Genomic DNA, 125,347 nt, shown 5'->3' on the forward strand with positions numbered 1-125,347 from the left:
AAGAATTATAAATTATAGAAGGACACAGTACTGTAAATTGTAACGTTTCCAAGTTTACCATGGCTACCTTGTGCAATTGTGATTTTACTGAGAATTATATAAAGAGATCTTCGCCTCTGAAAAACAGAACAGGCGAAAGAAGTTGAGAAACTGTTGCTATCATTATATAATGATCGATTCAGAATGAGTAGCGATTTCCAAAGTATGTAAATATGTGTTCCGTACATTTCTTCGAGTCATGTACAATGAGTCTACAATGTACTCGAAGATAAAACCTATTATCTCAAAGTTCACAAGATAACACTGCCATATTCCACTTTGTGAGCCTACAAAGCATTTGTTATTTGCAATTTGCGTTGAGGCTAAAGAAGACGCACAGTAAGTTAGCTTTAATTATCATCTTTATTTCCATACTGTAACAAATTTGTGGGCTGTCCGTAATGCACACAATAATTAAGTGTAATTTGAATGTATTTTTGCGGTATTCGTATTTCAATTATATCACGATTTTGCATTTAATCTCAGACTAGGACAGTGTTCGCAAGGGAAATCCTGTTAGTACTATGCTTTTATTATTCCAAGGTATAAGTTTTAGTATCGGGAAGAGGTGATAATATCGTGCATGTGCTATCAGACATTGAGCATTGTTAGTTCTAGCTCATGTCGATGTGTGGAGTACCAAAAGTGGTCGGTGCAGCGAGTGCTGTTGTGTATGTACGAGGTTGAAATGAACACCATTTTGTGTACTGTCCTAAAACATGTTTACAAACGTAACACTGTTAAGCCTTGTTTCCATGTTAACAATACCAGTAGCGTAGCGTCCTAGTACGCCCATACGTCCGGCGTTCCCTGATTTAAAATTTTAAAAATGCGTAAATGCTGTAAATATAAAGTAAAACGTGACTAATTATATACATGTTTGAGCATTATGGCATTATAAAAGCTATTTTTCGCGATCCGTCTACAACGCTCCACTAACAGCTATCCTTGTAGCATTTCTCTAATGTCTTTGCTTGCCGGACGCCGGCTAGGTTTGGCGTACAGGACCATGCCTGCCTGTAGGCAGAGAGAAGGAGGGAAAGCTTGTGGCTTGGATCTCTACAGCACGGGCGAAATGATCTCGCCATACGCGGGCGTACGGAGCAACTAATTGGTTCTAGGGGCCATGTGACCTTTCCTGTCTTCCGATTCAAGGCGCTGTACTTCCGACGCAGACGACAGAAGTAGAATTTCTACCCGGTTTTTCGCGCTCGTGCCTCTGCTCGTGCTGTGTGATGTTACAATACGCAATATTGACTGACGTATCTTTAATGACCACTGCATTGTGTAATTTATCGCAGGAACAGTGAAGTGCATTAAAAACTAAAAGAAAAAAAAAGGTTTTGTCAAACAAGTTGATAAAGTCCTCGTGGTAGAAGTTCAGCCTGTAGCTGCTCTATCGCCTAACCCACAAAACTATTTATTTAAAAAAAAAATATATTTTCGTTAGTATCTAACTGCCTAATATTGTGCCAGTGGAAATGTTTAGCATTCGTTTCAAAACTCTTAACATCGTATGATCTCTTAACAAAATTATTCTAAAATGTTTATCAACATTCTCAAGATACAATAACAGTGGTCTGAAACTCTGAATTACTACTAATAGGCACTGTTACGTCAGTAGAGTGTACGATTATTGGATCATCCACCCACCTTCGTGTCAGAGTGTTTTGCACAGCGCGCTAAGACGCCAGAGGTTTCCGGCTCGAATCCCGGCCTACGCATGTTTGTTCTTTGTGAGTGTATCTTCATCAACTTCATCAATATCATCACTCATATTCATATTTGCGATTAGCCAAAAGTGGTAGAAAGCGAAGTAAAATAAACCAAATCAATCAATACTTGTATCATTCACAACAATGAAGTCTAGTGTTGTTCTAGAGGCGCTTGTAATTCAGGTAGGTTTTTTTTTTTAATTACTTGCGTCATGTCGAAAGGTTTCCTTGATTATAAAATACTGTTTTGCTACACATGTGTTACGTGTGGAGCAAAATACTCCGAATGGTGTACGGTGTTTCTGACTTGAGCAATTTAATTAAAAATGGTATAAAACACCAGTGCTCCAAGCATTTATTGCACACTGAGGCATCTTATTTTCTAGATAAAACAAGCATGGATCATGTTTTATCGGAACCCGGCTGACTTAATGTAATAAACACAATGAGATTGTGATTTTAAATAGACAATACATATGTCAGCTAATTCCATAAGTAAACTCTTAAGCAAAAAAAAAAGGCCTACCCTTCCTTCGAACTTGGCGTTCCCATCCGAAATGCTCATGCTACGCCACTGAACAATACCTAGGCAATGGATAAGTGCATTTCTCGAGGAGGTTGAGATGTATCAGTGAGAACAACCTCAACATAAGGAAATTGTATCATGCTGGGTTTCCCATTATTGTCACCATTGTGAAACCATCACCTACGACTAGGTATTGTTGATACAGCCTTCTTGCAAGTCTTGATGACATTCTCGTGATTTTTGCTACGGGCCACCTGGATTAAGATTCACAATCGCTGTTGTACATTTGTAAACATGTTTTAGGGCACACGCACAAAATGGTGTTCATTTCAACCTCGTACATACACAACAGGGAGCCGTTTACTCACTATACACTCTCGAGAATTACACTTTCTTTAATCGATTTCAATGTTTTACGTAAAGTAAAAGGGGGTCCAGCGTTACGAAAGCACAAGTAACGGAGATATTTGATCTCAAAGTATGGCCCACGTAAGTTAAAACCTAAAAATTTTGGAGTACTTTCGGCGCTTTTTGTTAGTATAAACTGTTTATATGTACACTAAAATAGCGAAAGAACACGCCGAAAATAACTATCAGTACCAAACCTAACAATCCTAACCAAACTACGCAAAATTATAGCTGCTATAGTGGAAAGTCGCTTTGGGTGCTATATTCACTTGCGAGAAGACTTCGGGCTGTTCTGCTACACGATATAGTAATATGCTAAAGTAACAGACTTACTTTACTTCACAATAACATTTCTGAGAGCTAAAATCAAATGAAAACGTTCATAAACAACAAAATCTTCATAAACAATGAAAAATATTTCACTTTATCTAGCGAGAACAGAGGGTAAAGATTAATTGATTGATTTGTTGTTTTAAGTCCACTTTATGCACATTAAGGCTAATCGGGACTGGACCTACAGTTTAAAGTGCGATCCGAACCACTATGTGCCTCCACCGGGTATCGAACCCGGGACCTTAATTACAAGGCAGAGGGTAAAGAATACCCACCACAGCACTCCTTGCACCGACGGTATTATCACCTCTTCCCGACAGTCGTGCCACTTTCAAATTTACAGATCACATATGTAAAAAATACTGTGTCAATGAAACATGTTGTATTTTAGAGGAATTTTCACGGACCACTTTCTTTTCTTTCAGACATGTTTCGCATATCGGCCGCCATTTTAATCCTGCCTGCCATCTTGGCTCCTGCATCGAGTGAGCCGCCTCCAACCAAACCTTCACGAATCCTAGCAGTGATGCCGTTCTCAGGACGAAGCCATATGAATATCTACAGACCTCTATTAACGGAGCTTGCCAGAAGGGGGCACGAGATCGTCGCCTTCAGTCCGTTTCCCATTAAAGACACCAAAAACGTGAAAAACATCCACGCCAAATTCGTCGAAGACTTCCTGTACAAGAGCGACGAATTCAGCATGTACGACATGAAGGATATGTGGATGCCAGTCATGATGACGATGATGTGCAGCATGGGTAACCAGTTCTGCGAGTTGGGGTTGGAAATGCCAGAGATTAAGGAGCTCATTAACTCGGACGAGAAGTTTGATCTGATCATCTTCAGCATGTTCCTCAACGAGTGCTACCTAGGGCTGGTCCAAAAGTTCCAAGCACCGTACATCATGCTGAGCCCATCACACAGCACATTCATGGTGAATTACGGTGGGAATTCCAACTTGCACGATATCTTCGGGGATACGATGAGCTTCAGGGAACGTCTCGAAAACACACTGTACGTTGGAATGATGGATGTTTTGACATCTCTGCTCTATATCCCAGAACAGAACAAGTTACTGAGGAAACACTTCGGTGAGTCGACGCCTACCATTGCGGAGATACAGAAGAACGTGAGTCTGGTGATGTTTAACACGCACCTGAGCCTGGCAAATCCCAAGCCGTATCTGCCGAACGCCATTGAGATTGGAGGAATCCACTTGAAACCGCCAAAAGAGCTTCCTCAGGTGAGTTTAATGTACCAAGTGCTGCTGGAAGACACGTATCTTGGACTATATTTCAAGAGGGTTCCGAACCATGTGTTTGATTAATTGATTGGTTGATTTGCGTTAATTTACTTCGCTTTTATGCCACTTTTGTCTAATAGGGAAGATTAGGATAAGTGATAATATGATGAAGTTTATGAAGAGCCAAGGAACATCCATGCCCAGAAAGGATTCTAGCAACAATACCTTTCCGTATCCAACGGGTGCACAATGGTGACAATATCGGGAACCCAGCATGATGCCATTTTCCTTATGTTGAGGTTGTTTTCACTGACACATCCCAACCTCCTTTCCCATTGGCTAGGTATTGTTGCTACAGGCTTCAAGCAAGTCTTGATGACATTCGCGTTCAGTTTTGCCACGGGCCACCTGGATTTTGATCCACAATCGCTGTTATACCTTTGTAAACATGTTTTAGGACAATACAGAAAATGGTGTTCATTTCAGCATACATAACAGCACTCCCTGCACCGATAACTTTTGGTACTGCACATATCTACATGGGCCCCAAACTAACAATGCTCAATGTTTGATAGCACATGCAAGGTGTTATCATCTCCTCCTGACGGTGTTGCCACGTATAAATTTACAGCCGACGTTGCATTGCAGTTCCACATATAGCAAAGTCGCTCGCAAAATACGAGTTTAGGAGTAGGTAAAAGGGGAACTGGACGATGATATGCAATTAATATTACAGGCTACGACAGTTCCACAACATAAATTCTTACCACCGTAATAGATCCTAACCACTACGGTATATTTACTTCCTTTGCAGGATTTAAAACAATTCCTGGACGGAGCCAAAGATGGAGTCATCTATTTCAGCTTCGGCTCCAACGTGCGGAGTGACAAGATGCCCGCGGAGAAGAGACAGATCTTCCTGGACGTCTTCGCCCAGCTTCCGCAGAGGATCCTCTGGAAGTGGGAGTCGGACGTCCTCCCTGGACAGCCCGAGAATGTCAAGATAGGGAAGTGGCTGCCACAGACGGACATATTGGGTAAGCTTAGTGTTGGCATCTGAGGGAAATTTCTCATGGAGGGCATGCATTCATAAAATGTAACTCGTTGCCTAATCTTTCATTCAAGGAAGAATTAGTAACTGTGGACAATTGAGAGAACTACATTCAACTATATGATAGAATTTAAGATTCAAAAATACAAGTTAAAAGGTAACCTCATCAGTGTACGCATACATCACAATGCAGGCTCGAGCATTTGTTGATTGACTGAGGGGTCATTCCACGCCATTTCAATGAGGTCATGACACCCACCAACTCCGATTTCGATTAAATATGGTATACACCTTTCCTTTATGGATGAAACAAACCCCCTAATTTTTTTTTCGCTCTATCTCAAACGGTTTTCATTTTACAGCATTTTGAAATGTCATAAAATCAGTGTTGTCTGTCACTCTTGAGACCCTCGACACAAGATACCCTTGCTTACATTTTATTTCTTTTCTCCTTAACCAATCATCAGATTTCTTTTAAATTTTACACGAAGTTCAATGAATTAATGAGGATTTCAGAAAAAAATACATCAGCACTCAAAAAATTTTACAAATGCCTATAAAAAGACTTATAATGGATTTGTAGCCTAATTTTTGTGGTGGGAAAACTAGCTTACGAAAATCTGAATTTTCATCATGTGGGTAAGATGGAACCAAAAACTTTTGATGTTGAAAATCATTGCAAAGACATGCTCTTTCTCTTCAAAAAATAAAATTTTTGGTTTTTTTATTCCTTCTAACGAAAATGTTACGTTTTTTGAAAATTTCCTAAAATTTCAGGGTCAATCCGCACCAAATGGCCCCGCAGTGATCGCCCGACCATTTTTAAAATTTTTGATTTGTTTGTCGTTTTAACCCCTGTACAAGGGTAGCTCAAAATAGGCATTATTTTTCTAAAACCAGACTTCGTTTGAAAATGGCGGCCATTTTTGTTTCGTGACTTGCAACATTTTTGGCCTATGCAGACAGTTGCAAAAATTATGATAACTCAGCTAAGAAAAATTATAGATATCTGGGGTAAGAAACATTGTTTTCAGTACATTTCAGGCTTCATTTTATGTTCCGTATCTCTTTCCACCACATCTAATGCAAATGGCTGATATTTAGGGCCAAAACTGACTGATATTCAATTTTGAAGGGAAATCAATGTATAGGATATATTTTTTTAGTAGGTAAGCAATGACATATCAGAACTATAATTTTTGTTAGAGGAAACATGTACATCCAAAGTTTCAGCAGAAAATATTTGACACACAGCCGTACACACCTTTTCGTTGATAAGAGCTACTAACGTGCTTACTAAGCCCTTCGTATGTTGCAATTAATTAATACGTACAATAATTGTAATTGCATGATAGTTCATTAAAAGTAAATAATTATAATTGTAACTAATTACGTAAATGTGTCTGTTTTTGCCAAACATCCCCCTGTTGTAACTTTGTTATCATGTAATATCAATCTCGAAATTTTTAAAGGTACCTACCTACCTCTTTATGCAGTAAATAAAAAATTTTATTAGGTTCCCAACCAGATATTGGTTTGATTTCAGTTTTAAGTCAACTTTATGCACGGAAGGCTAATCGAGACTGTACCTACAGTTTATTAAAGTGGGATCCGAACCAGAATATGCCTCCACTGGGTATCGAACCAGGGACCCCTTGATTACAAAACGTCGACGTAACTACTATGTCATTGGGAAGACCCAAATTTTGAGAAAAATGAGCATTTTCAAAGAGCTTTAACTAAATGCAGAAACCAGTAACAAAGCTCAAATATTTTCTGCTAAAACTTTGGATGTATATGTTTCCTCTAAAAAAATTATAGCTCTGATATTTCATTGCTTACCTACTAAAAAAAATATCCTATACATTGATTTCCCTTCAAAATTGAATATCAGTCAGTTTTGACCCTAAATTTCAGCCATTTGCATTAGATGTGGCGAAAAAAGATACGGAACATAAAATGAAGCCTAAAATGTACTGAAAACAATGTTTTTTACCCCAGATATCTATAATTTTTCTTAACTGAGTCATCATAATGTTTGCAACTATCTGCATAGGCCAAAATTGTAGCAAGTCATGAAACAAAAATGGCCTCCATTTTCAAACGTAGTCTGGTTTTAGAAAAATGATGCCTATTTTGAACTACCCTTGTACAGGGGTTACGACAAACAAATCAAAAATTTTAAAAATGGTCGGGCGACCAGTGCTGGGCCATTTGATACGGATTGACCCTGGAATTTTAGTCAATTTCCAAAAAACGTAACATTTTCGTTAGAAGGAATAAAAAAACCAAAAATTTTATTTTTTGAAGAGAAAGAGCATGTCTTTGCAATGATTTTCAACATCAAAAGTTTTTGGTTCCATCTTACCCACATGATGAAAATTTAGATTTTCGTAAGCTAGTTTTCCCACCACAAAAGTTAGGCTACAAATCAATTATTAGTCTTTTTATAGGCATTTGTAAAATTTTTTGAGTGCTGATGTATTTTTTCTGAAATTCTCATTATTTCATTGAACTTCGTGTAAAATTTCAAAGAGATCTGATGATTGGTTAAGGAGAAAAGAAATAAAATGTAAGCAAGGGTATCTTGTGCGGAGGGTCTCAAGAGTGACAGACAACACTGATTTGATGACATTTCAAAATGCTGTAAAATGAAAACCGTTTGAGATAGAGCGAAAAAAATTTAGGGGGTTTCTTTCAACCATAAAGGAAAGGTGTATACCAAATTTCATCGAAATCGGAGTTGGTGGGTGTCAAAATCTTAGTTTTTTGCGTTGATTTGATGTGGAATGACCCTGAAACTAAAATTATGGGTGCGTTAGCACTTAGGCTATTTGCCCCATCACATTACCATATACGGGCCCAATCCACTTTCCGTACACTGTCTGCAAAACTCGTGTACTTTCTACACTCTAAAAAAAGATGATGTAATACCGTAACTGGTGTAACATAACACCTATTCGAATGTACTGTACTCAGTGTGGTTTGAGAGCAAATGGTTTAACAAGATGCCAAAGGTGGTGCTAAACCACGCCAATTCAGCATTAACAACATAAGGAGTGTCCTGTTATAATTCAACTTTTCGTTGCACATTTTTGAGAGTACAGAAAATGAACGGCAGTGGCAACACTACCAAAGAACTCTGTACAAAACCTAACCTAACCTAACCTAGTGTCATAAATTTGAAACTTGGCATTAGAAATGATGAAAAATAATGCTAAGAAAATGGTGGATTTTTTTTTATTTCAGCGCACCCTAATGTGAAAGTTTTCATCAGCCACGGAGGCCTCCTGAGCTCCCAGGAGTCCCTGTACCACGGAGTCTGCATCTTGGGAATCCCTTTCATGGTTGAACAGAAGATGAATATACAAAACATGGAAACAAAGGGACTAGGATTGCAGATGAACATTGACACTCTAACGCGAGAAAGCTTGCTGGCAACGCTGAAGAAATTGCTGGAGGATCCCAGGTTAGTATTCAGTAGAATTCCACACGTCACAATAAATGCAGAGCATATCTTCAAGAGTTAAATTCACAATTGTCAAAAGTCATTTAAAAGATGAAGTGGAATTTTAGTCACTAAGGGTATTTTGAGTATTCAGCTCGCAATTCCACAACAGAACGCTCTAGGTTCGAGTTTCAGCTTGAAGACCAGTGACGTCACGAAAGATTTCCGTTCGGGTCTGCTGAAGGATGGAAGAAATATTTTTAGGTAGTCTGTGCTTTGATAGTCAGATACTAAGATCCTATCTTCTTTACTTCTGATTCTTTATTTATTTCTCTTTATCTCCATTTCTTTATATTTTTCTTTATTTTCCTATCTTCCACTTGTTTCTATATATCTATTCCTATCTTTCTTTGTCCTTCTCTCTTAATTTCTTTCAATTTTTCCTTCTTTCTTCTTCCACTAGCGTTCGAAAGAGAGGCATAGAATCGAAAAGGTGGATCCTGACATTTTAACCTTCGTTTTCAAAGTTGTTGACAGACAAAATTGGCAATCTGGGATCATTTTACGGGGGGGTTGCATTAACAACTTTGTTCTTTATTGCTTTCATTTGAAAAATTGGATTTTATCAAAATTTCAGAGGGCATTGTAACCTTATCAGGTCGCCCCTCTGCACTTCCTTCCAACCTCTGCATGGCTCTATCTCTTCCTACTCACCTTTTCCTTCCTGTGATTATCTTTCTTTCTTCATTCCTGTTTCATTATTTGATGTCATCGCTTTCTTCGCTTCTCTGTGAATCCTTAATTACTGTAAATTATTATGTTTGTTTCATGTGGGCTAGAGTCCCCCCCACCCCGTCCTCAACCACCGGGTGGTAACGTCCCTGTTGGAGTTCATCACAAAAAATGACTTTTCTCATTTCTAATTAAGACTTTCTAGTGATAACAGAATTACTAAACTTATTGTTGAGGAAGTAAAGAAACGTCAGCTAATTGTGTTCATCCAATAATCTTGACGGAATCTCCTATAGAAATTCCACTTTGTCATTATTTGAGTGGCAATCTTTCTGTAGATGTTTCAATATTTAAACTTCAGCTGCTAACTACAATATTGCTTCTGATTGCATTAATATTTTCCCATTCTTTCCTTTTTACAGCTACAGGAATAACGCCAAGAAATTATCTGCTGTCTTCAAGGACCAACCACAGAACGCTTTGGATCGTGCCGCCTATTGGGTGGAATATGTCATCAGACACAAAGGGGCACCTCACATGAGAAGTGCTGCTTTGGATCTCGCGTGGTACCAGTACTTCCTGCTAGATGTCATTGCTGTCATTCTGCTTGTACTCGTGGTCATTTCGACCATTCTGTACTTCATTCTGAAGAAACTCATACGCTTCATTCGATCAATGGTCTGTGGGAAAGCAAAGAAATCTAAGAAGAACTAATTTACTCGGATATTTTCAACTGCACAGCATCTAAACACTCATATACCAGATGTACATAACAAATACATCGTGGTACATATTGCATGTGCCATAAGTGGATACGAACGGACAGTTGGTATCACACAGTTACATTTCTGCTTCTCAGATATATATGAACATGGGCGTCGGCAAGGGGGTTGGGTCGAACCGGTAGGTCAACACCCCCTGGGTATTTTCATCTATATTTTCAATTTATGGCAATTTAAAAACGAAGAAATTTATTTCACTTAATCTTGGTTGTAACAAGTAATTATTATTCATATACTAGGGCGTCCAGGGGGTCCGGCCCCCCGTAAATTTTGAAAATTCTATGGTTGATTCATATTACTTCCCGATGAGACACATGATGTGACAGATCAAAAATCATTCTCTCTGTGTGTATGGTTTGTGGATTCTGAAAATAATATCCACTAAAAGTTCTTATGTATCAGCAGGGGTGTCCACGGGGGGGGGGGGGGTTATGGCGCAGGCTGCGCCTTCGAGATTTCTGGGGGTATTTATTTTCTTTCAATTAATGTAAAATTCAACATTAATATATTTTTCCAAAATATATGTAAAATTTTTACACCTTAAATGCACCATATTTAATCAATTAGATAAAGAAAAGAAAGTGTTTACGGACATTATCGAAGGGGAACGGGGAGAAATATCCAACTCTTACATATTACGCCTTAATTGACACGTGAATTTTGGAGGGGATTCTGAATTAAACGTTGGAGGGGGGGGGGACAGTATCCAACTCTAGGTCTTAGATTTTGGCATGGAAATTTTGGTGGTAGAATTGAGTATTACATATAAATGGAGAGATATGAAGCTCTTGATAAAGTGTTAAATCTTAGATTGTCAAGAGATTTCTGTAGTGGAGAGAGTTCCAACAATAAATTTTGGAGACTGTATTTAGCGATATGGAATCCACACGTTTTCAGCCCCAAACGTGCCAAAAGAGAAGTTGGAAAAGGCTTAAATTAATATTCTCGAAAGCCTGCAAAGAAATGGATGAGAAAATTTTCTTGCTCGCATCGCTCTCAATAATATGTTGCGAGACTGCGTGGTTGGCGCTTTGCTGCGGTGAATGTGGTTTTATGCTATACCTGCATTACAAGACTCGATATTCATTAATAACGTCACTTCTTAAAATGTAATGCTTAGTGTTGGTATACTGCTTAATTTAAATCAGGTGCATCATTTGGAACAAGAAGCTAAGAAAAAGTTACTTTCGGTAGACACGCTGTCGTAATTAAATACTTTGTAGGGATTACAATATAGTTTGAGGGCGCGAATTATATGATTTGGGGTGACGCATGGCATGATTTGGGGGGATTGGCACCCCCTGTGTATCCCACTGGGTAGTGAGTGACATGTCAGCTGAAAATCTGACTGTTTTTCTTGAACAATGTCACAAACTTGGTCTAGACATGAAAAAATTCATGAGTCAAGGCTATGATATGAGTGGCAGATTTAATGGTGTGCAATCATGAATAATTCAACAATACCCAAAAGGAATGTGAGCGCGCACTCTGCCAGTCATACGGTAAATGTAGCCCTATCTTCAACCATGTCGAACTCCACCGTGAGAAACTGTTTTGGTACAGTAAGAAAAGGTTGTTTTTTGTCAGAATAATACATGCAGTGGTGAAATACTAGAAACAATATATTGCATTGTGTACCAGACAGTAAAAAGCACTATTTGTCATTGTGTGCGTGTCTAGTTATTATTATTAATAATATTTAATAAGATAGTATTATTAATATATCACTGTTATAACACTGTCTTAATTTAGAACTTTATATGGCTTATGACATGCATTGAGGAATGGGCACCCCTAGCTGGACCCCAGAAATTGTATTTCTGCATACGCCCCTGTCCATATCAAATATATTGGATGCTAAAATAAACTAAACTAAAACTGCTACTGCTTCTATCTCGACATCTTCGATTCGACCCCCCACCCTTAGGAAAATTTCTGGCGACGCCCATGCTTATGAAGGAATATGCAGCAAAGACATGGACAAGAATTGGTGTCCACTCTAACCTATGTAACTTACAATAGTGGTTTAATATGCTACATTATAAAGTATACTGCTAGGGTGCTTTATACGCGTACTCAGGACTTTATCCACAACACCGGCCAGGAAGATCCATGTTGAAGAACTCATCGCCTATACCAATTACTCTGAAGAAGTGAAGTGATTTGATGTGTACATTTAGGAACTGCGTATCAACCACATATACAAATCTTAAAAAGATATTCCGGATATATACATTCTAGTCAAATTTGTAATTATTTTATATGCAGTTGCAGCATGTATTATTACATATGAAAAAATAAAGTATTACGAACAACTGTCCTGACAATTATCATTAAGCAAGAAAATATAGGCCTATATGTGGTATAGATACCTGCCAATTCTCAGATTTGGGTGAAAACAATTTTAACTTCAAAACTACAGCTACCAAAGCATGATAAGTATAATTTTCGGATTTGATATCATTATACTTTATGTCGTATACTTGTGGGAAGTGTTGAATCACAAGTTGCAAAATGTGTCACAAATATGGTTAATGTTTCGCTCTTTAGCAATAAATTAGAATTTGAAGAAGTAACAGAATACTGTGATGTGATTCATTGACGTATTTGGAGGACTTATTAGAACTGGAAATTATTACAACTGCCATATTAAGGCTTTGCTACGATTAAACTACGTGTTAGCAAGTTGAAGTTTATTCTTCTTGTTCCAAATATGGTGAAAGCATTCACTACATGACCTGAAAAAAGCCAGACCCCAGTTAACAAGAAATGCTGAGGAAGGGGGTATGGGAGGTCATCAGATGAGTAGAAAATTGCTCTGTATTCAAGTGCTTATCAGTAATAAGTCCAAACAAATACAAAATAAAAAAAACTGCCTTATATAGGGTTTACGGTGTGAAAACCGGTAATTATCACAATTTGACAAAAAAAACCTTAACCATCCCCCTTTCTCCGCGGAAGTGAAATCCTAAATTATAAATGTAGCGCACCGTCCACAATGGAAAGTCCGGAGATTGTCCTCGTGGCGAAGACGTTAGTTTCACGTGCTTCGAAGTTAGAGGCCCCAAGTTCAAACTCTGGTCAGGTATGAATGAAATCATTATGTTTGTCCCATCGCCCACATCACTTCACCCCTTAATCATTATTGCGATTGACCCAATTGGTAGAAAAGAGACGTAACATAGTCAAAATACGCCACCACTGCACTCAAATGACAATGCACAAATTGAAATTTCTATGATTTGGTTGGAGCTATTCAATTCACTATGATGGGACGACACCTGTTTTGGATATGCAATATTTCAGATAATGTGGAACACATTGTATTCAACATTAAAAAATTGCAGTGAACATGATACAGCACTGTAAATTATAGTATTTAGAGTATTTGTTTGAAAAACCACATTATGCACAGAAAAGTTAATCAGTACTGGACCAACAGTTTAAACTACCTCCACTGGGTATCGAACCCGGGACGCCTTGATTACAAGGTGAGGAGGTTACCACTGCAACATCGGGGAGGCACTAGTTACAGTTTGCATGTTACATCACAATGAAATGTGATAACAAAGGAAGGTTATATCACATGAAATGCTTGTATAGCTCTTAAATATTGATCATTCAAAATTTGATAAAATTCTTATGGATAAACGCGATTCGGATAAGCGCGTTTTTACGGTAGATAATAATTAAGGCTAAAAAAATCTTACGCAACAACTGCCGGTTGAAGGAGATACAAGTGCTGCCATTAGTGGCAAAACTTTCGTCACGTTGCGCGTGCCCAAGTGCAAGCATGACCGTTCAGAGAATTGGTATCTATTATCTCGACTTAACAGCTGAAGAAGAAAGAAGTCAAAGATAAACATTGCTCCTGTACGTCTGGTTTGTAGCTGATGAAAATCTACGGTAAGCCTGTTCATTATCTTTGAATTTAGTTGTATGATTGAATTTAGTTGAATGTGGTTCCATTTTATGATTTGGCTGCTCAACCTTACACCACTGAAAAACCTTGACAGGGGATTTGTTTCTCGTGAACACCGTCTCACAGGCTGGCGCTAGTGGGCTCTTGTTGCGGCTAACATGCTTGATGTTTTGCTTCATATCCGCTTTATGGACAGATACATAGGTACGTACAGTGGGATCCATGAGTATTACCGTGCAAATTGTCCATGACTACTTTCATTAATTTTTCTCTTACATCCTATGTGTTTTTAAGCGATGCATTTTTATGTATTCTGGTGCAGAAGTTGTCAAGAGCTTGGTTTGAGTTTTCTTTTAATTCTTCAAGCTCTTACTGAGTCAAATAAAGTGCACGAACATGGTGATGGACAATGTGTACGGTAATACTCATGGATACCACTGTACATACAATTGCCCCACCTAATCATGGATGTCCGCAGAACTTTTCCAGGGAGAGGCAAGCAAGGTTTTTTTTTCCCCAGGGGGTAAACGAAGCATATATTGCCCCCATTATAGCGCCGTCCTCTCAAAAAGCACCACTTGAGTTTGAAATTATCACGTTCCTGCATCCCCATTATAATAAATGTAAATTACTGTGACTGAAATCAAATTACTGTATATGTGTGGAACATTATGATTTTAGGTTGACATTCCTTTTCCAAGGGGGGGGGGTGTTGGCCAAACCTGCCCCCCTCTTTTCGGACGTCCATGCCCCTATTACTTTCACCTACAAATTTAGTGTGGACGAATCTTATCGCAGTTATTAAACTATAACATTCTCTTGAAGTAAATTAAGTACTTTCAAGCAGATGAAAGAGCAACTAAGGGAGAGGGGTGTGCATTATTTCCTACGTTGATTGATTGAATTGGTGTTTTAAGTCCACTTTATGCACAATAAGGCTAATCGGGACTGGACCTACAGTTTTAAAAGTGGGATCCGAACAACTATGTGCCTCCACCGGGAATCGACCCCATGATTACACATTACTTTGTACATAACTGAACTATCCAGCTTCGTTCTCTGGCATTCTGTAAGTCAATGTCATGTTTTCTTGTTCATGCTCGCTGTAATTTGCAGTGTACAGTTACCCACAAGATTACAGTAAACAATTCTTTCAGACAAATCTCATTTTTTGCAGTCTAACGTAGTACACCCTATCTCTTCTACGAATGGCGATAGGTCCAAAATGAGTTCGGATTGTCATTTGTGGGACGATTCTAGCCTAAATTGGTGTGTCACACATACCCCTTTCCATTTCATTTGAAAATATTGTGTGATATCCAATATAGCGGAATCCAAGATGGCTGTCTTGATGGCTACACCACCATTCATTGCAGTTTCCGCACCAATATCCACTTGCAACATGTGATTGTCCTCCGTCCACGCGTTTCTTTCCGACAAATCTCATTTTTTGCAGTCTAACGTAGTACATCCTATCTCTTCCACGAATGGCGATAGGTCCAAAATGAGTTCGGATTGTCATTTGTGGGACGATTCTAGCCTAAATTGATGTGTCATACATACCCCTTTCCATTTGAAAATACTGTGTGATATCCAATATGGCGGAATCCAAGATGGCTGCCATGATATCCACACCCCCATTCAATGCAGTTTCTGCACCAATACCCACTTGCAACATGTGATTTTCCTCCGTCCACGGGTTTCATTATTACTGGCCTGTCCCGATACTTTTGACTAACCCTGTATATCGTCCTTAAACATTACGTGGATAAAAAATGAATCAAACCTTACACAATTACATTCATATATGTATGGGTATATATATACACATAAAGAAGGTAAATATAATAGTAATAATAATAATATAAAAATAATAAAAATTAAAAAATTAAGCAAGAATGTTGTCCATTAAATAGCGTTTATACTCAGAAAATTTAGCAAATATGTCCAAGTGTATGCCCCTCTCTAACCATTCATTATACAAGCTACACATTCTTCGCAGGGGAGCCATTTCTGCGGATTTTGTACGGGTGCGGGAAATTGCAAAGAGTTGTTTTCTTGATCGCAAACTTTGGATGGGGGACATAGAAAGCTATTTTTGAAAGCAGAGAGGAAGGTACGGTGTTCAGAATTCTAGTGGGCTAGAGTCTATGCAGGTAGGCTCTGCTTCCGTGTTCCTAAGATTCTTTTCTTCTCTCAATTTCCTTCCATACTTCTATTTTTTCTTTGTTTTTCTATTTCCTAGTCTGTTTTCTGTATTTCTTCCTATTTTACCCTTCTCTCAAATTTCCTCCTTTCTTTCTTTTCTACTCTACATCGGTCTTTCTCCCTCCCGGGAAGAATCTTCTTTCTCTCTTTATTCTTCCTCTTCTTCTCTTTTTCCCCCTCAGAGCTTCTCTATATTTCAATCTTTCTTCTCCCTTTTCTTTTCTTCCTTTGTTTCTCTCTCTCTTTCCTACTCAGCTTATCTATCTTCCCGTTTTATGCTCATTTTCCTTGCTTCTTTCTTTGTATCTCTTCCCTACTCTGCATCTATCATTCCCCCCCCCGTTTCTCCTTGTTTCTTCCTTTGTCTATCTACGCTATGCTTCTCTATCTGTCCTCTTTCTTCTAATGTTCTTATTTTCTTCCTCTTTCAGTCTGGGCCTCCCCCATGGCGCAGTGGAAGCGTCATTTTCTTGTAATCAAGGGGTCCCGGGTTCGATACCCGGTGGAGGCACAAGTGGTTCGGATCCCACTTTAAACTTTAGGTCCAGTCCCGATTAGCCTTACTGTGCATAAAGTGGACTTAAAACACCAAGTCAAACCTCTTTCAGTCTTCCGTTCTATATTTTATTCTTTCTATCTCTTTCATACTCTGATTTTCTATTTCCTTTGTCTCTTCTTTTTCTTCCATTGTTTCTCCCAGTTCTTTCCTGCTTGACTTCTCTATAATTTTTGTCTCTTCTCTTTCTTCCTGTGTTTCTCTATTCCTTTCCTAATCTGCTTCTCTATACTGTTTTGTCTCCTCTGTTTCTTCTCTTGTTTCTATGTATCTCTCTTGCTCTGCTTCTATCATTTTCTGCCTCACTTTTCCTTATTTCTTTCTCTATTTCCTTCCTACTCTGTTTCTCTTCTCTACCTTTCATTCTTCCCACGTTCCTTTTTCTATCTCAAGAGCTCATCTAGTTGTGACGCCTCTGTGTAGTATCTAGAGGTGGCTCGAAGAAGTTCGCCCACCTTGTTACAAGTAAAAATTACTTTGTTTTCCAGGGATGGGACACGTCATAGTCGCCATATTGGCAACGCTGCAAATCCTAACATGCGTTCACAGTGCGCAGCCAACTGATCAGCGGGCGAGGATCCTAGCAGTGATGCCATTTTCTGGAAGAAGCCACATGAACATATACAGACCACTGCTGACTGAACTAGCGGAAAGAGGACACGAAGTAGTTAGCATAAATCCATTCCCGATGAAAAAACCTGTCAAAAACCTGAGGGAAATACACACCAAGTTTATCGAGGAATTTCTAAACAGCGATGAATTCAATGCTTACGAACAAAGGAATACGACCATCTTGGGAATGATCGGCAGGATTTCTAACATGTCTAGACATTTCTGCGAAGAAGGATTGAAGCTACCGGAAATTCAGCAACTGATCAAATCCGATGAGAAGTTCGATCTCATCATATACAGCGTTTTCCTCTCCGATTGCTATCTAGGATTCGTTCACAAATTCAAAGCTCCTTTCATCATGATCAGCCCATCGAGTTCTACTCTATTTCAGAATTACGCTGCCAATCCCGTAATTTACTCTTACATGCCGAATCCACAGCTTCCCTATACAGACAAGATGAACTTCAAAGAGCGCCTCATCAATACTCTAGCGAGTGTTGCAAAGGCAGCTGTTATGTCGTTTCTTTATCTTCCCGCTCAAGACAAAGTCATGAAGGAACATTTCGGAGAGTCCACCCCATCAGCTGTGGAAATTCAGAAGAATGTAAGCCTCGTGCTGATTAATTCCCACGTTAGTTACTCTTATCCGAAGCCAAATCTTCCTAGTGTCATCGAAATAGGAGGGATACATTTGAAATCTTCAAAAGAGCTACCAAAGGTATTTCCATTCAATATGTTATCTCTATGCTTATCCCTACCAATACATTAGAACCTCAGATGTTGGTAGTTCATTGGCCTTTGGCCATGTAGACTTGTATTTGAAGGCCTATTAGCTCATAAATTTTTATCTGTAACGGTTAAGTAAATAGTATATTATATAGTGCCCCTTAATCTCATTTTTTAAATTAAATGAAATTGTCTAAACTTTATTCTATGTTGTTAGTCAACAATCTGGACTTGTCATTTGGATAAAAATTCAAGTTGTGTCCCAACTTTGACACTAAATAACAATTAATTTCCCCTTCAACTCCACCAGAATATTAAAAGGCCAATTTCCTTCTCACTGTCTTATAATTTATTTTTCATAATTTGAAAATTCACACAAATTAAAATACATTTCTTATTAAGCAAAGAGGCAGTGTTTCGTCTGTCCCACTCGTGAAGCAAAATTGTTCACTTACAGCTACAAATGTGGGAAAGTATTTTAAGGTTAGTTATGTTTAATCAACGGTGTTTAGTTTCAAAATTCTTTGCACAGAAACTGTAAGAAAAATGTTGCTTAACTATTAGTAGAATATATACTTTAGTGTCAAAAATGCAATCTGAGCCTCCCACCCATAACAATGGTATACCCCATTTATACATGCATACATGATGCGTTTCTGTGATCGTGTTACAGACTTGCAGGGACGATGGAGATTGGCACGGAAACACCCTCTATGTATGTATACATATGTGTGTGTTTTCTGGTATTTTCCACCATTTATGAACACACCACAGTTTTTTTAGTAGATCTTATGATGAACACAATAACAAACCAACGTGAAATATACCAGAACTTTTCGTTTCAGAAAAAAAGCGCTGTCTCCGTTAATTTCTATACATGCAATTTCTATTCTGATGTGTTGATAGAACACAACAGTAACCAATAATGAAGGGATCCCCTCCAGATATCAGCCAGGCTTTCGAGACCTAACGTCACCCTGTACAGCTACTTACTTTTAAAAGTATCTGTTGCTTTCAACACAATTAAGAAGTGATGCAGATTGTTGACAATCTCATTGTTTGACTCCCATAATCTGAGAAGATACAATTGAGGCAATCTACATTGGGTTGCATTTTTAAATATCATCAACACCAGTAAATTTATGATGTGGTACTCTCTAATTTTCCGAGGTATCAATGTGTCTTATGACGACACAGGTGGATAAAATAAGTGCCTTTTCCAGCTTTCCAGCTGTGTATAATCTACGTATTGCTTCTATGTACGTACACATGGTATTTCTTGGTGAAAAAACAGCAGCATTTACTTCAAGTAAATTGGTAATCAATCACACAAAGATGGTATTGATTTTACTTCACAGGACTTGAAAACATTCCTAGATGGAGCGAAAGACGGTGCGGTATACTTCAGCTTAGGTTCCAACGTACGAATTCACCAAATGCCCTCGGATAAGCTGCAGATCTTCTTGGATGTGTTCGCCCAGCTTCCTCAGAAGTTTATCATGAAATGGGAGGTGGATGTTCTTCCAGGACAACCCAAGAACGTCAAAATAGGAAAGTGGCTGCCGCAGACAGACATACTGGGTGAGTGGATTTGGTTGAATTATTTGAATTCGCTTTTCTGCCACTTTTGGCTAATAGCGAAGAGCTAGTCACCAAAGAGAAGAGCCCGACCCTGTGGCCGAGTGGTTAGCACATCGCGCTGCGACGCCAAGGGTCCCGGGTTCGAATCCCGGCCGGGCTTGGTTGTTTGTGAATGTCCATTCATCAATTTCATCATTTCATCACTCATCCCCATCTTCGCAAATTAGCCAAGAGGCACAAAACGCGAAGTAAAATAAACTAAATCAAATCAAATCAAACCAAAGAGAAGAGAGAGAAATGGTCACGCCCTGATCACTGTATGAGCTTCCGGAGCCTGGCCACCATCTAAATTTTGTCCAATTCTCCAATGCATATTTTACAGAAACAAAGGTAGCCAAATTTTCAAGATATTGGGTTGCTCAATTCGAAAATGACACTAACGGCTGTTGATCGGCTCTTCCCACAGGCGTAAGGAGAGAGAGAAGTTGATGGGCACCTCCGAAATTTTGAGAAAATCAAAATTTTTAAACGATAGCAGTGAAGATATCATGAAATACCAAAGTGGTAAATTCAAACTTCTTTCAGAATGACTCCCGATTACCATTTTTGTCTTTGCACAACTTTTAAAACGAAGGTTGAAAATGGTAATTACCAAATATATTTTAGTGTATGTGCCTCCTAGAACGCAGCTATCTACAAGTAATATACATCTTTACAATTCCTGACACCTCCGAAAAGAAACCCTGCGTATTCTAGTTGTTGCCTTCTTACCATCAAACCAAACCCACAAATGTTATTAAGAGACGATAATTTTTGCAATCATGGTACCAAAAAAAATTCATTGTTACAAGGATTTGTTTCTAAAAGGATGACAATTTAACATTTATACTAAATCGCGAAAGAATTCAAATTTATGCAGAATAACTGCGAAAATAGTAAATTTCCTGGTGTCGAATTTAATGTGCTGGATGATATTTTGGAAATAGTAATACTTTTAGCATAGTATAAATTTTACATTTTCTTACATTTCAGCCCACCCTAACGTGAAGGTGTTCATCAGCCACGGAGGTCTCCTGAGCTCGCAGGAGTCCCTGTACCACGGAGTCTGCGTCTTAGGAATCCCTTTCATGGCCGACCAGGGGCTCAACATACAAAGAATAGAAAGAAGTGGACTTGGGGTGCAGTTGGATTTTAATACTATGACCAGAGAAAGTCTTCTGAAAGCGTTGAAAACCCTTCTAGAGGATTCAAGGTAGATAAAACTTAAAATGTTATTTTCTGTAATGTAAGTTGCAATGTGATGTTTGAAAATGTCGGTGAGTTCTTGTGAAGTTAAAGGTTATGTGTGGAAGAGCGGAGAGTGTTATCACTAGGTTTCGGATAGTTATGCATTTTGCATATAGCATATGAAAATGCATATTTTCAGTGTCTTCAGGATATATTGCAAATTTTACCAATTTTTTCTTACAAATGCATATACTGTTGTTTCCTGTGATGTTTACTTTTGAGCATCTGGTTTGGTTTGATTTGGTGTTTTAAGTACACTTTATGCACAGTAAGGCTAATCGGGACTGGACCTACAGTTTAAAGTGGGATCCGAACCACTAATTGCCTCCACCGGGTATCGAACCCGGGACCTCTTGATTACAAGTCGACGACGCTACTACTGCGCCATCGGGGAGGCCTCTTGAGCATCTGAAACAATACGTAGTTATAAAGCGCAATAGTAACCTCTCATGCTGAGTAGAATGAGAGACAGCTGATGAAATTCCATCTTTTGCTAATCGTGACGTTCAGTGAAGTCAGAAACAGTTAGTGAACTTATGATAAAAATACATATACAAAAACCATATGTAAAATTTGGTCAATTGTCAATAAGATAAGCCAAACCATATTTTTTTACTTATGTAAACACTGGAATTTATAAATAGTTACAAGCTACTGCTAAATTTTCTGAGTTTAATGTAAATTTTTAAAATTTTAAATGCATATTATGATCATTTAAAGAGCATATTTCGAGCATTTTAAGAGCATATTTGCATGCATATTTAAAGTTTTTTTTAGTGCATAACTATCCGAAGCCTAGTTATCACATTGAAGTAGTTATTGCACCCAAGTCAAGACGGAAATTCACATACTTATTTAAAATGAAGTTCAAATTTGCAAACTTTAATGCATTTTAGGCACTATTCATGACAACAAGTAATTTGTAACATTTTTCACACGACTCACCACAGTGCATCACGTATTTACAGTGTCGTACAACTTCGAAACTGGTTTACAAAGTATGAATAAATGTTCAAACGCCAGATGGTATGTACAGGCCATACGGTTTAGCTTGAGCTCTGGCCTTCAGCTGCGCAGAAGTCTGCCGTCAGCTGCGCAGAAGTCTGCCGTCAGCTGCGCAGAAGTCTGCCGTCAGCGAGACCATCCGAGGGTTCCACTGAGATCAGAGTTACTAACCGCCTTAGCAATTTCCTATATCCATAATCTGATTTCAGAGCTTATTGGTAGGTGTATTCGGTACTTACTGCATTTATATTAAAAAATGAAAAGAAAGCGGCAGTTTGAGAAGGTGATATTTCAAGGAAAAGAATGAGACAGGATTCTTTTTGTCTGTGAGACCCCCATTGATTAAGCCCCTCGGCGAAAGAGGCATCCTCCCTCTCTGGAGGATGTTACTACGAGTAAGGTGATTGTTGACCTGTGTTGCTTAGTGTGTTTTATTCAACGGAAGCTGAGGTGAAAATTGGTAAGAATATTTTAGAAAGCAAAGTGATTCATAGTCAGAGTAGATAAATTATCTTAACGTGCATAAGTTTATGAAGAAAGAAGCTGACAGTAGTCTTGCGTTGAACGTAAAACAAGTGCAAAAGCGTGTTTCCGCATCTACTGATATGTCAGTAAGTACTTTGAAACGAACATAATCGCTACAAAGTAACTGGGAAGGGATTAGTAACACCTAACAAACCACGCAGAAGAAAGAAATTTAAAAGCTATGTGGACGAATTGACGAATGTGTTATTCGTAGAACAATTGACGAATTTCACGATCATGAAGGACATGAAGGACAGATGGCTACTTTAGATTCATAAGTAATTTTTTAATACTTCCACGAATTGCTACACTGCTTCTATGAGTCACGTGACGTCTTCTGCAGACGACAAACATTTCCCGCTTTGCACATGCCAGAGCTAAGGCTAAACCGAATGCGCTGGAAAAGTAACAAAGAAAACATTCTACAATTTCAAAAACCAACGTAATGAATATGATATTTCATATAGTAAAGGAAAAGGGTTTCACAACATTGATAATTTGATCAAATGCACTTTTGATACATATTGGGTGGGCTCAAACACTAGAGTCACAAAATTTGAAAAAATCTCATACGTCATCCCTTCCAGTTATCATGATATTAATGCACACCAACAATGCATCCTTGTATATTCCAAAAATGTAATTTACGGATTTCAATATGATCTTCACCACGAATCACGAAAGCAAATATATAATAAAAATACGACAAATTATGGGGTGGTCTCGAGCCCCACGGGCCCACGTATAAGCTGGCCTGTGAGTGCAGACGATGACCAATGCTACTAAGAAGTACTTTTTGTTCCATCTTTCTCACTGAAGATACTTGAAACCAGTAAGGAATATGCAAGAGAACAGAGGGTGAACTCGAACCCCACCGCTCCCTCATTATCCTACAAATAGACAACTCTTCCAATTCGTAATGTATATGCTAGAAATAACGTTGGATACATGCAATTTAACCATCATGTAATCAAGATTTAGTTCTAGTCACTTTGTACGTTTAACTCTTGTCATCTTGCAGCTACACAGAAAATGCAAAACGTTTGTCAGCCGTCTTTAAGGACCAGATCGAGCATCCACTGGACAGAGCTGTGTTTTGGACTGAATACGTCATCAGGCACAAAGGAGCACACCATTTGAGATCCGCTGCTGTGGATCTTGCCTGGTACCAGTACTTCCTGCTAGATGTCATTGCTGTCATTCTATTCGCTGCTCTTCTTACTTTAGTTTTGTCTTACATCGTGCTAAGGACACTTGTGCGACTAGTGAAGTCCTTGTGTGGAGGCAAGACATCACAGAAGAAAAAGAAGCAGTAGTTCTGATGAGACTTGTGCACAAACATTTCAGATTTTTTACTTACAACAAGCATGTACAGCAGTTTGTAAAAATACAAGAGTTTTAAGTACAAACTTTATCAACATAGTAACTTCATGGTAAAATATGATCAATTTTCAGTGTCGGTCATGCTTATGAACATTTATTGGCCGAGATATAATGTTAAACAACGTCCAGATTAAACTTTTCAGCAGATACAATCTTACATTTTTCAATTTTGGTTGTTTATTTTCATAGCTTGCCCATTCAAAAGGTGGTTCCTGGGGAACAATGGACGAAACTGGAAGTCCCCTTTGACTTATACAAGACAAGAGTTGGAACCTGGAAACTCTTGTTTCGAAGCGCGTTACGCTCAACCCCCCAACTCTCGACGTAGTATATACCTAGAGATTCGGTCCCATAAAACACATACATAGTGCATAGTGACTGTATATAATGCTGTAAAGTATATGATCAATTACTGTATTGGCAACCACCAAAACTTTTCTTTTTCAGTCTGCGACCATTCATCAAGTGAAATATTATTTTCATTCTTGGAACAATACTTTTTCTTTCTTCCATACGAACACTAATTTTTAGCTGAAATCTGTCAGTTTAATGTTCCTTAAGTACTTTATTGTAATTATTGTTAGATAAAAGACATTGTTATCATATTTATATTTCAATGAAATAAACAATTTGTGTCTCAGATTTCAAAGTATTTATTTCAGTTATTAAATCAAGTGAGTGAATAAATAAACAACATGTGCAAAAAATAAATAGCTTTGGACTAAATACTGTAAACCGTTGATTACCAAACAAAAAATTGCGTTGATTGATTCTGTACATACAGCTAATCGGACTGAACACACAGGCGTAACTTAGCGGGGGCACTTGCCACCCGAAAATTTTCAGGTTTATTAAAATTTACAAGTTAAAGTCACTTTTGTTAACTTCCTCGAGCAAGGAAATACATATTAATTTTTGGATTTCGCAAATGTAACAGTTATTTAGCAAAATTGTCCTGGACACTATTTCGTTGATACGGAAAACTTCTCGATTCTGTCTCCCTCCCCCCGAAGTTACGCCCATGACTGGACCTACGATTCATAATGGGATCCGAACCACTACATGCAGGGTATCGAGCCCAGGACTCCTTGATTTCAAGGCGACATTACCACTATGCCATCGGTGAGGCACTAGTTATAAAGTGTATAATTACAATGGAATGTGGTAACAAAGTAACCGTTATATCACGTGAAATAGTTTGTGTTTACAATTAAATATTGATATTTTTGTTTTGTAATTCTTATGGATAAACCAAACGCAATTCGGATAAGCGAGTGCTTACTGTAGATAATTCTGGCTAAAGAATCTTACGTAACAACTGACGATTGAAGGAGATACAAGTGCTGCCATGAGCGGCAAAATTTTCGTCACGTTGCGCATGCCAAGTGTAAGCACAGAATTGGTGTCCGTTATCTCAACAGAACAGTGGGAGTAAAAATAAGACGTCAAATATAACCATTGCTTCTGTAAGTGAAGAACGTCTGGTTTGTTGCTGATGAAATTCCACGGTAAGTCTGTTCATTATCTTTGAATTGAGAAGGAATGTAGTACTCTTTAGAGTGGCAGCGATTAGGAGGGGGCGAGATGGGCAGTTGCCCCCTCACTTTTTGGCACTTTTGCCCGTGCACTATGATAAACCTTATCTAACTAGTTTTGGAACCCAATCGCCGCCACTATCTCTTTATGATTTTGCCACTCAACCTTAAACCACTGAAAAACCTCGACAGGGGATTTGTTTCCTGTGAACACCGTCGCACAGGCTGGCGCTAGTGGACTCTTGTTGCAGCTAACATGTTTGATTTTTTTTGTTTAAATCCGCTTTATGCACAAATAGACTAATCGGGCCTGGAAATACAGTTTAAAGTGGGAATGCCTAAGATCAATATGCATCGACGCGTAAACAAAACAATAGTCAGTGGCGGCGATATGGGGAGGCGAGGTTGGGCAGTTTCCCCCTCCCATTTTGCCAGTTTAACACCTGCACTACGCTAAATTTTATCTACCAAAGGAAAGTAAACTGTCCTTGCCTCCCCCCCTAGTTTTGGAACCTGATCGCCGCCACTGACATTAGTTTGTATCTGCGCATGGACAGTGTAATCTACGTTAAGAACATGGCATTCGTTAGGGATTAAATCGAGAGCGTCATGGCCTTGTTATAATCGAGGCCACATTGAAGATTTAAATTAATAATTTTCAGAAAGACAGTGAAGAGGGGTAGCAAGATGTGGGAATGCTGTGCGATGCCAACTGTGGCAATAGCTGTGGTTTCTGGAGGAATAAGGATGGGAAGACTTTTAAGCCTAGCAAGAACTATAGTTTGACATAGAAAAACCTACTGGTTAACAGTACTGAGTTAAAAGTGTAAATGCATGTTATTGTGTCTCGAGTACAATGAAGCATATATCTGGATTGTAACATTGACTTTTATTCAATGGGATCGTCCGTGACGTCCTGTTGGTGTTCCAAGGTACGGTGTTCAGAATTCTGACTTAATCCAAAATGTGTTAGTTCCTATCTACTAACAGTGGCGTCGCGAGATAAACTTAATCGGCTGGGCTAGAGTGTAAGTTCAAGTAGGCTCTGCTTCAGTATTCGTGCTGCTAAGGTTCTTCTCTTCTCTCAATTTCCTTTCACACTTCTTTCTCTCTATTTTCTTTTCTTATTTTTCTATTTTTTAATTTGCTTCTCTATTTCTTTCCTGCTCTGCTTCTCTATCTTCCATTCTTCCTCTTTCTTTGTTTCTCTCTCTATCTCCAGAGCTCATCCGGTGGTGACACATCTGTGTAGTAAAGACAGTCTATAGTCGTATCCAGTGGGGTTCAGGGAAGTCTGCCCACCGGATTACAAGTAAAAATTACTTTGTTTTCCAGGGATGGGACACCTCATAGTCGCCATATTTGCTGCGCTGCAAATCCTAACATGCGTTCACAGTGCGCAGCCAACTGATCAGCGAGCGAGGATCCTAGCAGTGATGCCATTTTCTGGAAGAAGCCACATGAACATATACAGACCACTGCTGACTGAACTAGCGGAAAGAGGACACGAAGTAGTTAGCATAAATCCATTCCCGATGAAAAAACCTGTCAAAAACCTGAGGGAAATACACACCAAGTTCATGGAGGAATTTTTAAGCAGCGATGAATTCAATGCCTACGAAGAAAAGAACACGACCATCTTTACAATGTTCGGCAGGATGACTGAAAGGGCTAGAAAGTTCTGCGTGCAAGGATTGGAGCTACCAGAAATTCAGCAACTTATCAAATCCGATGAGAAATTTGATCTCATCATATACAGCGTTTTCCTCTCCGATTGCTATCTAGGATTCGTTCACAAATTCAAAGCTCCTTTCATCATGATCAGCCCATCGAGTTCTACTCTGTTTCTGAATTACGCTGCAAATCCTCTCATTTACTCTTACATGCCTAATGCATTGCTTCCCTATACAGACAAGATGAACTTCAAAGAGCGCCTCATCAATACTCTAGCTGGTGTTGCTAAGGATGCTGTTGTTTCGTTTCTTTACCTTCCCACTCAAGATGAAGTTATGAAGGAATATTTCGGAGAGTCCACCCCATCAGCTGTGGAAATTCAGAAGAATGTAAGCCTCGTGCTGATTAATTCTCACGTTAGTTACTCTTATCCGAAGCCAAATCTTCCTAGTGTCATCGAAATAGGAGGGATACATTTGAAATCTTCAAAAGAGTTACCAAAGGTAAGTCTATTTATTCAATATTTATTCCAGGGGGAGATGATATAGCTAGTTACACCTAGAGTTCCCTTATAAAGTATTTAATTACTTCCAACACTGTTAAGAAGTTATGCCGATTGTCAAAATTGTTTCACTCCCATAGTCAGATACAAACCAATTAAGGAGATTTATATTGTGTTAAGCTTGTATTTTATAAGGCATCATCAACACCGATAGCCGCGGTAGCTCAGTCGTTAGGACTTCTGAGGCCCAGGTTCGATCCCATCTGCAGTTTAACCTAAGCTGCCGGGAGAACCGGAAATTTTTTTCACATGTTCAAGCTGCTCCGGCGCCCAGCCAGCGTCGTATAAAGTGGGTATCTGGAGGAAACTCTGGGGGGTAAAGGCGAGGGCGTGGTGCTGATCACATCACCCCCACCTTCGGTCGTGATCAAAAAAGTGTGGGGCCCTAACCCCACACCCCCTTATACGTCTTTATGGGTTGGTGCATAGCATAGGGGAGCACTTTACCTTTTGACCTTTTTATCATCAACACCAGTAAATTTTAGACCTGCAGGACTAATTTTCTGAGGTATCAAGATGTCTTATGACGACATACGAGGATAAAATCAGTATTTACCAGCTATGTATAGTCTACGTATTGCTTCTATGTACGTACACATGGTATTTTTTGCAAAGAACATAAGCATTTACTTCAAGTAAATTGGTAACCAATCACACAAAGATGGTCTTGATCTTACTTCACAGGACTTGAAAACATTCCTAGATGGAGCGATAGATGGTGCCGTATATTTCAGCTTAGGTTCCAACGTACGAACTCACCAAATGCCCTCGGATAAACTGCAGATCTTTTTGGATGTGTTCGCCCAGTTTCCTCAGAAGTTTGTCATGAAGTGGGAGGCGGATGTTCTTCCAGGACAACCCAAGAACGTCAAAATAGGAAAGTGGCTGCCGCAGACAGACATACTGGGTGAGTGGATTTGGTTGAATTGGATTATTTTACTTCGCTTTTCTGCCACTTTTGGCTAATCGAGAAGATGAAGATGAGTGCTGGTATGAAATTGATGAAGGGACACTCGCCAAGAACAACCATGCCGGGATTCGAGCACGGAACTCCTGTCATCGAAGGGCGCTGCGATAAGATTTGGTTGAAGTATTTCCTATTCACCAAAGATAAATGAGAATGACGTAACCAGATATGGGCCTGAAAGTCCGGGTCCCTCTCGAAATGTTGTCAAATTTTCCAACGCAATTTTTACAGATAAAAGTATCAATTTCTTGTAGATTCTGAATTGCTGAATCCGAAAATAACATTAACTGTTGTTGAGTGACTCTTCCCACTAGCTTGCGCAGAGGAGGAAGCTGATAGAGCCTCAGCTCTTCCCGAAAATTTGAAAAAAATAATTGCAAACTAATGAAGAGATCTTCAAAGAAAACAAAGTTGTATATGCAACCCCTCCTTAAAGTGACTCCAGATTACCATTTTTATCCTTGAACAACTTTTAAAACGAAGGTTGAAAGTGGTAATTATGAAATATTTTATAGTGCATATGACCTCTCTTAAAATGCAGCTATGTGCAAGTAATATCCATATTTACAATTTCAGCCACCTCCGAAAGGAAATCCTGCGTACGTTGGAGGTTTTTGCATTTTATAATGTAGCTGGAACCAAACCCCCAAAGGTTGTATTGCATTCCTTGCGTTAGGAACATCGTGAAAATACCAAAGAACATTCATTATTGCCAGAATTCGCTGACAAATAGATGGTACGTACATTCATACTAAGTTCAACGTGCTGGGTGATATTTTGGAAATAGTAATACTTTTAGTAAAGTATAAATTTTACATTTTCTTACATTTCAGCCCACCCCAACGTGAAGGTGTTCATCAGCCACGGAGGCCTCCTGAGCTCGCAGGAGTCCCTGTACCACGGAGTCTGCGTCTTAGGAATCCCTTTCATGGCCGACCAGGGGCTCAACATACAAAGAATGGAAAGAAATGGACTAGGGGTGCAGTTGGATTTTAATACTATGACCAGAGAAAGTCTTCTGAAAGCGTTGAAAACCCTTCTAGAGGATTCGAGGTATGTAAAAATTTATGTTTGAATTTACGAATATCCGTTTCTGATATTTTTATTCTGCACTGCTAGTCGCATTGTGGTATTTTTTTAAAAATCCAATACTCATAGTATGAACAGATTACAAGACATATTTGACCTGAGACACTGTCAAAATTCCCACTACATGTATAACTTGACTCTAAGCTGGCCACAGTATAATGAATTTTATGCACTATCAATGGCAAAAAGTAATTTTGAACATTTTTCACACTACTCACCACAGTGCATCAAGTATTTAGTGTTTCATACAACTTTGGAAATGCTTTACAAAGTATTAATAAATGTTCAAATAGCAGATGGTATGTGTGTAGGAGATTTTAGCCTCAGTATAAAAGTGACAAATAAAACATTATACAATTTCAAGGACCCAAGAGAATGAACATCTATCATTGGATCAAATGCACAGACGGCGTCAACTTTCGAAAAACATTGGGTGGGCTGAAACACTTCAGTTGCAATTTAAAAAAATCATAGATCCTTCCTTCCATGTATTATTAATGTACATCAGCAATACATCCTTGCTTATTAAAAATGAAATTTACTGATGTTAATAAGAATTCCACCACGAATAACGATTCGTGATAATAATACGAAATATTATTGGGTAGGCTCGAGCACCACAGGTCAGTTTAAGCTGACACCTCTCAATGCAGACGATCACCAATACTACTAGGAAGGACTTGTTATTCCTTCTTTCCAAGTGAAATCAGTAAGGATTATGCAAGAGAACATAGGGTGAAATCCCTTTCTCCCCCTCATCAGCCTACAAATACAACTCTTTCACTTCCTACAAATAGCATATGTCAATGGTAGTTAATCATGGCCGTATTTAGAGGGGGGTTCTAGGGTTCAACCCCCCCTCCCCCCGAAACTTCTGACATGTTGGATTAATGGAAGTTCAGAAACCAAAATCTGTAACAAATTTTCAATTTTTTTTCGAAGCATCATAAAAATACATGGAGACAATGTTGAAACGATCAAGCTAGAATTTTCATACATTTGGAATTCTGAAACTTGAGTGAAACAGGATTTATTCTCAGAATCGTAGCCCACCCGCGACCCCACCATTATCACTTCTGTTGTCATCTTTCCAGTGTTGCTCCCGCGTCACAAGGAATATAGACTGAAGATTTCCTTATGATTGTCCCAAAATTTCCTTTCGAGCTTTTTAATTCCCTGTCCGATAAAGTTGAAAATCCCCCTTGATAGGAGTTCAAACCTAGGATCTCCAGTTTTCTAGCGCATTTAGTTCGCAATTGAGGGTACAATCCATGCACCAGGCTAAGATTTAAAAAAGAATAACTGGTTCCACACTTTTCAAAATTCCAAAAATTTAATTTTAAAGTCAAACAACAAAAGCTTTATGACTAAAATTTCCATCTAACTTTTAAAGCTTTTCTCTTGAAGGTATCTAAAGTTTAATGATGAAGTATAATAATTGTGCATTTCCGTACACACTGTATGAAACGTAAGAAAAAACAAAAAGAAACTTGTGCTGGATATTCACTGGTAAGAGTCTAGTTTACGTCCATGTCATATATCGTTGGAAAGGTTATTTTATAAGGAATTGAACAAAGTAAATCCCAAGGCGAGGAAAAATTTTCTGGGGGAGAAAATCGAGAAAAACCGATGTTGTCCGGATATGCGTGATTGAATGTACTGAGGACATTTTTCGATGATGAAGCACATATTTAGGGGTGAAATGAGTGCTAATGGAACCTAACCTAACAGGCCTAACCTAACCTCGTAGGCATACCTCGTTACCGTGAATGGTTAGTGACAGAAAGTGTAAAAAGAAAAACTTACTTACTCTACGGATGCCGGAGCGCCGGCTGTCTGCTAGCACGGTTTTGTAAACGGTCAAGAAGGAGTGCGCAAGAAAGACGTAAACGGGTAAGAAGGAGTGCGCAAGAAGGACGTAAACTAGACTCTAGCCTATTCACTCATCTGCTGGATTGAGTAAGCCCCCTCAAGGATATAACAATAATATAATAATTTTTATTAGTAGTATTATTATTATGCAACAAAATTGTTTTATTATTATGAAATTTTAATTATTATTGTACAATTATTGTTATTATTTCCATTATTCAAATTTCTGGCGACGCCCATGGGAACAATTATGAATGAACCCCCCCGAAATTTTTTCCTGCCTACGGCCATGTAGTTAATGTATATGCTATATAACATTCGATGCATGCAATGTAACCATCATGTTCTAATAACTTTTTATGTTTAACTCTTGCCATCTTGCAGCTACACAGAAAATGCAAAACGTTTGTCAGCCGTCTTTAAGGACCAGATCGAGCATCCACTGGACAGAGCTGTGTTTTGGACTGAATACGTCATCAGGCACAAAGGAGCACACCATATGAGATCCGCTGCTGTGGATCTTGCCTGGTACCAGTATTTCCTGCTAGATGTCATTGCTGTCATTCTATTCGCTGCTCTTCTTATTTTACTTTTGTCTTACATTGTGCTCAGGACACTTGTGCGACTAGTGAAGTCTTTGTGTGGAGGCAAAACATCACAGAAGAAAAAGAAGCAGTAGACGTGTGATAAGATTTGTGCACAAACATTTCAAAATGTTTATATACTTACACAAGCATATACAGTATTTCATAAGAATAAAAGAGTTATATTTTAACTACAAACTTTATGAACTCTCCCCAGGTGTCGACGTAGTATTTACCTAGAAGTCCATTTAACCTATATTTGATCACATAAAATACATGCTTGTGTAGTGGATAGTGACTGTATATAATGCTGTAAATTACATGATTAATTACTGCGACCCCGAAAGTTTTCGTTTCTGTCTACGGACATGCATCAAGTGGAACATTACTTTTACTTGTGGCAACAACATTACTTTTTCTTTGGTCTGTACGTAAATTATTACACCACTAGTTGAAATCTATCAGTTTAATGGTCCTTATGTAGCCCTGTTGTAGTTTTGGTTACATAAGAGGCATCGTTATCATATTTATCGAAATAAACAATTTGTGTTTTAGATTTCGTAGTATTTATTTCAGTTATTAGAAGCAAGTGAGTGAATTACTAAGTAATGTGTGCGATAAAGCAAAAGGTTAGGGTTCAACACTGTAAACCGTTAATTACCAATTAATTGATTGATTGAGTTTTAAGTCCACTTTATGCACAGATAGGCTACTCGGTACTGAACCTACGGTTTAAAGTGGGATCCGAACTGTGTATCGAACCCGGGATTCCTTAATTACAATGCATCATTCTGAAATAATCCAATTAATAAACTTCTCGAGTCTCTGTCCCTACATTTCCCACAATACACATGCATTGCAACTACGCATGTGTAATGTAAGTGAAACATTGCAACTTGAATGAGAGGAAGTATGTATAATTATACGCTAGTTCTATTATGGCAGCTGTAATTTTGCTTTCAATAAAATATGGAAAATGCAAGTAGTGCTAAGTTTATTTTTCTCACCAACGCTGAACTTTACATCACGTAAGACGTTCGTAACTTTCAAATTGTATATAATCTACAACTTATTGATTACTTTGGAATAAAGCTCAGTGCAATTGAATTCCTTGGCCCGAGTGGTACAGTCTTGGTTGAAATTGTTCTCCTGCAATAGATAATGCATCTCATGATTCCGTGCACCGTGAGGAATTTCTTGTGTTATATATTTTACTGCAAGATTCGATTCGATTTTTGCCACTGTGTGGTTTAACGACCAGTAAGGCATGGAATTCGTAGAAATTTTAGAATATGGTTTAATACGTAGTTACATAACGACCTCATTTTTTTCTGATGTACGTACCATAATTGTTTTTTATTAAGAAACGAAATTAGGTAATTATGGATAGATTAAAGTTAAATACTAGTTCTAGCCTCTTGAAATTAGTCACGGTAGACTTTCTGAACCTCGGTCAGAACAAATTTAGCAACACACGTATGAAGACAGGTATCGTGGAACACACATTTCTAATCGGATGGTTTACTAATCAATCAACACCGAAGGTTAATTGATCACCAAAGATGAAAATTGAAAAACTAACAGCACCGAAATTTGATTCCAAGTGAGCAATTGTCTAAAATAAGGTACAGAACAATTATGTTTGAGACTCTCAAGGCTATGTGAACGCTTATGACTAGCCAAATTTTTACTGCATGATATGGTGAAAAACTCTACTAATACTGCATGCTCGTAACTCCCGCTATGCAGTAGACGGTCTCGATGTCGGACACACGGATCAACATGAACGAACTGCTTATGCTCACGCAACTGAAAAGGTACTTGATATCAAACTGATGCCCATATAACTTTAATCATTAACTGTGCGCAGAAATCTGAAAACTACTTACCATTTAAGGTTATTGCGCATCATTAAAATGCAGGATGCGCAGTACACCTAAACTTATATATGTTCGTTTCTATCATAACTGTGTATGCGCATTCAACGCGAAACCACTGAATTATCTCTTCTTACCACCCACAAGGTCAGAGGCATGTCCAGGAATTTTACAATAATCAGATTTGATAGTAACAAGCGGGCAATGGATTCCACTTAAGGAGATGCATTTTCTGTAAATTATTTTCGTTGCACGAAATTACAGATAAAACAAGTAGAAGTTATGATTTTCACACATATTTCACGATTTTCACATCAAAAATTAAATTACTGAACTTTTATTTGTCTTTAATTTTGTTCATGTTTTGCTCAAAATATCTCTAAGTGGCGAATAATACTTTTAAGCCCTACCTTGGTTCGCCATCCTTAGGTTCATATTCCTCCAGAGCATCTTTAAATTTCCCAACGACGTCTAGAGTCTCTGGTAAATTGTCCGTGTAGATATGGTAGATATTTGTAGTCATCGGGGAGAGCGTCGAGATCTTCGGAGGGGGGCTCGTCCCTCAGCTGCTCGTCCTCCATAAGCGACGCCACAGCGTCTACTCGAAAACCACCAATGCTAATGTCGAACAAGAATCTCAGAATGTCCTTGAAAAGAAAAAGCAGTAGATCACGTTACAGTTTTTTACAAAAATACTCATACATTTTTGGTGAAATAATTTCTCTTGTAGTTTACGGCTGTTTTTCAAGCATAAGAACGCAATTTTTGTTGTATTGTGTAGGGGAAAATACACGTTCCTTTCAGATACAACAATGTAATATTATTGACAAGATACATTGTGTAACTGCTACTTTTCTGTTCCCTTTTGCTAAATTTATACTATTGTTATAACTAGGGCTAGGATTTTCATGACTTAGCATATTTTTTTTGGTAAGGGTGATGTGTTCCCTAAATATATAGAAATTCATATTGTGAAGAAACTAATTGAATTAAGGTGTTTTTTAAGGGCATATTTGGCCATTTATACGTGATAGAGCATATTTTGATGGATTTTCGACCATATTCAGCATAATTTCGCTTTTTCAAGAAATTTACAGTCATTTTCGGAGTAGATTCGTTAGTTTTTTTTCTGCAGCAAAATCTTTTTCATTTTTATTTGAAAATTTACAGAAAGTATTCATTGTGCATTTCAACTCGGGGCCCATAAAGTGAACTACGTAAAAATGTGAAAATATCTCAGCATTTAGATATTGATGTTTGAAACAGTCCAGTTATGAGGGCATATTTTTCAAATTATATTGCATATTTTGTAAAACTTTAGGTCATCAGAGCATATTTTATTTGGCATATTTTGGTGATTTTTAGATCATAAAAATCCTAGCCCTAGGTATAACTGTATCATTAAACAAAGTACAAATACATATCTGACGAAGGAAGCATGTGTTCTCCCAAAACGTTATAACAAAAAGTGTGTTTTTATGCTTGCAAAGCCGTAAGCTACAGAAGAAATAATTCTACAATGCAAGCAATACGTACAGTCAGCGGCAATAAAAATGATACACCTAGATCCTGAAATACTTGCTTCCCTGCAATATGTTGTGTGTGTTGCCTAACTCTACGGCGATGAGTAGATTCTAATAGCAAATTTTCAATGGCAAGTTCTACCACCGTCGTAAAGTTAGGCAACACACACAACATTGAGCAGGGAAACAAGCAAGTATTTCAGGATCTAGGTGTCCCATTTTTATTGCCAGTGACTGTACATACAAGAAAAAATATATAATTTTTGTGAAACGATAGAACGAAATCTTTACAGCTCCTTTGAATATGTTCATTATAAGGTAGTTTAGTTCCTTGGTTCAGATCCTACTTTAAACTGTAGGTCAAGTCCCGGTTAGCCTTTCTGTGCATAAAGTGTACTTAAAAACAAACTCAGTGAAACAAAAGTGAATTCTCCACCGACCACCACTAACTTTACGACATGGATGTCCTTTCAAGAGTTGGCCATATGTGACTCTTCAAGATTATGAAGAAGATATGGTCTGGTTTTCTTTAGGTTTATCGGGATCTGTACAGTCACGGACACTAGTGGGTTGTAACAATCCCATTGAGAGCTTATGGTAGCTTTTATAACACCCAAGTGTCAGATACTGCACAATTAAATTCAAGAGTGGATCTTATCCCCCAGAGAGAGTAAATTCGCACACTGGAAAATTCTAACCAGTATATTACTAATTTGTTCCTTCGAGGAAGGCACTTACCAAGAAATCCTCCGCAAAAGTGGGATTCCTACAGTTGAAGTCTGGCTGCTGAACCGCGTATTGGTGAAGGTAGAATTCTCCCCTCTCTTCCACGTACTCCCACGCCGACCCACCAAAATAGCTCAACTGAAAGAGCAAGAACGAGTTTCTTCTGTAACTATGTTGTTTGGTAAGTCATGGAAACTGTATGCAGAGGTTCTGTAAAACCATCCACTTTTGAACGGAACAATATTCCAAAGGTTGCGGGTGACGATGGTTAATGATTTAGTGCTCGTGGACGTCCGCAGGATGTTTCCATGAAGGGGAGGGACAAGCAAGGTTTTATTTTCCAGGGAGGTCAAACGAGGCATATACCCACCCTATAGTCTCAAAAAAAATATATACAGGGTGATTTGTAATTCGACCTATTCCTGGAAAGGGGTAATACTAGAGCACATTTGCAACAAATTTGACCCTATGCACCGGGGGTCGGAAATCGATGGGTTTCGAGTTATTGCAGTTTGTAGATTTTCGTGACATATTCCGACTTGCGACCAAAAAACTACTAATTGTAAAAAAAAACTACTACACCCTGGACACTTAATCGACACGTTGCTAACAGCAGACGAATGAGTGACTACTGGGGAAAAAATTCATGCCCAAAATTCCCATACCCACAGAGATAAACAGTCATTGGTGCACACGTCATGAAGAAATTTGGAAATTATCGTTTAAATCGAAGAGGGTTACTCAAATAATTGGTAACACACTTAGCGTAAAAATTACGGAAAAACTTCCTCGTTTCATAAGCTCTCCAAAAACATACAAATGTTGTCAACTGGCACACGGGTTGGGGGAAATATCTGAATAAAAAGCGGAGAAGGCGCGTTGTAGATCTCTTTGTAAAGTGAAAAGAAGTTGTCGGTTGTGAGAAATAAAGAAAAGAAAATGAGTGAAATCGTATCAATCCATAGGATTGTATGTTTATTTTATTAAGTCTCTCTGAACGCTTCATGTTGACCAGGGCATTCACTTGTTTTCTCTCAGCTGTCTCAAGCCTCTTAGGCATGTTTAAAATGCATTGTGTTGTGCCATGCAAACCTCCTGAGCATTCAGGAACAGGTAACACTTCTGGTTTTAGAGTCAGCGGTTTGCATGGTAGCAATTATGATAATCACACGATTCGGCGATTCGGCATCGAGGAAGAGCTCGATGGCCAGGGGATATAGAGGTGAGGCAAGCTGGGAGGTGACTGACTTTGGAGATTGAGTGGAGAGAGTGAAGGTGGTCAGCAAGTCAGTAGGTGAGGAGTACTACAACGCTCTGGTCGACAAATAGGAGAGAAGCTCACAGAGGACTTCGCTATTTTCATTCAGCTAATAGACTTCAGTTAGACAGGTAATTATCCTACACCCAGCCATGATACAGGTTCAACGGTTCACAAAACACAACGAGTGTCCATTGTCTTTTCAGTAGTTTAATTCCTTTGTGTAATTTGTACCTTTCGCATGCCAAGCAATAACTCGTCATGTCAATGACGAGTGGTCTCATCAAGAGGATGAATGATGAGTAGTTTACATCACCCCATCAGTTAACTGGTTCAGATCCCTTCATTCTATAGAATGACACGTGGTGGAGATTTGCGGGTCTTTTCATTTTTTTTAGAAATGAAAAGAAATTGTTAACCAGTTTAGAATTATTCCCCACCCTAAATTTTGACACGTAGTGGAGTGCTAGTTCATTACCCACCCCAAAATTTTGCTCATTTATTTAGTTTTGTTAGTATGTCCTTGCCATATTTTATTTTGAAAATACATAGGGCTTAAAGTTTTTGCATTTATGGGGGGAGAAGAATTTATTGGTGCCATGATAGATGTCGAGCTTTCACCTTGCTGATGAACTCGACGAAACATTAGATCAATTATTAGATATAGCACGAGGAACTACAAGTTTTAATTTAGATGTCAGCGGTCCAGCTGCAAGTTCCACCCCCAAATTTAAACGTAGCCCAATTTTAACTAGACGCCTTCGGCGAGAATTATTGGAAAAACAGAAATGTGAACCACAATTAGAGCAACAAGATCAGCATATTAGAGATTTAGACCAAACACAATTCGCAACGATGGCTCAGTCGCAGTTTGTTCCCCCAACTATTTTAGAGGGTATCCCATTTCAGGGGATAGCCGAGGAGGATGTATCAAAATTTTTAGATAAAGTGGATAGCCTTGCCATATTGAATGGATGGAATAATGCCCGTAAGCAGGAATTATTTCCAGCCCTTCTGGCCGGGCCAGCGTTACGATGGTACCAGACCTGGAAAGATGGTACAGAAAATCAAGAAGTTTCTTACGAGGTCATACGGCAAAAAATTAAAGACGAATTTACAGGGTCCTTGGATCAACTCCAGATCGAGGAACAAATTCGATATAGATTACACAAGGAAACTGAGCCAGTTACGAATTATGTTCGGGACAAACAATTACTTCTACTCAAGGCAGACCCCAAAATGAGTGTTCAACAACAGATCAAGCAGATCATTTTGGGATTACAGGTGGATTATATGAAAGATATCCACCATAAAGAGTATGAGTCCGTGCATGGGTTACTTAAGGATTTGAAATCCTTTGAAAAACTTCAGTTCTTGATGAGGCAGCGCAAGCTGAAAGAACTGAGGTACGAAGATCAAAGAGAGAGTTTATTCTCTCCTTTGCATAATACTCCAACTTTTCCGCAACAGCAGCAGATTTTACTGCAGAGTAATAATCTGGCTACTGCTGAGTCTGCGCAAGCGCGACCCACTTTAGACATTGAGGCAAAATTCAAAGCATTGCAAAAGGAGGTTGAGCTATTAAAATTATCCAATAATCCTCCCAATACCAAAGCTCAAGCCCAGGCTCAGGAAACTGGTCTGGAAGCAAGATTAGCCAGTCTCACTTTGAGATTGGATAGCATGGAGGATCAAAAACAGAACCCTGGCACCGACTCATCTACTCCAAAACAATTTAGAGAACCTTATTATAGGGATAATTATCAGACAGGTAATAATTATAGAGGCTCCTATAGGGGTAATAATAATAGACGACAGTACAATAGGGGGTACAGGAATGGACGTAATAATAATGGTAACAACTCAGATCGCAATAGGCGATATGGTAATACCCAACAATGGCGAGGACGTGGAAACTTCCGCGGACAGAACTCGCGGGGTTCCTCGTCTTCAGCAGGGCGAGACCAGGAAAACAGGGAAGAGCAACGGGGGAGACCTCGCTGCTCAATTTGTAATTACCCTAATCACACAGCAGCCACTTGTTTTCAGAACACGGAGGCTTTAAACGAACAGTGACTGCCCATAGAAGAGACGTATGCGCAGATTTCGTTGGCAAACAGATATCAGTCTGTACTTTCCCCTATGAGGAATTAATTTATATTAACACAGTGTTAGGGGGACAACGTCAGAGGTTTCTCGTGGATTCCGGAAGCCAAGTGTCAGTTACCAGTGATCGAGGCATTCCTTCAACCGCCAAACGTTTTAAAATTCATACGGCCATAAGGGGAGTAGCAAAGGAACAAATTGAAATTAAAGAGATTGTCCTATTAACATTTGCAATAAACGGCCGCAATTTTACCCATCCTTTTCGGATGATTCCAAATTTTGAACATGGGACAATTCTAGGAAATGATTTTTTAAGAGCTCATAAGGCAAATTTGGATTTTGATCAAAATCGACTCACATTGAAGAGATTTGGTACTCCACCGCGGATTCTTTTGTATATTTGGTTTTTTAAGAAAATATATGGAATTGGCGAACCTGAGTCATGTCAAGCTTTGCGATTTGACTTTTAAATTTTCAAAAAGGAAAATTTTTCCCGCGCGGGCGAACGTATCAATCCATAGGATTGTATGTTTATTTTATTAAGTCTCTCTGAACGCTTCATGTTGACCAGGGCATTCACTTGTTTTTCTCTCAGCTGTCTCAAGCCTCTTAGGCATGTTTAAAATGCATTGTGTTGTGCCATGCAAACCTCCTGAGCATTCAGGAACAGGTAACACTTCTGGTTTTAGAGTCAGCGGTTTGCATGGTAGCAATTATGATAATCACACGATTCGGCGATTCGGCATCGAGGAAGAGCTCGATGGCCAGGGGATATAGAGGTGAGGCAAGCTGGGAGGTGACTGACTTTGGAGATTGAGTGGAGAGAGTGAAGGTGGTCAGCAAGTCAGTAGGTGAGGAGTACTACAACGCTCTGGTCGACAAATAGGAGAGAAGCTCACAGAGGACTTCGCTATTTTCATTCAGCTAAGAGACTTCAGTTAGACAGGTAATTATCCTACACCCAGCCATGATACAGGTTCAACGGTTCACAAAACACAACGAGTGTCCATTGTCTTTTCAGTAGTTTAATTCCTTTGTGTAATTTGTACCTTTCGCATGCCAAGCAATAACTCGTCATGTCAATGACGAGTGGTCTCATCAAGAGGATGAATGATGAGTAGTTTACATCACCCCATCAGTTAACTGGTTCAGATCCCTTCATTCTATAGAATGACACGAAATAATGTTATTTACCATTCTCATGATTCCAGGTTGCCAGAATTAACTGTTACAAAAACTACAAATCCTGTTAAAATTGCCTCCCCCGGTTACGTATGCAAGCACGCAGCCTGCGGCGTACTTCAGACACAGTCACTCGCGTTGACACTCTGTCTCTTATGTATTGGGTGGCTGTCACAATTCTCTCTCTCAACTCTTCTTGGGAATCCACTGGTGTACTGTAGACTAAGTCTTTCATGTGACCCCAAATGTAAAAGTCGAATGCTATTGAGGAGGGAGATCCTGTCAGAAGGATGGATTTTTGTCGATGTTACTACATACCGACACTGAAGACCCCCATCACCTGACAAGAATTCTGTGGACGGACGAATCCAAATTCGACCGCGATGGTATTACGAATTTTCAAACTGCACATTTTTGGGCCTCTAAGGGTCATAACCCAAGAAAATCTAAAGAAAATGCTCACCAGAGAAAATTCTCACTAAATGTGTGGATGGGAATCATCCACAATCATGTGATCGGGCCATTCTTTCTGCCACAAATCCTAAACGGCATTACCTACGAAAACTTCCTAACGGAAGAATTGACGACGCTGCTGGAGGATGTGCCGCTGGCCACAAGATGGGGTATGATTTACCAACATGATGGCTGTAGGCAGCCCACTATTTCCGGGGTGTGCGACAGTGGCTGGACGACAATTATCCCATGCAATGGATTGATCGAGGCTGCCCGAAACCCCGACCGGCGAGGAGTCCGGATTTGCCGCCATGCGACTTTTGCATTTGGGGTCACATGTAAGAGTTAGTCTACAGTACACCAGTGGATTCCCAAGAAGAGTTGAGAGAGAGAATTGTGACAGCCGCCCAATACATAAGAGACTGAGTGTCAACGCGAGTGACTGTGTCTGAAGTACGCCGCAGGCTGCGTGCTTGCATACGTAACCGGAGGAGGCAATTTTAACAGGATTTGTAGTTTTTGTAACAGTTAATTCTGACAACCTGGAATCATGTGAATGGTAAATAACATTATTATTTCACTCATTTTCGTTCCTTTATTTCTCACAACCGACAACTGCTTTTCACTTTACAAAGAGGTCTACAACGCGCCTTCTCCGCTTTTTATTCAGATATTTCCCCCAACCCGTGTGCCAGTTGACAACATTTGTATGTTTTTGGAGAGCTTATGAAACGAGGAAGTTTTTCCGTAATTTTTACGCTAAGTGTGTTACCAATTATTTGAGTAACCCTCTTCGATTTAAACGATAATTTCCAAATTTCTTCATGACGTGTGCACCAATGACTGTTTATTTCTGTGGGTATGGGAATTTTGGGCATGATTTTTTTCCCCAGTAGTCACTCATTCGTCAGCTGTTAGCAACGTGTCGATTAAGTGTCCAGGGTGTAGTAGTTTTTTTTCACAATTATTAGTTTTTTTAGTCGCAAGTCGGAATATTTCACGAAAATCTACAAACTGCAATAACTCGAAACCCATCGATTTCCGACCCACGGTGCATAGGGTCAAATTTGTTGCAAATGTGCTCTAGTATTACCCCTTTCCAGGAATAGGTCGAATTACTAATCACCCTGTATATATATTATTATATTGAAGTTATTATGTTCCTGCATAAATTTCATCATATCAACATTCATCCTCATCTTCGCGATTTGCCAAAAATGGTAGAAATGCTAAGTAAAATAAACCATATCAATCACCATGTTTCTGCAACTACTGACTATTGTTTAGGTGTTTAAGGAGTGCAATATAACTAACCGTAAAAACTACCGTGGAATTTCTCTATTATCTAATATTCCTTTAAGAAAATTGTAGGTGATTATCAGTGTGGCTCTAACCGTGACAGGTTAGCTACTGATAAATGTTTTATAGGCAGACACGAAGCTTTAGAGCTGTTGCAATATAAACATACCCAGTTATTTGGAGGTATAGGATTCCCATCATCATCTTTTCCTTTAGGACGCGCCCAAACGTAATAATCTGTGTAAGGGTCGATCTTTTTAATCGATATCTGGAGCCAAATATGTTTATCGCTGGAATGGTTGGGTACTAAATCCAACACCAATTTTATATCTGGAAAAAGAGATAGGAAACCATGGCAAAAATAAATTTTAAGACTATTATAAGATTTCATGACCGCACCTTTTTTATGCTTTTTTCTACTGTTCAGAAGCTTATGTACTAAACAACATTGTTTGCGTAGAAATTTTAGCGGAAAATACTGTGAAGTAAAGATATGTACAAAGTAATTAGTAGTGCATTGTGGGGATGGGGGTAGGGGTTGATAGGTATGCGTTATATGATGTGCAGGTGCAATTACTAAGATTGATGTAGGTTAAAGTAGTGTTTGAGACAATAGTAAGTTCTTTAGTTTTCCTTAAAATTATGATGGAAAATAATGTTAGTTAATTTATTGAAAATGTATTGTTAGTATATATTAAAAAAAACGACCCAGTCCGAGTGACACGCAAACGACAAGTGACATACGCATCTTGTGTTGCTTTGGTTCTCAAGTCTTGCTTGTTGCTTCGGTCGATCTCCTATATACTGCGAAGCCAGACGTTCTGGATTATATTCCATTTCAAAGTGAACCACTGCTGACATTCTTCTACTATATGCATGGCTTACATGTTAGAGTGCTGCATACTTGAATAAAATGTGACTATGAAACGCCTCTGACATCTGAAATTTACCATGTGCTTCTAAGGCTTTCTGCAACTGGATGAAGTCGTCCAAAGTTCCAAATATGGGATCGATGTCGGTGATGTTCTGTATGTCGTAACCAAAGTCTAACATCGGAGATTTGTATATTGGATTCAACCACACCGCCTTCACTCCGATGTTCATAAGGTGTAACTTCTCGACAATATACGTACCTGCAAACCAAATATACATTTTTGCATTAATGTTTCCTAAGTATGAAGTTCAACGAACTCAGAGTAGTAATTTAAAATATCCCCAACAGTGCATATGTGAATTTTTAGTGTTACGTTAACGCAGGCTCGGTCAACCCGCCCAGTGATTACAAAACATCTTTTTTAATATTCTGATGGAATTCTTGAATATTTTAAAGCAATTTTCTTGGTAAATTGGTCCATATAATAGGAGAAGAATACGTATGCACTAATACGTTCAATAGTGAACAACTTAATAATAACAATCTTCAAGTATCGGTATCGGTTCAAAGTGGTATCGGCCCAGTCCTATTGAAAAGACAATAAAATGAAGCCATTACCTCGTAAATCTCCCAAACCATCCCCATCGCTGTCCTGGTATGCGCGAGAGTAAATCTGGTACACCACGGTAGTCTGCCACCACAAGAGGAGAGAGTATTTGGGGAAGACGAACGGTGCAAAGGTTCCAAAAAGAGTTAATAGGCAAACCATACTAAAAAAAAAAAACCGCCTAAACCTGTCTATGAATTGCAAATTGAGGAGGAAGCGTTTCCAGCTCTTAACAATTTATCGTACCGGTTCTACTGCCTCACTGTGCGCCATAATGTACGACGTATCTACAGGCTTTATATAATTTCCAGTGGGAGTGCAATCCATGTGAAAGCGAAAAACGCCTATGGAGATAGTTGCACGACAACAAACGAAGCATTCTTTGAGGTGCATACTTATCACAGTGACGTATACTGAGTCCAAGATCTGGGCTATCTCACTACGTCACGTGGTCTTAGGCTATGAATAGAAATTAGTTAAGCAACTCATAAGAAATGAGGTTGCCAACTCATAGGAAATGAGGTTGCCAACCCATAGGAAATGAGGTTGCCAACCCATAGGAAATGAGGTTGCCAACCCATAGGAAATGAGGTTGCCAACTCACAGGAAATGAGGTTGCCAACCCACAGGAAATGAGGTTGTCAACTCATAGGAAAAGAGGTTGCCAACTCATAGGAAATGAGGTTGCCAACTCATAGGAAAAGAGGTTGCCAACCCACAGGAAATGAGGTTGCCAACTCATAGGAAATGAGGTTGCCAACCCATAGGAAATGAGGTTGCCAACTCACAGGAAATGAGGTTGCCAACTCACAGGAAATGAGGTTGCCAACCCACAGGAAATGAGGTTGCCAACTCATAGGAAATGAGGTTTCCAACCCACAGGAAATGAGGTTGCCAACCCACAGGAAATGAGGTTGCCAACCCACAGGAAATGAGGTTGCCAACTCATAGGAAAAGAGGTTGCCAACCCACAGGAAATGAGGTTGCCAACCCATAGGAAATGAGGTTGCCAACCCATAGGAAATGAGGTTGCCAACTCACAGGAAATGAGGTTGCCAACCCACAGGAAATGAGGTTGCCAACTCATAGAAAAAGAGGTTGCCAACTCATAGGAAATGAGGTTGCCAACTCATAGGAAATGAGGTTGCCTACTCATAGGAAATGAGGTTGCCAACTCATAGGAAAAGAGGTTGCCAACCCACAGGAAATGAGGTTGCCAACTCATAGGAAATGAGGTTGCCAACCCACAGGAAATGAGGTTGCCAACCCACAGGAAATGAGGTTGCCAACCCACAGGAAATGAGGTTGCCAACTCATAGGAAAAGAGGTTGCCAACTCATAGGAATTGAGGTTGCCAACTCATAGGAAATGAGGTTGCCAACTCATAGGAAATGAGGTTGCCTACTCATAGGAAAAGAGGTTGCCAACTCATAGGAAAAGAGGTTGCCAACTCATAGGAAAAGAGGTTGCCTACTCATAGGAAAAGAGGTTGCCAACTCATAGGAAAAGAGGTTGCCAACTCATAGGAAATGAGGTTGAGTACTCATAGGAAATGAGGTTGCCAACTCATAGGAAAAGAGGTTGCCAACTCATAGGAAATGAGGTTGCCAACTCATAGGAAATGAGGTTGCCAACTCATAGGAAATGAGGTTGCCAACTCATAGGAAATGAGGTTGCCTACTCATAGGAAATGAGGTTGCCAACTCATAGGAAAAGAGGTTGCCAACTCATAGGAAAAGAGGTTGCCAACTCCAGAATCACCATCATCATCATCTCACTGATATAAATAATTTTATTTACAATTTCTGATAGATTTTTCTCCTGCATTTTATTACCTAGATTTCAAGCTTCGCAGGTAGCCTAGCTAGCCTAGAATATACGCTCCTCTTATCAATAGTTTTAAGATTTTCATATCAGATTCAATTCTATAATAATACCACTCATATCTATCTCGTCTTTATATTTGAGATGAAAAAAGGCCGAGACGGCCTTCTAAGATCGAGACGACGCTAAGTTAAGACTTTAAAGAGTCGAGGCTTTGGTACGTACAATAATGGAAAATTTGATAAACCAAATTTACTTTGCTATTTGACTTCTTCGGATATACATGATATCTACCTGATTATTTGTAGATAAATCATATCTTTAGTTCACAGTAATTGCAGAGACAGTTCATTAGTGGAAATTGTGAGTCTGTTCTGCTTATTGTTTGCCTTAATGACCTCTCTGTGTTGAAAATGTTTGATCGGTGAAACACTGATTTCGTTAATTTTACCTAGCTCTTCTGCCACTTTTGGCTAATCGCGAAGATGAGTGATGATGTGATGAAATTGATGAAGGGACACTCACAAAGAACACCCGCGCTCAGACCGGGATTCGAACTCTGCATCACTAGCGTCACTGTGCTAACCAGTCCACCACCAGGTTGGCTCAGGTGACACGCTGTGTATATGTTGTTAATATCATATATTTCCAGAATCGAGACTAGACCGAGACTTGCTCTTTGGAACCGAGACAAGAACGAGCGTTCTCCCCCTGGAAATTGAAAGCTCAAAATTATGGTGTCCCGACAGAACGTACCAGCGACAAAACGTACCACTAGGGTTTTCGCGACGAAACGTACCACTCAGATAAACACCTACCTTCAATGTAGGCAAAACGACAAAACGTACCACTTCAAGGAAAACGCTTGAACTTAAAATCAAAAGAGAATAAAGTGGTTAGTGACCCGTCGAGTGATCACGTTTGTGGAGTCCCGAATGATGCTCAGTTAGATGTGAAGAAGCGTATGCAAGAGGCGAAGAAAAGGGTTCGAGAGGAAGACACGCCAATTACCAAGATTTAGAACGATACTCTAGGCAACCTACACGACAAAGGTTAGGTTAAGTTAGGTTAGGTTAGGCTAGGTTAGGTTAGGTTAGAACTGACGTAACTAAAACGAAAATCGAAAGAAAGACGAAAAGATAAAACAAAAGAAAAAATGTGGACGACAGCTTAACCACAGGTGATTTTAAACACGCCAAATTAGCTATATATGCATTATATAGTAATTTTGCCAGTCCAAAGCCTGGATAAAGTGTGATGGAAATCAGCAAAACCATCAAGTGGTACGTTTTGTCGCATCGCAAATATTTTTTAGACTCATTAGAAGATGATAGGTACGTTTTGTCGGTGGTACGTTTGGTCGCGTATTCCAAAATTATATCTTCCATATATGCTGTATAATTTCACTTCAGTCAAAATAATTTCAATTTCTTATTATGATAAAGTAATAATTATAAGTGATCGTTGCAAAAACATGATAATTTCAAACTGAAGCAGTGCTTTGTGCCTCCCGCTTGCTTGCCTCCCGCTCTGGAAATAATCTGGCAATTTCCCTATATTAATCTAGTGTAAAAATTGTGCAATTACATGTCTGGCATTTTTATAAATCTTAGAATGTCATTTCATGTAACAAATAAGAATGGTTGCGTTTTTAGAGTCACGTACATGTTATCAAATTATACAAAAACTCAAGTGCTGATAAGTTGGGAAACAGTCAGGTTCATGCGATGACAAAACTAAAATGTGATCTACCATATATAAAATTTAAAAAATGAGAAAGTAGAGCAGCAGGTGGTAGGATATTGAACTAAAACTTGAGTGAAACTGTTTGTAAGCTCTTCTGTGCGCTTATCTATTTTTTATCTGAAAGATTCTTTATTCTTACATACCGAGAAGAATGACATTTCGGTAGTGATTCAGCGTTGTAAGGGTGATTTGACAAGGTAAGATTGATTTTAAGTTAACAAGATATGTGTTGCTGAACGCGTTTTAATGTAAAGTTTAACCCGATGCAGTAACAGCGACGTGGGGAGGTGAGAATATTTTGTGATGGGGAGTTACTTATAACATGATATAAAAGACTGCTCAATATATTGGAAAAGGGACTCCAGATGCTGTCATAATTTAAAGGAAGTAAACGTAATCTATAATGTACTTTCTACATCATTGTAGGTACAGTGGGCTAATGAAATCAGTGGATTCGAGATTTCTAAACGAGTTTTCGAGCTGAGGAAACAACTATAGAAAATATTAATATTATTAAGCAAATTTATAATAACTTCTATAATACATTTATAGATTTTAGACAAAAATTTGACAAGTGTACAGACACCTAAAATACTAACATTTTTTACAAATTTGAAGTTCCAACAGAGTTTATACTCCTAGGTACATCAGTGACGACTCGTGGGTTTTTTGAAAAGTAGGAAGAAGTTATGGTAAACTGAGGAAGGATTGAAAAATGCGTTCAATTACAGTCGCACAAATCGCTCGTACTATCCATTACATTTAGAATGTTACCTGCAGACCCACGCACAAGGTAGGGCAATGGGCCCTTGCCCCCTTGAACTACGATTTTTTTTAATGTGAACCTATAAAAAACAACGAAAATACATGACGATATTTTAGATTTTGCAAGAAATTCGATTTTGTCCCCTCTCCCTGTCGTGTGGGTTGAGGATAATAAAAAGTGCTGCTTAAACTCTGAAATTATGCTAAATGCTTCTAAATTGTGCTAGGATTTATTATTAATTACTTTTTCGGATAACTGCAGTTTTAAGTTCAATTATGCATATATTTTTCGAGTTTTGAACTTGCGTTACTTATTATTCACTACACAAAATTGTGTAGAATGGCTCAACAAACGAGATGCGTTCAGCATAGAACTTGAAACGGATTGAGAAAATGGGTTGTTTACCCCCAACCTTCAATCGATTTACTGCTGTAAAATCTCCTCAGGAACAAAATCGACAGAACAAAGAAAAGATAGAGGATGGATCGTCGCTTGGTTGTAAAGAAAAAAAAGCGTGTCGCTGTGTATGCATACTACCTTTTATTTTAAACAAGTCCGCTGGTGAAGTATAAATAAGATTCGCACGTAATTTTTATTTCAATTTCCTGAAACCCTATTCCTTTGAATTCGATTTCCCTCTCCCAGGGACTCGCGTTTGCAGATTATACTAGATTTAATCATTATGACAAAAGCAGGATGCTAGGGGCCAACGAAGATCAAACTCTGCTACGTTTAGTACAATTTTGATGGGGTTGGCACCACTGATGTAGGAACCCCTCGCTGCTTCTTCGCTGGATCTTTAAAAACCGCAACCTTCCCCCCTGCCCCTTTTCCACTCCTCACCCATCTGTTTGTAGTGATACCAGCGAGGTTCCTCAGGCGGGGCAGCAAAGCGTGTGTGTCCATCGTCTTTTGGCTGCGGCTGGAAGAAGCGCCACCAGTCAACTCTTGCCAGTAGCTAATCTAGTCAATTGTACGTACATTGCGCTCATAATTTTATAACGCGCATTATTATTAAACTCCTAGAAAGTAGAGAACTGGAAGCAAGTCTAAATGAATTGTAGGAAGTTCTCACTTCCTACATGGAGGAATCGCCCCTGAGGTACATCATACTTATGCGTTAACCAGAAGTAGTCCAAAAGGTTTTTTGCCCGACTATAAAGCAGACGACAAAAAATATTGCACACATGTTAATCCCTCTCTACCTATTCACCTTCTAAAGTTAAAAGGTTTTTTCCACAAATGACGACACTTCCGGATCCCAGCTTCACAAAAAGTGTCACCGTGCATAGGAAACAATGTTTCAACTTAATTTATCACTCCCTATTCGTTTTAGAAGCGCTTACCACACAATTCCTCTTACAATTCCTAAAAGACGATGAAGTTAGTAAGCGCAAGATCAGGTGCATATGGTAATGTTGCAAAATATGATATTTCAATCTTCGACGAACATCAGCACTCGTGGTGTGGACGAGTCAAGCAACTACTGTACCCTATTGGACAACATTCGACCCGCCTTTTCTCTTTGATGTCATCTCTGAATAATGTTTAATAGTACTGTGCAATGATTGTCATCTCTTCTGAATATAATCCTATGCTTCGGAAAAGGAGCATACTCCCTCTGTTGCGATTACATCTTGCTTTCAAGGTCAAAAATATGCCCAAGACTTGTCCATGGTGAAAAGACTTGCGAAAATACCTTCAAGATCATTGTCAAACCTTGGGAGAAAAATGAACTTGATCAAAGAGCGACACTCGTCAATCATGATGAAACACAAAAAATATTAAGGCTAAAATTCTGAATTTTGAAATGTGTAATAGACACATTCAACAATTTAGTGATCAACGAAACAGGGTAAGGGGGAAAACTTTTTGAACGTCTTCTGCACATTAAGTATTTTGTAGTTGTCATTATCTGGTGCAGCGACTCAGATTATTAATATGATAACCTATTCCTGTATTTGCTTTTCAGGTGTAATGAAGAAGAGCATCTTGCCGATTGCTATCCTTCTTGCATGCTCCGTGATCAGCGGAAATGCATACAGGATTCTGGCAGCTTTTCCTGTCGGAAGCAAAAGCCACACTCACACATATTACGCTCTGACCACAGAGCTCGCCAAGAGAGGCCATGAGGTCGTCGTCATCACTCCATTCCCTTTGAAGGAGCCGGTTGCTAACCAGAAGGAAATCTTCCTTCCTCACATGCAGGAACTTCAAGAGAAGAATACTTTCGATCCGTGGGAGAGAAGAAACGCATCGGTATTGAATATGATGACCAGCATTTATTCTACAAGTCAGGAAATTTGCGTGAAGGGTTTAAACCACCCGGAGATCCAAGAGCTCATCAACTCAGAGAAGAAGTTTGACTTGGTAATCCTGAGTCTTTTCTTCACGGATTGCTTCCTGGGACTTGTGCACAAGCTTCAAGCTCCCATGATAGGCATAAGCGCCAACACTGCGATCTTCTGGCTCAACGACATGGTTGGCAATCCCGAACCTTACTCCTATGTACCCAACATTATGTTTCCGTTCACGGACAGGATGACTTTCGCACAGCGTCTCGTCAACACCCTTGTCGGGGTTACAGCTAGGACACTCAGGGAGTTCGTGTTTCTTCCGATGCAATGGAAATTCGCCAAAGAGGTCTTCGGAGACTCGCTTCCATATCTTTCAGAGATTGAAAGAAATGTCAGCCTCATCTTTGTCAACACTCAGTTAGCACTAAACTACCCAAGGCCATTCGTTCCTGGTATTGTTCAGGTTGGAGGAATGCATCTTAAGCCGCCTAAGGAACTTCCTAAGGTAATCATCAATATTGTGCACTCTTTGTGTTTTTCACTGTTACTTCTCACACACTCCAATTACAATTTTAGTAAAAAAAACGGTATTTTCTGAATCAGGTTGTTAGGGTTTCAAAAACCGTTGAGAAATGTTAAACTTAAGCCCAACAGGTAAATTGCTCTACAATAACAGAAACAACAAGATTTTACAGAGAAAAATGGTGTTTTAGATGATTTTCCTTTATCATAATTAATTTTCCAGTCTCTTGGAAGCTTCATCGATGATGCAAAAGATGGCGTTATCTACTTCAGCTTGGGATCGGCTGTGAGGAGCGACAAAATGCCCGCAGAGAAGAGACAGTTGCTGTTGAATGTGTTCGCTCAACTACCACAGAGGGTACTGTGGAAGTGGGAGTCAGACAGTCTACCTGGGAAACCAGAAAACGTTAAGGTAGCGAAATGGTTGCCTCAGCAAGACATTTTAGGTAATCTTTCATATTTTAATACATACTCCAAACGTATGCTCCTGGGTTGTACATAAAGCAATCTTAGCTACACTAAATATGATGTTAAGATTTCATTACTATTTGCTAACTTTACCATACAGTGTGATAATTAAACAATTTGAACATAATTTTCTTCACAGTTCCTTACATACAAGCCATTTAGAAGAAACAATGCAGTATCCTAATAAAAAACTTAATTACTAAAATTGTGCACATAACTGTATTTTACTGTAAGTAAACTATGCAGGTTTTCTATATGACACAGATTTTAATTCGTTGTTCATTCTCTTTTAACATTTCAGCCCATCCAAATGTTAAGTTGTTCATAACCCACGGAGGTCTCCTCAGTTTGCAGGAAGCTTTATATCACGCAAAGAGTGTTTTGGGAATTCCAATTTTTGCTGACCAAGAGCTGAACATGAAAAGAGCAGTGGACTTGGGATTTGGTGAAAAACAAAGCTTCGATACGCTGACTGAAGATGGGCTTTTGGAAGCAATTAGGAAGGTTATGGGCAATCAAACGTAAGTTCGGACTTGAATACCTGTTCGGGTGTCATTTCTTTATATAATAATGTAATGTAAACCTCAAGAGAAAGTATTACTCCTAATTTTAAGAACGAGCTAATATTTTGAGACTTCACGAATTCAGTAGATGTGCATACATGTTGCATAAATTGTTTACAAAAATATTCTTGGCTAATTTTTAATGTGCCATTTTATCATTTTGAGCACAATTTCTCAAATATAAACTTCCTCGTGAGCGTACTTTTAGTGGATTTGTAACATGTTAGTGATTGTCCGACGGCATTTTCAATGAAATCAAACAATGTTTACGAAATATGAAAAGTCAAATTTAAAATAATAATAATACACAAGCAATCCCGTAAACAGTTAAAGGAGAGACAATAGTTGCATAAATGGATTATGTTAACATATGCGTTACGTACACATATGCATTTTTCCGGGTTCGATATCCGGTGGAGGCACATAGTGGTTCGGATCTCACTATAAACTGTAGGTCCTGTCCCGATTAGCCTTACTGTGCACATAGTGGACTTAAAACACCAAATAAAAATAAAAATAACATATGCATTTTCATTATTTTAATGCGTGGAACATTGTCGATATTTGCAAATTAGCCATTTTATGGTGCTTCTGAAGGAAATAAGCATAACTTAAAATGAGACTACTGCAGTGGTTCTCAACCTCTTTCAGTCCGGGACCCACCTTAAGGGATATTACACTTCATAGGACCCATAAACATGGGCGCCGGCAGAATTACTTGTAGGGGGTGTGCACACAGTTTATAATCATATTTCTCCTTATAGTGCTTTAATAAGGCCTCGTTAACGCTTGCTTAAGTAAATTACACATAATGCATTCTAGAAAAGTAAATATGTAATTTAAAAGAATAATTTACTCTAGTCTAACATCTAACTAAACACACATGCTGAAATTGAAAAAAAAACATCTGTTAGCTTTGTAATCCAAGCAGTCTACATAGCAATGTGAAATGATGACAGTTGACACTTCTCGGCAACCGCATACACACACACACACAATCAAATGACCCCTAAGTCGACATGCATGTGACACACAGATAATTAAGAACTCATTGCTGCGACCGAAACGAAAACGACAGATATCGGATTTCCTTGAGTTAAACTGGATCCCACTTTAAACTGTAGGTCCAGTCCCAATTAGCCTTACTGTGCATAAAAGTGGACTTAAAACACAAACTCAAATAATCAACCTTGAGTTAAACTCAGAGAGATGCCGGAAAAAAGAAATGGTAGAGGGCGAATAACGGAAATGTAGAGTTTAGACTACGTTTAACATGAGTTGAATTTAAATTGTTAAAACAATATATCTTAGTAACTTAAATGTAATAGGTTTTTAAGACACAGTAAATAAATTTTCGAGCCCGACTTGGCGACCCACGAAACGCCTGCAAAGCTAGGGACCCAGCAGTGGGGTGCGCCTCATAGTTTGAGAAACGATGGACTAGAATAATGCATAATAGCAAACTCGGACATAACATATTTAAGTGTAAAAACCTATATAATTTCATTCAGGCAAAAAAGAAAAAACTCATTTCGACCTGTACAAGATTTCAAATTGCTAAAAAAATCATTTTTGCCTCATAATGCAGTAAGACCAATCTCATTCTACAATTTCAGCTACAAGGATAATGCCATGCGCCTGTCAGCCATCTTTAAAGATCAGCCACAGAGCCCTCTGGACAGAGCTGTCTTCTGGACGGAATACGTCATCAGGCACAAAGGAGCGCCACATTTGAGGTCCGCGGCCGTCGATTTACCGTGGTACAAATATTTCCTTATAGATGTGATCGCATTCCTCGTCTTAATTGTAACATTATTCTCAACGCTTGCTTTTGTCATCCTTAGAGGAGCATGGAAAATACTTAGAGGGAAGAAAGACAAAGTTAAGGAATCACGAAAGAAGAACCGCTAGTTTAGATAAATAAAAAATAATCAATGATATTGTTTTATTCATTATTCCAATAGTTTCACAGATATGCTTCCACTGTGTCCATATACTTGTTTGCCGCGTTGCCTTACGAATGTAATTGAAGATTAGAGTGTGTAGTGTAAAGTGACCCAAAGTTCAAATTTAGGTAAGGCATCATCATTGGCAAGATTAAGATAGTAATGTAGCATAATAACTGGCGTCTGGGCTCACAGCCAGTATGATTCTGTGTAGGGTTTGCGTTGGTATGTTTGTGATTGCCATTTTAGCAATTTCATCTTATCAGCCGACCTCTCTGGTGGAACGTTTACCACCGACGACGACGCTAGGGGGTTCCGGTTTCTATGGCCTGAGCATGGGTGTTCTTTGTAAATGTCCCTTCATTAATTTCATCATCTCGTCACTCATCCTCATCTTCGCGATTAGCCAAAAGTGACAGAAAAGCGAAGCAAATTAAACCAAATCAATCTACCTCTAAATATCACTGGCATAATGCGGAAGAATAAAAGTGTGATTAATTACCAAATTCTTTACATTTGGAGAGGGGGGTGCGGACTGGCTGGTTGGGGGCATCCGCCACCAAGTCTCCTCAGTCCCACTGACGTCCTCACTAGACAGGATGAGTAAGCTTTATTGGTTGGTAGTAAACACTTATTCCGAGGCATATCTTATCGACGCTGCTTTCACTGATAAATATGCCCTGCTTTGTACTTTGGAATAGGGAGCTGGGATACCAAAGATAAACATGTGATGAACTGCAGTCAATAAGTGATACAAATAGTAGAGAGAAGCTCTTCACCTGGTGGTGTAATCTAAAATTAAAGTAAATACGTTTTAGCACTAACAACTACGTAGAATAGTTTCAGTAACTTAGAGATATGTGGGCACTGACTGTCCTTTAGCAGCTTTTAGATATGTCAGTGCTCGAAGTGAGGGGGGATGAGGTAGATGGTATGTTCCAATTCAGCAAAATTCAGCTGCCTCAATATCATCATGTTAAACCATTGGAGTACCTCCAAACCTAACTCCAAGGCTCAACCAAACATTCCCCCAGCTAATATTTTCCACCTCAAGTACTGCATAAAGTCAGCAGTGACTGTTCGTCAGCAGCACGGATATATATATATATATATATATATATATATATATATATATATATATATATATATATATATATATATATATTTCACTATTGTTAGCAGCGACTGTTTTTAACGTCACAAATTTACCAGATATCGTGCACGCTGTGCTAGAACACCAAACCAGCACTACCTAACCTATTTGAACGTTTATTTCTGGTATTATATGCTTATGTCAGTAGGTTAGGCGGCTCAAGTTGAAGCTCTTTGCATCCAACTTTTTTGTCACGTGCTGCTTTGAATGATGGGACTAACAAGGGAGGTTATCTAAGTGTCCCCCTCCGATTTCCACGAAACTTGGCAGGTGTAAAGAGGGGCCCAAAGTAAGAAATACGTGTTTTTTTTCGCTAAAAAACTGTTCAAGGGGGCAAACCCCCCTCAAATGTTAAGATGAGGACAAATTGAAGTGGGGATCTGACCCCTGTGTCCCCTTCCGATGTCCATGAAACTTGGCAGGTGTGTAGAGGGGCCCAAAGGAAGAAATACGTGTTTTTTGTTGTTGTTTTTTTTTTGTTTCAGCTAAAAAACTGCTTTAGGTGACAAAAACCCCTCAAATGTCAAGATGAGGACAAATTGAATCCCTGTGTTCTCCTCCGATTTCCATGAAACTTGGCAGGTGTATAGAGGTGCCCAATGGAAGAAATACGTGTTTTTTGTTTCAGCTAATAAACTGTTTTAGGGGGCAAAACCCCCCTCAAATGTCAAGATAAAGACAAATTGAAGTGGGAACATACGTGTTTTTTTTTTTTTTTTGCTTCGGCTAAAAAACTGTTTTAAGGGGCAAAACCCCTATCAAATGTCAAGATGAGGACAAATTGACGTGGGGATCTGATCCCTGTGTCCCCCCTTCGATTTCCCTGAAATTTGGCAGGTGTATAAAGGGACCCTATGCCCCCTGTTTCTTCCTATGCCATAATTACGGGGTTTCGGGGTCAGATCCCCACTTCAATTTCTCTTCATCTTGACATTTGAGCGGGGGGGAGTGTGCCCCCTAAAATAGTTTTTTTTTAGCTGAAACACAAAAACATGTACTTCTTCCTTTGGGCCCCTCTATACACTTGCCAAGTTTGATGGAAATCGGAGGGGGACACTTAGATAACCTCTCTTGTAAGTTCAACTTGGATATCTGCAACCAAGTCTGCTGTGAAATTTGCATTTCTCCTTTACAGCACGGAGAAAACAACGGCTGTTGACGTCATGACCCAAAGATACTCTTGCTCTTCCTAGCTGCTTGTAATTTGAACACCTCATGAAATGCGAACAAAAAACAAGATTCAATGATCGATTTAGTTTCTTTTACTTCGCTTTTCTGCCACTTTTGGCTAATCGCGAAGGTGAGGTGATAAGATGAAATGGATCAATAAACGTTCACAAATATTCGAGGACAACACAAGTCCCACAGAGGATTATATACTAGCTGTGAACCCAGACGCCAGCGCTAGTCTTCAAAATACACTCCAGTGTGCACTGCTTTGAATGGAGGTTGACAAGAGAAATGACGTGGAGCATACTGGAATGTATTCATCATACATGTGTGGGACATCCACCAATAAAGTTAAGAGAGACGGGCCGAAGGGAAACAAGGTTTCATACAGGGTGTCGGCTATAACACTGACAAACTTTCATGGAATAGAGATGGAGAGCATCAAAAAGTATCGTTCGGCACATTTTATAATATATGTATGCAACAACGTGGCACACATTAACATTTACCATTACCAATGCCATTTTTTCTATGTTGAATAGAATAATAAAAACGATAGAACGGCATAGAAACAGTACGAGTTTGAAAAAAACACTGTCAGTGCTTATGATTAGCCAGAAAAAAGAGGAACAGTGTTGCCAGAAATAATCTTACTGAAGAACAAATACCAATCAAGATTGTTGTAGGACTTAGGTGGAAGAATAGATAAGAACAACTCTTATCAAAACGTTCTACATTCAACCAATCATTATCTAACTTTCCTGTGACTTGTATCAAAAGACCACCGACTACAATTCAAAGGAAATGATCACGTGGCACTCGAGGAGACTGTGTTAGTGGCCTTGCATGCAAAAAGTAGTAAGTGAGTAATCCCTCTGTTGAGATAAGTGACTTAGCACGATCACGATAACTGGTGAACTTCTTCTGCAGCAGAAGGCAAGTATTTGTACATGTGGCGCCTTTTCTATTATTCATTGTAGGTTTCTTAGATTTGATCATGGTGGTATTTTCCTGACCTAAGGATGGACTGTCATGTCTCCAGTTTACATGGGATTTTCGTATTGAAAAATGTAACGATATAGCATGAATTTACTTTCCTCCCGCTTCAGAGCAAACCAAGGCCATCCTCAGGATTTAGGCAACAAAAGCAATTTGCACCAAGATGGTGCTGCCACCGTCTACATATCATTTCATTGTGAAACAATAGTTTTATTGCAATGAATCTGCACCGGTGTAACGGGGAATTTGGACTCCGTAGAAAAGTGACTGTACAGTCAATTTTCTACGCAGTCCAAATTCCCCGTTTTCGTGACGGGGAATTTGGACTCCGTAGAAAAATGACTGTACAGTCAATTTTCTACAGAGAAAAATGACTGCCCTTTTCAGTTCCCGTCAATTAAGCAGGGGGTAAAATATCCCCGTAGAAAAATGACTGCCTGTCAATTCCCACTTAAAAGAGGGGGTACAAATTCCCCGTAGAAAAGCGACTGCCCAATTAAATCCTGCTTATATTAGGAGGGGGTACAATTTCCCCGTAGAAAAGTGACTGCCCCCTTAAATCCTGCTAATATGAGAAGGGGGTACAATTTCCCCGTAGAAAAGTGACTGCCCCCTTATATCCTGCTTATATTAGGAGGGGGTACAAATTCCCCGTAGAAAAGTGACTGCCCCCTTAAACCCTGCTTATATTAGGAGGGGGTATAATTTCCCCGTAGAAAAGTGACTGCCCTATTAAATCCTGCTAATATGAGAAGGGGGTACAATTTCCCCGTAGAAAAGTGACTGCCCTTTTAAATCCTGCTAATATGAGAAGGGGGTACAATTTCCCCGTAGAAAAGTGACTGCCCCCTTATATCCTGCTTATATTAGGAGGGGGTACAAATTCCCCGTAGAAAAGTGACTGCCCCCTTAAATCCTGCTTATATTAGGAGGGGCTATAATTTCCCCGTAGAAAAGTGACTGCCCTATTAAATCCTGCTAATATGAGAAGGGGGTACAATTTCCCCGTAGAAAAGTGACTGCCCCTATTAAATCCTGCTTATATTAGGAGGGGGTACAATTTCCCCGTAGAAAAGTGACTGCCCTATTAAATCCTGCTTATATTAGGAGGGGTTACAATTTCCCCGTAGAAAAGTGACTGCCCCTTTAAATCCTGCTTATATTAGGAGGGGGTATAATTTCCCCGTAGAAAAGTGACTGCCCTTTTAAATCCTGCTAATATGAGAAGGGGGTACAATTTCCCCGTAGAAAAGTGACTGCCCCCTTATATCCAGCTTATATTAGGAGGGGGTACAAATTCCCCGTAGAAAAGTGACTGCCCCCTTAAACCCTGCTTATATTAGGAGGGGGTACAATTTCCCCGTAGAAAAGTGACTGCCCCTTTATATCCTGCTTATATTAGGAGGGGGTATAATTTCCCCGTAGAAAAGTGACTGCCACTTTAAATCCTGCTTATATTAGGAGGGGATACAATTTCCCCGTAGAAAAGTGACTGCCCTATTAAATGCTGCTAATATGAGAAGGGGGTACAATTTCCCCGTAGAAAAGTGACTGCCCCCTTATATCCTGCTTATATTAGGAGGGGGTACAAATTCCCCGTAGAAAAGTGACTGCCCCTTTAAATCCTGCTTATATTAGGAGGGGGTATAATTTCCACGTAGAAAAGTGACTGCCCTATTAAATCCTGCTAATATGAGAAGGGGGAACAATTTCCCCGTAGAAAAGTGACTGCCCCCTTATATCCTGCTTATATTAGGAGGGGGTACAAATTCCCCGTAGAAAAGTGACTGCCCCCTTAAATCCTGCTTATATTAGGAGGGGGTAAAATTTCCCCGTAGAAAAGTGACTGCCCCCTTATATCCTGCTTATATTAGGAGGGGGTACAAATTCATCGTAGAAAAGTGACTGCCCCTTTATTCCTGCTTATATTAGGGGGGGGGTATAATTTCCCCGTAGAAAAGTGACTGCCCTATTAAATGCTGCTAATATGAGAAGGGGGTATAATTTCCCCGTAGAAAAGTGACTGCCCCTTTAAATCCTGCTTATATTAGGAGGGGGTATAATTTCCCAGTAGAAAAGTGACTGCCCTATTAACGGGCAGTCACTTTTCTACGGGGAAATTGTACCCCCTTCTCATATTAGCAGGATTTAATAGGGCAGTCACTTTTCTACGGGGAAATTGTACCCCCTTCTCATATTAGCAGGATATAATAGGGCAGTCACTTTTCTACGGGGAAATTATACCCCCTCCTAATATAAGCAGGATTTAAAGGGGCAGTCACTTTTCTACGGGGAAATTATACCCCCTCCTAATATAAGCAGGAATAAAGGGGGCAGTAACTTTTCTACGGGGAATTTGTACCCCCTCCTAATATAAGCAGGATATAAGGGGGCAGTCACTTTTCTACGGGGAAATTGTACCCCCTTCTAATATTAGCAGGATTTAATAGGGCAGTCACTTTTCTACGGGGAAATTATACCCCCTCCTAATGTAAGCAGGATTTAAGGGGCAGTCACTTTTCTACGGGAAAATTTTACCCCCTCCTAATATAAGCAGGATTTAATATGGCAGTCACATTTCTACGGGGAATTTGTACCTCCTCCTAATATAAGCAGAATATAAGGGGGCAGTCACTTTTCTACGGGGAAATTGTACCCCCTTCTAATATAAGCAGGATTTAATAGGGCAGTCACTTTTCTACGGGGAAATTGTACCCCCTCCTAATATAAGCAGGATTTAAGGGGGCAGTCACTTTTCTACGGGGAATTTGTACCCCCTCCTAATATAAGCAGGATATAAGGGGGCAGTCACTTTTCTACGGGGAAATTGTACCCCCTTCTAATATTAGCAGGATTTAATAGGGCAGTCACTTTTCTACGGGGATATTATACCCCCTCCTAATGTAAGCAGGTTTTAAGGGGGCAGTCTCTTTTCTACGGGGAAATTTTACCCCCTCCTAATATAAGCAGGATTTAAGGGGGCAGTCACTTTTCTACGGGGAATTTGTACCCCCTCCTAATATAAGCAGGATATAAGGGGGCAGTCACTTTTCTACGGGGAAATTGTACCCCCTTCTAATATTAGCAGGATTTAATAGGGCAGTCACTTTTCTACGGGGAAATTGTACCCCCTCCTAATATAAGCAGGATATAAGGGGGCAGTCACTTTTCTACGGGGAAATTGTACCCCCTTCTCATATTAGCAGTATTTAAGGGGGCAGTCACTTTTCTACGGGGAATTTGTACCCCCTCCTAATAAAAACAGGATATATAGGGGCAGTCACTTTTCTACGGGGAAATTATAGCCCCTCCTAATATAAGCAGGATTTAAAGGGGCAGTCAATTTTCTACGGGGAAATTATACCCCCTCCTAATATAAGCAGGATTTAAGGGGGCAGTCACTTTTCTACGGGGAATTTGTACCCCCTCCTAATATAAGGAGGATATAAGGGGGCAGTCACTTTTCTACGGGGAAATTGTACCCCCTTCTCATATTAGCAGGATTTAATAAGGCAGTCACTTTTCTACGGGGAAATTGTACCCCCTTCTCATATTAGCAGGATTTAATAGGGCAGTCACTTTTCTACGGGGAAATTGTACCTCCACCTAATATAAGCAGGATTTAAAGGGCAGTCACTTTTCTACGGGGAAATTATACCCCCTCCTAATATAAGCAGGATTTAAAGGGGCAGTCACTTTTCTACGGGGAAATTGTACCCCCTCCTAATATAAGCAGGGTTTAAGGGGGCAGTCACTTTTCTACGGGGAATTTGTACCCCCTCCTAATATAAGCTGGATGTAAGGGGGCAGTCACTTTTCTACGGGGAAATTATACCCCCTCCTAATATAAGCAGGATTTAAGGGGGCAGTCACTTTTCTACGGGGAATTTGTACCCCCTCCTAATATAAGCAGGTTATAAGGGGGCAGCCACTTTTCTACGGGGAAATTGTACCCCCTTCTCATATTAGCAGGATTTAATAGGGCAGTCACTTTTCTACGGGGAAATTGTACCCCCTTCTCATAGTAGCAGGATTTAATAGGGCAGTCACTTTTCTACGGGGAAATTATACCCCCTCCTAATATAAGCAGGATTTAAAGGGGCAGTCACTTTTCTACGGGGAATTTGTACCCCCTCCTAATATAAGTAGGATTTTAACGGGCAGTCACTTTTCTACGGGGAAATTGTACCCCCTCCTAATATAAGCAGGATTTAATTGGGCAGTCACTTTTCTACGGGGAATTTGTACCCCCTCTTTTAAGTGGGAATTGACAGGCAGTCATTTTTCTACGGGGATATTTTACCCCCTGCTTAATTGACGGGAACTGAAAAGGGCAGTCATTTTTCTCTGTAGAAAATTGACTGTACAGTCATTTTTCTACGGAGTCCAGATTCCCCGTCACGAAAACGGGGAAATTGGACTGCGTAGAAAATTGACTGTACAGTCACTTTTCTACGGAGTCCAAATTCCCCGTTACACCGGCATTACTGGTACAGTCACGGGCACTTCTGGGTTGTAATGATCCCATTCACTTTTAATTGTATCATTGCAACCCAGAAGTGTCCATGACTGTACATATCAGTATTTTGATATTAGAATTAAATTATATGTGTGAAATGTGTAATTTCCACCGGTATTCAGCTCCCGTTTTGACCCCCTTCCAGACATCCAAGAGACAATTCATCACTTCCCAATTTCGATTAGGATTTTACGTTGCGATAAAAGTGATATTCATAATGAACTCCTATGTTAATCTCACTTCTAGGACTGAATTTTGTAGGGGAAAGTGGGGGAATTGCGACCACCTAAGGCAGATTTTAAAAATCTCAAAAACTGTACGCAGTGAAACAAAAAGAAAATGTGGGCCTGAAAAAGCAATGTTTGTAGTACATCTCTGCGTATCACTTTGCTCCCTGTCGTTAATAGTTATATCTGTAAACGTCAAAAAGTAACAATGTGCGTGTGAGCGCAATTGCCCTATTGGTAGGGTAATGACACTCAGTAATCATCCTAATAGTAAATCAATACCATTTTTGTACTCTACAGAAACTATATCTTTAAGTACTTATATTCATTAATATGCAGATACAAATTAAATTGAGCCCAATTTTGCACAAAAATGCACACATGGGACGCTTATTATGAGAAACGTGTTTGCACCCTTCATGTTCCCATCACAAACAGCGTGAGCGTCATTACCCGATAGGCGCCATATTATGTTATTTGTTTCTCGTCTCATGAAGAACCTAAAATGTTTACTTTATAATAATTAAGAAATAAACAGGAGATACTATTATTATATCTGTAAAATTGTCAAGACTCTAGCTTAAACGTTCCGTCTACTTACCTTGCACTTTTTCCTTCCCAATTTTATAAGAAAATATGACGAATTCGTTTTTCGCACCCTGCTTCTTAAAGGTCAACTCCACATGTGCCGACTTTTGTTTGGTGCCTCGTAGTACTGGGCTCTAGATGTCAGCACAGGTTACTCTTCAATAACACCCTCCGTAACGACTACAGAGAGGTGAGCGCCATTGCCCGCTGAGCGCCATTCCCCCACCTTCCCCTGGACTACTGACGCTGGACTCAAATTCAGTATAATCACTTGACCTCTTATTTCAGGTATTTAACCTTTTTTCCTTTGGAGGTAAATAAGAAATAAGTTATATAAGCGTTTCATTAAAAACGAAACAACTGACACAGTTGTATAGTGCCTAAAATAACCTATTTTGCTTGTTAGAACCTATTTTAGGTTTATGTGCCTAAATTAAACTTTTTTTTAGGTTTCTATATTTTTTAGGTTTTACAGGATTTTTATATCTGACAGAGGCATTTACTAGGTTTGCGGGCGAAATAATTCATTTTTGAAATATGTTTTCTGTCGATATCCCTCCCTCCAAGTATATGATGTTTATCAAAGCTTTAAACAAAACAATAAATCGTCTCACCCAATCGTCTCTACTGCCTGTATAGTCCCAAATGCAAACTTTTTGATCTGAGGACCTTGCACACTCTCGTGCCAGTTTGGTCCTTTTTGGCATTCACGGCTTGCGAAGTAATGTTTCAGCATTCAAATTTGCACTACTAACTATGTTTCTGTTCAAAAGATAATTTTCAGCACATGAAATGATACTCGCAGACAAAAGGCGGAGTTTGAGTGTGGATAACGCAAAAAGATTCATGGTGGTCACTAGGACCATGATAAAATTCAAGTATAATTCCTGGTTTTCAAGGTGAACTTTCCAAAAATTCAAGGATACAAGCAGATGTTTTCTCTATTCCAACCTTACGTATTACCGACTCTCACCCTCCCTTCCACACACAAACATATTGACAATATAAAAGGTTTGTATCATTCCAATGTACCAAAAAATTTACCTAATCAACTTCAAGATATACCGGGTGTCCGAGAAGTCTTTGTATGAAAACAAAAATTAACTGTATCCGCTATATGCAACATAGACGTGAAAAAATAGTACCAAAATGTTCGGAAACTATTCAAGTTTTTTTTTGTTTCAGATTTCTGTACCGTTGCAGTAGTGTAGCAGTGCCAGTGTCCAGCAAACCGGAAATGTACACAAATCAGAAAAAGGCTGAATGTGTCCTGTGGTTTCACGAGAGCAGGTCACAAAAAACAGTGCAGAGACAGTTTCAAACATCGTGCGTATCTGGGGTAAAGAGCCCCCTCATGAGGTGAGGAAGTCGACCATGGGCAACCCGAAGGTGAACGTTTGGTGCGCGCTGCTGCATGACAGAATAATCGAACCAATCTTTTTCTGTGAGGACACCGTAACATCTGGAGTGTATCTCGACATGTTGCAATTGTTTGCTGTTCCTCAATTGTTAGAATACCACCCAGATGTTATCTTTCAACAAGACGGTGCACCGCCACATTGGAGTCTGGAGTTCGTTCCTACCTTGAACAGACATTTCCTGGAAAATGGATTGGTCGAGATGGACCGACGGCGTGGCCTGAACGATCTCCAGACATAACCCCTTTAGATTTTTTTCTATGGAGTTATGTGAAAGACAATGTCTACAGAACTCCTGCATCCGATCTTGCAACTCTGCAACAACGGATAACCCAAGTCATCACATCAATCCCTCCTTTGATGTTGGCTAATGCATGGCGAAAAGTTGAATTTCGACTAGATGTACTCCGTGCTACCAAGGGTGCTCACGTGGAGATTTATTGATTTCTTTCCTATTGCCAATAAAACTTGAATAGTATCCGAACATTTTGGTACCATTTTTTCATGTCTATGTTGCATATAGCGGATACAGTTAATTTTTGTTTTCATACAAAGACTTCTCGGACACCCGGTATTATTTTGTAATAATCTTCCGTCTGTCATATATATTGTTCTGTAAAAGACACTAACAAAGTAAACGAACTGAGAAAATTTTGTTTTATTTTCCATGTAGCTTTCTTTTCCTTCCTAAAAAATTAAAGCTAAACTGAGAGAAACTTGCCTCAGAGCATTTATAAACACGTATAAATTTAATGGGATTTGAATTAATAAAATTTTCAATGTTTCACGTCAACGGAGAAAAAATTGGAATAGAGAAAATCCGCTTGTACCTTATTTCATGTTTTGCCAAAATTCATGAATAATTTCCAGAACCAATAATTCACGCATAATTTCCAGAGCCAATAATTAACGTGTAATTCCCGGAATTCAAGAAATTCCAAGTGAGTATCCACCCTGATATTGAGTAGCAACTTATACATACGTAATTCATTTTTCATATCAACAAGTAACTTTTTCTAACAGCACAAGTGCAGTATTATAATAATTTGTAGATAATTTTGAAAATGATATAAAGAAATGAAAATTTGTTTAGAAAATTAATATTTGGTTATTTCGGTTCTTGTGAAATTTTGTTTTTAACGATTGTATTTAATCAGTATTTTTCAGGAATTTTGTACCAAATTAAGTCTTTTTGCAACCTATTTCAGGATTTTCGAGCCTGATTTTAGGTTTTTAGAACCTATTAGGATTTTTAAAGCCTATTTTAGGAACCTCAAAGCACACATTTTAGAATCCTCTGTAGGACTCTTGTGGGTTGTTCATATGTGTTTGTGATTGTCTCGTCATCTATTTCACCTGATCACAATTCATCCTCATCTTCGCAATTAGCCAAAAGTAGCAGAAATGCGAAGTATAATAAATCAAACCAAAAATTCTTATAGACAGAAAATGGTAGTTTACCAAGTGTTTATTGAACATGTCTGTGAATATAATATATTATCCCGTGTAATTTAACCATTATTAGTATTTGGTCTGATGATAGCTTCGTGTAAAGAGCTAAAACAGTCCGACAATAATAAATACGATTTGCTTGGTGTTTCATAGTGCTTATTCAATTTACAAACTAAATAAACTAACTAAAATATAATTTGAACAAGTTAAACTTGCATTTACTGTGCAATCGCGATATGTTACAATGTTATATCTAGGGAGCGGAAGTTGATGAAATGTCATCTTTTTTCTGACATCTCGGACACGATGCCCATTAAATATTCACAATATTACACTTCGTCCAGAACCCAAAGAAGGTAATTTTAAAGTGCATTTTTTTTGCATTTTTGCCAATTTTCAGGTTTTAGGTCATTTTTCTAGATTTTCGGCATTTCCCCGTCATTTTTCGCAATATTCGGTGTATTGTTTCGTCATATTTTATCACTTCTTTCATTTTGGTAATATTCTTGAGTCTTTTCACCAAGGTGAACATAGGCTTATATAGATCTCGCAAGATTGCAATTTACAAGCAAAGATGCGGGAAATTAATGCATTTTACACCAATTCATTCAGTGTATACGACTTTTACATTAAATTGTTTAAAAATTATTCGGTTGTTTCCATTGGAAATGAAAATGCATATTTTGATTGAATGTGCATGTGGTATCATTTGGTACCTTTTTTTTAAAAAAAACAATAAACAAACAAGATTGCATTTTGTTTAATTTCCTTTTTATTTCAATTTTTAACCTGACACTAACAAATTTAATGGTCATTTTTTGCATTTCTTACGAAATGTTTTCCATTTTTTAGGACATTCTATAGGTCATATACCTATATTTTTTAGGTCATCAACTTCCGCTCCCTAGTTATATCCATACCAGGAGCGTATATTCTAGGCTAGCTAAGCTATCTGCGAAGCCTGAAGTCTAGAGAATAAAATACAGGAGAAAAATCGATCAGAAATTGTAAATAATATTATTCATGTCAGTGAGATGATGCTGATTCTGGAGTTGGCAACCTGATTTCGTATGAGTTGGCAACCTGATTTCGTATGAGTTGGCAACCTGATTTCGTATGAGTTGGCAACCTGATTTCTTATGAGTTGGCAACCTGATTTCTTATGAGTTGGCAACCTGATTTCGTATGAGTTGGCAACCTGATTTCTTATGAGTTGGCAACCTGATTTCTTATGAGTTGGCAACCTGATTTCTTATGAGTTGGCAACCTGATTTATTAGGAGTTGGTAAATGTATTTCTATTCACAGACTAGGACCACGTGACATTGTGAGATAGCCCAGATCTTGGACTCAGTATACGCCACTGATCCATACACATAAACAAAAGAGATCATTAAGAACGTTTATAACGCATGAATTTGGTATTTTATAGGAATTACATATATGTAGCTAGCTTTGATTATAGATAACTATACTCTGTGCCAGCTTACTGAATCCCGCTCGAGCTTGGTTGTTTGTGAATGTCCATTCATAAATTTCATCACTCATCCCCATCTTCGCAAATTACCCAAGAGGCCAAAAACGCGAAGTAAAATAAACTAAATCAATCAACCAACGATCTGTGGTTCCCATTGTTAGATGGACGTTATGATATGGTAAGAAGGTACTAAGAAGATCTTTCAGACCCCAAAGTGTATATTGGAATTTCTAGAAGTTTGTGAAGAATTTGTAAATATCGATTGGGTTCCATTGTTCACTATAAGGCATGCCAGCTGTGTATCACATCAAGTTTATAACTTAGTCTCTTCAACTCACTGAATTTCACGTTTGTAGATTGATAGCTTCCAAGATACTGCAACTTTACAGGAAGGTATGAACGCGGGGCGAGCCCTGGCACCTACCGACCTGTTCTGGGAGAATGAGTCAAGGCAAGGACTTTAAGAATCTTTTCCTGCTCCCCCCAAAAATATGCAATAGTTTGGCTGGAGAGTTCAATGAACTAATCGATATCTAATTACGCACTGGTAATTGTTAGTCTGGAGAGTTCATATGAACTAACCGATCTCTAACCGTTGGTTAGGCCAAGACATGTCATCAAGAACTGAGCTCTCGGGCCTCGCTTCACTGCTTTTATACTGTGCAATGGCAGCATAAGCGGGTGGCGAAAGTCTGAACTAAGACCGCTCAGCGTTGGAAACCCACTTCTTAAGGGTTGCAACATCCGCGATTATCAAGGTTTCATATACACAAATCACTAGCGTAAAGATCACTAGAAGCACATGTTACAAATTCAATTGCTGTGTGCTAAACGAAAAGCATTAATATAAAATATGCCACACAGAGCTTAGTTATACAAAACAAAAATATAACAAATGCAGTTGCAACAGTTACCGGACATTCAAAGTGTATGCCTCGCAGGGACATTTCGCATAACTTTTTAACAAATATTGCTTGAATTAGGTTAATTTACGTCGCTATTCTGCCACTTTTGGCTAATCGTGACGATGAGGATGAGTGATGATGAAGAAATTGAAGAACACCCACGTCCTGCCGGTATTTGAACCCGAATAAACTGAAGTATAGTATAGCAGATTTCATAACCATGCACAATATGCTGTGGGTGTAATATCTTATGATTGTCTCTTTTCAGCCACCAGTATGAGGTATCTAAGGGTTGCAACCGTATGCAGCATCCTCCTAGTCTTGCCCTTGCATTCGGAGAGTGCAAGGATCTTAGGACTCTTCGCTCTGTCTGGAAAGAGCCACAACCACATATTCTCAGCCTTAACTAGAGCCCTGGCTGAACGTGGCCATGAGTTAACAGTCTTGTCGCCATTCCCTCTGAAGAAGGACATCAAAAACTACAGAGAGATAAGTCCTTCTTACGTGAAGGAATTGGACAAGAACATGACGAATTTCAAGAACCCTTTCGAGGCCAAGAAAATGTCAATCCTAGGCATGCTGGATATGCTGACAACGATGTCGTCGAACATTTGCGAAAACGGGCTTGCAGATGAGGAAGTCCAGAAGTTAATCCACTCGGATGAACGCTTTGATCTCGTGATTGTCTCGGTGTTCCTCAACGAGTGCTTTTATGGATTTGCGCACAAGCTGAAGGTCCCTTTGGTACTCATCAGTCCCGGAAACATCTTCCCTTGGGTGAACAACGCCCTGGGGAACCCAGACATGTACTCCTACTCCCCCAATGCCTTCTTAACGTACAGTGACAGGATGACCTTCGTGGAAAGAACCATCAACACCCTTCTCAACATAGGGATCCTTGTTGGGAGGTCTTTGTACCACATCCCAAGGGTGGAGAAGATAGCTCGAGAGCACTTTGGGGAGGATATGCCCTCCTTGGTAGACATCGAGAGGAATACCAGCTTGGTTTTGCTCAATAGCCACTTCAGCATCACCAACCCTCGTCCGTATCTTCCAAACATAATTGAGATTGGTGGGATCCATTTGAAAGAACCAAAAGCTCTGCCAAAAGTAAGTATGTTCTTGTGTGAATCATTTTGTTCAAAAACCTTATTGTTTTTTTTTTTTGTTTTTTTCACCAGAAGTCGTGAATAAGATGCCGTTCATAACATAGAGAAAGGAATTCCGTACACAGAATGAATAATATTGCACTTCCTCTTCATGTGAGCGACGGACAATTTTGCATCTTCTTTTGTATTTCTGTCATCCAACTCGACTATTGTTATCATTTCCTGTTATCGCACATGCTTTTTAAATTTTTCACGACCGTAGTTTCGTGAATGTGCACTTTAACTTCCATCTTATTCCATCTTATTATTTTTCCGTTCAAAAAGAATGGACACCATTTCAAGTTTTATCTTGTATATGAAGTTCATTGTTTATGTTGAACAGAGTTACTAAAATTAGCATGTAGTGTTAATTGGGCATTATCCATTGTCTAGTGCCTTTAACTATACTTTTCCTAACACTTCGGTAGAGCACGTCTTCTCTCATCTTCAGATGAACAATTTTGTTTTCTTTTCTTTTGCCGGTAGTGGGGATCGAACCTACAGTTGGCAGTTGGTCAATAAATTATGGCTAAAATTTACAAAGCTTCAAAAATAGACTAATATAATTAAGGAAATAAAATAGAAAATCTCTTTATTAATTTATCTCGCGGTGTATAAAATTAAAATTGTTTTATTTTTCTGCAAATATGAAAAATGTTTCTTGTTCTTTCAATTCTAGGATCTACAGAAGTTCATAGACGAAGCCAAGGATGGCGTCATATACTTCAGTATGGGCTCAGGTCTCAGGGGAGATCAAATACCAGAAGACAAGAGACAGATTTTCATTGATATATTCAATGAACTGCCTCAGAGAGTGATTTGGAAATTTGAATCTGAGTTGCCCAACAAACCCAAAAATGTGAAAATCGGAGCATGGTTCCCTCAGACAGATATTCTAGGCAAGTATTAGTTTTGAGTGCTCATTTGCCTGACAGAGACAGTCTTGCTGACTTTCTAACAGACCAGCTTCTTGATACCAACCGCAATTCCCCTATTTGAAAATAACCTCAATTTTGTTTATACTCGTAATTACTGCAATAACTTCATCCCGGGGCAAATTATTCTTTTAACATTGCAAAATTTTCAGGCTCTGCCAACTTGACTTTTTGGATTTTAGAATTAAATCTCAAAGTAATCTCATTCTAATTAATTCGGAAATATTCATCTTAATTTATTATTATACTGATTGAACTGTGAAATTTAGTGTGTTAATTATAATGTCTAATGTTTCTATGTTATTCATTGACTATTCCAATTAACTTTAAGTCTTCTTTTGTTCGCACATTCTTTCAGAAACTGGTCCTACACTCTGTTTTGAGAATCTCTTGAGCAAGCGAACGATTGATTAATTGATTGCTTGATTGGATTGCTATTTTGAACCCGTCACATTATACGTGGCCCAGTCCCTTACCATAACTAATATATAACTAATATAACAATGTCTGAGGACTAAATTATTCCTACCTAAGTTAGAGGTTGAGCCTGTAAATTGATTGATTTATTAATTTGGTGTTTTAAGTCCACTTTATGGACAGTAAGGCTATTTCAGACTGGATCTACAGTTTAAAGTGGGATCCGAACCACTTGTGCCTCCACCAAGTATCGAACCCGAGACCCCTTGATTACAAGGAAACAACGCTACGAGTGCGCCATCGAGAGGCCCTAAAGGTTGAGCCTGTAAAGGGGCACTCAGCAAATGTAAGGAGAAAACACATGACAACACACACACAGCCCTAAAGAGGATTATACTGACCGTATGTTGAGACGCCAGAGCCTCGTTGGCCTACAAGACTGGAGGGGTGTACTACGTGGAAGTGAGGTTGACATTTCGGTGCCTTACTAGAAGGTCACCTCTTACACGCCCAGCAAGCGAAAGAAAACAAATCTATGCGCAAGTAGCGACTCGAGAGAGGGCTCCACCAATGAACACGTGAGAGGGGAAGTGAGTGCATGGAGGGGAAAACACGGTTATGCGCAGCCTTGCTCCACATATTCCCGAGACATAGTACCAAATGTGCTTCCACTGAGAATCAAACCCGGACCGGTTTGTAAAAGATGTAACAGAATGTAAAAAAAGTGAATGAAAATAGTAATGGACAATTTACTGCTGAGTAGCCTCCTAGTCCAATCTCGATAAATGTCAGCAACTTTGAGGATAATATATTGAAATAACATGTCTTTATCATTATCTTTCAGCTCATCCCAATGTTCGCCTGTTCATTACCCACGGAGGAGGGTTAAGCACAACAGAGGCCGTGTACCGAGGAGTGCCACTTGTGGGTCTCCCTGTGTTCGGTGACCAGAACATCAATATCCACCGAGTATCCAGGCTGGGAATAGCGGTCCCGTTAGATATAAGGACAATGACGAAGGAAGAACTGCTTAAAGCCATTAAGGAAGTTTTAAATAATCCAAGGTAAGGTTTAACTCGAAGGTACCATGGTGCGTGTGGGACAACCCTTTCCGTGGGCACCAAATGTCAATTATTCTCGTATTTCATCCATTCAGGCTAACAAGGTTCTGGCAAGTGGAGTCATTAGGGTCTCGATCGACACCGAGAATGCTTTGTTGATATCGAGACGGTAAAAAAACGAGACCCTTCGAGACAGACCTATGTAAAATCGAGACAAGACCGGGGCTCTCGATATCTCCAATGATTGAATGAATTGTTGAATTGAATTGTTGTTTTAAGTCCACTTTATGCACAAATAGGCTAATCTGGGCTGGACCTACAGATTAAAGTGGGATCCGAACCACTGTGCAATTTGCCTCCACCGGGTATCGCCTTGTTTACAATATAGTAATATCTAAGAAACTAAAAGTTAAAATATACAAAACAGTAATTTTGTCTGTATGCAAAACTTGGTCCCTTATATTGAGAGTATTTGAAAATAAGGTCCTTAGGAAAATATTTGAGCATAAAAGAGATGAGGAGACAGGCGAGTGGAGAAGGTTATATAATTTAGAACTACATAATTTGTATTCATGTCCAGATATTATTAGAATGATTAAATCAAGAAGACTTAGGTGGGCTGGCCATGTGGCACGAATGGGAGAGGAAAGACGTTTTTACAAGATTCTTGTTGGGAAACCTGATGGTAAGAGACCAGTAGGAAGACCAAGACGAAGATGGAGGGATAATGTTGAGATGGACGTTAAGGAAATCGGTAGGAATGAAGGCCTGTGTTGCTGCAGCCATGAACCTTCGGGTTCAAGAAGGCTAGAGAGCTAGTTAGTTAGTTTGTTAGTTATAGTAATTACAGCAAATCCATTAGTGGCAAATTTGAGCCTTTGCATGCACGTATATTCAGGAGAAAATTAAGTTTTTCTACGGTTCTTAACGTCTAAAACTATTAAGATATTTTCATTGCCTTGATGACCTCTATACGCTGTGAAAGTATAGGTATGTGAGGTGATGCGCTGTAAATGTTCATAATATGAGTCATTCCATGCCAAATCAACACAGATATGTGCAATTTCCAACCTGACCATCTCCGATTTTCATGAAATTTGGGGAGTTGAAATTATGCGTGGAACTCAGTAACTATGAAAATTTTTAGTTTCGTTTGTCTTGTAATTGCTACATTATTCAAGGTCAAAGTTAGCAGAAATTGACCTTTTTCAGCCCGCTTAGGTATACTAAATCTGCTCTAACTCAACCCCTATTTCGTCTACGAAGCTCAAATAAAGCTTATTGTACAGGGAATTGAACAAGCTTTCCAGTGATATATAATAAGCCTACCTTTGGATAAAAATATAATTTTGTCACGTGACCTTGACCTTTGACCTTGAATATCTCAAAACTTGCCATCACCAAAAATCGTGAAAAAAATATATTTGGTCTCTCATGCCATACTATAAAACATATCAAAAAAATTATTCTGGGACTGCAATGGGATCAGAAGATACAAAATAATATGTGTAACTATGTGACTGATAAAAGCTTCATTACATGAACTATGACGAGTCAAAAGTCCTTTAACACCCCCTACAAAATGTAAAGGAGTTATCCTGGTCATGAAAGAAATAGGTTAGGCACAGGGAGATCTCTCTAGTTGTGTGTGTCATGCGCAGGTCCGGCACATTGTGGACCGCCATATTGAATTCAACGCAAAAATTTGTGATATATCAAATCAGGCTAGATTCACGAAGGTTTTTCCAACTTATCTTTTGCCAGCAAAAAGTTATTACTGCATGCTTGTAACCATTTTCTCCTTTTGGAGGTGTTAAAAACAAAGGCTAATTTTTATGTTCACGGTAAAGTTAATAAACATAATATGCAATACCTGTGATTTGATAATCTACAATAGACAGATCCCAGCTGAATGGCTGTTGCTGGTAAGCTAATGATGTGGTATAGTGTATGGAGAACGGGAATGATTGGTCCATATTCAACAACGGAACCTTAAATGGTGAGGACTTCTTGGATGTGTTAAGTGAACAGGTTTTTCATCCTTGCTTACGGGATATGGCACTTTTCCAGAGTTTTGAAACAGGACAGTGTGTGACCACCTATGCGAACATTTTGGCAATTTCTTCATGATAAATTTCTAGGTAGATTGATGGGCAGACGGGGATCTATTAAAAGGTCTGCACATTCTCCAGATCTAACATCTTAGGAGGACTTTTACCTTCAGAAACATTTGAAGAGAATGGCGCATGCACTAAAAGTCCCTGATATTGACAGATTTAGTATAGGTAATCGGGCTCAAAAATACCAATTTCTGCTAACTTTGACCTTGGATAATCTAACAATTACAAGACAAACGAAACTAAAAAATTTCATAGTTACTAAGTTCAATTCATAGTTTCAACTCCCCAAATTTCATGAATATCGGAGATGGTCAGGTTGGAAATTGCACATATCTGTGTTGATTTCGCATGGAATGACTCATGTATATTTCGAGATTCGAGTCGAGACGAATTATTACAGATCGAAACAAGATCGAAAACGGTTTATCGATATCGAGAACGAAATTGACATTAACATTTGGAGACGAGACCGAGGCTGTGCCAAATCTCGTCTCGTCTCATTCGATACCTTCCCTACAACCATAGGCAGCAAGGACACCTGCGGTTTTGTATGTTCTATATTGCGTCACCTGTGCTGAGTAATTCTTTTGAGCTTTAAGTTCACTTTATGCACATGTAGGCTAACCGGGACTGGACCTGCATATTAAGGTTGGATCCGAACCGCTATGTGTCTACATCAGGTATCGAACCCGCGACCCCTCGATTACAAGGCGGCAATGTTAGCACTGTTCCATAGGGAAGGCCGCTGAATAATGCGCGAAACCTGTCTTGCGTTTCGTTGTGACAAGGAAACGAGAACTCCAACTACGGACAATCTCTAAAATTTTAAAAGCTTCATAATTCAAGTTATCTACAAAGACGCTCAAAGGAATTTTAGGGGGAGTTCATCTACTGTAAAAATAATTATGAATAAAACTATGAAATGGAAGTGGGTCGAAATGTGTATGTATTTGTGTGAAATGAAATTTTGTTCAATTGGAACAGGATATGAGATTTAGTTAGTAATATATATTGGGTGACAATTACATGCATACGCCAGTAAACTTGTTACTCAAGCTAAATTACTTGAATTTGGAGGTTAAATGCATTTACGTCAGAGGCGTCTCCTGAACGCATGCGGTGCATGCTGCGCATGCGTCAATTGTGGAAAAAGGACAGCTTGCTCTGCGACGACATTCATGAGCATTTCTACATTCTAATTTCTTCATACAGGAGAAGTATTTATTTTACACGAGAGCGCTCAACTAAGATTATATTACATTTCTTGGATCTGAAGTGACGCATGCGTCAATTGTGGGAAAATAATTATTACTTTCTTTCACTTCAGATCCAAGAAATGTAATAGAAGCTTAGTTGAGCGCTCCCGTGTAAAATAAATACTTCTTCTATATGAAGAAATTAGTATGTAGAAATGCTCATTAATGTCGTCGCAGAACAAGCTGTCCTTCTTCCCACAGAAATGCTCATGAATGTCGTCGCAGAGCAAGCTGTCCTTTTTTCCACAATCGACGCATGCGCAGCATGCAGCGCTTGCGTTCAGGAGACGCCTCTGATTTATGTTATACTACGTCCCAGGCGTCTGTGAAGCCGCGTATAACGACAGAGAAGGGGAGAAAGCGAGTGAGTTAAGCAAAGCCATGAAAGCTGCTACAAACAGTTGGTAGATGCAGCCGCGTTTCCTCCTCCATGCTATCTCTTTTCCTCTCACGCGTTCATTGGTCGATACATTTCGAGTCAATTTCTGAGCAGATCGCTTGCTGTCGTTCGCTTGCTCCACAGATTCCTGGGACAGAGTATTGTGTTACGTACCCAATAGGACCAAGTAATGTGAATAGTTTGCCAAAGACGAATATAGATGGCAGCACCAGGCGTGCAAGGTTAAGAATTGGCATAATATATATGAATAACTATAAATAAGAACAAAGGAAATTGGAAAGATGGAAAACAATAGAATATATTATAAGAAGACAAAAAATAAATATGAAAGAAGTAAATTAATATATATATCTTATAAATCAAATCAATAATCACATGTAAGTTAATATGAAAATTAAGGAAGTCAAAGCACTGATACAAATTTGTGTCTTTGAACAGATATTGCATCTGTATGATTGATTTACCATTCCTATAGGGGAAATTTTGTTTACATCAGTGGCGAGCGCGTTCCGATCGACGCCCCACAGCACTTTTTGGTTGCGCAGTTTAACTGTAGCACCTACTTGGATGCGCATGTCAATCGGCTGCACCAAGTATACACTCTGTTGTACCTAGTTAGTGGTGGCGCGTTCCAATTGCAGCCCCAAGGGAGGATATTAGTATTATTCCCAAAGCTTGGAGGAGAAAGTTAGAAAAGGATAAAGGAATTCGTAAAATAGTCAAAACCTAAATAAATTGAAATCCAGAGGGAAGTTCACAAAGAAGATAAGAAGGAAGTCTAGATCCAGACCGTCCATTGAGAAGGAAGTTCCGATCCAGGCCGTCCATCAAGAAGGAAGTCCCGACCCAGAACGTCCATTAAGAGGGAAGTCCAGACTGTCCATTGAGAAGGAAGTTCCGATCCAGATCTGCCCATTACAAGGAAGAAGATTGAGATGAAAATTGACTGTAAAAAAGAAAATTATAGAAGAATGTAGCTTATCATGTAAAATTCTTACTCCATGTATCCTGTGTTTAAATAATATATTCGTTTAAACGTCTCCATTGGAAGGCATCCTGTCTGGTTTCGTTGTCTACAAAGAACCCTACCCTGTAGATAAGCTACTTGAGTTTTAAGTTTAAGGTTTATGTACCTTTGCACCAAATGAAGGTAGCAGTATAGATTGAAATTTTACATCTATCTTTCACACAGAACATTTCGGGTATTATTTGGACAATAGATACTGACAATGGTGACATTTTACAGTTACAGAGAAAATGTGCAGAAGCTTTCTGCTCGTTTCCGGGACCAACCAGAGACTCCCTTGGAACGTGCAGTCTTCTGGACCGAGTATGTAATCAGACACAACGGAGCGACGCATCTCAGATCTGCCGCCAAGGAGCTCTGCTGGTTCCAGTACTTCCTCCTAGATGTCATTGCTGTTTTAGGGCTAGCGGTGTTCACTGTTCTTGGAATAGTTTTTCTCATACTGCGAACACTTTATAGACTGGTGAGAGGAAACAAGTCTGGTACTTCGACCAAATCAAAGAAGAAGGAATCAAAATCAAAAAAGAAGGAATCAAAATCAAAGAAGGAGTAGAACTTGGATTCTTTGGTTTCTGAACCGAGTGCCGTAATGTCTATTTTCCCACAGGTATTATTAACAAAGTGTTGGTGAATGAGTGAATAATCATACTGTAATTTTTTATGTATAGGAAAATGCTTTTCCCAATAAAGAATTTGTTGACATTAAGTGAACATTTTGTATTTTTTTAAAATATCCCACTGTGTTCCTTGGAGCTTTCTTATTTTTAGATGTGGAACGGAGAGGTGATCCCTTATGTAAATCTCAAGATTTAAAAATAAGCTTAATCCTGCCATGTCCTAAGGAAATCTCAACAATAACAATGAATTAAATATGAGAGAACATTTATGTCTTAAATTCAGGACCCTCAAAACCATTTGAGTTTGTAGGACAATGCATTACTACTATACTATGCATCAGAATTCACGTAATCGTAAAATTGATTGATAGATTTGCTTTTGTGCCACTTTTGGCTAATCGCGAAGATGAGGTTAAGTGATGATGTGATTAAACTGATAAAGCGACACCACAAAGAACATTCATGCCTAGGCTAGGCTAGGAATTCGAACCCGGGACCTCTGGCGTCATAGCGCCGCCACGGAGTTCAACTTACAAGAAACAGTTGCTTTTACATGATAGGATTCTCTCGACCCTTTTCCCCTATGTATCGGGTGTTTCAATAAATTTGAAATCATTTCGCAATCTAATAACGTTACCAATTCTCGTGCAAATGATCTGAATATTTAACAGTAGAAACACCCCAAAAGTAAATGTGTGATGTGGTATATTTTTGTTTTTACTTGTGTAGACATGCCATTCACTGGAAAAGAAAAGGCATTTCGTATGTTAGAGTATGCTCGAACACAGTCGAACAAGTCTCAGCAGCGTACATTTGTGAGGGAATTTGCCCAAAATGCACTAACTGCATTGCAGATATGGACATGGTGCAAAAGTTCTGTCTATGCAGGGCATCGGACGAGTTAGTCGAGCGGGTTCGGGACACATTTGTTCGAAGCGCAAGGAAGTCCATACGAAGAGCAAGTCAGGAAAACCAGATTCCTCCGACAGTTGGCGTGTCGTAAGGAAATGCTTGCGAATGACACCCTACAGGTTGCAGCCCTTCCAAGTCTTAAAGACAGATAACAAGCGAATGCGCAAGAAATTCGGTGTCGATATATCTTTCACAAGACCTGACCACTTGTGACTTCTTTTCCTCTAGGGCTATGTGAAGGACCTCTCTATGGCTTCCTACAAGCCTAGAGGAACCCCAGCAGAGAATCACCGCCGCACTGGAGACTGTTACCGCAGACATGCTGCAGGGTGTTTGGCAGGAGCTGGACTACCGACTTGACGTGTGACTTCATGTAACATCCACACACATTTGAATTTCTTATTCGAATTCTTATGCACAAATCTTATTTAGTTGAGCATTACGCCGGCTTTAGATGAAAGCATTTCCTTTAAAACTTTTGCTAGCATAAATGCTATGTAAATGCTTCAAAAAATCTCATAGCATATAGTATTTTTCACGAAAGCATTTAGTTAGCTCTTGCGATTATAATGTATACAGCATAAAAGGCACGTCGAGTTACACCATCTATGCTGACTGCACGGTGTTTACATTTGAAACAACTAAAATATTCTTCCATACGTGTACAGTAAACGTTGTAAAGTATGTATTTAAGCAGCGCCATTATTTTATACATAATAACTGTTTATACGAAACGTTATTCCTCTCGGTTGAATAGTTATCGGCTTTTAAAAATGTGAAGTGATACATTGTTTACATCTCACGTGGCCGCCATTACATCTTCACGCATGACCTAGAGGTCGCTTCTGATTGGTTATGCTACGAAAAATGCTACGGAAATAGGACGGGTTCTATCCTTGAGAAATGCCATGAAATATACCATGGCATCTGAAAAGCCATAAGATTTTTCACTTTGCACTGTAGCATTTTGGTCATGGCACAAATGTTAAGAATATTGCTTTCGTCTAAAGCGGGTCGTGTAACTTCGACTATGTAGTTACCGAGATATTTACATCAGTAATTATATCATTTTTTTTAAACACACTGTATTATATGTAAACCGGAAGTAAGACAGTTGCCTTACCGTTGAAGTAGAAGAAATTTGGATTTCTGTTAAGAAATCCCTGAGGATTCAACGTCTACAAGCACGTGCTTACCAAGTATGAACCTTGTACTGGTGTTTCACAGCTAATTAGTTATCATGATTTGATATCTCTTACCTTCGTGAGATAACTTATGTAAGAATTTGTTATGTCATTACTTATCTTCAAAGTTATGAGGAGTCTTCATAGAGGGGAATAATGGAGGATTAAATATCCCTGCTGTCTCGAGTGTTCTAAAAATAAAAGTATGAAGGTTGAAAAATGGAAGCCGCACAGATGTAACATTTTCCAAGGATGTGGAATTTGGATTCTAGGATATGTGTGAAGTTTACAATAAGGGACACGATGAGTACCGTGGAATCGGTATTATTGACAGCGCGTGGCATTCATATTGGCCTCTTTCTCTCACTCAATGTGTTGATTAATTGGTAGACTTGGGTTGTCAAGCTGTAGGGGTAACATCGCTCTCCCGTTGCAACGTTGCCAAGCGTAAGTCTATTTTTGTCAGTTGTTATTAGCTTGTTTGTGCAGTGTTTGGGTATTTTTTATACTAATTTTCTGCTCTTTGTGTACTATTGTACAACTTTTATCCACTAACGGCGCTGATTTCCTCTCTCTTTCTCTCTCTCTCTCGTTTTACAGCACGTTTGGTAACATGTTGTGTATCCCACGCTCATTTGTTTCTTCCCGCCAGCACCATTCGGTGCCTTGTGACACGAAAATGACCGATGTCAGTCGAATAGAATTGAACCCATCACTGATTTGTAGTTTCCCAGCTCCGACAACTGAAAAGGCGACCAGTATAACAGAGAAAATTGTCGGCCAAGGTCACTTTTTAAATTCACACTACGAGGAAGGGGAAGGAAGTAACCTATAAGAACAGACTGGAGTGTCAACAACATGCAACTGAACGTAATCATCCCCCCCCCCCCTTTCTACTGCCTGAATTGCCCCAGGCGACTCTAAAGAGAAGCTTTGGAGTAGAAGTTGATAAAGGATCGTGGTCACATGTTGTTCAAGGCTGTTGCTTGTCCTTTTTTTATACTGTCAGAATGAAAATAAGTTTTTCAGTGTTTGCTGATCCAAGGATAAGGTATGTACTGATAATTCTCATAAATATACTGTTTCATTACATGTTATTTTTGCTAAGTGAAGATTGTGTTTCGATGAACCTATAAACTTGAGTTGTGGGAACTGTTTTTAATCTTCATTACCAGTGATTATCTGGGTTGTAGACTATGACCAATTTATTCATACATTCCGATGTGTTTCGTCCTGTTCTCTTAACAGTTCAAGGTCAGGGCAGCGCTTACGCATTGCCTCCACTAGTGTAAAACTGCCGTCCCTCTCGAATGGTTGTGACGCTAATTGGTTCCAGTGCTCGAAGTGGGCGGAGAACGCGGATGGATGCCATCCTCCCAGTTAGAAAATTGTCATCAAGCATTCTGCCAGAAAATTTTGTATGGGCATCCCCTTCACCCCCATCTACTGCAGTGTCCCCATGTTGATCCATGCAAGCATCCCCCTCCTGTACTAAAACTCAGGTAAGCATCCCCCAGCTAGGTATTTCCACTTCGAGCATTGATTGGTTCTAACACAACGACCTGTAGCTAAAATTTCTAATGGAAGAACCGAAACAAAAAACGAGTTTCGAAAACAGCAGCAGCTCGAATATATATATACATATATATATATATATATATATATATATATATATATATATATATATATATATATATATATATATGTCACTTTTTAAAAACATCTCTGGGCCGCCTAGGCCTTAATCTAGCCCTAATCAATGTTATTTGTTCGTGGCTTGCTCGTATCGAGGAGATGAGCGGGGTGACCTCTCACCTGCAGCTTTCTAAACCTAACAATAAATCGCTAATTAACAAATATGTGTCCTCCCAACTTGCAGTGTATAAATAAATTCAAAGTCTAATCAATTTTGACGTTCCAACAAAGCATATACATTATTCTCACGTGTTAAACAGAAGTAGTTCAAAACTATTTTCCCTTGACTATGATGCAGACTTCGTGATCCGCATCTTTGTAAAAGGTGTCGTTATGCTTTGCACTGCATTTACGTATATTCACCTGGTCGTTTCGGAAGTTCCTTTGCAGTTTCCTAAAGAGGAAGAATTCGGAAGATGCAAAATCAGGTGATATTTCAAACTCAGGTAGCATCAGTGCCGTGAGTGGGTGAAGGAATAATATAATATAATATAACATTCCACGCGTTTTCTTTTTGATGGTGTCTCATGATAGTACTACGTTGGTTGACACACAATGCTGCAAATAATCAGAAATATATCCTTCTGATTTTAAGAAAATGAAAAAATATTATGCTCCAAGACAGCTGCACTCAGGCCTTCCCTGAACTATCTTGGTCTAAAGAGTCGTACTAATATACCTAAGGCATCTTCATGGTTTGTAGATGTGGGAAAATAGCTTCACGTTTATCGTCACATGTTGTAGAACATACATTTTATCAAAGAGAAGTACTCATCAATTAAGAGAAAACACAAAATACGTTCAGGTGGCAATGAACGATCCTTGGAATATAATGGAAGGATCGTATCAAAGAGTCACATTGAAAATTATTTTAGAAATTAACGAAAACGCGTTCAAGGAGAAAACTACTTCTTATCTATATTAAGTATTTTGTGGGCTGTCATTACATAGTGCAAAGGTCAAATTATTAATTTGGGAACTTATTCCTGTATTTGCCTTTCAGGTGTAATGAAGAACATCATCCTATTGGCGATTGTATTTCTTTTTGCATTCTCCAATGGCAATGCTTATAGAATTTTGGCAGCTTTTCCTGTCGGAAGCAAAAGCCATACTCACATATATTACGCTCTGACCACAGAGCTGGCCAAGAGAGGCCATGAGGTCGTAGTCATCACTCCTTACCCTTTGAAGGAGCCGGTTCCTAACCAGAAGGAGATCCACCTTCCCCTCATGCAGAAACTGCAAGCCGAGGGCACGTTTGATCCGTGGGCGAGAAGAAACGAATCTTCTTTGACTATGATGAGCACAATTTACTCCAAAAGCTACGAAATGTGTGTGAAGGGGTTCGACCACCCAGACATCCAGGACATCATCAACTCAGAGAAGAAGTTCGACCTGATAATCCTGAGCCTTTTCTTCACGGAATGCTACCTGGGACTTGTGCACAAGATTCAAGCTCCATTCATAGGAATAAGCGCCAACACTGCGATGTTCTGGCTCAACGATATGGTAGGTAACCCCGAACCTTATTCCTATGTACCCAACATTATGGTACCGTTTACGGACAGGATGACTTTCACCCAGCGTCTCATCAACACTGTACTCGGGGTGACAGGTAAAATCCTAAGAGAGTATATATTTCTTCCATTTCAATGGAAATTCGCCAAAGAGATATTCGGAGACAACCTCCCACATCTGTCAGGGATAGAGAAGAATATTAGTCTGATCCTCGTCAACACCCAGGTTGCGTTAAACTACCCAAGGCCATTCGTTCCTAGCATTGTTGAAGTTGGAGGAATGCATCTTCAACCGCCTAAGGAAATTCCTAAAGTAAGTATCATTGTTGTGTCCTCTTTGTGTTCTTCAATTAAAATTTTCGGCTATGTCCGAAAGGTTCGAAAAGCAGTCTTGTAGTATGGTCTTGTCGGAAGTGACGTCGCCTAGAGTGCGCGTCAAATCTCCTGCATATGGCGATAGCCAATAGCAGCGCACTGCAGCAGTGCCATGTCGAAATCTCACACGGAAAAGAGACAGAGTGGTTGAGCGAAACGCCTTGTCACGGAGAGCACGGAACATTAGATAATATAACATATATTAAACTTATTGGGAGAAAATATCATACCTGATTATGCCAGAGGGAATGCCAGGGGCTCCTCGTCACTCCAACAACTGCCGTCGTTGTCCTCGTCGTCACTGACCGCACTACTTTCGCCCTCTGTGTCGTCCTTCAAATTTATTATAATTGGGTCCAAAATTTCGTCCCGATCTATCTCCCTTACAAAATCGTTTTCCTGTAATTGTTGTGCATGTTTAACACTAGGGCTCCATTGTTCTTGTGTTACATTGTCAAGTTCTTCGTTAACAAGTTAACAAACAACACATGTGTGATTCTGTTTTACCCATGTCTCGTCAAGGTAAAAGATTGATCTCGAATCACCAGACACTCGAATTTCGTGCATTGTACGAAGGAATTTTACCCTTGACGTAACAATGACACTTCTCTCCATCAGAAATTTACGACCGTCGTTGGTTTTCCTGTACTTGAAGTTTATTGTTTCAAACATAACTTGCCAAACCGATTTACATGCTTATTTATGCTACTATATGCCTACATGGATAGGTTAGGCAGGCCAGATTTGGTGCTGTTAGCATGTATTTCCCAAGGTGCTAATGCTGTCCCTACACGCTCGTGCAATATGTTCCTAGTTTTGTCTACTGATCGTATTTGGCTCTGCAGTTGAAGTGGAATTCGAAAGATTTTCGCTTCCAGTCTAAGACTTCGAGACTGAACTGCGAGATCGTTCTCGAAGCATGTTCGCTTCAAGTACAAGACCTTTCGGACACGGCCTTAGTCAAGAAAATGCATTTACTTTGTCGCAAAGGTAATTTGGTTTACTCCATAGCTTTTGATACAAAATCCATGGCTTCGGAATTCATTATGAAAAATCAATACATGAAAGAAGCCGGTCACGACCTTGTCTTTAATCAATCAGGTTGTTAGGTTCTTAACAGCCATTGATAGATTTGAAAGTTAAGTTATCGAGACTTCCCAAACCGATATATAAACTGCTCTGCAATAACATAAATTACCAAGCAAGATTTAACTAAGGGAAAATGTAGCGAAAATATCATTCATCATGTTTTATCATAATTCTTTCCAGTCTCTTCGAAGCTTCATCGATGATGCAAAAGATGGCGTTATCTACTTCAGCTTGGGATCGGCTGCGAGGAGCGACAAAATGCCCGCAGAGAAGAGACAGTTGCTGTTGAATGTGTTCGCTCAATTACCACAGAGGGTGTTGTGGAAGTGGGAGGCAGACAACCTGCCTGGACAACCCAAAAACGTTAAGGTAGTCAAATGGCTCCCTCAACAAGATATTTTAGGTACTTTTCATATTTTTATATATTCATACTCAGACTAATAATGAAATTATCTTTGGAAATACATGTATCATACAGATATAGTCACACAGGATAGCACTACAAGTATCTTTCAATGTGAGAATTAAATTCTTATGCTTACAAATAATATAAAAACAAACAACTTGCAACGATTTTCATGTGACCTGCGGCTCAACCACCCGCCTCTATCAATGTAGGCACCTAGGGGCAAATTCTTGGGTACATATCCTCGAGCGTAGTGTCTTCACTATATCGAGATTGAGAATGTGTGGAATAGTGTTGCCCACGGGACGAGACGGGACAGGCTTTTAAAACTTCGAGACGAGACGAGATTGATCATGTGTCCCTTTGACAAACCAATATTTTCGAGACGAGACAGCATTTCACAGCATTTCCACGAGACGAGACAGGCCAAAGTCTCGTCTAGTGGGCAACACTAGTGTGGAACCATACCTACACATCTTCATAGTACAGTGCAATTCACAGAGAACCGTAGCTTATTTACAAAGTTACGCACTATTGGGCACTATTCTTATCCAATTCTGAGGAGTGACGCATAAAGACTGTAATATGCAGCTTTAATAACACTTAAGTCACTCTTCCAAAATAGTAAAGTACATACAGGGTGTATCATAAGTAATAGCTAGGGACATTGAATTTTCGCGATGCGCGAAATCGCGAAATGTGAATAAAAGATGCAACTTTGAACATTCTGGACGTAACTACACCCCCAATGATGAAATATGAATGAGTTTTATTCGCGAAGGAATGTGAAATGTGTGCTTTTCCACGAAATGAACGTTTTTTCGCGAAATAACCGTGAAATATCATCAAATTAAGTAGAAAACACGCAAAAACCGGCAATCGAGGTTGTGCGCGCAAACTGTCGATTTGTAACGAAACGTTTGCCTAAAGTTTCCTACCACTTGCAGCTGAACAACGTTTTATCTTCGATCACGTCATAAAGACGCTGCAAATTGGTATTTCCCATGCACATAATCTCAGTTCGAAAACTTCGTTCCTTGTCAAGCTGCATTCCTTTCTTCCCCCGAATGTCTACTCAACTTCCAGTTTCATTTGAACTTGCTAGCTGTAGCAGCGGTAAGATTAGTTTTTTTTCCACCGCTGGTATATACCGCTGATCTAACATTTTATTTACCGCTCTCCTCAGTTTATATTTACCATAAATGTGTCTCCCTAGTAATAGCGCAAACTGACGCAGGTGAAAGTACACGATAAAAAAGCAAAAAAGTCTCAGTAAACATGGGTCTGCAAACGAGCCGTTTTCGAGATAATCGCGAATGTGTGATTACAAGCCGCCACTGACTTCATTGTTTGTAAACGTCGTCCTAGTTGGGAAAATGCTAATATGTGTGCGAATGTGTGGTTACAAGCCGTCATTGAATGGATTTTGTAAACGCCGAGTGCTTTACTCCTTCCGCGGTCCGAGATTTGCTCTTTGTTTACAAAACAGAACATTTCCGAGAGGTGGCGTTGCTATCAAACAGAACATTTCCGAGAGGTGTGGCTTGTCTCCACACATTCGCACACATTATTAGCATTTTGCCAACTAGGACGAAGTTTACAAACAATGAAGTCAGTGGCGGCTTGTAATCACACATTCGCGATTATCTCGAAAACGACTCGTTTGCAGACCCATGTTTACCGAGACTTTTTTGCTTTTTATCGTGTACTTTCACCTGTGTCAGTTTGCGCTATTACTTATGAGACACGCTGTATATAAACTACTCAGCTGTGGCAAATAAGATTACGTGACCTATCCATTAATATTTGTTAATTTTACGATACCTAGGTAATAACGTCAAAATAAGATAATTATTTGCCTTGTTGTTGATCTGGCAAAAAAAATGAAACATCCAAATAAAAAAAAACTAATGTTACTAAAATTGTCCCTAGATCTATATATTAACATATAAGTAAACGATAATAGCAATGTGCCAACATATGCATTTAATTTGTTATTCATTTGCTTTTTTACATTTCAGCCCATCCAAATGTGAAGTTGTTCATAACCCATGGAGGCCTATTAAGTTTGCAGGAAGCATTGTACCACGCAATGTGTGTTTTGGGAATTCCAATCTTTGCTGACCAAGAACTGAACATGAGAAGAGCAGTGGACTTGGGATTTGGTGAAAAAGAAAGCTTCGATACGCTGACTGAAGATGGGCTTTTGGAAGCAATTAGGAAGGTTATGGGCAATCAAACGTAAGATTCGATCTGAGTTCAGTAGTTGTAGTCCATCCTATATAAGTAACGTAAAAGATTCAGTAAGTTTCTGATCAGGCACCATTTTATCAATATGTATAATCCTAATTTCTCTGAATTTTAAATATATAATTTAGCAAACACTCAATATGCTGACCAAGGCAGTAATTTATTTTATTATAAAACATAAACTAAACGTAACGTTTCAACCTTCTAGCAAGGTCTTCTTCAGACTCTGCACCAAGTACATTTGTGCAGAGTCTGAAGAAGACCTTGCTAGAAGGTTGAAACGTTACGTTTAGTTTATGTTTTATAATAAAATAAATTACTGCCTTGGTCAGCATATTGAGTGTTTCATATCATGGAAACAGGGCTGAATGGTGTTATAATTTAGCAGTACAGGATATGCATTTTCTCGATAAATACAAAACATTTCCATGCAAAATGCTTTTAGTATGTATAATTCTATCATTTTATGCGTTTTCTTTAGTAGTATTGAAAAAATAGACTGAACATTTTAAACATATTAACACATACATTAATGGCTTCAATCATTTATATTTGTGTTATACGAATGTGTGCAATTTTAATTTTTAACAAGAAACGAAACATAGACTCTTTGCAAATGAAAATTTTAATGGTATTTGAAGAGGAAATGGAATTATAACTTTAAAATGAATGGCACGCGAGAAGGTATTAATATTCGAACTTCAGTAACAATATTACGTATATTAAAATAATAAATGATAGAAGACTGTAACATCGACAGATTTAATGGTGTGAAAACCTTCATAGAGGCCACATAGATGTTTTATGTGCAATTCTAGCATTTTATGCGCAATATTTGGTAGACAATATTTGCACATCTTGCTCTATTCATCTCGTGCGACTTTTTCATGTTTGTTGGTTAAATCTATCATGTAACAACTAATTGATTATAACGTTCCATTTCCTTCCCTTACTTCGACCTGTAATATTAAAAGGTTTCAATATTTTTTAATCTCTAGCATATAATGTTCTACATAAAACTTGTCTCATTCTACAATTTCAGCTACAAGGATAATGCCATGCGCCTGTCAGCCATCTTTAAAGATCAGCCACAGAGCCCTCTGGACAGAGCTGTCTTCTGGACTGAATACGTCATCAGGCACAAAGGAGCGCCACATTTGAGGTCCGCGGCAGTCGATTTACCGTGGTACAAATATTTCCTTATAGATGTGATCGCATTCCTTTTATTAATTGTATCAATTTTCTCAGCGCTTGTTTTTGTAATTCTTAGAGGTGCGTGGAGGATACTTACAGGAAAGCCAAACAAAGTTAAGGAATCACAAAAGAAAAATCGTTAGCCGATTTTGTTTTTACAAATAAATAACTGATAGTTACAGTGTGTTATTCATTGTTCCAATACGTTTCGACGGATGTCACTGTGTACACATGAATTATTAACTAGGTGATAGTAGTTAGTGTAGCGTGCCACAAAACCAGGCGTCCTAGGTGTGAATCTAGGTAAGACATCGTTAAGATTAACCTAGTTGGGTAGAATAGCATCAACCGTGCCATGGCTATTTTGTAAAGTTATGTTACGGTACTAATCACCTTCTAATTTCAGCGCAGTTCTTCAAAGTACTTGGCTACTGCGAAAATGTAACATCTGAAGATGTAGTTTTATGGAATCTGGGGTAGGCCAGCTCACTTTTGTCCACCCGATTCTTCCCGACAACGCACTATAGGTGAAAACATCTATTACCACCTAAATTTGCTGAGGGATACGTTCTGAATCCCCGAAAATATCTCTGAAATGTAGGTGGGAATCAATATGCCACACCACTAGCAATCCTGCAAGTCCTTGACCGATTTTACTGAAATATTCCAGACAAGCCTTTCAAGGTATCTAGGAGCAATATGAAGCTCAGCAAAACCTCTTTGTGTTCCTTCAGTTATTATGGTCACAAAATAGGTAACTTTGAACATATGCAGACACAAATGGCCCTCACACATCACGAATTATTTCACAAAAGTTCTCTAAAAATTTTCAGCTCGAGTGATCCTACCTTAAAACTGCTTAAATGGTTGTTTCTTATTCTACGAAAATAAGGTCCAGGCAAATGTGAGAAGAATTTCAGGCCATCGTATGATGAAGAAAATCTGTTCTCCGTCCGCCATCTTAAAACACGAGTATCGTATTTTGCCACAAGTAGCGAAACGAAAATTATCGTCAATGAGTTGGCAATTACCTCTATACTATAATCTTACATGTATACAATGAGGAATTCTTTGGCCAAAAAAGAATGCGTTGAAATTGTCATAGGGTACTCTTCCTTGAGTAAACACAGTCGAATTTTGAAAAATCTCCCTTGTTCACAAGAACTTTCTTGTTACCTTTATATGAGAAACGAAGTGAGATCACTTACGTACATTTGAAGAGTTATACGTTGGGGAACGTTCGTAATTCTCCCCGAACTAAGATAATCGCAACAACAAGAATGAATGATATAGAGATGATGAGAATGAATGATGAGAGAACAGTCGAAATTTAGGACCCTCAGAACCTCCTGATTTCGTAGCGCAATGCTTTATGCACAGTAAGGCTAATCGGGACTGGACCTACAGTTTAAAGTGGGATCCGAACCCCTATGTGCCTCCACCGGGCATCGAACCCGAGACCCCTTGATTACAAGGCGACGACGATACCGTTGCGCCATCGGGGGAGGCCCTTTTTCATACAAGAAAGAGCTACAAGCAATTAGAACACAACCTTCTTCCTAAGTACGTTGTGTATATCGGAAGTAACACAGTTGCATTATTGTCGAAGCAGAAGAAACCGAGACTTCTGTTGACGAATCCACGTCACATCACGTCCGATAAGAATATGCTTGCTAAGTATGAACCTTGTATTGATTTTTTTTCATGCTTTGATATCTCTTCCGCTCGTGAGATAACAACTTACGTAAGAATTTGATAATCATTATTGACATAACGTGGGTGCTCTTCTAGTTATCTTCGAAATTATCAGTACAACTGATAAGGGTAGGAATGTTGGAGGTATTATGTATCCACATTGTCTCGGGTATTATTAAAGTAGAAATGTTAAAAGATGGAAGGCTCGCATAAAAGATTTTTTAAAAAATGTAGAATTGGGTATCTAGGATATATGCGAAACATGAGAGACATGAGTGGCATGGAATCTTTATTATTTGATTTCGATTTGATTTATTTTTTTTAACTTCGCGTTTTGTGCCTCTTGGATAATTTGCGAAGATGGAAATGAGTGATGAAATAATGAAATTGATGAATGGACATTCACAAACAACCATGCCCGAGCGGGATTCGAACCCGGAACCCTTGGGAATCTTTATTATTAACAGCGGAGTACTTTCATTACAATAAGAATAATAGAATAAAATTGGCTTCGCTGTCTCTCTCCTACCCCTGCATACATTTCTATTTCTACATCGCTGTCTTACTGCTTCTCTCTCAATCTCGCCCTCTCTACTTTGACTCCACCTATTTCTCTCTCTCTCTCTCTCTCTCACACACACACACACACACACACACACACTAATACATAAAAAAAAGAGAGAGAGAGGCATGCACACAAATGTGAAAAAAATTTAAAAATTCTTTTACTGTTTTTTTAGTTCTTGTTAAGTCCATTTCTTGCACGGATAGGCTAATAGAGTTTAAAGTGAGTCCTGGACCACTACCTGCCTCCATCGAGTACCGAACCCGGTACCCCTTGATTACAAGACGATGACTTTCTTTCTACGCCATTGGAAAGGCTCGGACACTTTTTGTTACAACTCACATCATACACAGAGATCCTGTGAGTCTGCAGCAATTGCCTATCTCTATCGAAAATTGAACAAGACAGATATTTGGAACTCGAGACAGGCATTTCTTGTAACTAGACTTTATCATCTTTGAATTGGTATGAAGATGAGTGATGATGTTGATGAAGGGACACTCACAAAGAAAATCCATGCGCAGGCCGGAATTCGAAACCCGGGCATTTGTAACTAGAGACGACATAGAGTACGAAATAGGATTTTTCGTTCACGAGACGAAATTCTGCCAACTCTCGTCTTGCCTAGAAATTATCCGCAGCATGATTTTTCTTAGTAGTTTGTTTGATTTAGTCTATTACTTAACGTTCCTTTTTGTCACTTTTGGCTAATTGCGACCATGGATATGAATAGTGATGAGCTGAAATGGATGAAGGGACAACCATAAACGCCTATGGACGACACAGAACAAGTCCAGAGGATTATCCTGTTCGTGGGAGGCTTCGCCGGAACCTTATTGGCCTGGAAGAACAGTTACCGTGGTGTACAGTCAACGGCAAAGATAATAGTAGGCAAATTGCCCATCAGTATTTTCATTACTGATTATTCCACACCCTGTGTTGTTTTAAGGAATGAATTTCTGTTGATGCATAGCAGATGTTGTCCTCTGCCTATTGACGTTTTTACTTCAATTCATGATCATCACATTGTGGAAAACGGACTGAATGAAAATGGTGATGGACAATTTGCGTATTATTTCTTTCGCCCTTGGGTATACTACTAGGAGCATCATTATCCTTTGCCGTTTCCTGCCTCTGCCTGGGTCGGCATATAAGTCAAGCCTCTCCATTTTTCCTGATCTTCCACCTCTCCTCTCTTTTCACTGTGTTCAAATCCTGTCTTCTTCTTCTAACACTCTCCGCTATCTGCTCTTTCCACCGACATATTGGTTTCCCCCTTGGCCTTATTCCCACTCCTTGTGCATTGTAAGCTCTTACTGGTAGTTTTTCTGCATTCATCCTCTTCATGTGTCCGAACCATGTCTTCTGTGCCTCATCTATCCTGTCCTGAGGCTTCACCACTCCCACTGTCTGTCGGATCTCCTCACTTTAGGATATTAAGTTTGTGCAATGCTCCCATTTTGGAGGGATTTTTGATCCACGAGTTTGTGGGGTGCAAGTAAAATCGCTGAACACGGAAACTTTGTGTGAAATTCGAACCCGGGAACCCTGATATCAAGCCTCGACAAGCATACGGACATGCAAACGCTGATCTGAATTTCTTACAAGCTTAAAGAACTTCATGCAGTTGTTTAAGTACATGAAAATCCGGTTCTTATCATACAGACATGTGCTGGAAAGGTGGCAGGCTACAACTCCCAGAACAAATTGTCAGTCAAGGTCACTTTGGGAATTCAATCCACGCTACAAAAGAGGAAAAGAGGAAAAGAAGAAGGAAGTGGCTGAAGCATTGCGTCAACAACCTGCAATTGAGTGTAATCTTTTCTCTCCTTCCTCTGTCTGGCTGCCCCAGGCTACCAGCAGCAAAAGCAGCTTCGAAGTTGATAAAGGAACGCGGTCACGTGCCGTTCAAGGCTTTCGCACGTCTTCTTTTACACTGTCAGAGTGAGAGTACGTTTCCGATTATGATAAGTGACAAAGCACATTAATCCAGTGTTGGCTGTTACAGGGACACGGTATGTACTGATATCTCTTATTTCCTTGTAAATGTACCTTTTCACTGGGCGTTACTTTGGCCAGGTGAAGAGAGAACCGATACGTTTGAGTTGTGTTGCAGTGAAGAGTTTTTAGCAGTACCGCCAACCTCTATGGGCCTATGGGGCTCGAGCCCACTCAATAATTTTCCTGTTATACACTAAATAATTCTCATAACTCAGTTACTGTTATCAAAATATTTCATAAATAACTTGTTATCAGGGTTGTTGAAGGTCCAGGAATTCATTAATTCTAATGGGGTGTTCCGCAACAAGGCAAGAACCTTTGGTACTATTATAGTAGGGGGGGTGACACCTATAAATCATATATTTCGCACTTTTTTACATTGCTAACGTACTATTTTGGAATGCGGAACATTTTCTAAGGTGAAATAATGCATTTCTAACTAAGATAATGTCTATTTCTTACATTTACGAGTACTTACTGTTACTTGTTATTTCGATTCTGTAACACATTATGGCGGGCGATAGCGTACTGGTTCAGGGCACGTTGTGCGAGTGTTTTGTCGATTTATGCAGTATTGCAAAATCGTTCACCGGAAAATACCTACTTCCGTGCCCGGATTTGAAATTATGCTAATACCTCGCAAACCATTGACGTTAGCCTCACAAACCATTGACGTTATCCCCAAAAACCATTGACGTTAGCTCCAAAAACCATTTTCCGTAAGGTTAGGTTAGGCAAGCATAGTTAAAAAAAAAAAACTCGACACGTCATGTTCTAGTGAAAACACGGCGAGTTTGAATCACTGATTACGGGGTTACGTCATCTAACACACTGAACATTGTGCTCTCGTGCAGAAAGCAAATGACGGCAGCAGAAACAGCGTGTCGGACAGATATTTTCGCAGAAAACAACATGTATTCGCATTAAAATGGATCAAAACTACATTCACGAACTTCCACAACGCTACAGAAAATTATTTCCGTAAGTTCTTTCTCCTGTAAATTTGAAGAAATCCGTCACCCCTATAATATAATGTTACCGAACCTTTTTTCTCGCAGAAAAAAATGGTTCTTTACGGTTTAGAACCCAAATGCATTTGCTGATTTTCTCTCCCGGACGGGAATTGAATTTATTTAAAATTCCTTGACCTTTACCATACTTGATACATCTCCAAGGTGATACTTTTCAGTTCCGACACTATCACATTACTGTTAGGAAAGTAAGAAGTTTTATCCAGAATGAGGATAAATTGGAAAAACGGCGAAATATTATTGTTTCGCAAAAACTAGCAGATCTCCTCGAGCGGAAACAACAGAAAAAGTTCACATTAACCATAATCTTTAAAAATGTCCACTATCTCGCGAGTGTACGTAAGGTCACCGGCACCGAGAATCGTTACGCGAGCACTGCACACGTTCGGTCACTGAGGAGGCGTGTTCAAGGTCATTAAATAACTCGTCGCACACGAATTTAAAGCACAATGAGCAAGGCCGCCAGCATAACTTTCATTTCTCGGGGGGGGGGCCTCATGAATCATCCACAGCACTAGAATAATTTGCTGTAATTAATCTGCACCCCTCTTCCACGTTTCCACGCTACACTTTCACCATTTAAATTACATGAAGTTTCTCCAGGCATCTCGGGGGCCATGTTTACAGGCTCCATTGACAAGGAGTAAGATTAAAACAAATATTGCTCGGTAAATTTCTCGTATCGGGCAAACGGATTTCTTCAAATTTACAGGAGACATTAATTACTTACCGAATGCTGTTTCTTTGTACTTGTGGAAGTTCGGGGAAGTGTTTTCTCGCATCGTTCATTGAACTTTGCCGGTAAATCATCTATTTTTCGATATAAATGTGTGACCGATGCACGAAAGCTCTTGCATCCATTTACTTCCAGCTGGATGTAGTCTGTGTGTGATGACGTAATCCCGGTTATTGTTTCCAAACACGTCTTTTTGTAACTGAAGAAGGTATGTTTCCGCAAATGGTTTGTGGGGCTATGTGTCAATGGTTCGTGGGGCTATGCGATAATGGTGTGTGGGGCTACGCATATTTTTTTCGAAACCAATTTTTAACTATTGTAACCTATACGTGACCCTACCTAACCTAATCTTACCGGAAATAGTTCGTGGGGCTATGTATGAATGGTTCGTGGGGCTATGCGTCAACGGTTTGTGGGGCTCCGTAGGTATTTTTTGGTGCAGTGGGGTAGAAACACTGCATGCCGAGTACGGTAGTGAAACTGTGACCGCCATTTTGCGTGTTACCGAAGGCAAAAAGAAACGAAGAAAACTTACTCGATATGTCGCAAATAGAGCATAAGCGAAATGCCACCTTCAGCAATGTTTCTCAATGCAAAATACGTAAGTACGAATATTCAAATTAAATGAACTAGCAAATTTCAACCGTTTGTCCGATACGAGAAATTTACCTATTGCTCTTTTTGTTTGTTTGATTTGTTGTTATAAGTCCACTTTATGCACAGATAGGCTAATCGGGACTGGACCTACAGTTTAAAGTGGGATCCGAACCACTATGTGCTTCCACCGGGAATCGAACCCGGGACCCCTTGATTACAAGGTGACGACGCTCACAGTGCGCCATCGGGGAGGCCCTAATAGGGACTGGACCTACAGTTTAAAGTGGGATCCGAATCTTTAACATTAAGTATCCAAATAAGGAAGATCGGTAAGTCGATGAATCTTTAAATGCGAACCTGACCAATGTAATAACACCACTCTTTATAAAGGCCCGTAGCCAGAATTTTATTTCGGGGGGGAACTCATCCCTTATCAGCAGCCACCACCTAAAGACGAAAAAGTGGGGGGTGGTAGAACTCTGAAGATGAATTTTATCCAATATTTTTAATTCTGCTAAGCAAGTAATACACTATTTAAATTAAATATTTGTAGGATTTCGGGGGCTAAAGCCTCCCGAGCCCTCCCCCTGGCTACGTGCCTGTTTGAGTGAATCACTAGAGACAGTAGTATTCCAGGGATACCAGATAAAGAAATAACGAATGCAGAAAGTCAGTTGGCTCTAACGATGTCGAAACATGCCTTGGACATGATATCATTATAAATACGGTGGCCATGCGCGTTCCAGTACTAACCTGGATGTGCGAGTTCCTGTGTAGTATACCTCTATCATTCATCCTCATCGTCACGAATAGCCTAAAGGAGAAGAAAAGACACGCACAATAGGAAAATACAAAGTAGGTTACTTTACATATTTTTTTGCCGAACTAAGTTAATTAATGGTAATGATAAATGGCTAGACGAAGATGAGACAAGCAAATCGACACGGAGACATGTCTTGCTTAGAACTCGAGCCTGGAACCCTTGGTTTCGGAGCACTGCATTAACCATTACGCCATGGACGATTATTAAAATGGGCACTTTTAATGTATACTATATCCCGGGAATCTCTGTACCAATGTCGCGCATAATGGCAGGTAAGGGGAGAAAGCGAGTGGGAGGAGCGAAGTAGAACACGCTCCTGCAAACAGCTGGTAGTCGCAGTCGCTTTTGCGCACTCCACGCAATCCCGTTTACTCCCACGCGTTCATTGCGAACATATTATTTGAGTGGTTAGCATAGGCGTGCGTAGGTTTTATTTATTTTATCATAGTCTCCGAGTATTCGTTATCACTTTATCACCTTGTGGCAATATTTATATTATCTAAATAAAGTAAACAATTGAAAATCAATATTTGAAAAGAATAATCAACTCTATCAAATATATTTCTACGTTTTCTAATGCACATTACTTCATGAAATACAGCGTGTTCAAAAAGTGACGCAACCTTATGGGAAATTTCATAGGTGCTGAATAACTCTGTATTCACAGAGAATTAGCGTTTGGTGTACCTTATCACGTAGTCACGTGTTCATTACATTCTGTGAACAGACAGTGACCTCTGAACGGTATGTGACAAGGTTAGAGAATTTGTTAACATGTTGTCAGCTGAGAAGTTGGAACCCACATGGTTTCAACAGGACACTGCCACAGCCCATACAGCTGGGAACACAATGCGTTACTTGGAAGAGTGTTTTCCGGGACGACTGATCTCAGTGGGGTTATGGCCACCGCGATCTCCAGATTTATCGCCACCAGACTTCTTCTTGTGAGGTTATCTTAAGGGATTCGTCTACGTTACTCATCCGCACAGTATTCCGGAATTGAAAGAGAATATTCGTAGCTGTGTTGGTAACATCTCACAGATAACATTGAAAAGGGTTTTCAACAACATGGTTCGTCGTGTCCACTTGTGTGAAGAACAAAACGGCAGTCACTTCCAGCACTTAATGTAAAAAATGTAATAAGAAATGAAGGTTGCGTAACTTTTTGAACACCCTGTATAATATTGTGTGCGATTTATGAAGTGAAAACATCTTCTTTGCTACGTTATTATTGATTATTATAGTAAACAATATCGCATTGTTTTGAGGGGGGAGATAGAGGGGGGGTCATCTCAAATGAAACGAAATAGCTAAGTTTCTTAGTATTACTTTCATTACTTTAATGGTAGGTTTTTAAAATATTTTTATGGACACATTAGTGGGTGCCCAGGCACCCCTTGCAAATGCTTCTGGTGGTTAGAATGGCAGATTGAACGAGTTCGTCTTTATCCTGCAATGCATTGAACGCTTATTTTAATAATAGTCTCAAACCGCTCGAGCTTGTTACAACTGCCCTAGATGGTGATTGAGCAAATTATATGTATTTGTGTTTTTGTTATATTCCGTAGACTTTCTTCCGCTTTCTGGCTAATCGCGACGTGAGTATGAATGGTGATTAGATGAAATTGATTAGAGGCCACTCAAAAAGAACACCCATCTTGAAACCGAGACTCGAACACCGGAATATTGCAAGATTCAAATTCGACCACTTAACGTGCTCGGACACCGATCTGCATATTGTAAGTTGAAATAATTAACAAATATTGTACTCGCATGACCCAGCGATATTTATTGCATATATCTACAAATATAGTGACTTTTGCTTGCAGTTTACGTAATAGTATAAATGTAAACACTATTAAATAGAGTAATGCACGTAATTTTGTCAATCGACAGGTAAATAAATACCACACAAATTGGCGTTACATTTATGCTTCCCGATGCTGCAAAAAGGTTGATTAAGAACACTCGGCAAGGTCAACGTACATGAAATTGAACACACTATCAACAGTGATTGCAAAATTATAACTACAGAATCTCTTAGGGAATTGTTATAGTTTCAATTGCGAAAAAATCAAAGTATGAGGATTCAGTGAATATATGCAAAAAACATCTTTTCCAAAATATAATTACATTTTTGATAAAGTGCAGAGGGAGTATTTGTCTTTGCGTGTTGTGTTTTAAAGATTTAAGAACGTGTCTAAAGTTATTTACAAATTTTTGGACACCCTTCTGTACTGTAGTGAGCGTAAAATACTTTATTTCTTTTCAGGTGTAGATATGGATACTCTAAGAGCGGTAACAACCATCACCATTCTTGTGATCCTACTATGTGAGCATGCAAACTCGGCAAGAATACTAGGATTGTTCGCCTTTTCTGGAAAGAGCCACAACAATGTATTTTCCGCCCTCACAACAGCATTGGCAGAACGTGGCCACGAGGTGACTGTTGTAACGCCATTCCCTCTGAAGAAGGACATCAAGAACTTCAAAGAAATAACGTTCCCATTCGTGGATGAAATGATGAAGAATATGACAGCTTCGAACTCGATGTTAAACCCTAGCGAGGCGAAAAAGATGAGTATAATGTCAACATTGAACATGTTACTAACGTTTTCAGAAAATATTTGTGACTCAAATCTTGCAGACCAGCAGATGCAAGACTTGATACACTCGGAGAAAACCTTTGATGTGATGATCGTGTCAATGTTCTTCAACGAGTGCTTCTACGGGTTCTCCTACAAGAAGAAAATTCCCATGATAGTAATGAGTCCTGCTGGAGTATTCTCGTGGATAAATAATGCAATTGGAAACCCAGACATTTATTCCTATTCTCCAAACATCTTCCTGCCATTCTCTGACAGAATGAACTTTCTGGAACGAGGAATCAATGCCATCCTAGGAGTCGGACTCATCGCCTTGAGACATTTCTATCATATCCCGACCATGGAAAAAATAGCCCGAAAGCATTTTGGTGAGGATATGCCTCCCATAGAGGACATCGAGAGAAACATGAGCCTGGTGCTCCTTAACAACCACTTCACATTAAGCTACCCGCGACCATATCTTCCTAACATCGTTGAAGTTGGAGGATTACATTTGAAGCCAGCAAAAGCCCTTCCGCAGGTAAGATTGCTTTATTTTAACATGCTGTTTACATCAGAGAGTTGTGGATCAAATTGTGCAACTAATTTAACGTGTATGTAACCCATTTCTGCCAGACAGCTCTTCATCACCTCAGTTTTATAGGTAGGCTAATATTTATTCATGTTGAATCAATGCCAAAACTTAAGTATTCCTTAACCAAACGCTAGGGTGCTGATCATTCAACTATATTAACTAACTAACTCACTCTCTAGCCTTCATAAACCCGAAGGTTCATGGCTGCAGCAACACAGGCCTTCCATCTGTCCCTATCATGAGCAAGATCTATATACTGAAGCAAGTCTTTCACACACACTTCAACGAAACATCCTAGTATTTATCTTTATCCAAATCTACTTACAGTTTGTTAAATTCAAAGAAAACTCGGACGTCACTATATATAATTTCAATATATTTTTCACTTATTGATCTACTGTGTTTTGTTTCTTTTTCGTTGCTATGGTCAAAAATGTATATAGAAATGTATACATCGTAATTATACATTATCAAGAATGTGATAATAATTAATTATACATCATATTAATGCAACAACGTTTTCCAAAGTATAACAAAACAGAAATTGATAACATAAATATATCATCATGCGTATTAAGCACAAAATTAAACAATAAATAATAAATGAAATAAATGAACGTCTTGGGGTCAGTCACAATACGCACCCCTTCCGGGTGAAAATTTTCGACTTATTTAAGTTCTGTAAATATCGAAAATTTTACATTTAGTTATAAACTTGTGAACACATCATTTTTAAGTTACAACTTGTAATCAACTATTCATTTTATTAAACAATATTATTTCAGTTCATTATGAATTCCGTGAATCAAACTTGACTGACACATTTTTGTATCGAACTTTTGTTGTAATTCCATTCATTCAGTACACTAAACTAAAAACAATATTCTTGAATGGAAACAATCATGAACATAAATTATTACATCTGAAATTGTATTTATAGCTTCTCATTGTCCGATGTCTCTCTCAAAATCTTGAAACCTTCTTACTTCACTTCTTCACTAAATCTTGGATAATTTCTTCAGCAATCGTAATTTATAGATGTAACTAATACACGACAATCAAGAAATGCAAAACATACACTTAGTTCATTCCTTCTTCTATATCTTCCAAATTACTATCTTAGTTGGAAACTCTGTAATTATTATTCATGATTACTTATTTACTTGAACGAATACCTCAAGTTGCCAATTGAGTTGCAAGTTGCCAATTGAGTTGCAAGTAATAATATTATGCTGCGACTGTTTCTTCAAATATACTTATTTGCGCACACATAAACTTGTTAGACGAAGATAATTATCACATCGTCAGGGCATCCATGGCCTTTCATAAAAGTATTGTCTACATTCATTCATGTACTTTGTAGACACATCAATTCTCAAATAAAATAATAACCATATGTAATCTAGTGGATAATTACATTTCTCATTCCTACTAGATACAACACATTGGCATAAATCAATTATTTAAATGCAGAGTATATTATTCTCTGAACAAATTCTTAAACAATATTGCGCAGAAACAGAATGTACATTCACATTCTTACTTGCATGCAGCAACAATTCTCGTATTTTAGCACATCAGTAGCAATAGGAAGAAGTTCCAACATCATCAGTTACATTGAATATGCATAGATTAAAATATTCCACCTTTCTTTGAATTAAAGTGAAAATAATTAATAAATACATTTCTTGATGTCATTTTAAGCAAAAGTTTGCCCTTGTACAAAAAAAAACTTGCTTGAAGTAAATCATCTCAACCTTTTAATTAACATCTCACGGGAACTTGTGTTAAAGGTAAAGAACCTTGTACTTGATTTATTTGCGAAGTATTTTGTTCACGATTTGCCATTCTTGTAGAATCAGAATTAGTTTGTGATACGAAACCTGCTGCTTCAGGTTGAGAATTTAATGGATTTGAATTTGCAGAAAAACGCTGATATGGTATTGTATTATTATTAGCACTGCGATTTTCATTCCTGTAATAGAATCGCGATTGATTGAGCACATTTTCATCATTAAATTGTCCTGTAGGTGAACGAGAATTATTTTGCCTGTAATTATTTCGGAATTGTCCTCCGTTTCTAGATCTGAAGCTATTATAATTGTTTCGTGCAGTAAAATTTCCATGATGTCCATAATTATTCGAGGTTCGCCTAAAATTGTTGAAATATCGACCTCGAAGATTGTTTCCCTGCCTATTTTCGTAACCTTGATTGATAACAGCATCGGCTTCTAACTCACTACTAGTTGGAGTCTGAGTACAAACACTAGTGGTCTTCGAACGTCGAACGTTAACTTGCCGCACATTTAACTTGCCTCTATTTTGTTCAGAGTTCTTAAAAATCTTTGGAATATTTTCACTTTCGTTGTCTTCATTAGGAAGAACAACAAGCCCCTTTCTACTAAATTTTATTACATCTAATCTTCTTAACATGCTAGTCAGTTGATCTACTGAACGAATTTCGTGACAAGTAATGTGATTGGCAATATTATCAGGTAATTGGCTAAGTATTAACTGCACAACATCTATATCTTGAGGATTTTCAACCAAATTACAATAACTAGAGTGAGTTTTTAAAGCAAAAGTCTCTAAACTGCCATGTACACTGGGATCGTATTTGCGATTCCTCAATACGGAGAGTTGTGATTGGATAACTTCCGAAGAAGCAAACTGATTAATGAATTCTTGTACAAACTGATCAAAAGAATTAAAATAATATTTATGAGTCCGAAACCAATAACCAGCTCTCCCAATGAAGCATTGTTGAATACTTTGCAGTTTCATATCTGTTGGCACTCCTACAACATTTAATATGTTATCCAGCTGTTCAATATATTCTCTCGCTGATTGTTGCTCTATCTTTCCCGAGAACTTAGGCAATTGAGATAATTCACTTAATTTTAAACGTCCACTTCTTGCATTTCCTTCTCCATTGCATGTATTTCTAGTTATAGGATGATCACTTCTTAATCTCGAACTATACGGCTGATTATAACAAATATGATTTGCTCCGTTTAACCCCGTGTTACCATAATTATGCAATCTAGAACCATTTACAGACGACTGATGATCATCGTGATTGTTCGAAACTGAACATGGTACACTTGCATCACGATAAATATTACTAACACAATCATTTTGTGGGTTAGGTTCTGATATTTGTGGGTTAAAATCACACCACATACAAAGAGACTTAACGCTTTGATCCAGATGACAATGTGGATTATTATGTACATTACTAACATTGTCATTATTCTTAGTAAACACAGAACTAGAAGTAGGATGTGCATTTCTACCAAACAGTTGATAGCAAGCATCAGTGTAGTTATATTTCTCAGCACCTAACTCTCGTTTTGGGAATAGACCTTCTGCGTCGTCACTTCGGAATTTCTTTACGGAAGTTTCGTCAGAGCTAGATCTTACAGATTTATTATACTTGTGCTTCCAACGGACATGTTTACGAGCACGAGTGTTAGTAACATTCTTCTTACCGGAAACTTTCTTAGAAGAATCATCTGATACATCACTAGACGAAGTACTGAGTCCAATATCACACTGGGTTCTTCCATTCCGACATGTATTAGATTCTGTATTATCCACAACAATTGATTTTGTTCTACTATTACTATTTGTAACAACAGGATTACGAGCAGAGGAATTATGTGCAAGGGCTACGCTACCTTCATCATTATCGTTATAATTATCTTTGACTGTTAAATCCTTGCCATCAGTTTGAAGCTTTTTGATATTTTGTTCTATACCTTCAATATGGGAATTAAACTGTTGGAACTTTTCTGTACAATGAGAAATATGATTATGTACATCAGCATTGACATCGCTTTTACTTTCTAAAATAGTGACTCTAGATATAAGATCAACTATATTAGCAGAGCAGTCATTGCAATTTGAATTGAGATTATCTAAACGTTGGTCATAATCAAGAACGTGTTCTTTCAATGATAATTGCACATTTTCAAATTCAGATAGTTTGACATCAACATTACGACATTTATTATCAAACGCAGATTCAAGACGTGTTGTTGATTGTAAACATGCTGTACTAACCGAATCTATTTTGTCCTTAAATTCAGACATTAAAATATTGAGCCGATTGTTAACATGACTAATAAATATCATGATTAACAGCTTCAAATTTAACATCAAGCTGTGAAGATAACTGTGTATGTGCACTAGATAATTCAGCTTGTTTTAAAGATATAACGTCAAGTTTAACCTGAATATTTTCATTAGACAGATTTAATTCTGATCTAAGTTCCTGATTAGACTGTTTGAGTTCTTGATTAGACTGTTTAAATTCCTGATTAGACTGTTCAAACTGAGTCTTAAGTTCCTGATTAGACTGTTCAAACTGAGTCTTAAGTTCCTGATTAGACTGTTCAAACTGAGTCTTAATTTCCTGATTCGACTGTTCAAACTGAGCCTTAAGTTCCTGATTAGAACTTACAACAGCTAATTGTATGCTTCTAATGCTGTTTAGTATGTCATTTAAATTAGGATTTATACTTTCCAAATACACAGGCAATTGGTAAGGATCGTAACTGGAATCACATTTCTTAAAACAATATTTTTCCTTAGTGGTAGAATAAATTGTCCAATGTGTGACGGAAAGCTTCAAACATGAAATATGATACCACGAACGGCAATCAAAACATTGCACATACCTCAGGTCATTATCGAGCTTATCACAACACGTCACTCCTTCAATCTTACCTGACTGTACATCACAAATATCACCATCGTGAGAATTACTACTATTTAAGTAGGTTCCTTCATATGCAACATTAGATTTTAGCCTACGTGAATGTCTAGGCTTCGTTTCCTTAGATTTATCTGCCATGATTGCACAGAATAATAATAAACATAAATAAAATATTTAGGGTCGCCAATTTTGCCTTCGCAACATGTTAAACAAATTGAAACTCGAAGACAAAATAAAATTTTAAAAGTCTATAACTACCATTGCGCAAACTTCTCACCACGCATCAGAAGATTGTCCTTTTTTTTTTCAATCCTGGCTGTAGGCGCCAAATTATTGAAGCAAGTCTTTCACACACACTTCAACGAAACATCCTAGTATTTATCTTTATCCAAATCTACTTACAGTTTGTTAAATTCAAAGAAAACTCGGACGTCACTATATATAATTTCAATATATTTTTCACTTATTGATCTACTGTGTTTTGTTTCTTTTTCGTTGCTATGGTCAAAAATGTATATAGAAATGTATACATCGTAATTATACATTATCAAGAATGTGATAATAATTAATTATACATCATATTAATGCAACAACGTTTTCCAAAATATAACAAAACAGAAATTGATAACATAAATATATCATCATGCGTATTAAGCACAAAATTAAACAATAAATAATAAATGAAATAAATGAACGTCTTTGGGTCATTCACAATACTCTTTTCCATCCCTACCGATTTCCTTAAACGTCCATCTCAACGCTGTCCCTCCATCTTCGTCTTGGCCTTCCTACTGGTCTCTTACCATCAGGTTTCCCAACAAGAATCCTGTAAACTCCTCTTTCCTCTCCCATTCGTGCCACATGGCCTGCCCACCTAAGTCTTCTCGATTTAATTATTCTAATAATATCTGGACATGAATACAAATTATGTAGTTCTAAATTATGTAACCTTCTCCACTCACCTGTCTCCTCATCTCTTTTAAGCTCAAATATTTTCCTAAGGATCTTATTTTCAAATACTCTCAATTTATGTTCCCCTTTCAATGTAAGGAACCAAGTTTCACACCCATAATACTACAGGCAAAATTACTGTTTTGTATATTTTAACTTTTAGTTTCCTAGATATTAAACGAGAAGACAAAAGTTTATGAAGAGAGAAGTAATATGCATTTCCTGAATTAAGCCTACTTTTTATTTCCTCTTTAATATAATATTCATTTGTTAATATTACTCCTAAGGATTTGAATTTGGAAACTGGTTCAAACGAGTTGTTATCAATAATTAGATTTTGATTATTACCTAACACTTGGTTTCGGCCTGTAAGCATATATTTAGTTTTATCTTTGTTAACTTCCAAACCTATGTGTTTAGCAGTTTTGAAAAATATTTTAGCATTGTTCTTAATTGTATTTATATCATCCCCTAATAAGTCTACATCATCTGCATATGCTAACAACTGAGTCACACCATTTAATTTTAGTCCTTCGTTAGTTTCTTTTACCTTCCTAACAGCATATTCTAAGGCACAATTAAAGAGCAATGGAGATAATGCATCTCCTTGTTTTAACCCATCATGAATTGTAAATTTGTCAGACACATTAATACCCACTCGAATTTTACTTTCTGTTTAACTGCTGCATATTTTTATCATACTAAAAAGTTTCTTAGGTATTCCAAACTCAACTAATATATTATATAATTTATCTCTTTTGACCGAATCATATGCTTTTTTGAAATCAATGAATAGCTGATGGACATTTTGATTATATTCCCACTTTTTTTCAAGTGTCTATCTGATGTGAAAAATTTGATCTGTAGTTGATCTGTTACGTTTAAATCCACATTGATACATTAGCATATGGTGTTAGTCTTGTTAAAAGAATGTTAGATAATATTTTATATGTTGTTGAGAGTATAGAAATTCCACGGTAATTATTGCAGTTCATTTTATCACCTTTTTTAAACACAGGAACAATTATGGATTCTTTCCACTGTTGTAGGATTTCTTCTTTATTCCATATTAAACTAATTAATTTATGAATTTGACATATTAACGAATTTCCACCATATTTAATTAACTCAGCTGGTATTAAATCAATGCCAGGTGCTTTGTTATTCTTTAGCCTTTTAATATCATCTTTAACTTCAGTCAAGTTAGGTTCTGGAACTAAAGGTTCTGCTGTGTGTACTTCATTTACTTCTGATTTATCTCCTACATGAACATTTAAAAGGTCAGCTAGAAAATCACTGTCTTTATCTTTTATCAAGTTTACTTTAGGTTGCCACCCCTTTCTAAATTCATTTACACCTTTATATAAATCTTTGATATTTTTGTTTTTGCTGTTTGTTTCAATTTCTTTAATTTTGCTTCTCAAGTAATCCATTTTTTACTTCTAAACGTGCGGTTAACTTCTCGCTTTATTCTATTATAATTGCTTAGATTTGTATCATCAGAATTATTTAACCACCTAAGTCTAGCCTGATTTCTTATTTCTATTACATTATGACATTCATTATCAAACCATGACTTACTTTTTCTTGGTTTATGGCATCCTATAAACTTTTTAGCTGCTGATTCTATTGCATTACGTATGTGCTCACAATTCTTATTTACGTCTGTTTTATTTATATTTTCATCATCATTTAAATCCTTCAAAACATCAAATCTATTTGACAGTTTAATTTGGTAATCTTTCTTAATTCATTCATCAGCAAATTTTCCTGTATTAAATTTTATAACTTTTAGATGTTGTTGCTGATGATTTATCACTGCGAGTCTTTCTCTTAATTTAGCAATTACTAAATAATGGTCACTGGCACAGTCAGCACCTCTATGTGTACGAACGTCAATTATACTAGTATGCCTTCTCTTATCAATGAGAATATGATCTATCTGATTATGAGTTTTACCATCTGGAGAAGACCAGGTATATTTATGGATATCTTTATGTTTAAAAGTGGTACTTTTCACAATTAAATTCGTTGAGGTTGCAAAAGTAATCAATCTTATACCATTATCATTACTTAATTCATGAAGACTTTCTTTACCAATCGTGGGTTTAAATGTCTCTTCTTTGCCAGTCTGTGCATTAGTGTCACCTAACAGAATTTTCATATCATACTGAGAAAATTTAACTCTGCATAAAAATCATCTTTAGTATTATTATCTTTATCTTCCGTTGGTGCATGTATGTTTATTAAAATAATTTTACACCACCTACCCTGATATCCTATCATTAATAAATTCTACTGTTTTAAGAGCCGAGATAATTCTATTATTTATGAAAAAGCCTGTTCCAAAATTATGATTTTCAGTACCACCATAGAAAAAAGTATAATTTTTAGTTTTACAATTCCCTTCTCCTGGCCACCTAACTTCCTGGACAGCTACTACATCTAATTTATAATTAACTATCTCATTAACTGTACACTGAAATGCCGCAGGCCGGTAAAGGCTCAGAACATTCCAGGTGCCTAATTTAATATCCTTATTCCTAATGTAGATCTTATCCTTAGTCCAGGGACCTCCCAAAATAGTCCCCACCCGGAGATCCGAACGGGGGACTATTTTACCTCCGGAATATTTTACCTTGGGAACATCCATGGCCTTATATTGCTGTTTCTTGACATGTCCTTTTACAGTGCAGAGTTGTCAGTTCTACGCCTAACCCCTGACATGAATGGAGGACCGCACCTGTCGTTGGTCAGCGGATACCTCTGATCTAGCTGGGAGGATCACATTGTAGTCCACCAACCATACCCCACTTTTGCAGATTGTGGGACGCTCATAGAGCCATGACTGTAAAACCCAACAGAGCAAAATGTTGACCATTTCACTCTGTTGGTTGACTAACTCATTCAACTATATTGGAGCCTGAATTTATGTAATTAAATAACTGATTATACACTTGATCAAAGAGCAAAGGAACCCAATTTCGCCCCGTAGGATGTCTCGGTGGTTTTATGCTGGACTCTGCTTGTTGCCATGCGAAACTATAAGGGAGATTTCGCAGCGAAGCGATAAGCTACACATACCGTATGTAACTTGATGGTTTCACCAATTGAATGTAGGCTTACACGGTGACATTCCCAAGTGACATGCGCCAGGTAACGTGTTGCTTGTCACTTCGATGTGAAATCTCCAAAAGGTTTCCGATTCAATCTTTAGGTAAGTTGAAGAAGTCACCTTACTAAGCCTAGAATTACACACAAACTTCTCATTTTATTCTAAACAAGTTTATTAGCATATATGGCCTATATTTATAAATTTGTCCCACAAGATGAATAATAAATGCTTAATCTTATTCAGGATTTGAAGAAGTTCTTGGATGAAGCCAAGGATGGGGTTATATACTTCAGCATGGGTTCTGCACTTAGGGGAGACCAGATACCAGAAGAAAAGCGTCAGATATTCCTAGACGTTTTCGCTCAGTTACCACAGAGAGTTATATGGAAATTTGAATCTGAATTACCGAACATGCCGAAGAATTTGAAAATTGGGCCCTGGTTGCCACAATCAGATATACTTGGTAAGTGAGATATCAGGACTAAAACCTTCAGCAGCTACTGCATGCAGATGCTATAGTGTTAAAAAAAAAAAAAAAAAGGTGCTCCTCTGTGCTTAGCACCACGCCATGAAGACGTATAGGGGGTGGGGGGGGCAACAGTATGATATTTCTAATTATAACGATTAAATAACTTTACAACCTATTTATTTAGTATAATATATTTTTTATGAAATTGTGATATGATATACAACAAAGTTATGTGTACAAATAAGTTAGAATTTTATATTTTTGCAATATGTATATTTGTTTTGTCATTCTGTCTGAGTTTTGTTAACTGTCTGTACACGAAGCTTTTTAATGCAAAAACCTTTTACTAATCGCTCTTATTTTTATTAGGAATTCTATGAACTTATTATATTCTAAATGATATATTGTCTTTATCATAATAAAACCATTTTTACACTCCTCACAAAAAGTTTGGAATATTGTTATATTATAGGCATTAGGCGATAGGCACAGCCTTGGAATGCAACAACACATGGTATCTGTCTGTCTGCTGGACGTTCTTGAGTTTTCGCCGACATATGCAACCGTGCCTATCACCTATTGCCTAATATAACAATATTCTAAACTTGTTGTGCCTAATATAACAATATTCCAAGCTTTTTGTGAGGAGTGTATATACAAGCGTAGACATGCTTTCTGAATGTTAGCGCAATAGTTCTTTTTTGTTAATGGGATATTATCCATTGTCTAGTGTTGTACTTTTACCTGTGCTAACACTATGTTTCGAGAGAGCATTAACATAACAAAAGATCTCTCATCTCCAGAAGGACTTACGATTTACAAATCCAATGCATCCTAGGTACGAGCCCAGCCATCAGGAAAAATAAATTTCTCCACAAGAAGAGGTGCTCTCTCGAATCCTAGTGTATCAATCAGTAGGTATAAGTGATAGAAACACTACACAATGTATAATGTCCAAATATCATTTCATGGTACCTAGACATAACAACTACTTTAAATCATGAGTACTTGAGAAGTAAGTAATGAAGAAACTGTAGTTTGGGTGATAATAATTAAGTGTAGCGTCCTCCTCCGTAGCCGAGCGGGTTAAGGCGTTCATTCGTCTTGAGATCGTTCGCTGCGGGACGGCGTAGGTTCGAATCCGGCTCTGGTCGGAATTTATTCGGCCTACGTATAGGGCCGGTGGCAACCCACCATCGTGAGGAAATTGGGGAGCTCCGAGTGAGTGAGCGTAATCCGGTCACGGAGACCTACTATAACGGCTGGGGATACGTCGGGCCGACCCCCCGACTATTCCAATACTGGTTGAAGATCTCCACGCTTAGAGGTGACGAAGGAAAGCGTGGGAGGGAGACCGGCAGTCGGTAGGTAAGCCTAGGCCCTTCATGGGCTGTTGCGCAACGGATTATTATATTTTTTATATAATTAAGTGTAGCGCTTATTTCACTGAAGGAACGAAATGTATTAAACGCAAATGTATCCTTTACTCCCAGCTCATCCTAATGTCCGTGCTTTCATCACACACGGAGGCCTGCTAGGGACCACAGAGGCTGTTTATCATGGAGTTCCCCTCATAGGACTTCCCATTTTTGGAGACCAGAACCTGAATGTGAATCGCATGGAAAAGCTGGGAATAGCATATGCATTAGACCTAACCACCATGACAAAGGAAGAGCTTCTTCATGCTCTCAAGGAAGTCCTCAACAAACCAAGGTAAGAACAAATATTACATTAGGATCACACACACCAGCATGAAAACATGACCAAGTCAGCTTATAACTTTTTTTATGTTTTCTTATGCAGTAGATATCAGTCATTTGGTTCTGTGGCACCGTATTACAGAGGATGGAATAACATCAGCTGACAAGAAAAATCACAACTGACATAAGGGACGTCGGAGGCGTAAATTTTGTGTTACATAAATAAATTACTCTTGGGATTTAAACTGAAAAATATATAAGTATAATGATCATTATAAGTTTTTTTTAATATTTTATAACAGGTAACGTTTCAGAATGTGTTGTTTATAAATACAGTAATTTCAGGTTGGAATACTTCCAGCAATGGTCATGCATAAAATGGCTCTGGGGATCACCCAGCCTGTAATAGATTGGAAGTTGAGAAATAAAGGTGCCTGGAGTATGGCCTTCACGACATGTAATGTGCGGGGGGAAGTTTTGTCTTCCTATGTACAGGGGCGCCGACTTGTCAAAATTATTGGGTGGGGGGCTCTGATCACTGAAATAAATTAATGAATGACTCATTCTCTCCCTTTTTTAAGTTTTGGCCTCAATGTTCGGAATCTCATAAAAGACCACGAATTCCTCAAAAATATCAAAATTTTTATTCACAGTTCTAATGTAGAATATTAATTGTCCACGGATGGATATGTCACAAGTTTCGTCAACCATAACAGCAAAATATTCCCGAGTTTTAATATCTGCTACCACATAGCGCAAAAGATATATAATAATCAATGATCTCGTTCTGAATGTCATGTGAGAGCCATTTGTAGCCCGAACGTCCCACCCACTCTCCTAGTTCATGCACATCGTCTCTTGAAACTCTTTTTAGTAAAAATTTTAACAATACTCATAATTACATACTTAGTAGGCTATATAGTAATAAGTAGGAACATTGAATTTTCGCGATGCGCGAAATCGCGAAATGTGAAAGAAAGATGCAATTTTGAACATTCTGCACGTAACTACACCCCAAATGATGAAATGTGCATGAGTTTTATTCGCGAAGTAATGCGAAATGTGTGCTTTTCCACGAAATGAACGCTTTTTCGCGAAATAACCGTGAAATATCATCAAATTAAGTAGGAAACACGCAAAAACCTGCAATCGAGGTTGAGCGCGCAAACTGTCGATTTGTAGCGAAACGTTTGCCTAAAGTTTCCTACCACTTGCAGCTGAAGAACGTTTTATCTTCGATCACATCAGAAAGACGGTGCAAATTTGGATTTCCCATGCACATAATCTCAGTTCGAAAACTTCGCTCCCTGTCAAGCTGCATTCCTTTCTTCCCCTGACTATGCAATTTAGAAATGAAGTGATTTTGTGTTGATGTTTTCTTTTTTGGTTGGACAGCTAAGTACTTGTGTATGTGTACAGTACATAAAAATAAAAATGAAGTAGTTTATCAATTTATAGCTCTTTTGTATGTTTCCTCTCATGATGAAAAAGTGTGTGCCAATTATTTTTTTTCCACCGCTGGTATATACTGCTGATATAACATTTTATTTACCGCTCTCCTCAGTTTTTATTTACCATAAATTTGTCTCCCTAGTAATAAGTCATGTGTTTTGCTGTCTCTGGTCAGAGCCCCCCCCCCCCCCCAAGTTAATGGTATAGCGGTCTCAGTCCCCCAAATTGATGGTCTAGAACATTTCAAATGTGTATTTAAAGTTAAGTTCATGTGGCACAATTCAGTGTAAACTTTACAAGACAAACAAAATAATACATTAGATCCTCTAAAGCAGAACTATTTGGGGGCTCTGCCCCCACATCGTTAACATTGGGCGGGCTCGAGCCCCCCCCCCAAGCCCCATGGAGTCGGCGCCTATGCCTATGTATATAAATTTGTGGAGTGCTTGTCTACAAATTGAACAATAAGTTATTTGGTCGGGTGTGGTGGATATTTTAAAAATCCAGTTATTTGGGAGAGCACATGTTTAGGAAATGTAACTGCAGAAATTCAAACTTTTGCCACATTCTCCATATTCAATGGATCTTGCTAACATCGTTCTTAAGCTTTCCCTAAACCACAATGATCGCCATATCACACAATGGTACCACATGCTGATACTTTCCAATGAATTCCAATAATATATAGCTATAAATCAAAATGGGAACTGGTAACACTTCCATAAAATAGCTGTTATATTTCTCTACACTTTTATGCAGTTATAGCATTCTACAATAACACTCAAATGAATTTTTTGATATTTTTTTGCAAATTTCAGTTACCGAGAGAACACGAGGAAGCTTTCAGCTCGCTTCAAAGATCAACCAGAGACTCCCTTGGAACGTGCCGTCTACTGGACCGAGTACGTGATCAGACACAAAGGAGCTACACATCTGAGATCTGCAGCTCAGGAGCTCTCCTGGTACCAGTATTTCCTCCTAGATGTCATCGCTGTCATAGCACTAACAGTTTTCATTGTTCTTGGAACTGCGTACTTGGTATTACGGACACTCTGTAGACTAGTATGTGGCAAAAAGGCTAGCACATCAGCAAAATCAAAGCAGAAGAAGTCGAAATCAAAGAGAGAGTAGATAGCTTTTATACTAGTGATAAGTTTTCTACATTTATGCCAAAATGACAAGTGTTTAACATGCTCATGACAATTATAAACCTAATATATGTTGTATAGATCGACCACAAGAAAAAAAACCTTGGGACGAAAAGTCCCCGCGCAGCTTTCCCTTCTTCCCTCCACCTCGAGCCATAAGGAAGCATGGTCCACTCTCCCCCACCCCTACTCGCGGGGGCACGGTGCACAGGACTCGCGTGTCTGCGCAAGTTGTTTTGCTCGTGGTTCCACTATAGCCTATCTATGAATTTAATGGCAATGTAGAAAAGTGCTCCAATATTAGTGAAGAAACGGTTCTGTAGATGCAGATGAGTTTGTTTTTTGCATTTACAGGCACCAAATCTTTGTGACGTATCCTTTATTTTTGATGAGGAAATTTGACTAAAGATTAAGAAAATCAAATATCTGTGAAAAACACATGTGCAATAAAGATGACACGAAATTACAAATCAAGGATTTCATTGTAAAACCCTCAAGAAAACTGAAATGATAATACGTATGTACTGATATCAGTCTCTATCAGTGGTATTGGATAATGTAGGTTCAAATATAATCACGGAAACTGGCCGATATGTAGCTGGATACTGGGTATCCCACAAGCTTTGAAAAATGATACTCTAAAGGTTCGGGAAAAACACTATATTCGAAATATTGTACCAAAATCCCGTCATGCCGCTACGATGTGAAATGTTGCTCTTGATTGGCTCGTTTCCAAGCAACATGTGTCGCTTCGGTATGAAAGTTGCCTTGAACTGAAGGATCCGTCTCGCTTTGGTGTAAAATCTCCTTGAGGAAACGGTGCAGTCAGAGCTTGTGTCCCTACGGTTCGAAAGGCTGCATTGATTACGGACTGCTCCCTGCCAAGTGACACTTGTGGTTTGTCGCCTCGGTATGAAATATCTCTCAGGATACTATTTATATTCAAATAACATAGAAAAATAAAACTCTAGAACACAATCCAACACCTGACGTCCGGAATCACTTTGCGATGTTTCTTCTTGTGTTACGCATGCTATTTATTTATTAATTTTATTTTACTTTTCTTTCCAAATTAATGTCATTTCGTGACTGCAATTCACGTACCGCCTTTCAAGACAAACAAATCTACATAATATATTCCAAAAACTAACAAAGCCGCATTACGAGGGTCACTATTTATATCTTGAGCCTAACAATGAAAAAACAGGAATTTGGCATTGAAAACTGCTTTATTGTTTTTCGAAGTATTCTCCTTTATGGTCAATACACTTTTGCATTCGTTCGAACCATTTGCCAAAGCAGTTTTTCCAATCTTCTTGAGACACCTCCATAATATGGTTTTTGAACACATCGACGGCGTCTTCCGAAAATCGTTGTCCACGCAATTTATTCTTGACATTGGGGAACAAGAAGAAGTCATTGGGTGCCAAATCAGGACTGTACGGCGGATGACCCATCAATTCGATTTTTTGACTCTTCATAAAGTCGGTTGTTAGACGAGATGTGTGACAGCTGGCATTGTCTTGATGAAGAATGATCCGACGGCGTTTGTTTGTTTTCCGTATTTGACCGAAGACCTCTGGCAAACAAATTGTTGTGTACCATTCAAAGTTGACCGTTCTACGTTCCTCTAAAGGCACAGTTGCCACATGACCAGTTTTCCCGAAAAAAACAGGCGACCATTTGTTTCGATGTGCTTCGAGCGCGAACAACTTTTGTTGGATTGGGTTCATCTTGAAACACCCATACAGTCGACTACTGTTTACGTTCCGGCTCATATGCATATATCCATGATTCGTCACCTGTTACAATCTTATATACGTCTTTTGAAGCACCACGATTGTATTTATTGAGCATTCGTTTGCACCAATTGACGCGAGCGTCTTTTTGAGTTTTTGTCAAATTGTGTGGGATCCAACGAGAACATACCTTTCTCACAGCTAAAGGATCATATAATATTTTATATATGCTGGTGGAACTAATGCCTATGGTTGCCTCAATATCACAGTATGTCACATGACGATCTTGCAGTATTAGGTTTTGCACAGCATCAATGTTTTCTTGAACAACAACTGATTTTGGACGACCTTCGCGAATCTCGTCGGTGAGCGAATGGCGGCCACGATTAAATTCGTTATACCAGCGTTTCACAGCGGCAAAGGATGGGGCTTCATCGCCAAATGTGGAAGTAAGTTGATCGATGCACTCTTGTCTTGATAATCCACGTTAATGCCAGACGATTCCGTGCAAACGTCAAATCGCGCCTAACGTCAATCAGTGTTGCCAAGGCTCAAAATATAAATAGTGGCCCTCGTACTTTCATAAGAAAATTAGCACCGACATTGCCATCTATGTTTCTCATCCGTCTGGGGAACCAGTTTCTTGGGTCGTTTTCCACACTACGTTATTCAAAGCGCTGTACCTTCGTACATCATCACGCGTCGTGATTGTGTTTTGTTCATGTTCATTGGGTATCCAGTGTTTCGAACTGTCTGTGTTTGCAACGAAAGTTAGAAACATGACGTGTCGTGGATGCGTGGTGAAATTCGTACCGGGTGTGGAAGATCCAGTGGATTTTTTAATTTGATTGAACACGGGATCGTGAAGAAAGGAATGTCGAAAATGTGGCAGTGAATGTAAGCTACTCGTTAGAAGGAATGGCTGTGGGTATATGCCTAATATGACGTGTCGTGGATGCATGGTGAAATTCAGGTAAGTTTTCCGTATCCTGGAAACGGATCTCTTCAAATTTAAAAGTTTGGGGCTCATTTGGGGGCAGGTGACTCCCGGCAATTTCTAACATGCCTTTAACAGGGACTCTTTAGAGAAAGCCGGAGCGGGGGCGGGGGCGGGGCCGCGGTAGGTCAATTACTCCAGGGGCGGAGCCTGGAATCTGTGGGAAATTTGGACTCAAAAATTTCAAACGAAAATATTTTTTTAGTTTAAATTTCCCACCGATTCCGGGACGGATAGCCCCAAAAGCCATTCACGGATACCGCCACGCAACATTACAATTTTCTTCGTAAAACAATGCGAAAAAGTTTTTTAAAAAAAAAATAGATCAGATAAGCTTTGTTTACGGGTATTTCTTGGGTTCCGAAGGTTGAAACACTGCATAACGAATGAAAATCGACAAAACACAAGCACGACGCGCGATTATGTAGGAAGGTGTACGCGCCATAACCTATTGTGTCTCAGGCAAGCGAAAAGACTACGAGAAAGAAGTACTCGTAATGTGAAAAATTGCAATTACTTTGATCAAAAAAACGTCAATACACCTTAAAGAATGTTCCGCGAAGCAGATAGGTCAGTACGAATGTCAAAAATTGACGAAACGAAGAAGTTGTAGGTGTCCGACGGATAGTAAATTTTTACCCCTGATACGAGTAATTTGGGGAGGGAGTCCGCAAGGAGACGTTGCATTTCGCACTTCCGTGCCGACAAACTGCCCACGTTCCACTGTACAACGACTCGAAAGAGCATGATCTGAGAATAGTGGGAGGAGGTAGGAATAAAAACAGGCGGTACAGCTCTGCAGGAGGCGTTGTCATTCGACCAAAATTCGTCACTGCCGGCTGGGGTATTAGATTCTAATTCCTCACGGTTTACTGGATCTGTCATAATGTCGAGTGGAATATCGACACAATTAGAAGTAGAGAGATAAGTTTGTGACAATTCAGGTTTCGCCCGAGAGAAAAATATTTTTAAACAGAAATACAGAAAAAATGCAACTTACCGAAGGATCGTCGTCCACTTCCCCTTCTGTTCGCACTCACTGAGCACGAGGTGAAGGAAATGTGGTTCGCCAGTTTTTTCGTCCAAAGAAAGTGAGCGCACTGCAGTATGTTGTTCATCGATAATCCTGCCCCCTAACGGAGAGTTCATGTTTCTGTCCAGTCGTGACTGCCATTGGATTTGACTAACAACAGAGTCGAGCCTTGCACGGTGGGCAGTTGAACTAATAATAAGCCATTTACAAAACATATAGCATTGCATCGGCGTGTGTACATTCAGGCAGCCCGTAATTTAAAACTGGCTTTACTATCCTTGTAATTATGGCAGTTCAGTAGGTTATTAAATAAAAACAAATGAAGGTCACACCTAAGAATTGTTACTTCAACCACCTATCTAGAGTGAGTTTTGTGTGTTGCTTACAAGATAGTAGGAGCAGTGGCGTGTTCAACGATGGGGGGGGGGGGGGTTGGTGGGGATCATACCATCATTTAAAAAAAACGTCAAAATACACGTAATCCCTCTTTCGAAAATCTTCGAAACACCAGTGAGTAGAAGTGTAAAGAACATAGTTTAATTATATCAGTAAGCTTATGCACGTAATGTTATATCTATCATACCACAGGTAAATGCTACAAAAATTGTCCGTATTAAATACAGGGAAATTCAGCCTTAGAGAGATGAAAGTTGGCTTTTCAAAATATACGGGGCTCGTATATCATAATGGTAGCACTACCACGGCACGGCACATACTGTACGTAGTTCTCGACGCTTTAAAAGTTTTCCACATAAGTTTTCCAAAAACGTAAACTTTCCCCTATTACAAGCCCATATATTTATGTATTGGTTCATGCTTGGAATGGCATATTGTAAAGGTCGAAGTACACGAATAATGTCATTATCAGCAATATTGACATCAAAATTATCACTTAGAAGGTGATGGAGAAAAAAGTTCAATTGTGGATGCAAATGTGGATATAGTTCATAAATGCAGTAACTTGTTTTCACAAACTAATCTACATTTTTTTTAATGTGCAAAGGGAGATATTTTTAGAGTATTTGTCATTGCATCAGTGCTCGAAGTGAGGGAAATTTTTCATGAAGGATATACAAGCTAGAATAACACTGACCTGCGATGGTTTCATTGCCACCATCCTGTATTGTTTTCTAGGATGACTTTTGCATCCTGAATCAGGATCCAATTTTAATTTTTCCACATCACATCACATTTCTTTAAAATCTGATATTACGTTTTTATACACATGCACTCGTTACGTTGTTAGGAGAAGTGTTCCTTTAAATAAGATTTCCGGATTAATTTATTAATGCGATCTCCTGCAGCCATCTGGCAACACTGTATAATCACGCTCACAGACTAGAGCCGACAATACTGTACAACACAGCAGGTTTTACTGTATTAATTTTTTTTATTGAACTTATATCAAGAAGGCATGTTCTGGCTGCTAGAACAGTCCACATACATTCTGCTATGTGTGTGCAAGTTTTGTGCCGATAAAACAGCAGCGGAAAATAACCAAGTTCGTGAGAAAGGCCTACTATGCGTACTTCGGCATCAAACTGGGAGACCAAGACAAGCCGTGGTCACCACATAAGGCTTGTAGTAGGACCTGTATAGAGCAGCGGGTGAACGGTGAGCGAACAGCGTTGTCATTTGGAATTCCAATGGTGTGGCGACAACCTACAGACCACAGTACGAATTGCTACTTCTGTTCTGTGAATGTGAAGGGATTTAACAGTAGAAACAAAAGTAAAATTGTATCCAAGCAATATTTAATCCGCAATTTTACCCGTTCCACATGGCCCTGATGTACAGTGTCTCTCAAAAGTTTTAGGACAACGACATTTTAAACTAGGCAACCCAATTTACACAAGCCGTTGGTGGGTTGCGTGCAGAGTTAGGCTCAATTTCAGGGTTGCCACGTGCACAATAGATATTTATAAAATACGCGAAAGAAATATAAACAAATATTATTGTATAAAATTATTAAAAATATCACTATTATATCGCAAATGACAAAATTCTTTCTGAAAGATAAAAATAGGTTTCTAGTATTTCATCGCTGATGAGTCTACAGTAAGGAAAAGAGGTGAGAGGAAACGAAAGGTTACAAAGGAGAGGAGAAAGAGAAAGCGAAAGGAGAAGAGGAAAGGTAGAGGAGAGAAGAAAGATAGGATAGACGAGGAGAGGAGATGTAGTGAGGAGAATGGAAAAAGATTCGAGGAGAGATGAGGAAAAAGAACAAACAAGAGAAAAGAGGAGGAAAACGAGAGGAGAGGAGGAGACGAGAAGAGGGAAGTGGAGAGTAGAGTAAAGGAGAGAAAAAGAGAAGAACGAAAAAAGAGAGTGCAGTGGAGTCGGAAATCTAAGACAGGAAAGGAGATAAGAGGAGTGGAGAAGAGTGGGATGGAGATAAGATGCGAGAAAAGTAGGGAAGGCGATATGAGATAAAAGCAGAACAGAAAGAGGGGAGAGAAGAAGGAGAAGGAACTGGAGAGAAGAGGTAGTTGCAGAAAATATCGTCTGAGCGTCAAGAATGGATGCATTGGTCAAATTATCGACATGAAACATTCAATAACATTTTGAAATGTATTGGAGAATATATGAGATCGGTGCGAAATGCCTTTTGGCTGAGTTCAGAGCAAATTCAAATCTTCCATGTAAGATCTTTGATTTTACCTGCGATTACACCACTAAACAAATGAACGTAATTTTTAATATTTATAGGAATTATTCAATTTTTTTCTACTTCTCGGTTCGTTGAAATTGAGATTTTGTAATTCAATATTTCCCCTCCCCCATCGTTAATTCTAAACTGAATCATTCCGTTTCACACGGCGTGGACAATGAACACAATGGGATATCTCTAAAACTTACGAAAATTTTCTGCCACCGGAAGGGTTTGAACCTACGACCATCAGATTGACAATCCTGAACGGTAGCCACTACCCTACAAGCTTTCGCTCCTTAAGCCAGGTAGAAGGAGCTGACCAATGTGAAATGTAGATGCAACTCTCCTGCATGTAACGTGCAAACAAGTATTGTTTGTAACAAAGAAAACGAAAGTAGTAAGACTCGGCGAAAACATTTAATGGAGAATGGTGAGAACTTTTCATTCGATATTTGCGGAGGTATCCTTGCATTGAACTCAAGTCGGAAAAGGGGTAAAATTAGCATGTCCTGAATTGCCACACATGTAAATAGTTATTTCATTAATATTTGTCAATGTCTTTGAAGCAGTACACAATTATCGTTAGAGTATCATAATTCATGATCTTATATATAAAAATATCCCGTTGAACGTGTGTCAATTCATTTATTTGTTTATTTTTTTTATAAATTTCATATGCAGAACAATGCAGCCACTACATACTGCTCTTACAAATAATGTTACCATGCTCTTGTTTAATGGAAGGGATTCTTTTTTAAGGAACATCTAGTATGGAGGATCGAACGTGGGACCGCAATGCTTTCAAGAACTCTAACCAATACACTACGCCCTTTGTTTTCTTGGAGCTACAGTTCCTAATTATTCTGTCGCCTCAATATTGTAAACGTTATCTGCAAAAAAGAAGTTAAATACTCAGATATAGCTCTGTACTTCTAGAATTACTTTACACACATGCATTTGAAATTTAACTCTGAATTTCTTTCTTCGTATTGGTATATCTAAGCTTGTGAATATATTTCATTTTTAATTTTATAACGGTTTCATGAACATCTACGAAATAGTTCCTTATAACTTGGAATATGGTGAATAGATATGAAATGTCTTGAAATTAATTTTCGACCACTAGATTTTGGCAAGGGAATTATGTGTGATCCGTTTCCAGTCATTCATTGCTTAAACAAACGTTTTAAAACTACGTGGAATTTTCATTCTGGGATACGTTACTTGCTACATGTATGCGAACTACACTCTGTCCCACTTATCTCTGGAGCAGGTGAACGAAAAAAGTATGTGAACAGCAATGAACACGTGAGAGAGGAATGGGATTGCGTGGAGGGAGGAAAACCACCGCAGTTACCAGCCTTCCCAGCAGCGTGCACTGATTCGCTCTGTCCACTCGATCCCCTCTCCCCACTTCTCTTCCGCTATGCGCGGCTTTGCTCCAGAGATCCTGGGACAGGGTACAGTTAATTGTTTCTCAAAAGGTATCATCTATGTCTGTATGACACACATTGAATTCTTACTCACATGGAAAAAAATGTCAATTTGTATTCAGAGGTAGTTTCACAGTTACAAACTATTTTGGCCTTGATGAGAAGTTTAGTGTAAGTAGGCATTTTGTTTATAATTTTGAAATTGAGGTCGTCTAAGGTTGAAATCCTCATATTAAGGGCTTGAACTCGTCATCCCAAGAGGTTGAAGATCGTCCTCTACTTTGTGCGTGACCTTCTTTATTTTTCTATTCATAATTCATCCTCATCGTCGCGATTAGTCAAAGGTAAGATAAGAAAAGTCCTCCTCCGTGACCGTGCGGTCAAAGGAGCTGTGCTTTGGACTCCGACTGCAGGACGGCATGGATTCGAGTCCGCCTATGCTCACTCTCTAGGTTCTCGGCCTGTGTATGGGACCGGTGGCAACCCACCATCGTGAAGAAATTGGGGAGCTACGAGTGAGTAGCGTAACCCGGTCTCGGAAATCTCCTATGGGGCATGTTCCTGGGTAAACAAAAAATAATCGATCAGACAATTCGATCATCGAAGGCGATAAAATAACCTCCGGTTGACCAAGTTGCCAATATAAATAAATAGAATACAGATTGTCTTTGAGCTTACATTGTTAAAAAGGAGCGGATACACGTATTACTATCCCAATAATTATTCAATACGGTTTTTTGTTTGTCAGGAATTATCACTTAAACTATTGCATGTTGAGCTGGTGCCTACCTAGCCGCCTCTGATGAAATCTACCATTCTTCAGATTCTCTTTAAAATTCGACTCTGGTCACTTGTAAAGTGCTGGGTGCAGACACTGTGCATCGAACCACAGTGTTTTGCGATAAGAAGCGGCCTTGAATAGTGTGAGTGAGTCACTTTGATCGCGAGCAAGCTAGACTACCAAGCTTGTCTGCATTTTGAAAACCAAGTCACATTTTTTTCATGGTTTCCGAACGCGATTGCTATTGTAGAAGTATATATTCTCTCAAAAGAGCAAGAAAGACCAATGTTCTCCCGTCGTCTAAAACCAAATATTATCTATTAAACGAAAAGTTCACGATTGCCAATAAACGGTTTAATCTATCTGAGCATAAGGTGAATGTAAATACTAAATTTAATAGAAAGGTTCTCCAAAATTTCTCTTCCACTGTCTACGTAAGGTCAGTACCCAGGGGAGGGTCCATGTGGGCCATGCTCCCCCCTCGAACCCTAAAATATTTAAATGTGAACCTATAAATAAATAAATACGAAAATAACATCGTCGATTTTTGAAATGTGTAAAAATTTCAATTTTGCTCTTGCATAAATGAATCTGTTTCTTGCGCAAAAGTCTTCAAGTTGCAATATTGGGTGGTTTTAGTTTTATAATCATTGATGCAAGGCTACCAGACGTCCGATTCAGCGATTTAGTCAGGACAGTGCGTTACTTTCAATCCCTGTCCCGACTTTTTCGAACTGCAATCGTGATGCGAAAATGTCTCTTTATTATTGTTTTTTTGTTAACTCACAATTAGACATGTTCTTTATTGTATGAATAATTCTAAGTACGCAACATAGAATTATCATGACTTTTTAATGGCGCTCGCACTATTTGAACTATTTTGTAACATCTGTCTGTCTGTCTGTCTCTCTCTCTGGTCTACGTCAATGACAGAAATACAAGCAATATTCTTATTTATTTTTAACCCAATTAAAGGAAAGTGTAAGCATTTAAAAGAAATAAGAAAGATCATCACTGTTGCTCTTCCTTAGAAATTGTTGTTCTTCTAGTAAGAAAAATTAGAAGGATTTAGTCCAGCACCTTAACACAGTGTCCCACGAGTCTCTCTTGACTAATACTGTCAAATGTGACATGATTTTATGAATAAAATTTTCCGCCTGTTTACGTATAACGTTGCACAGATTTGGTAGTTCGCACACGGTGTAATTATTTCGTCTTACCTTACGCAACAGCAAATACATTTCATAAGACTGTTCTGGACACAAGACTTGCATCAGTAAACAAGCATTTTGTCTGTTACAGTATCACAGGAAAAGAACATCGTCCTGTAATGTTCAAGCCTCTAGATATTTTTCATTAGTAACGTCTAATCACAATAATAAGTTAGAAGAAATAACTCGCATTTTCACAACTACCAATATTCTCGTTTTTAATTACTTCGAAAATTATTTCTCGAAGATATCGGTTATACTACAAGAAAGCAAATCAAAATTAAAGTAAAAGTTCAACTACACGTATACCTAACGACATTTACAATATTAAAGGGACAGAATACTTAGAAAAAATTGTTGTTTCATTCGAAGGTAAAGGCGTGGTGTAGCGGTTCTTCTACCTGGTTTAAGGAACGAAAGCTTGTAGGGTAGTGGCTACCGTTCAGGAATGTCAATCTGATGGTCGTAGGTTCAAACCTTTCCGGTGGCAGAAAATTTTCGTAAGTTTTAGACATATCCTATTGTGTTCATTGTCCACGCCGTGTGAAACGGAATGATTCAGTTTGGAATTAACGATGGGGGGAGGGGAAATATTGAATTACAAAATCTCAATTTCAACGAACCGAGAAGTAGAGAAAAAATGAATAATTCTTATAAATATTAAAAATTACGTTCATTTGTTTAGTGGTGTAATCGCAGGTAAAAATCAAAGATCTTATATGGAAGATTTTAATTTGCTCTGAACTCAGCCAAAAGGCATTTCGCACCGATCTCATATATTCTCCAATACATTTCAAAATGTTATTGAATGTTTCATGTCGATAATTTGACCAATGCATCCATTCTTGACGCTCAGACGATATTTTCTGCAACTACCTCTTCTCTCCAGTTCCTTCTCCTTCTTCTCTCCCCTCTTTCTGTTCTGCTTTTATCTCATATCGCCTTCCCTACTTTTCTCGCATCTTATCTCCATCCCACTCTTCTCCACTCCTCTTATCTCCTTTCCTGTCTTAGATTTCCGACTCCACTGCACTCTCTTTTTTCGTTCTTCTCTTTTTCTCTCCTTTACTCTACTCTCCACTTCCCTCTTCTCGTCTCCTCCTCTCCTCTCGTTTTCCTCCTCTTTTCTCTTGTTTGTTCTTTTTCCTCATCTCTCCTCGAATCTTTTTTCCATTCTCCTCACTACATCTCCTCTCCTCGTCTATCCTATCTTTCTTCTCTCCTCTACCTTTCCTCTTCTCCTTTCGCTTTCTCTTTCTCCTCTCCTTTGTAACCTTTCGTTTCCTCTCACCTCTTTTCCTTACTGTAGACTCATCAGCGATGAAATACTAGAAACCTATTTTTATCTTTCAGAAAGAATTTTGTCATTTGCGATATAATAGTGATATTTTTAATAATTTTATACAATAATATTTGTTTATATTTCTTTCGCGTATTTTATAAATATCTATTGTGCACGTGGCAACCCTGAAATTGAGCCTAACTCTGCACGCAACCCACCAACGGCTTGTGTAAATTGGGTTGCCTGGTTTAAAATGTCGTTGTCCTAAAACTTTTGAGAGACACTGTACCAGTACCGCAGCAGGGCGCCGACTTGTCAAAATTATTGGGGCGGGGCTCTGATCACTGAAATAAATGAATGAATGACTCACTCCCTCCCTTTTTAAAAATAAAAATTACGTCTTCGTATAGCAGTTTTTAAGCAGCTATTATATTCTTCATGCAAATGAAATGTAACATGAAAAACGTTTAGAAAATGTTTCAAAGTCTCTTTATGTCTTTTGTGTCTGCTCATTTGTGTTTTATATAACAATTAACATTTTTATTGAAAAGTGTGTATTTACATTAAGAGACCAACCTAAGAGTTTTATGCCGGCCTCGGTAGCCGAGCGTGTTGGGTGGTCGACTCAACTCGCTTTGATCCAGAGGTCTCGGGTTAGAGTTCCGGCGAGGGCATGGGTGTGTTTTAATGTTCGCAACAGACATGTGATGGGTTGCAAATAACCCATAAAATAACGAATATTTACAATATTTAACAGTTTTATTTAATTATTTACATAAAGGCTAACACAAATCGCAGGAAAATAGTTTTACTTTTTTCTTCTTGCTACAATATTTTACTTTTTAAATTTAATTTTCCAATAATAAAAAAAAATAGCATGTACACTAAGATATTAAGTGACATAAAAAAAAAAAACATATGAACATGATTTAAAAATAAAGCAAAAGTTGCTCTATGCAGTGAGTTATTTTTTTATGAACTCATTAACGAGCGGTCTCAGGTCCAAATTATCAAGCATAGTTTGATGTATGTGGAGTACTGCTAAGCTGCTTAGTCTCTTCTGCCACATTGTAGATCTCAAATATGTCTTTATTCGGCTAATAGCACTAAATGACCTTTCGGCTGTGGCTGTCGTCACTGGCACAGTGTGGAGGACCATCATGAATTTGGCTCCTGGAGGGTGCTGTCTTCCAAAAGAAACTTCCTTATGTCACGCATGGTAGTTAGAACCACTTTCTTCTGTTTGGCGATATCACCAAGCATGGACATGTGTAAAGAGAGCCTATCGGCATCCAAATCTTGGCGAAAGAATTCTCGCGTTTGCTGAAAGTTTGTTGTGCAACTGTTCACAGCCGAGATGCATTCTTTCTCTGCGGCTGTTACTTTTTGTAGTCCTGTAGATTCATGTCCTTGTTTAACACATGATTTTGCTGTGTCACACACGTCAGTGTATATTGATTTATAGTACTATTTTGGAGTGTAAAACTTGTGATGTTTGGCAGCATCAGGATTTTCAAGTCTCAAAGGGACGTGACGTTGCCGGGGTAATCTGGCTCATCAACGAGGCTGGGTTTGCCCTCTGTGCATTTCTGCCAGAACTGTTCAAAACCCATTCGCCTTTCTTGAAAGATGTCAGTCAAGTATTTTAGTTTTGATTCCACTTCTGTAGCACCAATGCGTGGAGTCTGAATCTTACAGTTTACCGCTTCTATTGGACCCATCACATGGCAGTAGAGGGAGAGAAAGAAAAATGTCTTGAAGTGAAGCAATGTCTCCAGGTATGCAGCACATTTTGATGCTGCGTCAGTAGATCTTCAGAAAATTTCTCAAAAATATTGAGAAGGTTTTCATAGTTCCTTAAGATCTATTACATACTGAAGGCTCGCAACGTCCACCGACGAGGGCAAAGTGGTCGCAGTCCAGTATGGCCAGCCTTCTCATTCACATCACTAATATTCCTAAATATTAGCAATCCTTTAGGGGATTCCCAAACAGTCTTTAACAAGTTGTTTGCTAAATTCATTATGTCTCTGATTAATATATGTATAATAGTAAATAATAACTATATACTTAGTACATAGTAATAAGTCGTGTGGTTTGCTGTCTCTGATCATAGCCCC

General features: G+C 38.7%; 7 protein-coding genes across 8 annotated transcripts; 6 read left to right on the forward strand and 1 right to left on the reverse strand.

Annotated features, from left to right (window-relative positions):
* Nucleotides 1-329: 329 nt before the first annotated feature.
* LOC146000294 (UDP-glycosyltransferase UGT5-like) lies at nucleotides 330-12,596 on the forward strand. The gene is made up of 5 exons (XM_083137788.1): nucleotides 330-378; nucleotides 3,447-4,267; nucleotides 5,082-5,304; nucleotides 8,568-8,787; nucleotides 9,921-12,596. Exons 2-5 carry the CDS (start codon nucleotides 3,449-3,451, stop codon nucleotides 10,210-10,212), a joined length of 1,554 nt encoding a protein of 517 aa, XP_082993914.1. The 5' UTR covers nucleotides 330-378; nucleotides 3,447-3,448; the 3' UTR covers nucleotides 10,213-12,596.
* A 1,456-nt stretch (nucleotides 12,597-14,052) lies between these two features.
* Nucleotides 14,053-24,727, forward strand: LOC146000295 (UDP-glycosyltransferase UGT5-like). The gene is made up of 5 exons (XM_083137789.1): nucleotides 14,053-14,186; nucleotides 17,455-18,296; nucleotides 19,663-19,885; nucleotides 20,918-21,137; nucleotides 23,724-24,727. Exons 1-5 carry the CDS (start codon nucleotides 14,174-14,176, stop codon nucleotides 24,016-24,018), a joined length of 1,593 nt encoding a protein of 530 aa, XP_082993915.1. The 5' UTR covers nucleotides 14,053-14,173; the 3' UTR covers nucleotides 24,019-24,727.
* On the forward strand, nucleotides 14,056-32,924 carry LOC146000296 (UDP-glycosyltransferase UGT5-like). The gene is made up of 6 exons (XM_083137790.1): nucleotides 14,056-14,151; nucleotides 25,550-25,593; nucleotides 26,956-27,797; nucleotides 28,541-28,763; nucleotides 29,657-29,876; nucleotides 32,169-32,924. The coding sequence occupies exons 2-6, from the start codon at nucleotides 25,581-25,583 to the stop codon at nucleotides 32,461-32,463; spliced, it is 1,593 nt and encodes a 530-aa protein (XP_082993916.1). The 5' UTR covers nucleotides 14,056-14,151; nucleotides 25,550-25,580; the 3' UTR covers nucleotides 32,464-32,924.
* A 1,159-nt stretch (nucleotides 32,925-34,083) lies between these two features.
* On the reverse strand, nucleotides 34,084-44,435 carry LOC146000172 (alpha-glucosidase-like). Its single transcript, XM_083137514.1, is given in 7 exon segments — nucleotides 34,084-34,177; nucleotides 34,656-34,757; nucleotides 34,759-34,892; nucleotides 36,507-36,632; nucleotides 42,962-43,122; nucleotides 43,743-43,925; nucleotides 44,285-44,435. Coding segments are annotated over 7 exon segments (951 nt in total).
* A 3,561-nt stretch (nucleotides 44,436-47,996) lies between these two features.
* On the forward strand, nucleotides 47,997-77,387 carry LOC146000173 (uncharacterized). The gene is made up of 10 exons (XM_083137515.1): nucleotides 47,997-48,040; nucleotides 50,582-51,411; nucleotides 51,652-51,874; nucleotides 52,198-52,417; nucleotides 54,076-54,365; nucleotides 57,497-57,586; nucleotides 68,581-69,422; nucleotides 70,140-70,359; nucleotides 71,657-71,876; nucleotides 76,896-77,387. Exons 2-10 carry the CDS (start codon nucleotides 50,587-50,589, stop codon nucleotides 77,227-77,229), a joined length of 3,264 nt encoding a protein of 1,087 aa, XP_082993641.1. The 5' UTR covers nucleotides 47,997-48,040; nucleotides 50,582-50,586; the 3' UTR covers nucleotides 77,230-77,387.
* Nucleotides 77,388-80,401: 3,014 nt separating this feature from the next.
* On the forward strand, nucleotides 80,402-88,058 carry LOC146000299 (UDP-glycosyltransferase UGT5-like). The gene is made up of 5 exons (XM_083137792.1): nucleotides 80,402-80,440; nucleotides 82,088-82,914; nucleotides 84,246-84,468; nucleotides 86,493-86,712; nucleotides 87,764-88,058. The coding sequence occupies exons 2-5, from the start codon at nucleotides 82,093-82,095 to the stop codon at nucleotides 88,056-88,058; spliced, it is 1,560 nt and encodes a 519-aa protein (XP_082993918.1). The 5' UTR covers nucleotides 80,402-80,440; nucleotides 82,088-82,092.
* A 3,946-nt stretch (nucleotides 88,059-92,004) lies between these two features.
* On the forward strand, nucleotides 92,005-112,562 carry LOC146000298 (UDP-glycosyltransferase UGT5-like). 2 transcript variants are annotated; one of them, XR_014443489.1, is made up of 6 exons: nucleotides 92,005-92,190; nucleotides 97,636-98,489; nucleotides 107,573-107,792; nucleotides 109,292-109,511; nucleotides 111,769-112,174; nucleotides 112,353-112,562. XR_014443489.1 is itself a non-coding variant. In XM_083137791.1 (5 exons), exons 2-5 carry the CDS (start codon nucleotides 97,644-97,646, stop codon nucleotides 112,079-112,081), a joined length of 1,599 nt encoding a protein of 532 aa, XP_082993917.1. In that variant the 5' UTR covers nucleotides 92,005-92,190; nucleotides 97,636-97,643; the 3' UTR covers nucleotides 112,082-112,562. The 2 variants fall into 2 exon arrangements, 1 of the variants encoding a protein (XP_082993917.1); XM_083137791.1 differs by having other exon boundaries at nucleotides 111,769-112,562.
* Nucleotides 112,563-125,347: the final 12,785 nt, after the last annotated feature.

This window comes from Lepisma saccharinum, chromosome 16, assembly GCF_977018435.1.
Source record: "Lepisma saccharinum chromosome 16, izLepSacc3.1, whole genome shotgun sequence".
Taxonomy (NCBI): domain Eukaryota; kingdom Metazoa; phylum Arthropoda; class Insecta; order Zygentoma; family Lepismatidae; genus Lepisma; species Lepisma saccharinum.

Coding starts and splice junctions, on each gene's coding strand:
- LOC146000294 (XM_083137788.1), top strand. CDS start 3,449: ATGTTTCGCATATCGGCCGCCATTTTAATCCTGCCTGCCATCTTGGCT. Junction 4,268..5,081: donor CGCCAAAAGAGCTTCCTCAG/GTGAGTTTAATG, acceptor CTTCCTTTGCAG/GATTTAAAACAATTCCTGGA. Junction 8,788..9,920: donor AAATTGCTGGAGGATCCCAG/GTTAGTATTCAG, acceptor TCCTTTTTACAG/CTACAGGAATAACGCCAAGA.
- LOC146000299 (XM_083137792.1), top strand. CDS start 82,093: ATGAAGAACATCATCCTATTGGCGATTGTATTTCTTTTTGCATTCTCC. Junction 82,915..84,245: donor CGCCTAAGGAAATTCCTAAA/GTAAGTATCATT, acceptor AATTCTTTCCAG/TCTCTTCGAAGCTTCATCGA. Junction 86,713..87,763: donor AAGGTTATGGGCAATCAAAC/GTAAGATTCGAT, acceptor CTACAATTTCAG/CTACAAGGATAATGCCATGC.
- LOC146000173 (XM_083137515.1), top strand. CDS start 50,587: ATGAAGAAGAGCATCTTGCCGATTGCTATCCTTCTTGCATGCTCCGTG. Junction 51,875..52,197: donor GCCTCAGCAAGACATTTTAG/GTAATCTTTCAT, acceptor TTAACATTTCAG/CCCATCCAAATGTTAAGTTG. Junction 54,366..57,496: donor GGAATCACGAAAGAAGAACC/GCTAGTTTAGAT, acceptor CTTTCCTGTGAC/TTGTATCAAAAGACCACCGA.
- LOC146000298 (XM_083137791.1), top strand. CDS start 97,644: ATGGATACTCTAAGAGCGGTAACAACCATCACCATTCTTGTGATCCTA. Junction 98,490..107,572: donor CAGCAAAAGCCCTTCCGCAG/GTAAGATTGCTT, acceptor AATCTTATTCAG/GATTTGAAGAAGTTCTTGGA. Junction 109,512..111,768: donor GAAGTCCTCAACAAACCAAG/GTAAGAACAAAT, acceptor TGCAAATTTCAG/TTACCGAGAGAACACGAGGA.
- LOC146000295 (XM_083137789.1), top strand. Junction 18,297..19,662: donor CTTCAAAAGAGCTACCAAAG/GTATTTCCATTC, acceptor TTTACTTCACAG/GACTTGAAAACATTCCTAGA. Junction 21,138..23,723: donor ACCCTTCTAGAGGATTCAAG/GTAGATAAAACT, acceptor GTCATCTTGCAG/CTACACAGAAAATGCAAAAC.
- LOC146000296 (XM_083137790.1), top strand. Junction 28,764..29,656: donor GCCGCAGACAGACATACTGG/GTGAGTGGATTT, acceptor CTTACATTTCAG/CCCACCCCAACGTGAAGGTG. Junction 29,877..32,168: donor ACCCTTCTAGAGGATTCGAG/GTATGTAAAAAT, acceptor GCCATCTTGCAG/CTACACAGAAAATGCAAAAC.